This window comes from Elgaria multicarinata, chromosome 6 (genome assembly GCF_023053635.1).
Source record: "Elgaria multicarinata webbii isolate HBS135686 ecotype San Diego chromosome 6, rElgMul1.1.pri, whole genome shotgun sequence".
NCBI lineage: Eukaryota > Metazoa > Chordata > Lepidosauria > Squamata > Anguidae > Elgaria > Elgaria multicarinata.
Genome location: NC_086176.1, coordinates 46,171,492 through 46,315,670, shown reverse-complemented (window position 1 = coordinate 46,315,670; position 144,179 = coordinate 46,171,492). Strand labels below are relative to the sequence as shown.

The following is a 144,179-nucleotide window of genomic DNA, read 5'->3' as shown; positions in this document are numbered from 1 at the left end:
GCTTCCATGGTCAAGTGGGGACTAGAATCCGGATCTCCCGACTCCCAGTCCGCCACTACGCCACACTGACTTTACACAATGCCATCAGCTTCAAAGATGTCTCCCACACTTTCCCCCTTAATCCCGATTTCAAAATAATACAATATTTAAACAACATTAAATCATACCCAGCAATACATACGGATCAATATTTCATTGGCCCTTCCAATGGGAGGTGAACATACTTCATTTTCCTATAAATGATTTCCCTCTTGTCTTTCTTTCTAACTCTAACTGTATTAGTTAAATTGATCATGTGTACTATGTCGCATCCCTATTAATCCACTACTATTTTTTACTATATTTCCCTCTTCTTCTTCCTCTTCTTCCTCTTCTGTCGCTCTTCAGCTATTGAGGAACTTCAGAGCAGCAGGCTGAAGCTTGAAAAAGTGCAAAAAATTGTAGATTTCCAGATGGACTTGCCTTTTGATCAGCGAAGAGCATTAATTACCTCAGATGAGGTAAACTTTTGTGTTTCAAATGATAAAGTAGAATAATTGGTCAGTGTTTCCTTTGAGAATAAGATAGGACATTTGGAAAATATATGATCTGTTTAAAAAATAATTCAGAGGGCAATCCTATGGCTCTAGACAGCATCTGGGGACAGGGGGCCTAGGATATTTCATTTTTCTGGATCTGAGCTTGGAGGCAGCACTCTGAGCTTGGGCCCAGGAATCCGAAGTCCCTGCCCCCTCCCCCTCACAGATGCCATAGAAAGAGCCACGTTGGCTGCTTCTACAAGCTCAGAAACAGGAGCTTGGAGAGGAGGGAAAGGGGGCGTATTAGTGGGCGGGAAGGGGAAGGGACTGGGGAAGGGCAGTTTATGCCATATCCAAAGGCTCCCTAGCCTCCTTCTTGCCTCTTCCCCAATGCCTCTGCTAAACAGGCAAAAATGGCTGTCTAGCTAAATTGTAGTGTTGTGGAAGGGCAGAAGCAACCTTCCTGCTCTGCATAGGTTTCCCATCAGCCTCTGAGTTCAGAGGCAAATGGGAATTCTGATAGGATTGTGCTGTTAATTGGTAGAGATAATGGGACGGAGTTTTTCTAATACTTCCAATTCAAAATTCCATCCTGTAGTGTCGACAGTTCTAAATGCCATAACAGAAACATTTTTAGTATTTTAGTAAAAGGCGTATGATTAAACTGGAATATACCAAAAGGAAAGTTTCCCACCCACCCCAGATAACAGAAAACAGAACCACAGACAAGAATGCAGATAAAAAGAAGTCTGATATCTCCGTACAGGATTCAGGGACTACAGGAACTGGTCAGAGTTCTGCATCTTTTGTGGTAAGTGGTCCATTTACCTTTCATTAGCCCTAACACTATGGGCCTGTTCAGACAACACGCGAAACCATGGTTAGGCCACTAACCCTTTTGTAGCAAATGGTTAGTGAGTGTGTTTAAACCATGGTTTTGTAGCCACCATGGCAAGGAATGGTTCATACAACACACTAAGTCATGGATCATATGATACGCTAAGCCATAATGTTTTTCTCAAAATGCTTACCACCGTGGCTTAGTGTGCCATCTGAACAGGGTCAATATTCAATTACAAATATAGGGTTCCAGATTTAAGCTGATCAACTGTGGTGATGGAAGTAGACTTCGCTGGCCGTATATTCCCATGGTGGCCCCACCAGCTTCCTGAAAATGCTATAGTGATTGGAGTGCCTGAGGAATGGGATGAGCTGTGAGGTGGGGGATCCCAAACAATCAGGCTGAAGAACCTCCATGAGCAGAGCTTCCACAAACTGAAGGCAGATCCCGGATCCAACCCATGAATTGGAAATTGACAGTGCAGGAGGAATAACCCTGCTGTTTGTACCTTATCCCCCCACCATTTGTTTCAATGGATGGATAAAGTGCAGCACAAGACAAAACGCAGGGTGGGGTGGGGGAATAGAGCACTCTGCTTGCATAGATGGAATTTTCATGGGAGCTAAGACTGTCCCATTAAAAGGTAAAGACTGGAAAAGCTTCTTGTTAGCTCAACAGCAAGTCAAGCATCAGAGCAAAGGATTCTGGGTCAGGTGCCAATCTTTGTGGCGTGGCATGGTGTGGCGTGGATAGCCCTCCCACTACCTCAAGTAGCTTGTGATAGGAACACTCTAAGTGGATATAAAGCCACCTATTAGCACAATTCCTCCCCCTCACACACACACACTTTCAAACGAAAAAAAAACTATGTATGAATGGGGCTGCCTGAAGGCAGTGAAGGGTGAAAAAATTATTCAGTTGGTTTGTTAATGTGAACTTACTAAAATTCACATATTTCTTCAAACAGCAAGAACCTGAAGGTGTAAAAAATGTGACTGTGTCAGAAAGTGAAACTGATAGATTCATCCATCCAGGCAGACGACTTTGAGTACTTAGCTTTAAGAAATCTGATTTTGAATCCCTGTGTATTGAACCACATTTATGGTGGTGAATTAGGGTTGCCACCCATTTTTTTCCTGACAGGCTCATCATCTTTAATAGCTTCATGGCAGGCAGGCACAATGGTCATCTTCATGCTGGGAATAGCTGTACCCTTTGAATTGGGCCAGTGCAAATAGGTGAGAATTTTGTTTGATTCATCTTTTGATGAGAACATAGCAAAATTCACAAATTCTTCATGGCCGGGGCATAGTCTGAAGGTACATGAGGCAGCCACCTTGCTGAAGCTAAGCAGGTCTGGATTTGGAGGGGAGACCACCTGGGAACCTCATGTAGCCACCTTGAGTTCCACAGTGGAAGAAAGGTAGGACATAGATGTAATAAATAAACGAATGACATAGAACGAATCTGAGATTTTTTAAAAAAAATCAAATGTGAAACAATGTAAAGCAGACATACTTGTTCATCTCTACCTGAGGGGTGCCTGAAACCTGTTATTTTAGATCAGGGGTGCAGAACCTCAGGCCCAGGGGCCAAACCCAGCTCTACTCAGGTCCCAACCCAGCTCTCCAGGGTTTCCCAGATCATTATTGTTATTATTATTATTATTATTATTATTATTATTATTATTATTATTATTATTATTATTATTATTATTTTATTTATATAGCACCATCACCATGTTTGGTGGTTTCCCTGCTTTTGCACAGATCTTTTCTCCATTGTAAAAGGTTAAAATGCCTACCCTGAGGCTTAGTTACTGACAGTAGCCATGATAAACCACCATATGCTGGTATTTTTGGCTCCAGCTCTTTTGTGTTTGACTCCCACCCACCACCAGGCAGGCCCCAGAGATTCTCCAAAATGAAATTTGGTCCTCGGGTGGAAAGAGGTTCAACACCCCTGTTTTAGATCCATGGTATAGGTGAGAGGTGTCCAGTGCCCCTCCTTCATCACATGAAGCCTTTGGAGCTGGTAACCTGTGTACCAACAAGGCTCAGTGCCAAGGCTGAAACTGATGTGGGGCTTCTCCAGTCTTTACCTTGAGACCAAATAGGGTGAGGAATGAAGTGAGTCCCCTCTGCAGGTTGAGCAATAGGTGTTACGTTCACAGCATGGCATAGGCATAGCACTGGGGAGTCGGGTCACGCACTGCATAACCAGCAGTGTTGCAGCAATTCCAAAACACATGTCACATTGCCCTGAGTCATTTCAGGAGCTGGGGATCACATCTCCACCACAATAATAAATTGAGCAGATTGAGTACTGGGAAGCAGAAGTCCAGGGAGACATTCTGATTCCACACAATAAATGAGCAACAACTCTTTATTTGTTGCAGTATGCATTGAGAGAATCTGGAAACACAAGCAAACTCAGGGAATGAGCCGCTTCATACGGTATACTTTAAACCACTTGCACAGTTGCTCTTTTATAATAGTTTTGGCCTCAATACACATTTGCCCCACGTTAATTTGACACAAATAAATTATCTCATATGCTACATGTTGCAATTGTTCAAGAAGGTGATCAAGTTTTGTTGGTATCTCTCAGGTGGAGATGGAGGAGGTGTGTTTGCCGCAAAAGAAACTTCTTTTGGAAGTGAAAACCACTTTGGAGCTGGTTAAAATGTCTTTACACAAACGAGAGACAGAGATCAATGAACTTCTACAGAGTGCAGATTGGTGTAACTCTCACAGTACAGATATATTGTTAATGAGTGGACAAAGTCTGGACATACTTAACGTCCCATGAAGACATTTGCTTGATTTTCCAAGGTTCCTAAAGCTACTAAAAGAACCTAATCAAGTAATGTGAATGCAGCACAGTCCATTTTTGCTGTGCGTTCTTATATTTAACCCAATCTAATATTGTCACATTGTCATAAAACACAATGCCCAAGATCCCAGGGGCTGTGCATGGCCTTCTGCACATAACACCAGTACTTTTCAAGTGGGCTTTGCTTCCTGTGCCTCTTGAAAAGCCACCATTGAGGGTTGAAGAACTGTCCAGAGTGGTACTGGATGCAGTGCAAGCGGTTGCAGCAAGAAAGGTGACATTGGCAGAACACCTGCATTCGTTGGGAAGCAGGTATATAGATGACACGGTTTTGTTTATGCTGTCCATCTCTTATAGAGAACAACGTTAGACTCCATTAATTAGCCTGATGTCAATGGAATCATTGTATGTGTTCTGTCTTCTAAGGAACTTTTATACAACTTTGTACATTCAGAGAGTGTTGACATGGGCATGCGTATACTTTACAATCTTGATTATAAGGGCATTCTTGCTTGTTTTCTGCAATCAAGCGTGTCAACCACTATGTCGATTAATCACTGTTGGAAAAGTATGTATTTTCCATCTTCTTAGCCCGCTTTAAAATAAAAGAGATGAAGAAATGCACCAACACTGGAGTGAAGGCTCTCTTGTAAAAGTAAAGACATTGATTTGTAAGCATATGGGTGAAACCTAAGTGAAACAGATGGGGAAGTGAAAAAAGCAACTAGAAAACTCCTTGAAAATGAGCCCAGAACACCCACAAAACAGAAGACATCAACATATTCCAGGAAGAACCTTGCCATGGGATGCCCTCTCTCTGTTCACCCCAAGCCTCTTTTTGGAACACTTAAAGCAGATATTACAAGTATATGATCATGCCTATATTCTGTATTCTATTTTGTAAGCATCTTTAAAAGGAGAAACTTCATGGAGTAAAATGTTGTAGTTTTCAAATGTTCATAACTTTTGTTTCTGAATGTGTATTTGATTAGTTCTTTTTTTCTGCTGTGTTTGAAATGCATCTAAAGTTTCCTGCAAAACACACTGCCCTGATCCAATTAACAGGGGTTTATTTTAATAAGGCGTTAACATTTAATTACCCTCTGCTGAGACAACTCCATGCTTCATTCTCATGCCGAGGAGTCTACCGTTATCTAGAAATTAGTTTTTCAGTGAGGGGCTGTGGTATTATTCGGCTTTCAAAATAATTATCCCCTGGAGAAGTAGAGCTTTTCTACACAAAGCATTTATTGTGCACCCATGATTCCTTACTCACAGTTGTTTATGGATTCTTAGCTGATGTTGTGGTCCTCAAGTTTTGCTTGAGAGCATGGGAAATGCAGTATTATTTCTGAAAGCAAAAGTAAATGTAGTTTCCTACTTGTGTACATATGCTATTCTGCTGTAGTTCAGTGCCACCTAGAGGTTATGTAATGGAAAAGCAGGAGAGGAAAAACCCTTTGTGTAGAGCTCAGAATTCAATTCTGAGATGAAACAGAAAGTAGATACAGCAATTAACAGCCTTGTGTAAAAAAAAAAAGCTCCTAGAGGGTTGGGCTGTCCTGGCTATTCATTCGCTAGCTCCTTAGATACACCTTGCATGTAACATCCTGCCAGAGGACTTGCAAACAATTCATCTTGTTTTAGATACAGGGTTGACTCAACTGACTCATTTAGATAATATGTTAGCTGTAAACCCTAATACAATTTACATGTATGTAAACAGACCTAGAGTTAGATAAAATACTGTTATATTTTGTTTTGTTTTATGATATGCTTGATTTATGTTTTCTAAAAAAAAAATCTGCTTAATGGTTCTCGGTTTGGCCCCTGGGTTGTTGTAAACTAACCAGCTACCAAGCCTTACGTGATTGCTGAAACTTGCTCATGTTCATATTATAATTGTAAATCATCTAATTGTAGTACACAGGGTGTGCATAGGCTCATATCAGCTGTTTGTGAGTGTTAGGTAACAAAAACAACGAGGATAGAAAAATAGCTGTAAATGCCAAAAGTGAAGTAGTGCCAAGTTGCTATTCGTGAAACTTTGGAGACAAACAAATAGTTTCTCTTGATAAAGAGACACATCTTGAAATGCGTTGGGGGAAATATATTGGTGTAGATATCTAGATACCACAATTTACTTGGGTTTCTAGTAAATATTAGAATAGTTATAGTTAACAAATATTTTTAATATGAAATCCTAGGATCTGTGGGTTGCATCCAGCATAAACTTGCAGGAGAAAGAATCCCTTCCGTCCTCAGGGGGCCTCCAATCTAATGGGGGAATCCCACAGTCAGAAGAGGGCAGGCAATCTTCATTGATTCCCCTGTCCCCCTGCAGGCTCTTATATCATAGAATCATAGAATAGCAGAGTTGGAAGCCCCCTAAATTGCTTTAGAAGACTGAAGAACGCTTTCGAATAGCGAGGGAGTTGGCATTGAGGGCTGCATAGGAAGTGGTAATTGGCAGATATCTCCAACTCCCACTGCTTTCTGCCGACAGGAGCGTTCTGAGCAGAACTCTGCTCAGAGGCGCATCCCACGACTGAAATAACAGCTGGATCCAACCTAACAAACGTTGTTTGAACATTCACAGCCCTTCAAAAGAGTTTCACAATACCTTAAGAGTAAATTCAACAGACGGGCATACACAGTGGTCACTTGCATGCACACACATTTCCAATTCATTCAGTGAGCTGATGATCAAGCAAAAAGAACACAAATCATTGTAGAAGATCAGAGTTTAGAATACTGAAGGATCACAAGTTTAGCCAAGAAGAAGAAGAAAATGGTTGAAAGCCTTTGCTTTTCATTACCTTTAATTTTAAAAGATGTTCACCCTTCTCTGCCAATCATTTAAAATAACAGAATAACCCTTGTGTCATTAGAATTTTAACCAATGGTTACTTTTTAATGTTATTTATAGCTCTGGCCCCTTGCTATGGGATGAATTGATAATAGTTCCTTTGATGTGATTTCACACATAGAACAATGTTGAAAATGCCTCTTTGAATACCATTATCAGCTGGAAGTTAAAGTATAAGGAGTCAAGACATACAGCAGATGGCAGTGCAGTTCAAGATTGAGCACTTTTGAAGAATAATATAGTTGTCATGAGCATATAGTCTTTCTGCCAACAGGATTGTTGTTTGAATGCAAAGAAGCAGAACTGGAGTTGGCCAATTATTACATCACAAACAGTGTTGGTGAAATATTGCCTGTATAAACAATACTGCCTAAAACAGTTTAAGTACGTATTTATAAAGGGAGTGGGAAGACTAGGGCCATTTCTACACCTTTCTTTTTTCCAGGGATCATCCAGGGATCAGCCCTGTGCACACAAATTACATTCCCCCCCCTCATTTTCCTGGGATAATCCTTACGTGTAGAAAGGGCCTAAGAATTAGCACTGCTTTCATGTGAACAAAGGCTACTTGCAGTTAACTGCACTACTTGATAGCCATTTAGAACCACATGCCCATCAGCAATTTCATCTACATGTGTAGAGCCAGTCATATATGTCAACTGTCAAGTTGACCTAGCAGTGTCTTTCGTATCCTCACAATTCTGTACTGCACTGATCACTCAGGAAGGACAACTTCATCACCAGGCCAGTTTGTGCAAACAACTCATGGAGATACTGAGTGGCCATCCCATGCTGACCAGAGAATATGCAGTTCAATTCTTCTTGACATGTTTGGCACCACATGTGCACATCCACAGCTAACCCAATGATTGCATCCCCCTCTGGCCAGAAAAGCTGAATATGGGGGAACTATTCAGTTCTCCTGGTGCAGAGCCCTCTTGCCTAAGAAATAATTGTTGCCTTTGGTGTGATGGATTTAGTCCTCCCTTCCCTTTGCTGACATCTTGGCTCAGTGCACAATGGCAGAGAAGATGGGTTGCAGATCCTTCCTAGACACAAACCATTTTAGATGTAACATATTCCATTTTCATGCCCAAGAACACTCCCCTTTTGCCCTGCAACCTGATCTTCACCGGTGGTGTCAAAGATGGCTTTGCCGTTTTCAAAAATGTGCACTTGTGGAGGCTCGTACGTCTTGATTGCCATGAAATGAGAATATTATCTGCCTCAGAATTTCCTGTTCCCTTGCAGGGAGGATGACAACAATATGTAATTGTGAGCTATCCCTGTTGTAACAGAAAGTATTTTAGGATAACCTGGTTTTAAATGGACTCAACAGCTTTATAAAAGGCCTCCTCTGGGTGGAGATGAAAACTGTTAGAATTGGTTCATTGATCAACACCATAGACTTCCTTTTTAGGGGTGGGGGTTGCCTGCCCTTCAACATTTACCACTATACCACAAAAAATGTGTGCTTTTTTTGGGTGGACCACCAGCTCCAGATCTCAGATTGGAGACCTGGGAGTGGAATCTTGTTCCATGAGCCAATACTTTGCTTTTTGAAAAGCTTAAATGCAACCCAGGCAGCTTCATGAGGCTTCGTCCATCACTCCTCTACATGATTGGTGAGGGACTTTTCTTGCTACTATATGACCTTTCTCTTCCTGCTAGTAGAAGTTGTCAGTTCAATTCAGCACATCCTGCATGAAGCTTACAGACCCAGGACCTAACCTTCATCCCTGACCTGTTGGACTTTGCCCAAGTCTCCAACCCAACTATACCAGTTTTACACAGCCCTCATTTCTCTAATGTCCCCTGCCTATATGGGATCCTTCTCTGATCTTCAGCTTGGATTTCCAACAACTCTCTCATTCCTCAATTAAACAACCTGACTCGCCTCTCTCCTTTGGGAAGATGCATCCAGGCAGTAGCATTTGCCCTCTTACCTAGTCTCCAGAGACTCTGATCCTTCAAGGAAGCTCTACCCCTTTGAGGGCATAAAAAAGCAAGCCGAAGGCAGGAGTGGAACCAAGGATAATCTTGCAAAATATTATTTGTATAAAAACGGTTTAAACAATAGTATAAACAAGTTTTTTGCAGTTGTCTGCCCTATGATTTCATTGAGCAGACAACTGCAAAAAACCTTGTTGAATAAGCCCTGAAGAAGGACGTTTTTTGTCCGAAACGCATAGGCACCTTCATTAAACCTTTTTTATACAAATAATATTTTGCAAGATTATCCTTGGTTCCACGCCTGCCTCCAGCTTGTTTTTTCACTCCCTCATGGGGTTTCCCTTCTCTTCTTGCAACCTTTGGGGGCATAACAGTTAAACCTAGTTCACAATCCAACCAATAATTGGATTCGTTTTTTTCAAGTGGAGGTCAACAAAGGTCCTTGCCATCAAGATCTAAATGTCCATTGTGTACCTTCTAATGTCATCTACATCCTTTCCTGCTGACTTTTTCTTTGTCATTAACAATTCCACACTTCACCACCAGCAGCAGCATAATTCCATTGTGTGCATACTTGTACATGGAATACACTTTCTTTTACCTAATGAATGAATGAAGCTTCTTAGGAAAACAAATACTAAACCCATTTTGTTAAAAAGACAGAAATTATTCTGAACATGGAAAATGTCAAGTATGGCTCAGATGAGAGCAAAGTGGAAAAGCGAAATAAAATGGCAAGGTTTCCTGCACTCAGGTACACTGAGGTATGCCCGTTTCTAAATTAATATACAGAGAAATAGACCTTCTTTCCCATGCTTTTCAAAATAGTGCAGGCAACAGTTCCAGGGACAATTAAGCTAAGTGCAAGAAATCCGAACGATGCAGGAATTTAAGAGTTCAGCTTAAGCTATAGTATATAAAAATACATTTAAAAGCAGAGAGGTTGACATTGGGTTAAGCTGCTGAAAATGTCTGGGTCTAGGAGCTTTTCTTCATGAGGCTTTTAACCCACTACTTTACTGAGGATCTTATTTCCATATTTTTGGCAGGATTAAGATTTGCTTCTTTACATGTGATTTGTTTTGTTTTGTGACAGGTTTCTTTCTCTTCTTTTCCTTATGATCCATTTCACAAGCATTAGGTAGTGGTGCAGTATAGTAGAATTGTGCAATGACACTAGGCTTTATTCTGCCATTCACAAATAATACCAAACTTTCATCATTAGAATGCTAAAATGGTTGGAAAGCACGTGAGAGGCCCTGGAAGATGACATCATGTAAATGACCCACAAACTACTGTAACTGAGGAAGTGAGGCTTCCGGACAGATAAAAGCAAGTTCTTCAATTGGCATACATAGTTTAAATAATTAAATTTGCTAGCACAAGATGTAGTGAAGACCACCAATTAGGATGATTTTAAAAGGGTATTAGGCAAATATTTTTTTATTATTATTTAAGGATTTTTATGCCGCCATTCAGCCAAAAAAAGCTCTCACGGCGGCTTACGAAAGTATTTCTTGACAGTCCCTGCCCACAGGCTTACAATCGAAAAGACATGACACAAAAGGAAAGGGGATTGGGAGGGAGGAGGAGGAGGGGAAAAAGGAAAGCAAATTCAGGCACTACAATCTTAGTTGTAAAGTTCAGCAGTTACAGTTGACAGCAGGAGGGACGGGGCTCTCAGCTGGAGCTGGACCCAGGCACGGTGGAGAGGTGCCTGGCTGCTGCTTCCTCCCTCACTGGTGGCCTCTCCAGAGACAGTTGGTAGCAGGAGGGAGGGGGCTCTCAGCTGGAGCTGGACCCAGGCACGGTGGAGAGGTGCCTGGCTGCTGCTTCCTCCCTCACTGGTGGCCTCTCCAGAGACAGTTGGTACCCAAATACATGGGAGGGGAAGGTTACCACCTCCAGTACCACCTCTGCATACCAGTTGAACATAAGTGTGAAGGTGTCTTTGCACTCATGTCCTACTCGTGGGCTTCCCACTGGCCGTTGGTTGGCCACTGTGTGAACAGACTAGATGGACCTTTTGTCTGATTCAGCATTGCTCTTCTCATCAGAATGGAATTTGGTGCACCTGTGGAGAACATTATTCAATGTTTCAAGTTCAAGTGAGGGATGTCAGAGATATTAGCAACAGATTCAAATGATTGCGGATTTCTATGAATCCAACCCATGGATTCCAGAGCAAACCAGCTTTTGCAGAGTCACATGGATTTGCAGACCCGTTTTTTAGTTCCTGGAATTGTACACATGTAGTCATATGAAAATATGAAAGTTGCTGGAAAATACAGTAATACATATGCCATTTAACACACACACACACAGCATTTTATACAGCTGTGACCTCTCTTCAGTCTCCATCGTGTAGCAATCTTTTCTTACTGTGTGTGCTCTGCACATTGATTGTACACTGAGATTTAAAAAATAATGCACAAGATGTCATGCACCAGTTAAAATTCTGTAACTTGTGGTGGACTGTTTTGCATACTTTTCTGAAGGGGAGAAAAGAAACTGAATCCATTAATGAGTAGAGCACTGAATGAGACACCTGACAATCCATGAAACACAGAGATTTAACAGAATCCCTACATCTTCATTCAAATACAATTCAACACGTGCACCTCCTTTTCAAGGAGGACAACAAAATGCAAAATGCTGCAGATATTGCAATGAAACCTAGTATGTGTCAACAATATTCTCTACCTGAAGGTCCAGTGGGATGAGAGCTGCAAAAGCACACTGTAATAGAATATGTGGAACAATGTCTCTCATTCACTGTGGTTTATTAGTTGCTTTTTGTCTGAAACAGTTTTTCTAGAGCTTTTCTATACCAACATTTGTGTTACCACAAAAATCTATTCTGTGCCCCCATCAAAGCAGTTGGTTGGATCTGAAACAAAAACATCTGGATAGGGTATGAATATGAAAAGCTTGATTCAGCCAAAGTTTAACATGGAGATGTTCCCTTAATTTCCATAGCAGATTTGGGGCATGTCTACATCAGGGGAGGGGAGGGGGAGGATCTCTCCACGGAGCCAGGTAAGGGGGAGGGGGGCTTAGCTGCCTCTGTCACGGTCCGGCGCCATTGGAGCCGAATCGGGTAGGGGGAGCTGTGGATCGAGACAAAGTGGATCAAAGCTGAACACAGGTAAGTGGGGGAGGGGCTTACCTGGTGGCAGTGCCGTCCGTGTGGCGACGGCAGCGGAGCCAGGTAAGGGGGCAGGGGGGGCTTACCTGCCTCCATTGCGGTCCGACTTATTTACCCCCCATTTTGTCCCCACTTACCTGCCTCCGCCGTGGAGGCAAGTAAGTGGGGAAGGGGGGCAAAATGGTGGGTGAATCTCGATCCGACCCTTCGGATCTCACTCCGGGCCCAATCCGAAAGTTCCGGATCAAGCCATGAAGCGGTTTGGGGGGCTGGTGCACAGCCCTATTAGAAATGCTTTGCTTTAGCTAGATTGTAGGATTGTATCTATAGTGCGAGGTTCTGCCATGGATGTGCCTATCAGGTTTGATTGGTGTTTATTTTAATTTACAAGAAAGATACATTACCGAACACAGAGAGCATTTCTACATCAGGGAAAAAAACCAAAACTTTACTGCAGCTTTCTGGCTTCCGTTTTCATCCCACAATCATGACATGCTCCCTTTACACACATTTCCCTTCCCTCTCCCACTTTAACCAGTTCTAGGCTTCATTTATACAGCCACAAGATGGCACTGGTCTGCCTCTTCTTATATAAGATTTCCTCTTACATACTGAAATGCAAAGAGGATCATTCTGTTACTACTTTTTTGTTTTCAATTAGGGTGACCATATAAAAAGGAGCACAGGGCTCCTGTATCTTAACAATTGCATAGAAAAGGGAATTTTAGCAGGTGTCATTTGTATGCATGTAGCACCCGGTGAATGCCCTCTTCATCAAAACAGTTAAAGCTTCAGGAGCCCTGCTCTTTTTGTATCTGGTCACTTTAGTATAGCTCCTGCAGCTTTAACTGTTGTGATGAAGAGGGCATTTCACCAGGTGCTACATGCATGCTAATGATACCTGCTGAAATTCCCTTTTCTATGCAGCTGCTAAAGATACAGGAGCTTTGTCCTCCATTTCTTATGGTCACCTTAGTCATGAGGCTGCTATAAATAGCATGTTAGAGGGGCCCACAGAAAATGCCAAGCACTTTCTGTGCTTAAACCCAAGGCTTTAATCACTTCACTGAGTCAATAAGGTTGTAATCCTCTACCCACTTAACTGGGAAACAATTCCATTGAACTCAATAGGGCTTACTTCTGAGCAGAGATGTATAGGAACGCAGTGCAAATTCTTTAGTATCTATAACCGTGGATGTATGTTTTACAAACAAAAAACAAAACAAAAATACTTCACATGAGCTTTTAAAAAGCTTCCTTTTGCTACTGCTGATTTCTTGTTGGCAGTGGTGTCAACCACTCAGCCTCTCTAGGAGTTTTGCACTGTGTTTATAGGGTGCACCTTTTAGCCTGAACAGAACAACCCTATCCATGTGTGCTCAGAAATAAACAAATCAAATATAATTCTGAAAAAGTCCGTTTGAAAAGTTTTCTTTCAAAGGGAAATAGAACTGAAATGGCCTCAGCCACCATTACATTCTTGTAAAAGAACACAGGAGATATTTTTTAAAATTATGAATAGTCAGCTGGTAGCTACATTTCATTAAAACGGCTTCCCACGTTACCATTTTGGCACACAGGAATGTTGAAAATGGTTATGTGGGACTGTTTTTAAGTATATCCATTAGCTAAATAACTGTGGTGTAGGAAGAAGCATGAGAGAGCCAGGAGAATTATGAGGCCGAACTATCTTCCTGCCCTTACACAACCACATACCAGTATCTTTAGATTAACATAAGATCTTTCCATATGTCTCCCTCCTCACCTTTGCATACCACAGATCTCTCTCTCTCTCTCTCTCTCTCTCACTCACACACATACACACCCACACCCACACACCTATTTTCCTTGCCAACCTTTTCCTCTGTTCATACCCACTCTTATGCGTGGATAGACAATACTGCAATGGATCTCAGGTTCTTAGATATGTAATTAGATCCAAACAACAGGGTGAGATTAACACAAATTTATAAAATAAAAGGCAAGTACAGAATTCAGTTAATAAAGAAAGGGGAGTCAAAACATATAACACTGACGTGAGAATAAAGAAACCCTTCCAGCATTTAAACAAATACAGTTTCAACAAATGTAACATAGTGACCCTGCTCAGATGACATACTAAGCCACGGTGGTTAAGTATTTTGAGCTAAACGCTATGTGTGCGAACAATGACTTAGCATGTTGTGTGAACTGTTCCTAACCATGCTGGCTACATAACGACGCTTGAAACGTGCTCACTAACCATTTGTTGCAAAAGGGTTAATGGCCTAACCATGGTTTAGCGTGTTGTCTGAACAGGCCCAGTAAGTCTGTTGCAGTCCTGTGCCTCCTCTCCCCAACCTCGAGGTCTCTTCAGAAAACACAACCCCACAAAGTCCTGTTTTCTGCTTCAGTTAGGCCTGACACAGCACAGATCCTTCACTCTCTCAGGAACAGATGCTTCTTCTGTTCACAGCGAGTGCTCTCTTTCTCCATTAGATCTGCTACTCTGGGCCTTCTGCTGTCTCAGGTGCTTACTACTCTTGACTTCTTCATTGGTTTTCTTTGACTCTCATAAACACTTTCAGTGCCTCTCTGAGTCAGCCATGACTCCTTCTACTCTCTGCTCTTCCCTCACTCCCCCTCCCATCAAATCAACTGACTCCCCCCCCCCCGCCATTACCTGGTATCTTGTTCCCTTCCCCCACCCTTTATATATCTGATACTTTCAGCTCCTTCTACAATACTGTCATTCATGCTGTGTGCCTATCAAACCGGATGCTGGAATGTGGGGCAGAGAAGACAGAAGTGGGGTACTAAGGTAATGTGTTCATGTGTCTCTTTTTGCTTCTCTTATTTTTACCCTTCCAATTTAACATCCGGAACAGGATTAGAATAAGAAATGATCTCCAGCAAAAACATATTACCTCCTTGCCACTGAAGGCCAAATGAGATGCAACGTCAGTTGATCTCTTTCTAAATGTTAAAAGCAGTTTTCCTGTGCAGACTGGATCAGAGCCATGGTGCTGGCAGGGAAGGGCCATTGATGTGGTTCCCATTCTGAATTGGCCCTCTTCCCAAAGCTATTTGCCCTTTATGGAAAAACATACAGGTACACAGTCAGCTTGCTAATAGCATGGCAGGATTAAAGTCCAACAGTCCAGCTAATCTCCCTTTTATGAGTGCTATAGCCAGGGCAATAACATCCATTATTAAAAACAAAAATGAACAAAGAAAACAGCAGGGCTAACACTACAAATGCCCCGCAAAGATCCTGGTTTACTTTACACCAGCCTTCTCCAACCTGATGCCCTCCAGATGTTTTTGATCATAACTCCCATCATTCCTGACTGTTGGCCATGCTGAGTGGGGCTGGTGGGAACTGAAGTCCAAAACACCGCAGGGGGACCAAGCTAGGAAAGTCGCTGTAAAGGTAGGAGCAGCGTTATCTGGCCTGCTCCTACTGGATTTAGCACGGGCCAAGACAAAGACACAGAAGGCTCACCAAGTGAGGTATAAGACTTTAATCAGACTAAGGGTAGGGTTGGTACATGGGAAGAATAACTAAAAGGATTATCATATATGCATGCATAACATAGAACCCAGTAACGGATTAAAACAATAAATCTTAACGGTGCCTAAATACTCACACCAGGCTTGGCCTTCACATCAGAGTCCTTACTCTCCTCCTTGCCAGAAACAGACACCCTATCTTATACATTTTCTTCCCTCCTCGGTCCCCCTTCTCCCTCCCTTTTTGGGCTTGGTTCTGTTGCCTCCTCTTCGCACCTCTTTCTGCCCAGGTGGTCACACAAGGCTGTTTGGCAGATAAGGTCTGCCATCCTGTCACCAAGCCTGGGCTCTCTGTCTCCCTCCCTTCTCCAGGTGTCGACCAAGGCCTGTTGTCTTATAACTTTTAGTGCATCATAAAAACCAGCTAAAATCCTCCCTTCCCCACTACATCACCCATGTGTCTTCTACCCAGCACAGTCTACCCGCTTTCCCTTATAGTCCCTTTACACTGTATCATTCTGCATAACCACTGGGTTCTTAAAGCAAAGCTTTCCTCTCTGCATATGTTTCTTCAAGTCAGGTGCGCAGTGCAACTTGAACTCGGTATGGTTTGGGTGCCATAGACAGTCCGTATATTGGAGTTAAATCTAGCTGATCTTCGGGAGGTTTCTCCAGCCTCAGCTGCTGCAAGATGGTGGTAAGGATAACAAACACCTCATTGCGGGCTACTTCTTCTCCCAAACATTTCCGTATTCCCATTCCAAAGATGAAGACCTTCTCCGTCAAGCTCTTGTTGAGTTCCCCATTTTCATTCAGAAATCTCTGCGGTTTAAACCAGTAAGGGTCCTCCCACAAGGTCCTGTTGTAAAAACAAACCAAAAGCGGAGGGGGGGGGAGAGAGAGGAGGAGGAAAGGAAAAGCATGTTTTAGAGGCTTCTGTAAAATATCCTTCAAACACAAAGCAAAGAGCTGCAGTGGCGAAAAGGAACATTCATTTCATTTCAATAGCCCAATTTAGAATTGTGCTTCCCATAACTTGGCCATACCTCACCAATGAAGAAAACAACAACCCCTGCAGATTTTTATTAGAATTTGAAGAAGCCCACTTTTCACTGGAAAAAAATATATTATTATTTCCCCTCACATATGCAGAGTTGAGCTTGAAATGGGATGATAAAAGACTTGGTAGTGAACTAGAAGTAGATTTTAGAAGCTCCCATCACACCGGGGGTTAACACGCTCCCTACCTCACTTCTCCGCCTGTTTTCCTTCCTCAAGTTACTTCCTCTTTCAAGAGGAGGAAGTACACAACGAGGAAGTACACATTAGTTCGCTGTTCTAATGGCGCTGCTTCTCCTGCACACTGCAGGAGAGAGAAGCAATTCTGTGTTTAAAAAAACATCAGTCTTAACCTGGGGTTTTTTGTTCTGCAAGGAAGGCCAGAAGGGCGGGAGGCAGATGACATCATGTGAGGGACCTGGGCAAACTCTGTGAGTGCCCAGGAATGAGCATGTAATAAAACGCTCGTTGGATGGAACTTTTGGTCATCCATCTGTGACATAAATACATTAAGGCAGCCTAGTGCCTCTAGATGTGTTGAACTGCAACTCCCATTAATACCAGCCAGCATGGCCAATTAAGAGATAGTTAGGGAAATATGTCTTGGATTGCTGGGAGAGGAGAGATTGAGCCTTGTCAGTCACACTGCTGCAAGGGAGGAAGCAGGCAATACCTCTGACATTGTACAAATAATCCCTGAAAGCAAGTATCAAAGAGGAAGGGGGGGGGGGGGAGGCAGAAGTGGCATCATCTCCACTGACAGGGTTCAATATGTGTTTCTCTCTGCATTGCTCAGAGATGTATTTACCCCTTCTAGAGTCACCGCAATAGTCTACCTTTCTCCCAGTGGAGGCTGGTGGCTCAGATTTCAATAGGGCTGTGAATCCATTCTAAGTTTTAGAGAACACCAGCAGAAACTCAAAGGTGCTGAACCTATTTGCGGGGGATAGGATTCAGCATGCTGGAGAGCTCATTTAGCATTCTGGCAGATTCTGAGTGAAACCCAGGATGGATTCACAGCCCCACCAAAATCAGAGCCAACAGCCTCCACTGCTTTCTCCTGCCCTTCCTCCCCATACCCTGTCCATCATGATGATGGGAATTTAACTTTGGACAGAGAAGCATTTATGTCACCTTTGTTGGAGCATTCATCCCCTGTCAAGGTGTGGGAAGGGAGAATGTGGGTGACTTTTTGTTGTTGTTTATTCGTTCAGTCGTTTCCGACTCTTCGTGACTTCATGGACCAGCCCACGCCAGAGCTTTCTGTCAGCTGTCGCCACCCCTAGCTCCCCCAAGGTCAAGTCTGTCACCTCCAGAATATCATCCATCCATCTTGCCCTTGGTCGGCCCCTCTTCCTTTTGCCTTCCACTTTCCCTTTTGGGAGGGCAGAGAAACATCACTGCACCTTCGGGAGGGGGGATACTTACTTCTAGTGACGTGGTCCAAGGGATTGCTTGTGTTTCTTTTATTTTCCTTTAAAACAAAGCCCCATAGGGGCACACATCGTCCGCCGTCCCCCCAGAATGCCACTGGGAAGGTGATTATGTGGTGTCGTTCCCAGGAGGCATCCTGGCCAGATTGGCAAAGCCCAGTGCAGTACAACCATCTTGAGAAAACTGGTTAGCTTTGTCTCAAAGGTGGGTAGGGGAAAGAAAATGAAACAAGAAAAACCTGTGGGCCACCTAGGCCAGATCTGCACCAAGGAGGACATAACACTTTAAAAAGTTGTTTGAAAACAGTATGTGGAATGTGTCCTGGGCCCCAACAGTTGTCAATACCGTTATAAACTGTTCTAAAGCAGTACTGTAGATCCTGCCCAAGTTTAAAGTACCATTCCTCACAACTGTTTGTACCTCTGAATTTCAAGGAGGTTTTCCTCCCCTATGCCCCTGTAAGTGCCAAGCCCTTTTTAGCCCTTCAATTTCAAAATTGTGTTATTGTATTTTTACGTCTTTGCACTGTTGCTGCCTCCTCCTCCTCCTCCTCCTCCTCCTCTTCTTCTTCTGGTGTCTTCTCCTATCAGAGGTTAGCTATCTTTACAGCTATTTTTGTTTTGACACTACTGCTCTAATTAATTGTATGGAAATGCAGCTGGTTACTATTTTGCTTTTATTCTGTTTTAAACTTTACTCTGTTGTTGTATTTTATGGTTTTAAGCTTTGTCTTGTAAACAACCCAGAGAATTTCAGCTAATGGACGGCAATCGAAATGTCATGAATGAATGAATGAATGAATGAATGAATAAATAAAGTGCTTTGTCTCAGCACTGAAGTCACAACTATAATAAAATGCCTTCAGAACTATGCTGTACACCCAGGTTTGAGAGAATGCAAGGAAACCTGACTATAAAACCATTATGAATTATTATCATCATCATCGTCCAAAATATTGTCCTGATACTTACTCATCATGATTTACTTGATACATATTAACGAAGATGCAAGTGTTTTGGGGAATATAGTACCCATTCAGAATGGTATCTTTGATGGCACTGGAAAATATAATTTAAAAAAACACAACGGAACGTCATTTCAATTCAGCATGGTGCCTGTGGGTCTGCACAACAGGTTCATATCACCCCAGTCTGCCATGACTGTCTGCAAATAATATGTTCAAAATAGCCTTGATCAAAATGTGGGAAGATACCCCATTTGCTCCTACTTTCCAAGGAGAGGCCTCATAACTGCTCTCCTTTGGGCTATATTTCCTGCTAGGACTGACATGGTGCCTTCATTCTTCATTGCAAAGAACAACCATTTCCCCATCATTGCAGTGATGAAGGGATACTGAGATTTATATATTTGACTATGTACCAGAATAACTAGTTTCCCTCTGAGTCTTGCACTCGTCCTCTGACATTGCTCCCGCACTTAGGCTGCAATCCTAAAGACACTTACCTGTGAGTAAACGCCATTGAACTTAATGGCACTTACTTCTCAGTAGACATACGTAGGATGGCACTTTTAGCTTTGTTTATAAAAATAAACCAATTCGTGGATATCCCTTGCTTTCAGTCTGGTTTAAAACCTGGAGCTGTCTCACCACTGAATATGGCTGAAAGCATCCATAAGGCACAGACGGATTTCCAGCTTACAATCTACTGAGCTACGACCTCAACCCTTAAGCCTATAGCAAATTGGTTCTTCTCGAAATCAGAGGTGTGAAATCTCAGCCCCCAAAGCCAAATATGCCTCCCCTGGTGTCCCAATCTGGCCCTCTTGGATCTCCCAGATGGCCACACCCCCTTCGTGGGCCTTGCTGTTTGGTCATTTCCCAACATTTTGTGCTGATTTTTCCCCCATTCAAAAAGGTTGAAATGCCTCTCCTAGGATTTTAGACAATAACCGTCTGAAAAACGGGATAAAGTGCAGTAAAGAAAATTATTATTATTATTATTATTATTATTATTATTATTAATAATAATAATAATAATAATAATGTATTTATTCAATTTATACTCTGCCTATCTACAAAATACCCTAGGTGGCATACAACAAAACAAATTTAAAAAGATAAAACAACCAATAAAACCATACACCACCAAAAAAAACCAAAAAAACCCCAATATATAACATTTAGCCCCCTTCCCTTTTTTTCCCCCTTCAGCCCCAACCACTACTGGACTGCGCCTCCCGAGAGCTTCTCCAAAATGGAATTCAGCCCAAGAGATGAAAGAGGTTCCTCATATCTGGTGTAGCCTGTGATCCTGCATTGTCAGGGCCTTGGCTCTTCTATGTCAACACCGTATAAAACATTAAATAGTGGCACTAGCACTATCGTACTGACATTTAAACAAAACCGCTCTCCAACACTACTTCTTACCAGTGAGGAATAGTGAATGGTATAAAGGACGTGTGCCTAAAGACTTCATTGATGAAAGCTTCTGTGTAATGCAGAACTTTTCGATCTTCAAACCTTGGTGGCTTTAGTCCAATCTTTCCATCTGCAAAGAACAAAATAGAGCTTACTTAAGGCAATGGATTTCATAACTAGTGACTTTAGACTTGTTTCAGTTTTATTTTTTACTCTTTAATCAAGAACGTTACCAATTTCTTCTTGAATTTTAGTCTGAATTTCTGGGTTGCTTATCAAGTACAGGAATACCCATTCCAAGTATGATGTCATGGTACCAAAACCTACAAAATAAATGAAGCGTTAAGATATTTGATGGCTAAATTAGAAGTTAACAGCCAAATCTTGGGTATTTTCGTATGTTGAAATCAATATCAGATGTCATGTAAACCCCACAGAAGATATTCCATCCTGAAACTACTTTTCTTGGATCTGACCAACTAGACGAAGAGTCAATCCTATTTGACAACCAATTTTGCAATTCTGCTACTGGTCTTGTCAATGGTCCAACATGTCCAGGTCTACAATATTTTTCATATTGAATGATAAAGTGGATTAAGTTCAGTTGTGCTATAGGAGTTGCAGCTATCCCAATTTAAACATATTTTGTACCAGTTTATCCGTGATGACTTCAACATAATTTAATTATGTTGATTTCAACACAAAATTCACCTGCGTGCATCAGGCTGAAAGACACTAGGGCAAAGAAACTGGAATCTACTGTGCTTTTTTATTCTCACCAATTAAAAGTCATACTTGTTATACCCAGTGACAAAGATGGTGGTCCTCTTCTGGTCCCAACAAGGTCTTCACATCATCTCTGCCAGAAAGGTTTGCAATAGGGAACTGAGCTTTAAGGGACATGTTTAAAATGTCCTCTAGTGTAAAAATGTTTAATACTTACCAGCTCCAAAGATGTCACTGACAGTATTTACAATTTTATCATTAGATAGGGCTGCAATTTTCCCATCAGCTCTTTTTTCATTGCTAACACTAATCAGGGCATCAGTGATGTCTCTGAGATGGCTCTAAAGGAAACAAAACACTTGATACTATTTTCATCTAGCTACTTTTAAAGCTACAGACTTGATACCCATAAATTTATTTAATTCTACATCAATTTATATGGAATCTATCTTTGTACTTTTCCTCCCAGCCAAGCAAAGGGCTTTCGATAGGTATCCTGTCACCTGAATGGGCCTTCTCAGTTTCTCCAACATCCATTGTTGACAGCTTACCTTATCATATGCTGTATAATGTTCTTCTACTCGGCGTGCAACAAACATATTAAACCTCCCATAAAACTCACGAGCAACCTTTGCAGCAGGGAGCGGGAGGTAACGAAGGCATGGTATAAAATCAGCTGGATTGAAGACACTGCTGGCTTTTATAAGATCAGAATTTAGCTTAATCACACTCAGAAATTCTTTGTCGTTGTAGTCGAACCTCTTGCCAAAGCAAAGGGCACAGACCACGTTAGCGACGGAATAGTTTGTAATGGTAGCGGGGTCAAAGCTACCCTTCTTTGAAAGCTCCACAAAGGCTTTCACCAGTTCTGAAGCTTCCGCACAAACATGCTCTTCAAGAAGGCAAGAACAAGTCGAGGACTGGGCTTCAGATTTGGAGAGTGATCGCAAAGCTTTGCCGGCAATTTTCTTCTGAAGCTTCCAGCTCTCCCCATACTTCACAGAAAACGACATGCTCTCTCCATTAGAGATGAAAGAAAAGGTGTGCATGTCAGGTCGGCCAGCAAAACTCTCCCCGTCTCTTAAAAGCACCTGTTTCACAGCATCAAGGCCATTCACTACCACAACGGGGACCATTCCCATCTTTATCTGAAAAACATCTCCATATTTCCTCCTCATACGATCAAAGTAAATGTATGGATATTCTCCAAGCTGGAGGAGATTCCCCAAAATCGGTAGAGACCAAGGTCCTGGTGGACATGGTTGTTTGCTCTTCATTAACATTTTTATAGAAATTAAAATGGATGCCACTGTAAATAAGGCAATGGTCACCTCTAAAAAGGAAGCCTCCTCAAGAGCTGCAAAATCCATTTTGAGAAAAGGAAGGAGCTGCAAAGGAAAATACCAGAAATTGAAACTACTATTTTGAATAACTCCCTGTAGAAATGTGTGCAAATGTAGATAGGTGAAACATAGCAATATATTTGCAGATCAAGTTCCTTCCACAAAGCAGGATCCATTTGCTTCCTGCTGCCGTATCTCAGGGTTTCTTTATACAATCAAGGATTCAGAGGTTCTCTCAGATTTGCCATATTAGGATGAAAGCCCTTGTCGACCTGGACAAGGAATTCCAGAATTTTTATCCACACATCTTTATGTACTCTCTACTGGTCCCAAAATGGTAAAACTACTTTTACACACATGCACCCACCCTAGTAGGGTGACCATATGACAAGGAGGGCAGGGCTCCTGTATTTTTAACAGTTGCATAGAAAAAGGAATTTCAGCAGGTGTCATTTGTATGCATGCAGAAATGCCCTCATCATCACAACAGTTAACGCTTCAGGAGCCCTGCTCTTTTTGCACCTGGTCACTCTAGTATAGCTCCTGCAGCTTTAACTGTTGTGATGAAGAGGGCATTTCACCAGGTGCTACATGCATACAAATGATACCTACTGAAATTCCCTTTTCTATGCAGCTGTTAACGATACAGGAGCCCTGTCCTCCTTGTCATATGGTCACCCTTCACCCTAACAAGCAGAAGGCCCCAAGCACTTGGGGAAAGCATCATACAACACAGCTGCAATTTGTAAAGTTTTGTACATGGACCCCTCCCTTCTAAATCCTGGACTGGGTCCTGGGCCCAACCAGATATTTTGCATATTGTCAGAGGTACAACTTTTCACATGTTCTAAAGCAGAGGGCACTCCTGCTCTTTGTAAACTTCTAGTTCAAATTAATGCATGGCCAAGCCCTAGCCTTGAAAACTCTTCACTTAAATTCAGCCCTGATTCTGAAGATCATAGAATAGTAGGGTTGGAAAGGGCCTATAAGGCCATCGAGTCCAACAGATTTGAACATCCCTGTAGAGTCAGCTTCAGTACAGACAATTCACCATTAGGCACTTGGTGATCCTTAATATATGTAGTTGGCTACAACATTGTTAGCAAACTTAACTTCCTCGTTTCCTGGGGTGGGGGAAGTAGATCAGGAAGCAGAAACTTGTGGGCTGTATTTGGTCTTGGCTCCTAATATTGTACATTTGTCCTGTAATTGCCAACCCAGAGACAGATAGGAAGAAGAACCAGTGGTTGTGGAACAGAGCTTTCTAGGAGTCCAGTTTGGGAGATGAGGAGGGTAGGGCCAATCTCCATCCCCTCCTGAAAGTAGCCAGCTTGTAAAACTAGTTGCTGTCCAGGTTAGGGTTGAAATTAGAACAAATGGAATGGGGTGGGCTTAAAATATCAGGATGGATTCATTAGAGCAGGGTTCCCCAACCCTTTTGGGCTGGTGGGTGCATTTGGAATTTTGAGTGTTGTGGGCACTCTCACAAAATGGCTTCCATGGAGGTGCTTGCCCATCCATTGAATGGCTGTCATGGCAGGCGTGGCCAGTCACAAAACGCTCATTTCCCAGAAAGCAAACTGGTCAAACAAAAAGCCACTTGCCCAAGAGCCTGGGCAACCATTCATTTTGCAACAGGCTGGCTTCGCAGTTTTTAAAAAGAGTTTTTCATTTAAAAAATATATCTTAAGAAATAAAATAAATATCAGGAGAAGGAGGGAGCCTGGTGAGTTCCAAAAGAAATGTCTGTGGGCACTTTGGAGACCCCCAGTATTAGAGTACATGCAGACAGAAGCCTTGTTATGATAGAAACAGAACGGGATAGAACTATTTTTTAGAAAACACAGTAAATGGAAAATCCCAAGTTTTTTTTCTAACAAAAACAGAAAATGACATTATTCTATTATATGGTTGGAGGAGCCTCTATTTTGAAGACATCTTGAACTGAGCATTGAAATCATATTTATGATATTCTTGTAGTTCCCAGCACATCAGGGGTGGTGTGTACTTTGAACGGGTTTGCAACTTTCCCTGCTTGTGCCCCTGAAGTTGGAACAGTGTACTGCAAACATTCCCTTTCTCAGATGCAGAATTCCTGGACTATGTCCTGGTTTCACTCTCATGAATTGAGCAATCAAGATACATGCAATGAATTCTATGTTATTTTCAGGAACAAGAAATTCTGCATAACATTGCTTTTTTCAAGATTTTTTTAAAGCACGAGAAAGCTCTTGACTCCCTCTGTGCAGCAATACAAAAACCTTCCACTCAAAGGCAAGCAAGAACTTCCTATTTTTACATCTACAAAAATGTTTTCCCCTTAAAAATTTTTAAAGATGGAGATAGAAATATATTTAGCCATTTTCTTAAATGATGCTTAGATTTTCATTTCCTGTATCCGCTGAAAAGTATATTCTATTATGTATATTCTTAAAATGGCCTCATTTCTTCCAACATTTGCAAGATTGAACACAGGGGGGAAATCCTTGGGACACACAATCCAATGCATTTTGAGACAGAAAAAAGTCCTACAACTTCTAGCATGTCCACGCTGGGAGTTGTAGGTCTTTTTTCTGCCTAAACATGCATAGGATTGTGCCCTTATTGTTTAACGTGATTTACATTGTTTTTGTCAGACACAATAATCTATGTTCCCTGTTCTTTACTTTGCCTTGTATACCATTGGCACTATATTATCTATAGTTATGCACAGGCTGGTTGTGGTTGCTCATTAGCAAGAGAAAGGCATTTTGCGTATGTTCAGAAGAACTTTTTTTTTTTTTACATGTACCTAGTCCAAGAGTGCTTCCAGATGGAGGGCTCCTTGCACCAATAATTAAAAGACACTGTGCACCTATTCCTGCTTTTCCACATTAGTGGACTTCCTTCGGAATTAAAAAAAGGGTTTTAAGTGGGATTTACAACTGGAAGAGAAGATCATATGGACCCTTTGTAAAATCCAATGAATGAGGTAGGGTGATTCCAGGATAAAAGCCTCATCTGGTAGCACCTCAAGACTGAGTTGTTGTTTTTTTTACATATTTTCACAAACAATAACTTGCTAAGTAAGTTGCTGCTTCTAAATTATATAATTCACAGGATGAAGCCTGCCGAGACCGCCCTCTCATGAAACCCAGCTTCATCATCTCACAATTTTAGAAATTTGGAGGTCACACATTGCCAGGAATGAGCAACCGAATATATATGACTCTTGAAGATTCCCTTTGCATCTACCCTCTAGGACATGAATCAACTGTTCCTGCAACAGGAACTGAACAAATCAGTTCTGCAAAAGGGTATGTTGTAAACGTTTTCCATTTGGAGGAAGCTAGGAAAAGAATACATGTCACTGACATGCCCTTTACTCTTGGCTCAGAGGTGACATAAAGGAATTCTGCATGTACCCAAAGGCATTTTTGTTTATCACCATTTCACATATCCTTCTTGTTAAATCCTGACACTATTTTTAAGGCTTTCTTCCTCGCTTTGTTAAACCACCTTTACAAAATCAAATAAAAACTTTTGATCCCTGCTTACTCCCCGACAACTAGAATTATGTAAACAACTAGTTTTGGGTTGTTGTTGTTGTTGCTGTTTTGGAAAGAGCAATTCAATACACACAGTATTGGAGTAGCCTTTGCAGTGAAAACGTTTCTAAGCCAGACGTGGTTAAGAAGACAGATCTGGCTGTACCAGTAGATCTTAAAAGTGAATTGCAGTACATCAGCAAGCGCTTCTGACTCCCAATTAAAACGAAGAAAGCTTGAGGTAAGTAGGAGTGGATTTTTGTGTGGAAGGCCAAAACCAATTCCTGGGCTCAGTGTATACGTCTCTGGCACCAGGCTCCAGCAGGTAGATCGCAAACAAACAAACACCAAGTCGATCCTGCATATGCGAACTCTGCCTACCACCCACCCCGCGCTCGAGGCAAGCTGACCCCACTACGCACAGGCGTCGCTTTCTGAAACCACCGAGCTCTTCGATCAACAAGCACCCCTTTGCACCAGCTCACCCGTCCTTGGATGCAGCAAAACAGCGGTCTATTGCCCTTGCAAGGAAATGCCTGGGCCGCTTCCCTTGGTTGATCCCGACTGCTCTGGGCTGCTCTTGACGTTTGCCAAAGGCAAGCGCGACCACACACGTGGCCCTCCTGCCCTTACGGTGCCAGCTGCCTCCACCAGAGAGCTTCTGGGCGCCGCCTTCAGGCGCCCCCCGCCCGACCCGGCAGGAGCGCGTTTGCCTCCCCAGCGGCTGCCGAAGACCTGGGAGCAGTGAGGACAGCGCCGCCGCTGCGCGTGGCTCCTCGCCGCCGCATACTCGCGCGATCAAAGCTTCGAGGGCGAAGAGGGCAGGCTAGGGCCGTTTTCTGCCATGCCAGCCATGGTTCCGTTCTGGCGCAAGCGGGAGCATCGAAAGTGGGAGTATTTCTGAGCATGTGAAGAGTGCATCCTCCACCCCGCCGCCGTAGGGTGTCATCAACAGACACACACGCACACAGATCGGGTATGAGGGTGGGTGTAAGAGGCAGACTCCCGTGGTGGAGGAGGTCATGGCTTCCAACTAAGCTTGCTTTTGCGAGAAATAACACAGCGGGGCTGGAGCCAGCCAAGAGGACACAGGAAACTGGAAGGAGCGCTGAAGTCAAGGAAATGATGAGGAACAAGGCGGGGATGGAATGAAACAGAGGCTTAATGTCGTAGATTTTCGTTCCGAGTGATGCCCGGTTATGCCATATTCTAAAACGGCAAGATGGGTCAAATCCTTGGAATGCTGCAGACACTCGCCATCACTCAGGCGCTTCCTTTTTTTTAGGAATGTCTTCTTGTCAGTCTCTGCTCATGGTACGCTTCTGTCTGTCATCTGGTGCATCTTTCCACCTTGTTCCTGCATCTCCAATCTCTGAAAAGCTGCACCTGCTGTTATTGAGCTGGGGCCAAACTAGATATTCTTAGCAAGGGAATTATACGATTCAGCTGTCCATATAAAACAACAGCAGTTGTAGTGCTCTGTGAAGCAGATTGAGACCATGGGGTTGAGGGTAAAAAGAGAGCATGGAGAACCCTGTGGAATGTATGCTGCCTTGCACTCCTTGAAGGAGCGGTGGGATATCAATGTAATAAATAAATTCGGGTGAGGGAGTATTATATTTAAAACTCACTATGACTTAAGAGGAAAAAGACCTCTGTTGAGGGATTTCTACTTGTTTTTCCACCAAATAATCCATTGTAATCTCCACTTGACAGGTGAGGAAAGTGCATTTTGACCAATTAGAATGTAAGCCTATGCGGCAGGGTCTTGCTATTTTATTGTTTTACTCTGTATTTATTTATTTATTTATTTATTACATTTTTATACCGCCCAATAGCCGAAGCTCTCTGGGCGGTTTGCAATGTACAGCACCATGTACATTGATGGCGCTATATAAATAAATAAATAATAATAATAACTCCAACCTCTTTCTGCAGAATATGTACCAAACCTGGCTCATGCAGTGTTGGGTCAATGTGCCAGTTTCACCCATTTCTAACTTAAGGTGCAATCTTACGCATCTTTAGACAGAAAGGGGAAAACCCACTACAACTCCCAGCATTCCCCAGCCAGCATGAGTGGCATCGAAATGCTATAAATTGTAGGGGGGTGTGTGTTTCTGTCTTAACATGAATAGGATTACACCCTTAGTCACAGAATTTAGAACATACACCTCTTAGTCCATTCTAGAATTAAATAGAGCCTAGTTCCTAAGAAATTGCTTTTTCCCAACTAGTATCTAGTTATGATTTTAAAACCATGTATGGCTGGCAAGAACAGGCATCATAAATTGGAAACAGGGTTGACTGCACAAGACTGACCTTAGGAGTCCGGGTTGTGCATAGCACACAGCAGTCACTCACCCTCACATTCACAATGTCCGCCAAAGGCCGGTAAGTCTGGCCTCCTGACGGTGGCATGCTGGAAGTTCTGCCCAAGGCCTGCTGGGACTTGTAGGTGTAAGGCCATTTTTTTATTATTAAATTCTTTACAAATACTTAAAACCCAAAATTTCATGTTTTTAAATTTTTCTGATACACTGTACAGCCCGACCTATCAATGGGCCAAATTTCAAGTTTCTGACATGGGTAAACATTTCTGGATGCATATCCCACACATATACTTTCAGCTTTATAGGTAGAGAAGATACTTATCTGGAAAGAATTGATACATTTATTTATTATATTTTATTTATTTATTACATTTTTATACGGCCCAATAGCCGAAGCTCTCTGGGCGGTTCACAAAAATTAAAACCATGAAGAGCATAAAAACAACGAACAATTTAAAAACATGAATACAAAATACAATATAAAAAGCACAACCAGGATTAAAACCACACAGCAAAAAGTGATATAGGTTAAAATATGGAATTAAAACAGCAAAGTTTAAATTTAAGTTAAATTAAGTGTTAAAATACTGAGAAAATAATGTCTTCAGCTGGGGACAAAAGGAGTACACAGTAGGCACCAAGCAAACCTCTCTGGGGAGCTCATTTCACAGCTGGGGTGTTTGGGTACTAACTACAAACATGATCTCCCTTTAATTAACTTTAAAGTAGGGGTGTGCACGGACCCCCCAATCCGCTTCTCTTCCAGATCTGCAATTTGTGGATTGGGCCGCTTCGCTCCGCCTATAGTCCGCTCCGCCGCGGAGCTCCGGATCCGGATCGGAGCTCCGCTTCCCCCCCCCATAGGCTTGCATTGAAATCCAAAAAAGTCTACAACTTTTTTTCTGTTAAAGTTAGAAATCTCAAGTTTAGCACCTTGACACCTCATGGACATATACACATGCATGCCAAGCCTCAAGCCAATCCAAGCGTCCCCTGATTTTGGGGGATTTATGAAAATCGGACACCCCATTTTCAGACATGGAATGTTCCCCGACATTTTGACAGATAATTTTTTTTTGAAGTGGGCACCCTCACAGATGCCATCTAGATCCACATTCATGCCAAGTTTCAAGCAAATCCCATCATCCCCTGATTTTTGGCGGGGCTTTAACCTCTAACGCACCACCCATAACCCCAATTCACACCCCTTTCGATATCTCCATCAATTTTCACATTAGAAACCTCAAATTCGGCACCATGATAAATTCGGATCCATGGAGACACGCCAAGCCTCAAGCCAATCCCATCATCCTCTGATTTTGGGGGAATTTATGAAAATCTGACACCCCATTTTCAGACATGGACTATTCTCCGACATTTTGACAGATAAAAAACTTGGAAGCAGGCACATCCGCATTCATGGCAAGTTTCAAGCAGATTCCATCATCCCCTGATTTGGGGGGGGCTTTAACCTCCAACGCAGCACCTCTAACCGCATTTCAAACACCCCTTTTCTATATCTCCGTCAATTTTCACGTTAGAAAGTAAAAACTCAAACTCGGCACCATGATAGCTTATCCATACACGCTTGCCAAGCCTCAAGCCAATCCAAGCGTCCCCTGATTTTTGGGGATTTTATGAAAATCGGACACCCCAGTATCTCAGGGATTTAAAGCTGCAGACAGCTCAATGGGGCCATTTCAAAGGAAATCCCAACATGCCATGAATTGGGGAGTAGAGGTAAAACTATATGAATCTTCTTCCACACTTGAAAATTTGATTTGGAACTTCCAAAAGTCTAAGTGAGTACAGGAAGGATTTATCCCCTGAGTCAAAGCAAGACACACACAAACCATCCCTGCGAGGCGGGCAGGGAAGGAGGGAGGGAAGGCAGGCAGGCAGCAGACATTTCTGGGGGCATAAGGAAGTGAGCCAAGGATAGTTTCAACTTTCAAAGCCAGTAATGCAAACCATCCCTGTGAGGTGGGAGCAGCACAGAGAGATGCCTTTTCTTTTGCATCCCATAACTAGGAGGCTAGGAGGATAAGAGTAAAGCTTTGTGATCCTTGCTTCAGAGTTGATTGACTGCACTGTGATCACAGCCATTACTAAACAACAAAATAATAATGTTAATAGCAGTACTAATTAATATTAATAGCAATAATAATAACAACAACAATAAGGAGTTGAACCACAATGAAAGCCTGCCTGACTTCACTGAAGAGGAAAAGCCAGGAGAGCTTGGGCTATGGGGTGTAAATATAAAATGGAATAAATAAATAAACAAAGGAGGAGTAGCAGTGTTGCTGAATAAACAACAGGAAGAATTTTTTTAAAAAGGCTATATCTGTCTTTTTCCAGTAAGAGGGAAGTGGACGTTCCCAGGGGGAGGGGGAACTGTGCCGATTTGACTGGCCCTGTCTAGGGACCATTCTTTAAGAAGCAAACTAACACTTCAACTCATGATAGGCAGCTTGCTTCTCCACTGGTTAACCTTTGGAGGACTCTGATGACCCTCCAGGGCAGGACACAGTGTGTGTGCACTGGGCACGTCCACATGCCCTAGGGGACCTCATCCCCTTGCACCACATCTATTCAGTTGTTCACCAAGGTTAGGGTGGGTAGCAGTGCTGTGTTTCCTATCTGTTATTTATTTGCTTAGTGTATGATTTCAGGTTGTGTTTGTGCATTTGGTGGGACTACTGTTTTAAAAAAACACTTGGAAAAGACTGTTCAGACTAAGAAAGAGAAGTTTCCCAGTATCCCAAGTTACTAGTATCCCGTTTTGCCTATCCCCTCCTCCAACTTTGGGATCATGTGATCATGACTCTGCCTCTCAGCACTTCAAAAGGTACCTCTCCCGGGTTTTTTACCCGATTTTCCCAAAAATTATAGCAAGCGAACCGCACCACGCAGAGAGCTGAGAGTAGGCTCAAAATGACCCCCAGCCATGATTCTCTAAGCACAAAAAGTTTCAGAAAGATAGCTTTAAAAACAACACAGTTATCCCCTATTCTTTTTCCGCAATGCAATCCTATGGGCGAAATTTTCTAAAATGGCGATCGGAGCGCTCCGCGAAAAGAGAAGAGCTTCGCCTATGGCCGCTTCTCTTCGCCATGCTTCTAAGGGTCCGCGGTCCGCTTCTACTCTGCCTCTGGGCAAGGCGGAGCAGGCCAATTCGCTTTTGATTCTCCGATTCTAATTGGAGCGGAGCACACCTCTACTTTAAAGTATGTTTCTTTTTCAATTTCAATTTTGATGTGGAACCCAGCCTTACTATAAGGCAATGTTACTGCATACTTAGCACTTCAAATATTGTAATCACCATAAGCACTATATAAATAATAGTAAAAAAAAAAAGCTGCAAAAGGTCAGCTGGATACCTTTTTTATTTATAACGTCTTTACTATTTTTAAGGATAAAATTAATGAATATTGTAAAACAAAGAATGATTGGATTCCGCAAACTGTAGCACAGGGGCTGAGAGGTTTTGAGCAATGCCATCCTCGATGGTCATCACACCTGGATCAGGCTCCATAAATCCTCTGGTGGTCCTGCAAAATTATTCTGGGTGGGGGGAAGCACCAAAGGCACTCCTCCCCCAAGGCATTATTTCTCCTAGGCCTGGCCCTGATTCTAGAACATGACAACCGGACAGCTTGGAAGAGTTGGCTTGGCACATAGTCAACAACTTTCTCCATCAGGGTGGAGATCAATGAGGCATATTTGATCTCCTAATTATGCCTAATATATAACATTAGATTAGGAGGTGAATAATATGAATATTGTATATTTACTATTAAGTACTGAACTGCAATATCCCGGATACAATGGGTATGAAAATATGTTTCAGATTAACTGGTTATTATTCTGCGATTGTGTTATGTATCCTGCTTAATTGAAAGGAGTTGGGCATCGTGTTTTACCAGTTGCTTCTGGTGCTGAAGAACGAAAAGAAAAAGCAGGAATTGGACGGAGATTTGCGGGAATTGGGTCACTGAGGTGGGGAAAAAACATTGTCTTGATTGACAGGTTAACATAATGGGGCTATTAATGGAGAACCCCAATTTGGCCTTCTACTTTTATTTAATGATCCTAAGGAAGTATGGGGTTATTTGTATTAGGGCCCATTAAAACTTTGCTGTTCGTTTGTTTGCTTACTTCTCAAGAATACTTCTCATTTAGAATCTTTAATATATCGTACTATTCTTACAGTATAAGTGTATATATTTCAGATTTACATGTAAGCATATACATGGTATAGCAATGTAATAGATAAATGAAATTCTATAGCCATATAATGAATATTTTAAAGTTCTGAAGCTTATATTCTGCAAGTGCAAATATATAATGGGTTGGATCCAGATTAGCATTTTCCACTCTTCAACACTAGAGTTAACAGTTTCCACTTTTCAACACTAGAGTCTACCTCTCTTTCTATTGGTTCTATATAGTGTTTTTCCCTCACCATTTTGACGACAGTTTGAAGTACCACCACCGATTCCTCGCAGTGTTCCTGTTCCACCAGTGCAATTGGCTAGCGATACCACAACCACTGTACCGACAAACCCCTTGATACTGAAGGAGCCTAATGTTGCTATACAAGCCAACGTAGTTACTCAGGCTGAACCAATTTTACGGGACCTGATTCAGCCTGTAACACAAATAGAACAGCAACGCCTGGAACGCTCTTCCAGAACATTTGAGAACTACAAGTTCAATCGCAGCTTTTAAAGCTCAACTAAAAACTTTTCTTTTTCCTAAGGCTTTTAAAACTTGATGTTGTGCAGACTTTATACTGTTAGTTTTACCCTACCCTGTGCCTGCTTACCCTACCCTGTGCCTGTTTGCATTCTCTTCCCCTCCTTATTGTTTTACTATGATTTTATTAGATTGTAAGCCTATGCGGCAGGGCCTTGCTATTTACTGTTTTACTCTGTACAGCACCATGTACACTGATGGTGCTATATAAATAAAATAATAATAATAATAATAATAATAATAATAATAATAATAATAATAATAATAATAATAGCAAGAGCGGCTTGTTCAACCAGCGGAATCACCTATTTTGGAAGTCTATCTGTCTGACTCAACATCGACATCTTCATCGTGTCATCCATCTGTCCCATCACCAGATACACACATTGAAACGCAGGAGGAAATTTCTCCATCTGAAGATTTAGGTCAATTTGCAGACTAGATTCTAAGAATGGCGCAGGAGCTAGGGCTGTCCACACAGCAGTCAGCTGCTCCAGTACAGGATCCGGTGTTCAATGCTGTAACATCAGAGTCAAACAGGCCAGTAGCCATTCCAATGTTACCTGCCCTATTAACTGTAATAAAGAACTTACAGTTAATAAAGAACTTAAAGTCCATCAACAATGCCACCAACATCAAAGGCTGGAGGGGTTGTATCAGGTGCAAGAGCAAGAGGCAGAGTTCCTATTTCAGCATCCAGCACCGAACTCTATTGTAGTGGAAGCTGCAATGGAGTGGAAGCTCATAGACATTCTTTGCTGGTTGATGAGGGCAGGAGATTAGATGTGCTAGGTAGACGTTTATATTCTTCGGCATCGATGGGTCTGGAAGTGTCGAATTACCAAGCGGCCATGTCAGGTTATCAATTATTGTTGTGGGAGAAAATGGGCAACTTATTTGAACATCTAGCAGAGGAAAAGAGGAATATAGCAAGTGTTTTTCAGAAAGAAGCCTTAAAGTTGTCGCATCAACAAGTTCATATGAGTTGACCAGCCATACCCACCATGGCAGCCATTTTATTAATGGGCAAGCCCCTCCATGACAGCCGTTTTTGAAAGCAACCTGGCACTCTCAAAATTCTAAATGCATCCAACAACCCCAAAAGGTTTAGAGACCTCTTCTCTAAAGAATGTACTTTATATGAAATTGACCCCAGGGAAACACTGTTCATTTTATTATATGTGAATGTTACAGAAAAAATGGAAGGGCTACTGACTGCTTAATATTGGTAAAAATAACTATTCTTGCTGTTCCAAACCCATTATCCACTTAAACATCCTTGAACATTACACCTCTCACACTCATTGCCTCTAAACTAAACTGGCCTCAATATGGTTATAATACTTGTGGTATGGATTTTGGTTTCATTAATTTATTTGAAGATCCTCCCCTTTAACAGCAAAGTTCATATCTTTTATTATCTTCAGCCTTTTGTAGCTTCTGTAACCATCACTACTACTACTAATGGATACATTTAAAATGGATACATTTAAAGTGCTGGCTTGAAACGTGACAAGTATGATCAAAATACTTCATTCAAAATCTTTTTTGAAATGTGTGTGTTTTGTTTGTTTTTGAAGTTAGATATATGCTTCCTATATAGAAAAGTTCTTTCACACACTGAAAGTTGGTAACTTTTTTGGTTGCCACCAGGAGGTGCAATTGATACTTGGAATAATTATTTTATTTGATTTGTTCCGTTGCATTTTCTTCACTTTTTTCCCTTTTAAAATCTAGTTTCAAATCAGCCATGCTTCCCCCTTCTTCTGTCCTTACTGTCCTTTTTGAAAGATATACAGTTCTTCCTAACCCTTTCCTTTTCTTTTTTCTAAATTTCATCTTTTCATCTTCAGTTTGCCAGATTTTTTTTATTGTCCATACTCTCATAGTCCATACGATAATCATATCTGAACATTGCTTCACACATGACATTTTACCAGAATGAAAATAATCACCATGTATGGGGAAATATTTATAGCATTTATGAGATACAGAGCAAGTATTTATTTTGACATAGATTTTCAAGACATGTCCTGGCAGCAAAATATACACTTGTGCAGTACTTCTCATGACAGTGCATAAAGTATTCTGTACACTACAAAATGTCACAGCTGTTGGCTTCCTAAATCTGCACCCATACATCCTAGCTCGGTTTCCACTCTGAAGTTCTAGCTTACATATAAGAAATTCTTAAAGAATCTTAAATTTGTATCCTACCTTTCCGCCAGATGGTGTTCAAGACAGCTTATAGCAATAATGCAATGCAATAAAACACAAAATAAACAGTATTAAAACAAAGCAGGTAAAATATCAATAAAAATGACCAGTTAAAGCAGACACAAATATCTCCAATTCTGACAGATCTCAAGTCCATCTTTCTTCCCATGGCTTTTGTAGTACATGCAGAAAGGTGTATGTTGCAACTGCAATACCTTGTGAGATGAATCAGAGTAAACCTGGAAACCTTTGCCACATTTGCGCCTGGAGCAATGGAACATTTCTATGCTCATATTTCTAGTTGTTGCAAGACTGATGAGTTGTCTGTTTGGTCTATAGGCAGTGGTTAAATTGCAGGGAGGGGGCAAAGGGAGCCTGCCCACCCTTAACAACTATTTTTTACAACGCTACAAGGGGGCATTATTTAGCAAAAATTGGGAAGGGAGATGTGGGCCTAATCTACACCAAGCAGGATATTGCACTATGAAAGCAGTATATAAAAGGCAGGAGCCACACCAAGCAGGATATAGCACAGTGAAAGCGGTATGAAAGTGGTATATGGCACGTGTCAATGGGCCCCAACAGTTGTCAGTGGATTTCAATACCACTATAAAGAAGTAGTGTGGCTCCTGCCTTCTATTTACCACTTTCATACTACTTTCATAGTGCAATATCCTCCTTGTTGTAGATTAGCCCGGGGTGTATGGATTTTCATTAAGGGCCTTTCAGCTTCCCCCTCATAATTTGCTCAGTGCCTATAGGCTTTAGATTGAGGTGAAGAAGCTAACTGGGATTTTAGGCCACATATTTAAAGAATGCAAATCATCTGCTATGCTTTCCCATCTTGATTCAGAACAACCATGCGGCCGTCCTAACATGTCATCGATCCAACATATGTGGCAGCAAGACACACTCTTGAGTCTGGTTTTCTTTTTTTTGCCCAAGCAGGAGGATGGCAGGGGATGTATAATCTGACCTTGTCATGGTCAGATCACTTCTTACTAAGGTTTAGGGCTTCATCCCACATACCCATTTACCTCGAATTATCCCCATAGCGTAAAGCTGTCTTTGCTGTTCTTCTTCTTCTTGTTAGCTAAATCACACCCCGGGCGGCAGCGCTCCTAAGATCCTTTGCATACCAGGAAAGGGTTTAAGGGGGGAAAATGTAAAAAATCAACGGATGACTCAATCCGATTCAAGTTTGGTATGCTTAAAGCCCTCCTTAATATCTATTACTGTGCCAATTTGTACTTTAAACATATCAAATCATCCTCCTGCGCCTCCAGTGGCTGCTCTGAGAACAACAAAAGATTCGCTCCTAAAGGGGTAGTAAAATACGTTGGTTCTTTTTTATATGAAGCACAATTACAGCAGGATGCATGGGAGTACGTCACAGTCAAAGCAGATTATAAACTGGAAAACTTCAGAGTCCTTTGCACACAATTCGCACTGATTGCACAGTATAGCCCTGGTGTGATGAAGCTATTAGACTTCCAGTATCCTTTTCTCTCTAATCTCCTTTTTTCAAAATGGTTGCAGACTTAAGTGATGCAGTTCTCCCTTGTGTCTGCCCACATTAGAGTGTCCAATTGCACAACGCCCCCCCAAAAAAGAATAAGATTTGTGTCAAATTTGCATGTGCTGGTTCATATGTACTGCTAATTCATATGTACACATGCACATTTTGAAATGGTTACTGCAGTTTAAATAGAAATGCAATACCTGTCATCCTTTCAGGGAAGACTGTGACCAAGTGGCCTGGGTGCCTGCACTAGGGATGTCAGAGGAATCCATTTGGAGGGTGGAGCCCAATAGGTTTCTTTAGTTCAGCTCCCCGGTCTGCAGCAAGGCAGGGCAGTGCACAAGCTTTTGGTGTTTTTCAATTTTCACAAATTACATCTGAATCTTATGCAAATATGGGGCACAATTTGCACAATTGATGTAAATTCTGGGTGTAATTTGAGCAAATGTCTATTTGCCCAAATTGTGGTTGCTGCACAAAAAAGAAATACACAAAAAGTTCTTGGAGCTTCGGGGGAAAGCCGCAGCTTGCAAATGCAAATGGAGTCGAGCCGAAAAACAAGCGTATTTCCCAGTGATGGACATCTGTAGCCTGCACAGTCTTGCTGTCCAGGTTCTCACTGTTCATGGGCAAATTCAAGGACCTTGCTTTCCATTCTTATCGTTGTTCATCTTTAAACCAGACTTGTACCAGACAGCCCTTTCAATAGAGGAGGTGCCTCCAGCTCAGTACCCTATGGGCACCCCTGCACCCACAAGGCTAGCCCAAGACAACCAGCAAGTGATTGCCCCCTCTGCAAGTAAATACAGCAATTTCTCCATTCACTTGCACACAGGGACCAATGTGCCCGAGAGTCGAAAAATGTTGGACATCCCACAACAGGGGATGTCTTTCAACAGAAGACTGTCCTCTGTAAAGAAGGACGCATGGCCACCCTACCTTCCAACTGCCTTTGGCCCAATACATGCATTACTGTTGCAGTATTGGGAACTGTTTCCACATTTTCTAATCCCATACAACAGTTGTAAAAATTTGAAAAGAGGAAGTCCTTGGGCTACGGAAATGACTTTTATCCCCATTGCTAGCCCCCATAGTGAGGCATCACCAGGATGGGAAAGTACTGTGTCATTTGTTGACCGCTGTGGTTCCACTTTGCAAATGTGAAGCATGGCCATGGGCTATGTGGATGTGGCAATCATGTGACGGTGACAATGTGTTTCTGTGAAATTGAAAAGGAGGGTATTCAAGCCCAGGGGGCATGTCTACACCAGCACTTTTTTCCGGGGTCATCCCTGGATCGTCCATGTGTGTCCAAATGATGCACAGGATATCCTGGGGGCAGACAGGGACGACCCCTCCATTTTCCCAGGATAACTGGTTGCCCATTTATCCTAATTTTTGCCATATTCCTGGGATCATCCCGAGGACTGCGGCTGGTGTGGCACAGGCTCCCAGGGCCTGAAATGGACACAGAGCCATGTGGGCTCCTCCCTCTATACCAGCCTTCCTCAACCTGGGGTGCTCCAGATGTGTTGGACTGCACCTCCCAGCAGAGCTGGCTGGGGCATTCTGGGAGGTGCAGTCCAACACATTTGGAGCACCCCAGGTTGAGGAAGGCTGCTCTATACCCTTAAAGTGTGGACATGCCCAGGGCCTGTTCTACTATTATGCCATTGATAGAAAGGAAAGCACAATTTATTGAGCCTGTTACACCACAGTTACTAAACCCTGTTCATTTTTAAGCTGGGAGGAAATCAAGAAAAGGCTCCCCGCAATTCTGAAAGACAAGGCTCAATATGGCCCCTGATTTTTGAATCAGGAGGAGCAGAACTGCATCAGCTTAATTTTTTTATTACTGCATCTAAGGTTTAATTAGACCATCTCTAAATCAGCTTTTGGGAGCCAAAGAAAGAAAGAAAAATCAACAAGTTCATGGAACTGCAGGTTAAACAAAGAGTGAGTGTTTAACAGTGTCTTTTAAAAACAAATTACTTTGAACTCTACACCAATCCTTATTTAAAAGTTTGTGTTTCAGGGACCTCAGTTTCTGTTGTCTTCTAGGAGTGCTGCTATATCTTAAGTTTCTTATTTATTTTGCCCTTCTGAGAATTAGAGCTTTATTACACCAGCGTTATGCTGTGCCATCACTGTGAATTGCATGCAAAGGACTCCGAAGTTTTCCAGTATATAATCTGCTTTGACTGTGAAGTACTCCCATGCATCCTGCTTTAATTGTGCTTCAAAGGCAAAAGACCCAACCTATTTTGGTACTACTTTTGGAGCAAATCATTTGTTGTTTTCTGAGTGGCCACTGGGGCGCAGGAGCAGGATTTGATATGTTTAAAGAAAAATTAAACAAATGCTTACATCTGCATAAGTTTTAAAGATAAAGACATCAAAGTTGGCACAGTAATAGATATCAAGGAGAGCTTTAAGCATAGCAAATTTGAATCTGATTGGGTCATCTGTTGATTTTTTATGATTTTTTATATTTCCCCCTTTAAACCCATTTCCTGGTATGCAAAGTATCTTAGGAGCGCTGCCGCCCGGGGTGTGATTTAGCTAGCAGCAACAACAACAGTAGAAATGACAGCTAAATGCTATGGGGATAATTTGAAGGAAACAGGTACGTGAGATGAAGCTATAAAACTGTCAAAAGACTTGAGTAATATGCCAGTTTTCAGATACTTTTTGCTTTCTTTTTTTTTTTTTAGCAACAACCTAAAATTACAAATGCTGGTTTTAAAATTTCCACAGACAGGATTTCCCAAGCCTTCCACAGTGGCGCATGTGCCACAATGGAATAAGATAGTGCTTGTCAGGATAACAAAAAGGAGATTTAATAGAATTTTCACCATGCCTACTAAGAAAGAGTAACACATTAAGCGTACAGGAGCATATTCATGTAGCGCTGCAATCTCTCGACATTGCATAATCTTCTGTTGAAATATGAAATGTTGAGAGATTGCAGGGTTAAAACACTACGACAAATAGGACTGCAATGTTTAATCAATGATTTGTTGATCAATTGATTGGCAGACCAACCCTAGGGAAGGGGACAGATGTTATGGCTGAGAAACCACCATTTCCTGAGGTTTGTTGGCTTACACCAGCCAGGGTAGATGGTGGTGAGGGCAGATTGTCTGGTCTTTCACCCACCCTGCATCCTGTTCAGCCCTTTTTAAATGTTCCCTCACCTTGATACATGGGAGGGAAAATAAGTATGCCAGTTCCAGGGTTGGTATACTTTTTTTAGCCTTTCTGGGGCATGCCAGGAGAATGACCGTGGGACTCTGTAGTTTTGGGCACACTGCCCAATGGAGCACTGCAGGAATGGAGCTTTCTGCTATTGCACTGGGAAAGCCAATATATTTCCTTCTCTACAGCATCCAGTCCGCTCAGTTACCCGCCCTGGAAGCTTAGCAGTACTCCCTTAAAAACAAGTTGCCCTGATTAATTGAGCAGCAGGCTTTTTGAAAATGAACTATGCTTTTTCTCCCCACCCCCTTTACAGCTCTTATTTTTATTCACATTTAATTGAATTGTCTAATCAACTCAGGTTTCTTTGATTAGGTAACAGCCCTAAAACATCATCATCATCATCATCATCATCATCATCATCATCATCATCATTATTAGCTCAGTGATACAGATTGCTTGTAGATTACTCTGTTCTTTAATTGTATCTGAAGTTCTGTTCTTTAATTGGATCTGAACTTTTGTGGAAGATCTGGCTATTTTGGCAAGGTGATCTTGGTCTAGTCACTATATTTCAGCCTAACTGATCCCACAGGTTTCTTGTGAGGATAAAATGGTGATAGTGATGGTGGGAAACTATGAACACCACTTTGAACTCATTAAAGGAATAGTAAGATATCACTGTAATACTAAATAAATTAAATAATAAATACACCAGTTTTGGTCTTAAATATCTTCCACTGAATTCAGCAGTATTTTTCCAGATTCCACTCCCATGAAAAATGTTCGTATTGTGCCAAGTATTTTGCCAATAAAGCTCTGGTACCGATCCATTATTGGTTTAGTCTCCAGAAAGTTTCTACTAGTTTTTCAACAAATTCATCCTGTAAGGGAAGAGCAGTAGCAACATTCATTTCTCAAAGAAGTAAAATAAATCTTAAGGATGAACAGAATTCCTCTTCTCCTATAGCGTTATTGGTCCGACATTTCAATAAGCCTTTCTAGTAGAATTCCTATGGGAAATTTGTTTTTTGGACTCCTGGTAATAGCATAGATGTTGTTGGGTGTTTTAAAATCCTTTTAACAGTGAAAGGCAATATTTCTATATTTAGGTAGTTCCACTCCAGAAACCATATCAGGGAATAATGTACTTTAAAATCTGGGGAAGAATCTGGTAAAGCTGAATTCTCCAACTATTTCTAGGGTTTGAGAACTTTTTCACCATAGTAACGTCCCATACTATTCCAGCACTGTGATAAAAAGCAAAGAGGTATAGGAGAACATCAGTTTCTTTACTCCTAAAACCTCAACATCAGGAGACTGTCAAGATGGAAGATTAAGACTTTGAAACTGAATCAGATAAATCATCATTATACAACTCAAAGATAGGAATTGCATAAAAGACTAGCTAAACAATCTGCAGCCATTACAGAAAAACCTACTCAAATTATTTATAAAGGCTGTGTATTATGCATATTCTAATTTTGTTCACTCAAAAGTGCCATATTAAAGTGTAACAAATATTGTTAATGCTTATCTTAGCTGTGCACAGGTTATTTCCGCATTGAAATCCTACCTAAAGGTAAGAAATTGCACAATACATATGTCTGACATAGTATGTATGATTGACAAGGCTCAGTAATGATAACAAAAAATATGATTCTGTCCATGGGTGGGAAACTTTTTGTGCTGGCCAAAGATCCCTCAGGTTATCAATAAGACTTAAGAAATGTGGTGAAAAATAGTGTCAAAAATAGCTTTTTTGTAGTTCTAAAGCTAATCCTATAACAGCTCAATAAATTGTTTTTACTAGAAACTCTAAATTATGATCAGCAGTATCTTTGTGTCCTTCCACCATGGTAGCATGCCAACACCTTTTCAGACCCATCTTTGTCCTTCAAATCTTTCTTTCTTTCTTTCTTTCTTTCTTTCTTTCTTTCTTTCTTTCTTTCTTTCTTTCTTTCCAAAACACCAGGTGACCAGAAGTGATGGATCAAAGCAACAACTGAAAAGGCCCTGATCCATGTTTTTCCCTGCATAATCTCTGACATCCAAAATCCTTATTACGGCTGTATTAGATATTGCTCTAATGTGGATTTTAGAAGATATATTTCTTATTGCTCTAAGTTCTGAATACACTTAATATTATATTGTAAGTTCGGGGATAAATAAATGTCACTCAATGCTGAATTTCATGGCTAGGAAGAAGGAAAAAGAATCCTTGATTTTTAATGCAAGGAGAAAAACTTGAAGATTTATAAATTTAATTAACTTCAAAATCTATAGTGACAAGAAAAATCGTTCTTAACTGCAGGTTGTGCTTACAAACTATCAAGACTACATGTTTAGCTATTTCATTAAATGGAGAGCTGCCTGATGCCAAGAGAAGTTATGGTCAAAATTTCAAAATACACATGGAGCAATATTAAACTGAGGGAGCAAAACCACCATAGATTGAAATTAATTTGAAAAACCTAATTTTGGTTACTCAGAAGAAATGGAATAAAAATCTCAAGGGTTTAAAACACTGATGTTCATTATTTACACAAATGACCATTATGAAAAATACAGTGCAATATTATGCACATCTACTTGGAAGTAAATCCTATTCAATGGGACGTACTCTGAGGTAAGTGATTGAAGCCTTAGTTGCTGAAATAATACAATAAAAGAAAGAAAAACCTACAGAAGCAAAAAAAAATTGCAGTTATTGTGCTTGGCTGATGGTCAGAGCCAAACACGGCAAACAGAAAAATATGGGGCTTATATATTCATTTAAATATAATTAAGAGGGGGAAAACAGAAAGCAAACTGAAAATCTAAATCCTACTTATTAAGAATACAATAATTAAAATGTATACCCTATTCAGTACTTTTTATAGGTATAGGAGCTCCCCCACCAAAAGAGTTTTATCATTAATTCCAAAGTAAGAGATATATTGGATGGAATGAAATAATAATACCCTATTTCTTCGATTCTAAGACACACTTTTTCCCCCATATAAACATTTCTAAAAACGAGGTGCATCTTAGAATCGCGGGTGTGTCTTAGGGGGGTTTTTTCTGTTGGTGGTACTGAAATTAGTGTGCGTCTTACAATCGATGCCGTCTTACAATTGAAGGAATACGGTAAAAATAATAATAATAATAAAAATATTTCTTACCCGCCTCTCCATTCTGATCAAGGCGGGGAACAACAGTAAATATAAAATACATAAAACTGAATTAAAACATAATATACTTTGTTAAAACATCCTAAAAACATTTTAAAACATCCTAAAATTACACTGGCTAGGCCTTAATAGACTTCGTATGTCCAAGAGATCAGTTGTGCACCTCTGGATTGGGCCTGTGGTTTCAAACAGTTCAATCTATATTCAATAAACAAAAACCCTACGGTTTACAAAACAATGTTAAAGGCTCTACAGTTTTCAACCAAACTCCAAAAAGCAGGGAAATTGAGAGTTAAGGCTCACAGGCCTATAACACCACATCCTCCCTAAGGAGGCAGAAAGTGCCAGTGAAATTCTCATTCTCCCAAAGCAGATATAAACCATGAGGACAGGATGGAGAATAGGATATGCAGAGGTGACTGTGGGGTTGTGGAAAACTGATGACGAACAACTTAGGGCCACCTACTTCTCTTTTTTTGTTTAGAGCAGCCCTTCCCCAACCTGGTGCCCTCCAAAGGTGTTGGACTACAACTCCCATCATTGCAAGTCAGTATGTCCCATGGTCAGGAAAGCTGGGACAGCAGGATAGGGAACGCTGTTCTATATCCTTACCAAATACAGGGGCTACGCAATATTTTTTTTCTCACACGCATAGAGCAGCACGACTGATAACAGAAGGGGCACAATTTGTTGGAGATGTAGAACCAGAGCAAGGGCTGGCACTTTCAGCTTTTGGTAAATACCCTGCCCTTCAAAGAACCAATGTTTTTTCTTAAAATGTGTTCATACAAAATATACTGTTCACTCCCCACAATCCCTCCACAATACATCATCTCATCAGAGTGACAGAGGAACAGAAAAGGATTAGTTTGGGTGTCTTGAACTCCTTTCAGATGAGATTAGTTTGCAATCCTATACCACTTGGGGGGGGAGCCCTAGTAAACTCAGTGGCACTGGCTTCTGAGAAGACATGTATAGGATCCAAGTATTAACCATCCTTCTCCAGCCTAGTACTCTCCAGATGTGCTGCGCTGCAACTCCCATGTTATGGTGAGGACAAAAATCATTTTCATCAATAGTTTTTAAAATAATCCTTCCTTACACATGAATCTATTAGGTGGTAGCTCTGCCTTTGATCTCACACTGCTGAACACATAAGAACACATCTCGGTGGGGTCTGACCTCTGCGAGGCAGTTGCTACTCTGTCTTGGTGCCTGGCTGAGATCTGTAACTGGATGTCTAGGAGTAAACTAAAGCTTAACCCGGAGAAGACTGAGCTGATGGTGATTGGCCGAGGTCAGTGGCTGGCAGATTTGAGGCAGGAGCTCGTAGATCTGCCTATTTCAGGAATCCAACCAAGGATTGTGACTGAGGAGCGGGACCTGGGTGTTATTCTTGACCAGTCCCTAACTATGTCATTACAGGTGGGGACTGTGGTTCGGAGTTGCTTTTATCAACTACATGTGCTCCGCCAAGTTTGCCACTTTCTGTCAGAGGCTGATCTTACCACCGCAGTCCAGGCCCTGGTTCTTTCCAGACTGGACTATTGCAACCTGTTATATACAGGGCTTCCCTTGAAGCAAATCCAATGCCTACAGGCTGTACAAAGTGCAGCAACCAGGTTGGTCAAGGGGCTCCCGAAGTGGTCTTCTATCACTTTGGTGCTTCAAGAGCTCCATTGGCTGCCAGTGGCTGCTAGGGTGCGCTACAAGGTTTTGTTGACCATGTATAAAGCCCTGCATTGCTTGGGTCCTGGATACCTGAGCACTCGCCTTTCTCCTGTGTCTCACCATTGGCAGACTCGCTCTCAGGAGCAGGGTGCCCTGATGGTCCCCCGCTACAAATTGGAATGTGCCGGGGCCAGGGCTTTTTCAGTGGCTGGCCCCCGGTTATGGAACAATGTGCCACTGGAGATTCGACAGGCTCCCACTTTCAATTGCTTCAAACGCCTTTGTAAGGCGTTTTTATTTTCACAAGAGTCTGGGGAGGGGGTGGTTTAAATTGGGGTTGAGGGCTTTTAATGGTTTGAGGGTGAGGGTTTAAATGGAATTGTTTTAATGTGAGTTGAGGGTTTTAATGGAATTGTTTTATGTGTTATTGTAAAGCGCCTCGATGCCAGAAATGGAGAGGTGGCACTATAAAAATGCTTTAAATAAATAAATTAAATAAATAAATAAAAGAAAAATCCTCCGCGGTCACAGGATTCGCAGCATTCTTGATCACTGTCCATGCTGACAGAGACTTTTATGAGTTGAATGCCAAAACATCTAGAGAGCTACATTTTGCCTGCCCTTGCTCTAGAACAGCATTCCCCGATCAGTTTTCCAGAACCCCACAGTCACCTCTCCACATGTTTGAGAGTACAAGTCGCAGCATTCCTGTCCATGGGACATACTGACTTGCAATGATAGGAGTTGTAGTCCAACACCTTTGGAGGGCACCAGGTTGGGGAAGGGCTGCTCTAAACCACCCAGAGAGCTCCGGCTATTGGGCGGTATAGAAATGTTATAAATAAATAAATAAACAAACAAACAAAGAGAAGTAGGTGGCCCTAAGTTGTTCGTCATCAGTTTTCCACAACCCCACAGTCACCTCTGCATATCCTATTCTCCATCCTGTCCTCATGGTTTATATCTGCTTTGGGAAAATGAGAATTTCGCTGGCACTTTCTGCCTCCTTAGGGTGGATGTGGCGTTATAGGCCTGTGAGCCTTAACTCCCAATTTCCCTGCTTTTTGGAGTTTGGTTGAAAACTGTAGAGCTTTTAACGTTGTTTTGTAAACCGTAGGTTTTTTGTTTACTGAATTTCATGGCTTTGTGTAACGGATGACCACACAGGAAAGAAGCCATATAAATTATGGGATGTGGGGAAAGCTTCAGCTGTAGTGGGACCTTGGGTAGACATCAAAGAACCCACACAGGGGAGAAAAAAAATATTTTTAAAATAATTTCCCAATTTACACTATTTAATTTTTTTAAATTATGACACTATAGTGTAATTATTTAAAAAATTACATTAAAAATTATAATTTTTACTATATTGACATTAAAGAATCCACTTAAACCAAGGATCAGAGTATCTAGCATTTTTCATATAACTGCTTGATAACCCACGTATCACATAACTTCCAGCTGAAAGGCATAACCAAATGTTGCTTTCTTTCTCGTATTTTCTTGCTATGTCAATAACTGGAGATCATTGTTAACAACACATTTAGGTATTTACTGCAGAGCTTTGGCTATGGGGTGGTATATCAATGTAATAAATAAATACACCCAGACTATGGGGCGGTATATAAATGTAATTCCTTATGCCCCCTTCCCGGCTTTCCCTCAGCCTACACTACCTCACAGGGTCGTTGTGAGGATAAAATGAAGAGGAGGACTCCACATTATTTCTTCTTTATTTATTTCGTCCAGATTATATGCTTAACACAACTTTCCCCCAATCTAATGCCCCCCAGATATTTTGGATTCCAACTCTGACCAGCCCCAGCCAACATGGTCAGTAGTCAGGAATGCTGGGAGTTGCAGTCCAAAACATCTGGAGGGCATCAGGCTGGGGAAGGCTGTTTTTATGCTTTTTATGGTTTTAAATTTTGTTTATTTGTTTTTAATGTTTTCTGTTTTAATCTTTGTAAACTGCCCAGAGAGCTTCAGCTATGGGACGGTATATAAATGTAATAAATCATCATCATCATCTTCCCAATAATAGCTATTGAAATAATCGTGCTGTTTAAGTTAATAAGGTACATGTAGCCATGGGAGTGGAGGACAAGTAATGAAAATATAACCCAACAGCTGCCAGCTGGCAGACAAACCAAATTAAAATAAATTATATACTCTATAATATGATTTACACTTAAAAATTAATGTATACAGAAGTTGAAGCAAATTCCAGATTTTGGTACAGCTATTCATTAGCAACGACTTTCATCTTCCAAGCCACTTTGAATATGTTTCCTCTCAGAAAACATCAGGTTTTTTAAAAGCTATTAATCAGTTGTTTGTCAGGATCTCAAATGTCCCATGATATATTTTATTCACACATCTGTTCTACGCTAATTAGGAGGATTACAGTTCCACTTTTAAAATTAGCATGTGGAAATAAATTGATTGTAAATAGATTGACAGTAAATATTGACAGGCAGAAATAAATTAAAATGCATACTGAATCCTTTGTAAACACCTACGTGTACCCTCTATATTCAATGTGCTCACCCTATTCAATACCCAGAGATGTTGTAGAATTCAAATAATATGCCCACCTTGAAGCAGAAAAAATATTTCTGTTCACGTCTTCCATCGGCAAAGATGCTGTCTTGCTACTGTTCAATAGCATGCTCTTTTAATAACAGCAGTGGCAAATTGTCTCAAAAACAGTCCCAAATCAACCTATGACAGCAGATCAAAAAAGTGCCAATTAGTATTAACTGATGTTCAGCAAAGGGTGAGTGTGAAGCAATTCCCAGGCAAGACATCAGGCCCTCCACAGAGGCAACATCTCTGAGATAATCTTTCAGCTTCAAAAAATGAGTGTTTAATATACCGATGGCTAGCAAAAGAGACTTTAATGTGGCATGGCCACTTACAAACCAATGCTTGCTACTAATTTCCGTTTCAGCCATATTTTTTTTTATGAATATGCACCCATTCTTTATCCAATATTACCTGCTTTAAATTGCTGGAATCCCAAGCGTCATGAGACGTTAAGTATTAAATTGAACATCTCCAAGTACACGCACACAAGATTACTTGGCCTTGGATATCTTCAGCATCCATTTCTGGATCTTCCGGGAGGAAATCCGTTGGAAAGTCAACAGATTCAGTCCATTTGTCTTGGTTATTTGAAGGAGAGCAGTTTCCCATGGTTTCACTTTGGATGGTTTTAGCATGACAGGATTCATGAGTTGGTTTGTAAATCTTATGAACCCCAACATATGGAGATGCCGTGGCTGTGCCAAACATCTTAAATGGGAGTTCAGAAACGCAGAGAAGACTTTTCTGCTAGATTTCTATTTACCAGCAGCTGAAAATGACTCACCATTTCCCTTTTGTTTAGGAAAGAAAAACTTTTTTAGCATTTCCCTCCCTGGTGATTATGAGCTTTAGAACTAGGATGGTTGCTTGGCAACACATTTAGTGATAGCTGAACTAAATATTTCCTAGTGAGCCTCAGATGTATTTACTACAGAGGAAATAGCCAACAATTTAGTGTCAGAGTCTTTAATTTATTTAATCTATTAAACACTTTTCTAAAAATTAACTCAAACAGTATCTTTTTAAGACATACATTTGCTAAATAGTTTAATAGTTTGGGTTGATATGTTGTTTTTACTGTTCCCTCTCTCAATTCTTTGTTCTGACTCAATCATTTCTTTCAGACTTTATAAATTACTTTAGGTGTTGGCCAGAAAGAGAAAAATCACTGTTCTTTAATGCAGCTCATCTAAACTGGTGATAGGCCTCAATAGTTAGCCTTTTCCATCAAAGAAACTGCCTGTCAGTTAAACCGTGGAATGTACTTCAGTTCAAGAAGCTTATACAACTTTATCTTACTGTCACGTGAGGCATAGTTTAAGTTTCACATTTCCAAGTGAGAGATGTTGATTCAAAGTGATACAGGTCAGTGACCAAAATAAAATGTCTTCTTATCAAGCTGTAAACATTGTTCAGAAAACAGGAATGTCTAAAAGCTGTGTCCTTGTCAGATTCTTAAGCCTATCTATGCAACAAACGTTTGCCTGGTTTTTAATCATATGTTGACAAGCCAATTAAATATAATCTACTTCCTTATTTAAGATATAACGTGTGGTTTCAAACCATGTATAGACTGTGTTAAGTGCTCACAGGGATATAACTATGGGATTTTGTTTCATTTTGGATGAGAGAACACAGGCCCAGCATCACCACACAGCATGGTCAGGCAAATGCTAAGGCTGTGGAGGGCTCACCACAGCTGACACCAGGATCCCTTTATTTTATTTTTAATTTTTAAAAAATAGGGCTCAGCATCTTTATTATCCCACAAGCCACTGGGTCAGCTACTTTTGCACCCAGCAGCATTCTGGACAACTGAAGCTGCCTGGCCCAGCACTTTTCTTCTTAGTGCTAGGCACTGGAGGCATCTTCATAGAGCCAAGTGGAATGTGCCCTACCCCCAGAAAAAAAGAAAAAGAAAGAAAAATGCATTGTAAGATTGAATTGCATTTAATTAATCAAATAATGATTTCTGTATGATCTAAGCTAAATTAATCCTGGTTTTCTTTTTGTTGTCCTTTCCCATTGCTTCTCTCTCATGTCTAAGTCAGTAGTCCCAACCTGGCTTTTCTTTCAGGCTTCTCTGATACAGTCAGAATAATGAAGAGGGGACTGTAGACTACAGACTCCCATGCCAAGACTCCCTTGCTCCAATCACTAGTTTCAATTGGGGGGCCCTTCTCCTAAGGAACTGGTAATGCTTTCAACCAATTGGCTGAGGTACCACCCAGATACCTCTTGGATACAACTTCACACCAATTGGCTGACTTTTCTGGATTAGAGCAGGGCCATATACAAACCAATTGCCATATTAGGGGGGAAAGGCGCAATTCTAAAGATGCAAAAGCAGGAGGAGCATCCAAAACAGACCCACAAATGAAGGAGAAATGTCTCAAGATGCTGGAACAAAGACTTTGTTAGTTTTTTTTTAAAAAAAAAGTCCAATGTGTTTCAGTTAAAGTGCAGGAGCTATACCAGAGTGACCAGATACAAAAGAGGGCAGGTCACCTGCAGCTTTCACTGTTGTGATGAAGAGGAAATTTCACCAGGTTCTCCATATATACAAATGACACCTGCTGAAATTCCCTTTCAATGCAACTGTTAAAGATACAGGAGCCCTGTCATCCTTTTCATATGGTCACCCTATTCAACCTATTTTAAGGTCTTCAAAGAGTTATAAAAACATCTGCAGAAATCCCTGTAATAAGGTCTCCTACTAGAATTCACTACTGACTCTCAGAGAGCAGATTCCCTCCTACCTTTGCAAGAGGCCTGATTCCTCTAACACGGCCACTTTGTGTAAAAAGGTAGGCCTGGACTACTAAGCCTTCATTTTCAGATTTGAACCCCATTGTCTCCTCCCTTCTTCCAAGGAATTATGTTCAAATTTGTGTCCCTTCACTCCAAGGAGCTCAAAATTGCAGGCATGCCCTTCCCTCAACCCCGTTTTATTCTCAGGAAAGAAACCACGGTAGTAATGCTGTGAGATGGAAACTAATATGATATAGTAGGAATCAAGTGTTTAACATTAATTCTTTATAGACAGCTAGAAGCACGAATATTCTTCAGCTATACATTTCTGCAGTTCTGCATTTAGAATTGACATAAATCTCCAGGAATCTCCAAGAGATTAGTGAAAGTAATCCTGGCAATTATAATAGTTTGGTTTCTGTAAAATCGGTGTGTGTGTGGATGAAATCTCCAGGAATAATTTCAGCCAAGTTGACTACCTGTTGTCCATGGGGTCCTGGGAGGTTTCTGTTCTGTATAGTTGCCTCACACAGCCCCCAGTGTGGAAGTTGTTTATTGTAAAACTTAGGGTGACCAACTGTCCGGTTTTGCCCAGACTGGTCCAGAAATTCATGTCCTCAACCAGGTTCCGGAGGGAATTTTTAATGTTTATTTAAAAGTCTGGGAAAGGCGTGTAAGTGAGTGGGGGGAGCAGGGCACAGGTCTTTCAGGCCTCTGTAAAGTATGCAGATCAGCCATGCCATTAGCATGGTGGGGAGGATATCTGCAGAGGCTTGGAAGACCCGTGCCCTGTTTTCCCCACCTGTGCCAATCGGGACCTCTGAAAGTGGAGCACTTGTCTCCCAGAAGTCTCAAGTCTCGCGAGACTTTTGGAATGAGCTGTCTGAACTGAAGTCTCAGACAATTCATCCCGGAAGTCTTGCAAAGCTTGAGACTTCTGGGAAAACCTGAGCACACGTACAAGACAAAAGACACTGTCTAGATGCCTGGCTGGCTGACTAGGCAGGCAGCGGTGGCAGCAGCAGGGCGGTGGTGGCAAAGGAGCACTTAGTGAGGGAGGGAGGAGGGTGGTGGCAGCAGAAGCAGTAGCAGCAGCAGGGCAGCAAAAGGTGTGTGGGGTGGGTGAAGGAAGGAGGAGGGCAGCAGTGGTGAAAGGGTGCTTCAGGCAGGCAGCAACATGGTTCAGTTGTTCTGTGCTTTTATTTGAAACTGGCATGCATGCATGCAGTAACTTCTACTATAATTTAGACAGCTTCACAGAAGCCCCAAATTGTGACATTGCTAATTTAGGTCCCAGTGATTTGTGCCTTCTGCTCAGAAAGCTGAAAGAATTTCTCAAGGTGTATTAGGTCCTGAGGAGGTAAAGCACATGCAGCTCATTGCTATTAACACATTTCTTTTTAAGGATGCTAATCCTCTTAAATCTCCATTTTACCTGTGCTTAAAAAAAGTGGGGGAGCCATTGTCTGTGATTATACACTGGAACAAATACATGCAAGAAGTCAAAGTGCTCTTGAGATTCTATAGCTATTGCCCAACAGGAAGAGTTTACAGTTGGTGTCCATCATAATATAATGCCATAGCTGCTTGTTTGGAAGCATTCAGACAAAGAAACACCTGAGTGTAATGTAATGTTATTTACTTTTTTGTTTTACTGTCAATCAGCAAGCTAGAAATGTAATGCAGAGATTCAAAAATTAAGGATGGGGTGCTAGGCAAAAGGGAGGAAGTCCCATTGAAATCAGTGCAACTGACTTCTAGCTGTACATCCATCTCATTCATAAAGGGATCCAGGGGGATCCGGGAAATTACAGGCCAGTCAGCTTGACATCTGTTCCAGGTAAATTGGTTGAAAACATTATTAAAGATGAAATTAGTAAGCATATAGAAGGCCAGGTCCTGCTGAAGAAGAATCAACATGGCTTCTGCAAAGGCAATTCCTGGCTCACTAATCTACTAGAATTCTTTGAGAATGTCAACAAACATGTAGACAGGGGTGATCCAGTGGACATTGTTTACTTGGACTTCCAAAAGGCTTTTGATAAAGTCTACCACCAAAGACTCCTGATCAAACTTAGCAGTCATGAAATAAGAGGAGAGGTCCTCTTATGGATCTGTAACTAGTTAGAGAACAGAAAACAGAGAGTAGGAATAAATGGTCAATTCTCCCAATGGAGGGAAGTAAATAGTGGGGTCCCACAAGGATCAGTATTGGGACCACAGTGGCCAATCAGCCATCGGCCAGGGAGGCAATAAGACTGTGTGCACCAGTTGCTAGGGAACATGGTGGGAGGGTGCTGTTGCACCATGTCCTGCTTGTTGGTCCCTGGCCAATGGCTGTGTGAACAGAGTGCTGGACTAGATGGACCCTTGGTCTGATCCAGCATGGTACTTCTTATACCCCACCTTCCCTGCAAAAAAACAAAACAAAACTCAGGGTACTGTAAACAGAGAAATAAAGAAAGCACATATTTGGGATTTTGTGGACTGTTACCAAAGTTCACTCAAGATTTTGGGCTCTGTATCTTCTAAAATAAGTAGTCCTAACTTTGTTTGCTTCATTGGGGAAGATAGTTTGGTTTTGTTGCCCAAGCACTGGCTTTAGAGAATTTGTGAGTAAGGGGCACCCCTATTTTTGGGAACAGAAAGAAAGGGGGAACACTCAGAAATAGAGTTCTAGTTCCTAATTGGAAGTGTAGAGGAATTTAAAACTTTTACTTTTGATTAAATACTGCGGGCACAATACTGTTGAGATTAAGCACTTTTATGTTCTGTTGATTCAAATGTTTAATACTACCACCCTGTAAATGTTTACTCAGAAGTAAGTCCCACCTATGTTCAGTGAGGCTTACTCCCAGGAAAGTGTAATTGGATTGCAGCCCAACTGTCCTATTGAAATGTTTCCCTCTGCAAACACATCCTTTTGCACTTTTAGTCTCACATGTCAGGAAACTTCTGTCTGGAATGGGAGTCATTAATATTCTTTTGCAATGGAAACTGAGGGTGGGTGGTGATAACAATAAGTGGCAGTAAGCCTATATACACATAGTTGGAACCCTTGGAGTAAATCTCATTGAACTCTGTGGGACTTAATTCTGAGTAAATATGCATGGCCTGGGCTGCACAACATCACTCCAGGGTCTTTGAAGGGAGGGTGGAACTTTACAACTTGCCACAGTTTTACACTGGCAAGTCTCCTATTAAGATATTTCCACTGGAGTTCTGATGAAAATTCTGACCAGCAAAATATCTCAACCTATGCCAATAAGAGCGAGATTTCCTAAAACCTTTGCTGGGTCATCATACTTGGGATCAGGAATTTTGAGTCATGAACAGAAATTTTCCCCCAACGTTGATAGCTGTTTTTAGCCATCGTCTGTGGTTTGTAGTTTGGCTAGCTTGCTTGAGTTATTTGTGTCTACTTGCTGCTTAGTGCAAAGGAAGAAGTGGGTCTATAGCTAGTGCTAGAAGATAGCAATTCATTTTTTAATAATGTATTTTGACCCATAGACCTTCTTCTCCCATTTGTTTTGATATAATTGGCGTGACATATATTTTGTAACAATTGCTTATAATTGTTCATCGTTCTTAAAAAAAAATCTTTTTAAAAATTAACAGGGTTGCCATTATTACTATTATTATTATCATCATCATCATCATCATCATCATCATCATCATCATCTCTGTTTTCTTGCTCGCAGTGGTTTTTCTAGATGAACATGACAGGATTTGCCAAGTCATGCTGATTCAGAAATTTCCTGACTATTGAACATGTTTTAAGTACGACTTCTTTCTGGATGTTGGTGTAGATGTATTTTGGAAGGCCTAGTTTATGTAGGTTTTCTGGGGGGTGAATTGATGTGATGCTGGTGAGTGCTGTGACTAATGGAATAATTGTAACTTTTTCCTGTTGCCATAGTTCTTTAACTTACGTAGGCAGTGGTGTATATTTTTCTCTTCCTTTTCTGCAACATTTTTGTCATTAGGTATTGCTATGTCACTGAGGTAGGTGTGTTTTTCTTTTTTGTTTATGATTGTTATGTCTGGTCAATTGCAAAGTATTGTCTTGTCCCAGAATTGTTCTGTCCCAGCAAGATAATATATGAGTGGATAGCATGACTTGGCTTGACTTGTCCGAGTGTGTATGAATCCCCTAGGTTCTGAAAGCATCTGTCTGGAGAGCACCTGCTGATTGCATGATCCATGAGGCCTGGTTCTGTGAGTGTATAGTTGTCCTTGAGAGGAGGGGCTTGTACTTGCTAGAGTAAGGTGAACAGATGTGAACAGACTGCAATCCTCTATTCATTTATCTGGGAGAAAGCTTTATTGAAATCATCTGGAGTTATTTTTGAGGTTTCTTTGGGCAGGTTTCTTTGAGTCCCTGATTGGGATTTCTGTTCTCTGCACCCTGAGTAAGTGTAAATTCAGGAGATATTTGGATAAAAAGAGGGAAAGATCCTTGTCTAGCATTGTGATAATGGGCATCCATTCTGATCTTTCTTTGTATTGCTACTGACAATGGTCTTGTTTACATGGCTGATGAACCAAAGGTATAATGACAATTTTTAGATTAGTTTGTCATTGATAAACCAGAAATTGAAATAAGCTAGAAGGTGCTACTGAGAAGTGACTGCAACAAGCCTTTAATCCATTTTGTTCCATGGCTAATATTTGCAAGGTAATACCCTATTTCTTCAATTGTAAGACTCACTTTTTTCCCATATAAACATCTCTAAAAATGGGGTGCGTCTTAGGGTTAGGGTTTTTTTTTCTGTTGGTGGTACTGAAATTAGTGTGCGTCTTACAATCGAAGAAATATGGTAGTATTTTATACTCTTTCTGAATGCTAGGTTGCTAGTTTGTTGTACTAGATTTTTCTGCACTTGTCAACTGCTTCATTTGTTCAGCGGTAGCAGTATGCTGAATCTGTGAATATGGATATGAGAAAAGTGATGGGGGAAAGAGTGTTAAATGTTATGAAAGGTGAGACTATGGTCATCCAGTGAAGGATTTGCAGTCAGAAATGACATTTGAGAGAAGGGGAGAATGTGTCATATAGAATATAGCAAAAGCTTCAAAGTACAGCAAAAGCTATGAAAGTATGAGTGAGTGAAGTTAATTTCACATACATTGAATGTCTCACTTGTTCTTTATTTCAGTGATTTTTAACATTAAGATGTTATGTAGAACAGGTTTGTCTTAATTGTGTGCTGTAAAATCAGACATGTGACCAAGGCCATGTTCGGGTGGGCACGCCCCCTTGGTACTGGACACGCCCCCTAGAGGGCCAGACATGTTGGTGGGCACACCACCTTGCGGGGGCAGCCATGTTGTCCTCTTTTTTGGTTTCCAAAATATGATCACCCAGAGTGTACAGTAGAAATGTGCCTGTATGCTCTTACATTTATTCTGCAGGAAAGACTTCATATTTTGGAAATATAGAAATTGGTATTCCCTAGGGAGAATAATAATAGTAGTATTTATATAATGCTTGTGTGTGCTCAAAGTACTTCACTATAATCATGATAAAAGTAGCGTAACATGGATTACTTTGGGAAATGGAGTTCAGTGATATCAGGTTGCCTATGTATTAAGTTCATGCTTTGGTTTTTTAATGTAAGGTGACATTCCTTCTTCATCTTTTTGGATTGCAAAAGTGATCCTTTCACTTCAAAAGTGATTGATTCTTCATCAATCGCAAAAGTGTGTGTTAAAGCCTGGCCTCAGAATGCCTAACTTTATTTTAAAACTTTATTTTAAAAATGTAAACACCCAAGGGATAATGATAAGATCTAGTGTGATAATGAAGCAAGAAATGATTGCATCAGGTGTCATTTGCTAGAGGAGTGGCAGATTAATGCTTTTGAAAAATACATTACAGGAAGAAGTGCCAGAGAAAGGCTTTTGTTTGGCATACAGTGTTTAACCAAAATCACTGTATATGTATAACCGTTGTATATGTGGTTCTATGGGGCTTACTTAAAATAATATTTGTAAAGATATAAACTTAACAAAAATGTTTTTAGTAAGAATCACAGTTATACAAAAACATACAGCAATTGCCCCAATGCAAATAAATGCAACAAATAATCACTTGGTGTCCAAATGGACTCGGAATATTGAATTCTTGCTTGCAGCTTTCCTATTAGCCAATCCCAGTGTTTCTTTAGTCCCACAAAATTACTCTGCTGTAGATACTAGGGGTGTGTGCTCCGCACTGAAAATCCAGGGGTCCGACAGACCTCCAATGGACCTCCAAGTTCGCGGTGCAGTTAGGGGGTGGTTTTAAAACCATCGGAACCCCCGATGTGGTTAGAAGATTGTTTGGAGCCACAAATGCATCTGTAGGTATCCGAAGGTTTTTTAGGCAACGTGAGGGCACGTTTCATGTTGATGGACAACTAACTGAGCACTTCCATATTAGGAAGATGCTGTTGCTGATGGGTGAGGGAGGGGTAGTTTTGAGATTGACATCTGTGGCTAACCAATAGCCGCAGCCTTCTCCCTGTTACCTCCTCCAATCACAGTGCTTAGTGGGAGGAATTGCAAACGATATAACCGATTCCCCCCACCCCACCCGTCCTGGAACTCATTTGTTTTCTAGCTCATGGAGCAAGACAGAGTCCAAGTTCCACTCCCCATACAAACTTCATCTTGTCTCAAGAGAGCTTGCAGAACTTTCAGAAACTAACCTACAAAAACTGAAGCCTCCCATGTGTGTCGACTTGGTACCATATGTTTAAATTATGGGATCTGTGTCTGAACTTTTCTTCTTTCTTGAAAAATTAATGTTGGCTGAAAGGAATGATTTAGGAAAAATGGCTCACATTATGAGTTGTCATGATGATGACCAGCAGGCAGCGTAGATCCGTACAGTCTCACAAGCCAATATTAGGATACGGAAAAGAAACTTGTGCCAAAGGCTGACCTGTGTACTGCAAGTATGGGCGTAACTTGGCCAGGCATAGAGTCAAGAGACGAAGGGGCACTGAGAGAAAAATTTGCTAGTACTAGTATATCTCCTGTTTTGATGACAAGACTCAAGTTTATATGCTTTGAAATATATATGTTTCATATTTATGTTTGTTCTCGTTTGACATCTCATAGGGAGAGCACACACACCCATTTCACCACATTAGAACAGTCATGGAACAGATCTCTTTTTTATATAAACTGAAGCAGATCTCTATTTTTATAAACTGAAGATGCACAACTGTTCATCAGCAAAGTAAAGGATAAAATGTGTGCGTGTGTGTGTGTGTGTGTGTGTGTGTGTGTGTGTGTGTGTATGGGGGGTTGAAGGGTTTAGTATTTTTAAAAAAATACTAAAAATCAAGGGATGAAGGAATCTGCTTTAAACTTGGAATGACTAAAGCCCTACCAGGTTGCCATGTTTCATCTCTTTAGCTTTAAAAATGATGGAGATGTATGCATTTTTGTTAATTCCCATTGACAATAGCACGTTTTTCCGAAAACGGAGCGGTTTTCCAACCTCATAGGGAGTTGCTGCAGCCCCTTGATCATTTTCAGTGTCTAGTCTTCCCCATCTCCTTGCAGTTCAGCTATACACAAACATCAGTTCAGTTTATCATTTACATCAGTGCCCATCATTATTAATTGGTTCTCCAGCATTCAGCTCCCCAACACAACAAGCTCTTTTCCTACAAGTTCCACCCTGAGAGAGCAAGTTCATAGTGGTTACCTGTGCATACACACAACAAAAATGTACATGTGTGTTGTACATGTGTACTACTACAGCTGTGGTAGTGATGTGTGTTATGCATGAGCAGAGATTGGCCCCACCAACTTGAAACCTCAACAGCTGCCACTAGTGATGGGCTGAATGAGTACTGGGGTTGGAGATAGGGAGTACTGGAAATTGGAGCTGCACTACTCCATGTTTAAGCTCTAATGCCCCTTCCAACTGCCATATAATGCCCCTGGCACCTGATGAGCCTGTTGAACACCAGGAGCCCACCAGGGTGATGCAGAGTCCCTTGAGGTCACTTTGCCTGATGCTGGCCCTGAGAGAGCACCTAGGGAGATTTATGGAGTCCTTGTATCTGCTTATTTAAAAATATATTGGTAGCAAGCAGAGACAGGCAGGGTGGCTGCTAATTCTTCTTCAGTTTCCCAACTGCATCCCACAGATGCTTCAGCTTTATCCAACTCAACCTAGAATCTAACAGCCTGCTCCTTCTGCCTCAGATTAAAATGGCAAATTGCCTTCTCTTCTGCCACAGACACCCACTGATAGAACACAGATCCAAGATCCAACTCAGCAGATAAATTTCCCCTCACTGTCTGCTCTTGTCCAGGGCACAACCACCAGTCACTGACTACGAGCAAGCGGACTGCTACTAACACCTGGATGACATAACAATATTTTCCTTAGAACTGACAGGCTTGGAAACCTGATAATCTATAATAAATACAGAACCAGAAAAGTGAATATTGTTGAAACTGAAACTCACCTAGCACAGTTAAACATGCCAAAATGTGGCATTTTGCCAATGCTTTGAGCACTGGAAATGCTAAGCCCGAAAACCCAGCCCCATTACTTGGTATTATTTATTGATTTTATTATTTAATTTTATTGTATAATTTATTAGGTATGGGTTAGTAATGTTGTGCAAAGCTGTTGCACAGGACAGAATAGAGCAGGGAGGAGAAGACTGAAGATCACTAATCTCTGTTAACACTGTAAAAGCATTTCAGCCTCCATAGCGACGTCCAAGTGCAGTATTTGGTAGTAGCATTTATAATGGATTTTTCAGTGCCAGGCAGCATAGATCCTTCAGAAGATCAAAGCATAGGTTTCAGAAACTCTCTGTGCCTTCCTAGCTATGCATATCTGTAAGGTCACAATACACATGAATAAATGTAATTGGTATTGTTTTTTATAAATGTTCTAACAATTATGTATTTTAATGGCATCTTAATGTATATCATAATATATTTTAATGTATTTAATTTTCTCATAAATTACTTCGAGATATTTTTGAATATGGTCAGTGGTCTATAAATCTATAAAATAAATAAAAACATTTTGCATGTGTTTCATCTCTGTTTCTTTTGCTTCCTTCTGTCAAAACAGAGCAGGCATATGCTTAATTTCTTTTTTCTTTCTTTTTTGCAGTATACAGATTCCAGGTTTCTCAAAGTTAAGGAGGCAAAATGTCAAGTGCTTGGTTATTACCAGTTTGCAAATCCCACTACAAAATATAAAGGTTTTCTTGAAAGCCATACAAAGTAAACTAAATTCAAAAGCCACAAAAATGTAGATAAAAGAAAAAGAAGAAGAGAATGAGCTAATTAAACAGGCATTTTTTTTACAGATTTCAAAACGAATGTTTCAAAGCAATTTTGATCATCCACAATCAAGTTCATTAGTAAGATCTGATAACAAATGCATGTAACTCAGTTATTGATGGTCTGAACCTTTCGGTGAAAGGGGAGCAATCCAACAGAACCTTTTATTTATTTATTTATTTATTTAGCACCATCGGTGTAGATGGTGCTCTACATAGTAAAAGAATAAAACAGCAACACCCTGCCACATAGGCTTACATTCTAATAAAATCATAATAAAACAATAAGGAAGGGAAGAGAATGCACTAAATAGGCTCAGGGGACAATAAAACTAACAGTGGGAAAGTAAGAACAAAGTCAAGTTCTAAAAGCTGTAGAAAAGAAGAAAAGTTTTCAACTGAGCTTTGAAAACAGTAATTGAACTTGTGATCCTCAAATGCTTTGGAAGAGAATTCCAGGCATAAGGGGCAGCAAGAGAAAATGGACGAAGCTGAGCAAGAGAAGTAGAGACCCTTGGGTGGGTAAGTAACATGGCATCGATGATCGAAGAGCATGAGTGGGGCAATAATGTGAGATAAGAGAAGAAAGATAAGAAGGAGCTAGACTGTGACAAGCTTTGAAAATCAACAGGAGAAGCTTATATTGGATTCTGAGGTGAATTGGAAGCCAATGAAGAGATTTCAGAAGTGGTGTAAAAAAGAGCGAAATCCAGTGAATATTTTCTACTGATGGGGCTGCTTCTGTCAGTTGAACTGGAGGGGATGATTCCCTCTCTCCCTTGCAGACCATCGCACACCCTCAAAAACTGTTCCAAAAGGTTGTGGGATAGATTTACAAGAGGTTACAGGGGAGAGGAGTGAAGGACAACATTGCGACGTATAAGCCAACTTCCACTCACACATTAGATTCTGCCCGCAAAGTCTGCAGTAGGTTGCAGTCATAAGGATTGTATTTCTCTTCTTTGCTTTATCTCATTATATCTTGGGTTATAAAAGCAAATTGAAACACACACACACCAGTAATGTACAGATATCTTAGAAGCATAATGAGCTTTGTTAATTGTCTCTGCGATAGAGATTTGTAGTACGTGGATTGTATAAAGCTTGGTATGCAGTACCACTGCTTCTCAAGATGTATTTTCTTTGGATAGTGAGCGTGTATCTACTAGATCTACACCAAGCAGGATATAACAGTTTGAAAACTGTAAATGGAGTGTGGGCTGGGTCCCAACAGTTATCAAAAACCATTATAAACTCTTTTAAAGCAGTAGTGTAGATCCTGCCCAAGTTTCAGCCTTTAACCTCTAACTTGTTCTTCAGCAGAATAGTTAATTTTTACAGCAGTATACTTCTAATCAGTGGTCTATCCTTTGTTAGGGTGAAAATCCCTTTTGGATTAGATGAACACATAAAAGTCCCGGAAAGGACTTTGGCCCTTCCTGTTAAATTTGACCTTTCTGCGCTCAGTTGAGGAAGTGAAACTCTTTGTTCTATTGCGATCAGGATATAGAAGAGAAGTCCCATCTATTCATTTCTTTCTGCTCTTCTATTTTCCTTTGCCCAGGGCATGGCTACTTTCACTTTCTAGCAACCAGAAATATAAAACATTTCAGTATATCGAAATGAATACTTGTGTTCTATGTAGTCCCCAACTAGATATTTTGATCAGTTTTTCCCCATAATAAAATAATATTCTCAACTTTGTCCTTGAAAAAAAACCCTTCTGTCTTTTCAGTTCACCAAGAAAGATCTCAAAACACAAATCTATAAAACTATATGCAGTATTTATTGGTACAAAATTTCACATTGCTGATGTGTTCAAACTTAAGAAAAATATTTCCTCTGAATGCCTACACTAGTGCACATTACTCTGATAATAATATAAAATTAGAAAAAGAAGTAATAGTGATGTGTGAACTTGAAACATATATTTTTCTTCTCAAACAGTGGAAATATGCATGGTCGGATCCCTCTAAGAAATTATTATTTAAAAACAACAACTATTGGAGACATTACTAGATGCAAGCTTCCCTTGGATTTTTTTTAATTATTTAAATTATATTTTAAAAAATAAAAATATAGAGAATTAGTATCCATAATTAGGCTCATACCTGGAAAGTACTGCAAGCATGTAAGATGAATGGCTGATAAAAGTGAACATTAAAATGACGGCCAATTTAACAATTTTTATAATATATCAAAGACAGGATGTGAACATAAATAACTTTGAGAGAAATTGGATATCTAATGGCTCTAATACTGTACGATGTTACCTAATATACTATAACACTGCATTACATTAAATATTCAAAGCATTCAAAACAAATGCAAATAATCTTTAAATCGGTATCAGTAGATTGCCAGCAAGAGATGGGCTTATATTGAAGTCCTGCAGTTAGTAGCACGGCAGATTTTTCCAAACAAGCCTTCCTCCCAGGCCAGAAGATCTCAAATTCAGATTACGTCGAAATCCTAATCTTTTACCCATTTACTAATCTTTTAGCCATTTAAGTGGGACTAAACCCCATTCAAATCAGTGGGATTCCCTTTTGAGTAGACACATATCAGATTGCAAAATTATTTACTTGGAGGTAAATCTCATAGAGCTGAGTTGGTTTTGCTTCTGAATAAATATGCCCAAAACCGTGATGTAATAAAGGGTTTGTAAATGAGGAAAGAGCATCTCCAAAACATATGCGACATAAGAGATGCATGTTTGGATGCCTTGAGTTTTTAAAATGCATAAAATTAGGCCTCTCTGTGTGAATTGGGTAGTGATGCTAGGGGGCGGGCATTAATCCTTTCCCTTATGCCATTTCCCCAATTGAAATTGCCACTTCCCTCTTGCCTGCTAATTGCTGTGCTTGCTGGGAGTGGGGGAGATGCAGGTATCTGTCATTTTCTTCCCTAAGTAGGACTAATAGTTGTGGGGGTGGGGGAGGCTGGGATTTCCACTGAGGAAATAGCATGGAGAAAATAGTTAACCTCCACTGCCCCCATCCCATCTCCCCCTGCCTCCCATGGCCTGCTTTTAAGCTTTTAAAAAGACTTTGGGAGATCTGATTATGGAACTCCAGCATTATGTGTCATTGGGACCTTTTGCGTACAAAGTGGCCACAATCCAGTAATCCCGACCCCCCCCCCCAAAGGAATTTACATGCATACCTAAAGAACTCTCCGAACTTTGCACAACTGCATTTGTGGTCCATCCAGGCACATTTTTGACAGGCTAGGATGTAGATCCCAGCTGAAATGTAAGAAAGGTTTTCCTTAAAAATCAAAGACAAAATAAAAAACCACCCCACTACCAGTTTCTTTGTGTTTTGCAGATGTTTTTCTCTCCTTTCTGGCTCTGAATGACATATTTCTACAGTCCCACCCTTTTTCTTCCTTCCCCAGGCACCCTAATTCTGGACCCTTCCACCTTTTCCTTCCTCTCCCTGGTTCTTCTGACAACGTCTGGGGTGGTTAGGATACATCAGGTCACACCTCAGCCTGTCAGGACACGGCGCCTCCTTTGCCTTGCTTCAGCCCATCGCTTCATTTCATCTGCAAAGAGGCTGGCGACTGGCTGGCCTCGTTAGACATAAATAACGACAGCAAGCCAAAGGCGGACGGCGGTCTCCTCCTCTGTTACCTGTCACATTCCCTCGGCTTTTGCAGAAGTAGCCATTGCCTTTATTAACCCCGGTCAAGGCCATGGCTGATGAAGACGTGTATATGTGTGTGTGTGTGTGGTCAACAAAGGCTTTGCCGAAGGCTCTGCTTTCATTTTGTAACTGACCTAAAACATAGAGAAATGGCAAAGGTTTTCTGATTCCACCGTATCACACTTTGCACTGACAAGCACTTTACCCCCTCCCCCGGCCCACCATCATGTCTCAGAACTCTTCCCGCTGTATCTCCTATGTCTCTTAACCAGCTGGCTTGGTTCACTTACTCACCCAAGGGCTGTCTAAGGGCATAGCTAAACCAGCCGATATCCCAGGGATTGCCCTGGGATCATCCCTGTGTGTCTCTACATGACGCACAGGGCATCCCAGGAGCAGGGAGGGATGATCCCTCCCTTGCCCTGGGATATCAGCAGGTCCTTTTTTCCTACTTTTTCCACGGTTTTGGGATGAGTAACTGTGAGGACCGGGGCACCTGTGCCCATTGGGGGTGGGGGAGCGCAATGGGGGGCTTTTTTTTAAAAAAATACAATTTCAGTGGAGCACTCATGCGCTCCTTTCCCTTTAAGAAAAATGAATTCAAAGTGGCAGCCACGTTGTCACACGCCGCATGTAAATCATAAAATCATGAGATCATCACCCTACAACCCCCTTGTCTAGCCATGGCGTAAATGTCATCTTTGTCCCGTGGTTGCTGTGAATCGACACTGCATTGGTTATGTGACGCAGATGCCGATTTGCAGCCACTGCAGAGCAAATAGACTTAGCTGCACATTGGGAAAGTCAGGGACTTACCCTGAGTTTTTCCACTGGAGAGAGATCAGGATGACTATTCTGCCATCTGACCCTGGTCTGGCATTCCCAGGCAGAAGGCAACCTCGAATTGGTATCCGGACGCAGGGCAAGTAGTTGGGGGTGGGCTCAGCTAGCCAAATGGCTGCCGGAAAGCCTGTACTGGCTCCTTCATTTGGATTACCTTCTGCCACCCCACAGCAGCATGGGATTTAGCAGCAGTGTGGCACCAAAGTGGTTCCCAGTTTGCATGTAATGGTGGCAAATTTCCCAGGCGCATTCAGCAGATATTTTTAATATTCAACACCCAATCAGGCCAATCAAAGTTTGCTACAGTATAGTTCATGGTGTCCGAACCTGGATACAATAGGTTAATCATGGGTTAAACAATCCACAGTCACCTATAAGTAACAGTGGGTTGTTTAACCCACGAACCTATAGTCTCTGGGTTAGGTGTCATGTAGGACATCAAAGGTTGAATAATCAAAAAGGCTGTGGAACATGCCTGGCATGCACCACTGCAAACCTTGGGTTAATTCACCCATGATTTGCCACCATTACATGTGAATGGGGCCATTGTCATCCAAGAGTTGCATTTTATAAATCATTCCCCAGAAACCCTGGCCTCTTCTTCAGCATGGCTTGCCCTACCATAAAGCAAAATGAGGTGGTTGTCTCAAGCAACACATTCTGGTGAGGGAGGGGGCAGCCATGGCTGTGCTCTTGGCTTCCCCTCCTTTGGAGGACTGAGCTGTGTGTGCTCCACAGCCTGCCTTGCGCCACACTCAACTAAATTGCCCTCAGTGCACTACGGGATGCTATCCCATGGCCAGTATTGGAGAAAGATTTAACTGCAAGGCCATTTGGCTTCCGTATGTGCAATGGAGCAGGGAGAAATCTCGTCCTTTGTCTCCAGGTGGTTCCAGACAAGGCTTTTATTGTGCAATAACATGACCTCATTCTCAGAATTTTACAGGGGATTCCAGAAGTTGTTGTCTTCCATTTGTAATCATCTCATGTTTTCCACTGCTTCTTCGATCTTGTTTCTTACCCAAAAAAAATAAGGAGGGGAAAAAATGAATAATTGCATAATGGGTTTTGATGGGTAGGGTCTCTATAGCTGGAAGCGCTGCCAGCCAGCAAATGGTCTTGGCCCAGCCCTGGCCTTCTTCCTCACAGAGGCAAATACCACACTTTACTACAGCCTTTGTCAGCTTTTTCCATTGTTACCTCTCACACTCACCAATTGTCCTCCTATTTATTGATGATGAATTTGCACAATTGTATCAGTGCCATGAAAAACATCCATTATGTCTGTTGCAATGTACAGCAAAGACAGGGAACCTGAAATGGAATGGTAAAGTCACCATGTTTAGCCATTCAAAGAAATTTAACACAGAGGTGCATGTGCCCAATAGTGAAAATTCGGCATGGTGTGAAAACTTCCCATGTGATCCCATTCGGATCCCTATTTAACCATTACCAGTCTGGCAGAGGACTGTACGATGCAGGATCAGGAGCCACAATGCACAGATTATGTATAAACTGGCTAAATGATCCTCCATGAAGGGAAAATCTTTGCAGATTAAACATGATTGCGTTGCGGCCAGTGAGAAAGTCATTGCTGTTGGGAAGGTAGCCATTTACTACTCTGCCTAAATATTCACTTTCTCCATTTTATATGCTGTGTTTGAAAAGCAGACAATTGAGAGAGCCAGTGTGCTGTAGCCGCTAGAGTGTTGGACTGGGAGTCAGGAGATCTGGGTTCTAGGCCCCACTCGGACATGGAAGCTCACTGGGGCCTTAGCTGGACCTAAGGATTATCCCAGGCAAATGGAGGGGTCATCCCTGCCTGCCCCTGGTATCCCCTGTGTGTCATTTGGATGTACAGGGATGATCCCGGGATATAGGCCTGGTCTAGCCATGGCCTGAGAGACTTTGGGCCATTCACAAACTCTCAGCCCAACCTTCCTCACAGGGTTGCTGTTGTGAGGATAAAATAGAGAGGAGGATTATGTACACCGCCTTGGGTTCCTGGGAGAAAAAAGGTGGGATATAAATATAATAAATAAATAAATGGATAGGAGGATGTGGATAGGAAGACATTTTTCTCCCTCTCTCATTATATTAGAAGCCAGATGAATTCCTGGAAGAGAAATGTATCAAAGGTTACTAGTCTTGATGGCTATGTTCTACCTCCAGTATCAGAGGCACTATGCCTATGCACACCTATTGCTGGGGAACATGGGCAGGAGGGTGCTATTGCACCTGTGTCCTGCTTTTGGGTTCCTGGTTGACAGCTGGTTGGCCATTGTGTGAACAGAGCACTGGACTAGATGGACCCTTGGTCTGATCCAGCATGGCTCTTGTTATGTTCTTTTGTCCTTAATTCTTTCCCCAAGCAACATGTCCTGCCTGTTACACCTACACCAGTTGCACTAAATCAGGCCAACACAGTTTGCAATCCAGTAGGCTGAATGCAACCCTCCAAACATGTATTGGGCCTGTCCAGATAACACTTCAGGCTTTGTGGTTAGTGAAACTGTGGTTCTCTGGGGCTAGCACTAACCACAAGGTGTGCTGTCGCACACAACACTTTAAGCCACGGTTAGAGCTGCTAACCCTGCTGCAGATGGTTCGACTGTGGTTAGTGAGTGAGCAGGGTTTAGCAAAACACCTTAAACCCCACTGCATAACCAAAAGCCTTAACCAGCAGGGTTTAAAGTGTCTTCTGAACAGGCCCATTGTGGCCTGCCAGATGCATGGCAACTCCCCAGTCTGCAGTCTGAGGCTAGCAGCAATAACAATACTAAGCCCTTGCTGTGTGCCAGTTTCATACATGGTGGTGCACAAGTGGCATTAAATCAAGAGAAAGAGGGAACTACTTTGTCAGGAGTCATATTGTATCATAACATCTGGGCCCAGTGCTGTACTGAGGAGTCGGTTGCCGTCCGTTTTCAATACAAATCCTCCTTCTGCCATATCAGCTGCTGTGTGGTGGTTCTGTCCCTTGCATTAGCACATATGCACCAGCCACAGTGCTCCACTATGGCTTCTGCCAATTTCAATAGTCTTTCTGCCAGAGCATAAACACACACACACACACACACAGAGAGAGTGAGAGAGAGAGAGAGAGAGAGAGAGAGAGAGAGAGAGAGAATGAAGCAGCCCTCATACTGTGCTCCAACTCTCAAGCCAAAGAAACAAAATGCAGTGCCCAAGTTGCCAACAGTGTCAGTGCAGACTCTCTCTGTCTGACACACACACACACACACACACACACGCACGCACACACAACAGAGAAAGAAACTACACATGAAGCACTCTGAGATTCCGTCTGTCTCCCCAGCTGAAACAACAATGCACAGAGATGATGATAGCACTTGTGAGCTGTTAAATGGATAGGAGGTGGCTGGTGTTCGCTACTTGGCCGCTTATATGGGTACAGTTGCTACTTGCTTCAGACAAAATGGCATTATACCTGTTGTGTAGCGACTACACCACTGATAGAGGTTCCTAGTGAAGGCTAGGACGGAACACTCTCTGTGTAATGTAGTAAAGAAAATGTGCATAGTAGGCCTTGTTCCCTGCTATGCATCTCGTGTGAGCTTCCACAATAATGTATAGGAGTGAGGCAGAATGGCCAGGCAAGGGTGGTGAGCTTCAAGGATGTTCAGCTTCAGAATTTGTAGATTGAAATGCATCCAAACAGAAGTAAATAAGAGCTAGGATTTAATTCCAAACTGCCCTTGCTGGTTACATGTTGTAACTAAATATTTTACTTGTAGCAAAAAATAAAACTTTTCAAACCTTTCCCCAACCAAAAATTTAGGGTTACTGTATTCATTCCTCCTTCTAGTCTATTCTTAGTTGAAACTGAGCCCATTTTCTTTCTGCATCCCCTCCTCCCCATCACCCATGTCTCCTACCCGCCTGCCTGCCACCCCCACCCTCATTAGTTTAACTTGAGTTAATTACGAATAGTAGCCAGCCTTCAATCCCTTATGTGTTAAAACAGAACAATCCAAAATAGAGAGACACAGACACAACTATGTGATTTCATTGTCTCGGGGAGACAGAAAGCCAGTGGGGCTTCCTTTATCAAGTCTAACATCTTCCCAATGCTTAATCTGACTGGCTTTAATGTCCCGCAAATACAGCATCTAGGATAACAATCTTTCCATGTTTCCTCCACCCGCCCCTCCCATTTCATCATCGGTAAGAATGAGTGAATTGGATTGACATGGAGGTGATGGAAGAAGAGAAATGGTCTGAACGTCAAAATGACAATGTATATTACATGGTTAACAGAATAAATGGTACGTGCAGTAGCTGTGGGTATTTTCATCTGCTATGTCATAAATAAGATCCTTTTTCCCCCTCTTCAAATGTATCGTTTAGTTTCCTCCTGATTAAATGGAGATTTAGTGTTTGCTTGAAGGTTGTATTTCTCTGAGTAATCTCACTCGATAAACACAGGGCTGAAGTAGGACTCTCGATTGCCACTTGTTGCGGCTACTGCTGTGTGCATATATAGAGAGGTCATGCGTGGTGCTCTGACTGTAGTGTGGATTGCACACTATAGGACGGGACGTGCTGTTGAGCGAAGTGCATCACATCTAGGAAAGCAACCTACAGGTGGAAAGGTAAGGCCTTGCGTTCTTGATTATCATTGCATATCATTTCTGAATTTGGCTGAAATTTATGCTCAAATCCTCAAATCCACTTACTTTTTGACAATGATCTCAGTGGAAGCCTTTGCTGCCTATTTCAGGACTGCTCTAGAATGTGTATCTTATGCAAATAACAATGTCTAGAAATTGTGGCATATGGGTGTTCATTTCCCAATGCACTTAGGCAAAACTGAATGCAATAACTGATGTTCAGAAGATCTGTTGTAATTTGCCTTGAGAGTGAAAATCAAAAGGATCAACATACAGAGAGAAATTTACTGTACATTTGGAAAGGAAGCAGATAACAAGCCTAAGCGCACTTAACTTGAAGCACGTTCCTCTGAAAGAAAAGAGACTTACTTTCAAAACATACTTAGATTAAAAATAACATTACATTTACTAGGAAGAATATTTTGATTGTTTACACTTTCGATTCGGAATGACAATCTTAAATGGGGAAAATTGAATTTGTGATGAAACCAAGTGTATATATTTGTAATCAGAGCTGATGAAATAAGTAAAGCTGATAGTAAAAACAGACTTCTCAAAAGATGTCCCTAGTCTCTATTTTTTCTAGAGTGTTTCCAGGGTTCTTAAAAACAATCTAGGCTAGGCAGAACACACTGGAATGTAGATAGGATGTGATGCAGTTTTCTTCAGTGAATTTTAACGCAAAAATTGTTCAATTCCTAACAAAAACAATTAGTCTCCTTAATGTCCTTAGGATACTGTAGAATAACCCTTGAAGGATTCATAGCTATATTATATAATAAGATAATTAGCCTTCAAGTGGTTTATTTTTCATTTTTACTTTTTCATTGATAGGTTGATTTAAAGGAAAACTCATTACATTCTAGCATTCAACAGTGTTAGGAATTAGTGGAGGATGCTAGTAAATTTAGTATCTCAATAAGAAAAGAACGTTTAAGCTGTAGCCTATGCACTTTTACCAGGGAGTGATCTCCAATGAATACAGTGGGACTTACTTTTGAGTAAGCATGCATAAGAGTGTCATGCAAATGAAAATAAATGGCTTGCAATATTTTTGTTTTAATCAAAACAGCTTTTAAAGTGTAAATTAATTAATATTTAAGCTTTGATATATACAAAAAGTACACATGTTAATAACTCAAAGCTGTACTAATTGGGAATAAAGTTTAAACTTTAATAAAGATATTTAAGTTCACATGCTAGAAGTATCAATGATATTTGATATTAGTGATGATTAGTATAAGAACCTATAATACTTATATATACACATACTTTGAATTTTGTTTTTGAAAGCTGTTAAATTATTTGCATTGACCCTGAATCTATAGGGACAATGGCTCCTGATTAATCAAGACATAGATATGAACAATATTAATTATAAAACTGCTTTTTTGCTACTGAGTTTTCCTTATTTTTCTCTGTAACGTTTATATGCTCATCCTAACAGATTAAGTGACCTCTGCTGAATGTACATCACAAGTTAAATCAGCAAGTCAGAACTTTGGCTATATATTTTTTTAAAATAAAAATACATAATTAAAAAAAATAACAAGCCTAAATATCCTTAAAATATTGCAGGTTTAAAAGGGCAAGGAAGAAGCACTAACATTTGACAAATCTACTGTTCATGGTTTAAAAAAAGGCATCTTAGTTTACAACACTATTAGTAATAATGTATTTGCAATGATCATTTAATCTATCAACAGTAATTTAAACGTTTTCTTTTTATTTCTTATTTGACTTTTAAGGTGTGCATATTTACTAGCATTCGGATTTCATCAGAGCATAAGTTTTGCTGTTAATGATTATACAGTCTGCTCTCCTTACATAATGATGACTACACTGGACACAGTGTAGTACACATTTATGCAGGCTTAGCTTACTTTAATAGCTTATATTAATTTATTATTATTGTTTAATTTATTCGCAATATTGCCATACCATTTTCATTTCCACAAACTCTGAAGCAGTTTTTTAAAAAATAATAATACAAGAAATACACAATACTACCGCATTAGAAATTGATTCAAAGGCAGTTAATAGCAGGGGAAAAGCCAAAGTATATTCATACTGAAATGGAAGGTCTTAGAGTCTGCATATGCTCTGTCTTCAAAAGGCTACAATGAATCATGCATTTATTCTCTTTGCAAGCAGTTAATGCAATTACCTGAAATCTTATCGGTCAGCTGGTTTACCATTCAGTTATTCCAGACTACATCAATAGAATCAGCCTTGCTTACATGAAATGTAGGCCTGATCTTGTCCTAACAGCATGGCACAAGCTCCACAAACCTAGACAAGCAAACTATGCAGGATAACACTTGCTGGGCATATTCAAATATTTACTCCAACAACTATGGGTGCTTCCAGATAGATGGGTACAATCACTATCAATCCAAAGGCATTGTGCAACTATTTCATCTTTTTCTCCTTAATGGATTTTCTGTAGTGCAGGAAATAATAGAAGAAACAGTGGGAAAACACAAGTGGGTTAAAATCCAGGATGACGTCTGGACTCCCCATAAATTTTTGTGAATGAGGTAAAGCAATTGCATAATAAAAGGCCTCATCTGGAAGTGTCTTGTGTCCACAACGATGGCAGTTATAGCTTTTCTAGGCTCTAAAAAGGCAAGTTAACATATCAGTGTAAATATATTATTGGAACCAATGTATTTTTCATTTATTTATTACATTTATTTCCTGCCTCTTTTCCTCTTTAAGGAACCTTATGTGGTGAATATAAATCTCATCCTCCCCATTTTATCTTTTTATTTCATGAGAATAACTTCCTAAGCAAAGTCAGATTTGTTGAGACAAACCCATATAAAGTATAATTATTCTGGGCTAATTTCCCACATTATAGAAATATTTGATGTTGCTCCTTAATAGTTGAAGCACAGCAATGACTGTGCCTTTCAATACAAAGTGCATTATTATGGAATGTCTCATTGATCTCATAATGAAAGTATCCATCCAAACCAAACAGAAGTATTAAGATTTAATATTATTGGCAAAAGGATTCTAAATTGCTTTGCTTGGAAGTAAATCGAATCTTAACCACTTTAATGGAATGTGTTTTCATTTGGAATCAAACTCCTAGCATTATTTAGATGAGAAATAGTTGGGGTAAATCCAGATGGATGGCTCCTAGGACAATCAATCAGAAGGCCCTGTGCAGTTGCTCCATCTTTTCCTCCTTAACAATTTTGTGTGTGTGTGTGGCAAGAAAAAAAATGGAAGTAACAGTGGCACAAAAAAAGTGGAAGAAACATGGGAGGATTACAAATGGAAGATGACATCTGGACACCCCATAAAATTCTGTGAATGAGGCAGTGCAATTGCACAATAAAAGCCTCATCTGGAAGCATCCTAACTTCTAGATAAACACATTTAGGACTGAGGTGACAGTACCATTAATCTAAGCCTAAAGACTTTGACCATGATCTTTAGTATACACACCAATAGCATCCTCACACTCAGCACTTCCTTAGAGTTTTCCTTATAAGGAATCCCAGTTCTGAACTATAAGCCACTTTTTAAACTCCCCTGCACACACTATCACTGCGAACATAACAGTACTACAGGATGCCAAGTAGTATTTTCAAATGGTTGCCTGTGTAGATGCCGTTTGAATCAAGGCTTCTACTAAACCTTGCTTACAGGTAAAGCTCCAGCCGGCCAGAGGCAGCGCCTCGGTGACGCGCAGAGTGCGGCTCCGAGTTCACACTTGGCGCCGCACTTTGCATCGCACAGAGGAGCCACCCTGTTTTGGAGAACACCAGCCGACCAGTAACCAACAGCAATTTTTCAAAAAACTTTTAATTAACTTTTAAATAACTTTTAATATGTGCCTGGGGAGCTCTGGGGGATATGGGGATGCCTACATAACTATCCCCTCTTCTAGTCCTTCCCCCAACCAGATGGTTCCTGGCGGCCTTATCAGCTTGCTCTCGGGTCTGGTGGTGCTGCTGCTGAATGCCAGGTCAGTCCAAAACAAAATCTCTCTCATCCATGATCTGATTGTGGATGAGGGGGCTGACCTGGTATGCATCACTGAGACCTGGGTGGGTGAACTGGGGGGGGGGGTTGCTCTCACCCAGCTCTGCCCTCCTGGGTACTCAGTGCAGCACCAGCACAGACTCGATGGCTGGGGAGGGGGGTTGCCGTGGTCTATAGGAATACAATCTCCCTCTCTAGGCTTCCTGTTCTGTCGAGTGCTGGTCTGGAGTGTTTGTACTGTGTGTTGGGTACTCGAGACAGATTAGGGATTCTGCTGGTGTACTGTCCACCCCGCTGCCCCACAGTCTCCCTGCCTGAGCTGACGAAGGTTGTCTCGGACCTGGTGTTGAGGACCCCCAGGATGGTGGTTCTGGGGGATCTCAACTTCCATGCCAAGGCCGCTGTATCCGGAGCGGTTCAGGACTTCATGGCTGCCATGACAACCATGGGGCTGTCTCAACATGTCATCGGCCCAACACATGCAAAGGGACACACGCTTGATCTGGTTTTCTCGACTGGACAGGAGGATGGTGATCTGAAAGTGGGGGAACTAACATCTACCCCCTTGTCATGGTCGAATCACTTCCTATTGAGGTTTAGACTCTCGGCGGCCTTTCCCCTCTGCAAGGGTGGGGGGCCTATTAAAATGGTCCGCCCCCGGAGGCTAATGGACTTCGATGGATTCCAGAGGGCTCTGGGAGATTTTCCTGCTGATATGGCCGGTGATCCTGTCGAAGCCCAGGTCGCTCTGTGGAATGCAGAGATGACTCAGGCGGTTCACACAATCGTGCCCAAGCGTCCTCTCCCTCTGAGCAGAGCCCGGACAGCTCCTTGGTATACACCTGAGCTGAGGGCAATGAAGCAAGAGGGGAGACGGCTAGAACGCAGTTGGAGGAAAACTCGTGCTGGGTCTGATCGAACACGGGTTAGAGCTCACTATCGAGCCTACTCTGTGGCGGTGAGGGTGGCAAAGAGGCAGTTCTTTTCCACCAGCATTGCGTCTTCTCAGTGTCGTCCAGCGGAGCTTTTCCGGGTGGTTCGCGGCCTGTTACACTCTGGGCCAGGGCGAGAGATGGTGGAACCCTCGGTAGCACGCTGTGACGAGTTTGCACGGCACTTTGAAGATAAAGTCACTCAGATTCGTCATGAATTGGACACCACATTTAATGCAGCTCCTCTAGTAGAGGTGTTCAGAGCGCCGTCCAGCTCAGTTTTATTGAATGAGTTTCAGTTATTGAGGTCTGAGGATGTGGACAAGGTGCTTGGCCAAGTCCGGTCAACTGCCTGTGTGCTTGACCCTTGCCTTTCGTAGCTCATTACATCAAGTGAGGGGATCGCAGGCTGGGTCCAGGAGGTTGTGAATGCCTCCTTGAGAGAGGGAGTGGTGCCGACCTCTTTAAAAGAGGCGGTAATTAGACCACTCCTGAAGAAGCCTAATCTGGACCCGGAGGACGTTAACAACTACAGGCCGGTGGCTAATATCCCTTTCCTGGGCAAGGTGCTTGAGCGGGTGGTTGCAGGACAACTCCAGGCACTCTTGAATGAAACGGATTATCTAGATCCATTTCAATCGGGTTTCAGGCCTGGTTTTGGAATGGAAACTGCCTTGGTCGCCCTGTGGGATGACCTCTGTCGGGAGAGAGACAGGGGGAGTGCGACCCTGTTGGTTCTCCTAGACCTCTCAGCGGCCTTCGATACCATCGACCATGGTATCCTTCTGGATAGGTTGTCTGAGCTGGGAGTTGGAGGTACTGCGTTGCAGTGGTTCCGCTCCTACTTGGATGGCCGATTCCAGAAGGTGTTGCTGGGGGATTATTGCTCTGTGCCGTGGATTCTAAGCCATGGGGTTCCACAGGGCTTTATCTTATCCCCTATGCTGTTTAACATATACATGAAGCCGCTGGGGGAGGTTATCCGGAGATGTGGACTGAGGTGTCATCAATATGCGGATGATACCCAGCTCTACCTTTCCTTTTCATCAAACCCAGGTGAGGCAGTGACTGTTCTGAACCAGTGCCTGAGCACGGTAATGGACTGGATGAGGGCTAACAAACTGAGACTCAATCCAGACAAGACGGAGGTACTGTTAGCGGGTGGTTCATCTGTCCGGCGAGGTGATGTTTGCCCTGTCCTGGACGGGGTTGCACTCTCCCTAAAGGATCGGGTCCATAGTTTGGGGGTGCTCTTGGATCCAGAACTGTCACTTGAGGCACAGGTGAACTCAGTGGCAAAGAGCACCTTTTATCAGCTTAGGTTGATATACCAACTACGCCCTTATCTGGACAGAGATAGCCTAGCTACAGTTATCCATGCTCTGATAACCTCTCGTTTAGATTACTGCAATGCGTTATACTTGGGGCTGCCTTTGAAAACAGTCCGGAAACTTCAGCTGGTAGAAAACAGGGCAGCCCATTTACTAACAGGGACTGGCCGGCGAGATCACATTACGCCAGTCCTTTTCCAGCTTCATTGGCTGCCAGTCCAGGTCCGGGCCCAATTCAAAGTGCTGGTATTGGCATTCAAAGCCCTAAACGGTTTGGGGCCAGGTTATTTGAAGGAACGCCTCCTCCCATATGTACCTGCCCGGACCTTAAGATCATCTACAGGGGCCCTTCTCCATGAGCCCCTGCCAAAGGAAGAGAGGCAGGTGGCTACTAGGAGGAGGGCTTTCTCCGCTGTGGCACCCCGGTTGTGGAATGAGCTCCCCGGAGAGGTTCGCCTGGCGCCTATACTGTACTGCTTTTGTCGCCAGCTTTTTATTCTCTCAATATTTTAACACTTAATTTTAACTTAAATTTAAATCTTACTGTTTTAACTGTATTTTAATCTTATATAAATTTTGCTGTGCGGTTTTATCCTGGTTGTGCTTTTTATACTGTATTTTGTAATTGTGCTTTTAACCTGTTGGTTGTTTTATTGTGGTTTTAATTTTTGTGAACCGCCCAGAGAGCTTCGGCTATTGGGCGGTATAAAAATGTAATAAATAAATAAATAAATAAAATAAAATAAACCCCGTAGGATTGTCTGCTCTTGAATGTCTACTACCATTTAATAGCTTTTGAAAACCTCTCTTCAACTCATTCTAGAATTCATGTTATAGATAACTGAACAATAGCAAATGGTCCCTCTCTCCAAAATCCTTAAACGGTTATGTATAACTTTTGCACAATCCGTTTGCAATTGCACAAAATAACAGTTTCAGATGATTGTACACCCCAAATCTAAACCCATTTCCTATTGATCTGTTACAAGTATCTGAATATTATTTTTAATGGAGCTTGAAGGATGTTAAGGGTAGATACTCCCAAGTTTATACTGAAGTAATGCCGAGAGGTTTCAATAGATTTTGCTTCCTCCAAACTATGCTTACTACAGAATCCTATGCATATCTGTTCAGATGTACATCCAACTGAATTCAGTGAGACATTCTCCCAGGAAAATATGTATAGGATTGCAGCCTTAGCATTGTTACAATCCAAAACACACTCACAGTACAATCATGTGCATTTTTATTCAGAAGTAAACTCCACTGAATTCAGTGGAGTTTATTCCCCAATGCCAGTGCATAGGATCACACCTTTGAAGGCTTATATAGATTATATACTTTCAGAATATCTTTCCATCCTCTTACTGTGCATCAAGCATGTGTTTATTTGTGTTTTGTAATTGCATCTACATCACTGGCAAACTGGACTTTCAGGGATTCCTTAGCACCTCTGGAGTACCTGTTCAAATTGTAAACCACTGCCCCAGAAGTGCTAAGCCGCTGCTATATACTGGGTCAGTTCATTAGTCTAGCTCAGTATTGTCTACATCAACTGGCAGCAATTCTATACAGTCTCAGACAAGGGTCTTACCTGGAGATAACCCTGAGCATGCAAAGTACCGCTGAACTGTGGTCCTTCTCCAGACTACTGTGATGGAGGTGTGTACATCGAATAGGTGACAGCCCCATCACCTATTGGTTGGTCTTCATGACAAGCAGTTGTGTAGAGTCACAATTTGGATTTTTCTTTACAGGGTGTCACAATTTTTTTAGTTCAATAAATGGCAAGCGCTGGTATTGCTCGTTAAAATATAATATAAGGCTATCACTTCCTCCATAACAATGCAGCACTGAACCTCATTCTTGAACCTCACTTTTAAAAGTCTTTGAAGGTTGCATGAGCTCCGCTGCAGCACCACAGAGCACATCTCCCATTGGCTTTTGTTTTACAAAGCAAACCGCTTTCCCCAGAACTATAAGACTATCCTACACTGTGATGCAGCTTCCTCCTTCTTCCTATTGGCAATGGGCACTGTGACCATCATAGCACAAATGGAGAAGATGCTTCTATTCCTCTGGGGGAAAACAATGATTGCCCACACCTATTCTCTATGAATTTGTGTGATCCCCTTTTTAAAACCACCTAGGGCAGCCTTCCTCAACCTAGGGTGCTCCAGATGTGTTGGACTGCATCTCCCAGAATGCCCCAGCCAGCTGGGGCATTCTGGGAGTTGTAGTCCAACACATCTGGAGCGCCCCAGATTGAGGAAGGCTGACCTAGAGCACTTCTACACCAGCCCTATATCCCGGGATTGTCCCGGGATCGTCCCTGTGCATCCAAATGCCACATAGGGGTTCTGGGAGAAGACAGGGATGATCTCTCCATTTTCCTGGGATAACCCTTAGGTGTAGAAATGGGCTCTTGTCTCTACCATCACATTTTGTAGCAAAGAATTCCACAAACTAATGATATGTGTGAAGTTCTATTTTCTTCTGTCCTACCAACCATTTTCTTTGGATGTCTCCTGAGCTGTAGCGTTGTGGGGAAAGGGATATATATATATATCCCTATCCACCTTATCTCCAAACAGTGTATAATTTTACAAACCTCTTGCATGTACATTCTTCATCACCATTTTCCTAAACTAAAACGACCCAGTCATTGATATTTCCTGATAGGGAAGTTGCTTCAATCCCTTCATCATTTTGGTTGTCTTTACCTGAACCTTTTTTTTTTTTTTTTGAGATCTACAATATCTTGCTTGTGATGAGGTGAGCAGAATTAAACACAGTATTTCAAATGCAGATACACCGTAGATGTACATAAACGCATTATTATACTTCCTGATTTATTTCCAGACAGTGTCCTAATAATCTCTAGCATGGAATTTGCCTTTTTTCACCACCGCCACACACTGAGTTAATGGCCTTGTTCACATGTAAGGGTAGCAAATCATGGGTTAATTAAGCCACAGTTTGCCACCACATGTGCCTAGCACATGCTGCAACCATTTTGAATATGCAGCCTCTGATTAGTGAAGTCAGAGGTTGCTGCATAATGTGCAAACCTAGACAGGGGTTAAGCAACTCAAAATGAGCTTAACAATTAAATGTAAGATAACTTTGGGTTGTTTAACCTATAATTAGCCCATAGTATCGGTTTCACATGTCATGCAGCAACCTCTGCTGAGGCTGATTGTAGGTTGCATATTCAAGATGAAAGCAGCATGCAAACCTGGCAAATTGTGAATTAATTAACCAAAGTTATGCTAATGTTACTTGCAAACTGGGTCAAAAAACAGGTGGGCAGCTTGGAGGTTTTCCTAGGTACAGGTTTGTTACTAGATGTCCAGGTGGCTTCAGTAACATGGACTACCTTTTACCAACTTCAGTGATTTCTGGACAGGGATAATTATTATTATTATTATTTATTTATATAGCACCATCAATGGTGATCCTAGCTCCGGTAAGCTCCCAGTTTGATTACTGAAATTAGTTATACAAGTAGTTGCCCTTGAAGTCAATGTGTAAGCTCCAATTAGTGCAAAATTTGGCTGTCAGAATTTTAACATACTTCCAGGTTGGGGCAGATCACTCCAATTTTGAAAAAAACTGCCATTGTTGCCTATTCACTACTGGCCCAATTCAAGCTGAACGTATATTTATTTCATTTCATTTCTATACTGCCCAACAGCCGAAGCTCCCTGGGCGGTTCACTTGGTGCTAAAGCTCTAAATGGTTTGGGGCCAAATACTTCAAATACTCTTCCCATATCAGCCTGCCCATGTCTTAAGATCTTTCACTAAGATCTTACTCCAAGTGCTTTCCTTATCAGATATACATTATGTAATTACAAGGAGAGGGTTTTCTTTGTGGTGCCGCATGGCTTTGGAATGCCCTTCCTAAAGAGGTACACCCAGTGTCTAATTTACAAACTTTCTGGTCTCAGGTCAAGATGTATCTTTTTAACCAAGCATTTTAATTTGTAATATCTCTCTGCCTTTGTAATCAACATTTTAATTTGGCCTTTTAATGGCTATATTTTATTATGGCTGACTGCTGTGGTCAGGTTGTGGCCCTGCACTGAATTGCAGCCCAAATGTGAAAGAGTAATGATGAGCACAAGAGTGTGGTATCAGGACAACTCAGAGATGAGACTGATGCCTGAGAAGATGCCAGCAAGACAATTAATTGCTTACACATTCCAGGAACTGTGGGTGTGTAGATGGCAGAGGGCAAAATAAACTAAAGCAAAATTAAAAAAAATGAATTCGCTTCAAGGAGAAGCAGGTTTATGAAGACAAGTCCACAGCTCTGTCACCAGAGATTCAAATGTTGTTCATAGTCACAGTTACATGGCAGAGTGGGGAGAACTGCAAAGGTTATTATTTTTGGCCATGCAAAATAGGAGATCTGTCAGTTTGCGTTCACTTTGTCAGATAAGGTTTCCTCTAAAGTGTTCCATAGTTCAGTCCAAAACACATTTATTTGAAAGTGAAAACTGGTTCATCATGATCATATCCTCTTCCTGCTGCAGTTTAGCCCTTCTCCAAAATATATGTGCGCTGACAAGTGTTACAGGTAAATCAACTTCTAATGGAGATGGCCATCAGCAATTTCCTCAATTTCAGCGTGTGGTTAAGGTTCTGCCGGAAACATGGGAATTGATGCCATTTCCATTACTGTTCGATTAATTTGTCCACACATGCAGGCGCCCAAAGGCAATTCAGATTGCTCCTATGCATTAAGTAGGATCATGTGAACCCACGCTAAGTTCCACTGATTTCAGTAGGGTGCATTTTGAAATTATTTATTTATTAAATTTATATACTGCCCCATAGCCAAAGCTCTCTGGGCGGTTTACAAAAGTTAAAACAGTGAACATTAAAAAGTATACAAACTTAAAACCATCAAAAATATAAAAACAATAGCGTAAAACAGTATCCATTTTAAACAACAACAGTTCTAGGGTCCATTAAAAAACAAACAAACTTAGCATATGTTGTTAACTGCTGTAAAGTGCCTGGGAGAAGAGAAAGGTTCCTGGTGCCGAAAAGATAACAACGTTGGTGCCAGGCGAGCCTCATCAGGGAGATCATTCCATAATTGGGGGGGGGGGGGGCGGGGGCGGCACCACTGAAAACACAATCCTAAACACAGCATTTGAAGGAAATTCTGATGAAATCAGTGTGGCCCATTCCCATATAGGGTGCTTCTCCTAGGGGATGCATCCAACAGTGTCCTTCCATTCATGGAAGGTTCTTTGATCCAGCACAGCTGTGAATGAAAGGAGAAGGGAAGCAGTTTTCACCAATTTCCCCTTTCTTATAGAATCCCCTGCTCACCCCACTTCCCACACTGTTCTAGAGCAGGGGTGGGCAACTGATGGCCCTCCAGATGTTTGGGCATATAATTCCCATCTGTCCTAGGTAGCATAGCCAATGGTAATGGTTCATGGGAGTTGTACTCCAAAACCAAACCAAAACACCTTGCTGCTAAAATGGTACACTCAACTGAATTGCCGCTCCCCTGCCCACATGCCCATGTCATGCCCACTGGTGTGAACAGAACATAGCAGGTTGTGTACACACACACACACACACACACACACACACACACACACACAAAGCACGATGCCCTCCATAGTGTGGGAAATCAGTTGCAATTATGCATGTAAAGAGCAGTGACTGGATAGACAAGGATTCGCCAGTCTGGAAGCACCCATAAGAACGATGATCTGATTGTTTTAATGCACTTGCGCAGGTCTGCTTTTACAGAGGCTGCCCTGTTCTCCTTGGCAAGTAAAATGTTCTCTGCACACACAATAGGAAATGTAAATGCAACTCTTCATAGAGCCTTTCCCATGACAGAAGTTAACCGAAAGCTCCGTCGTGCGTGCTTTGGATTGCATCCAGCGGGCACAATTCAAAGAAAGGAGTGCCTAAGTGGCATTGAAATCAATAGGAAACTGAGCACACAATAAAGTGTCCACATGCCATTGATTTCAATGACACTTAGGCATACCTTTCTATTAATTGTCTTCAGTCTGTTTGGGAAATGGCAGAGTACATCTCTTGTTATTGCTGGCACAATGACAATAAGTCGCTCTGTTCATGTTATAGTCAATGGAAAAATGAACAGCAGCACTGAATGTTTTTTTGTATTACAAAAAATAATTAAATATTACCATTGATGCAAACATCCATGGGGGAATGTCGGATATTCTTTAGCAACAATTGTTACTAACCAAGCCAGTAATAACTAACAACCTTTGGACAGATACTGATTCCATATAAACGTACTATTGGATGGTTTTACTAGCAGGAGGATACCACCAGCAGAACAAGACTTCCACATCCTTTCCTCCACCCACTCCAGTCTCCATTAATTCTCCAGTGCTGCTCTGGAGGATTGGGAGACCCTCCAGAGGAAATTTGGAGGGTGCATGGGGGGGGAGTCTGTTGGGTGGAGGGGATGATGCAGAAGTTCCATCCTTCTGCTGGAGCCAACCCTTTACATTTCAATTAGTTTAATTCCATTGCCGTAATGTATTTTACTTGCTGTTTATGCCTTTTTGAGATGAAATTAAGAGCTCTTAGTCACAGCATAGGGCTGATCTCAACTCATGCCATCCAGTCATCAAGAATGATGGGAGTTGTAGTCTGGAGGGCACCAGGTTGGGGAAGGCTGGCATAGGGAGAACCCTATGGATGACATCCTAAGATAAAATTACTGAAAGATGTTCATGGAAGGAAAGTTTCACATCCTCTCCTGCCCTCCTCAACAATGTGGACAGGACAGAGAGGAGTGATGGGAAAGGGGGAATTTGCCCAAAATCGGGCAGAGGCTCACTTGATTTGGGGCAATTCCACCTGCCCCTAGGTACCCCAAGACACCTTCATCCCACATTGTTCAGGGGGCCACCATGATCCTCCTGAGAGGCCTTAGGGGGAGCACAGGTGACTGCAAGCTGTGAATGGATGGGAAATTTTCCTTCCTTCCATTCACTCATCTCAAGATCCACTAAGAGTCAAATTATACATTATGCTAATCATGTCTGGGTTTTTATTATTATTATTATTATTATTATTTTTATTTATTTATTTATTTATTTATTTATTTATTTATTTTATTCCTGTTCAAATCAGGACCATAGTGGTCCAGGAGGGGATGGTTAAACCTAACCACCACCATAATTTCGCTGCCCAAATCAGTGAGGGGAGCAAAAAAAGGGGGAGCCTCCATTGACTCCCTGAATCCCACCACCACGCGTAAAAACAATAATTGACAATCAAAGCAATATTAGGTTCATCTCTATGCAGGATCTCCTTTAATCTGCTCCCAAACTGAAGCTCAATGGGAGACTTTGGGCCAGACACGTACTTTCTGTCTAACCTACCTCACCAGGTGTTTATGAGGATGAAATGGAGAGGAGGCGAATCACGTATGCCTCTTTGGAGGAAAGGTGGGCTGCGAAGGTCACAGACAAATCAACGGTGCCCACATAGTGGGTACTTCGGTGGGTGCATTTCTTTTAATGCAACATGATATCTTAGAGAACAAATGTTGAAGAAGCATTGAGGCTATAAGCCAGATATGTTGCAAGGTAAACAGCTCATGTGCCAAGGCTCCGGTGGTGCAATCTGTAGGACTAAAGGACAAGGCTAAGTGCTTAAAGCCTTGCTGATATTTCAGAGTGTTACCACACCCTGTTTGTACTTTGTCTGTCATGGAAGGAGAACATAACTTTTTGGCGTGTGTGAAGATAGAAAAGCAGCTCCGCTGACATGGTTTTTCCTGATAGAAGAAGTGTCCTTTTAACAGCTGTCCAACAGATGCAGCTCCTTACCCCCACCCCTGAAGAGCTGCATCTTTGTGGCAGGGAAAGGTTGCATTGGTTGAGATTCATTGTCTGGGCTGCGTTCTCCTTACCTGGCACATCCTCCTCACAACACCATATCTCCCCCTACCCATCACTACACTAATTGGGGGCCCCTCAGATCCCCCCTCCCGGCTTTGTATCCTCCCTCCCAGGCACATATTTTCAGAAACCCCAGAAAAGATAAATGTTCTTCGCCCTAGGGACGAGATCCAATCAGCCCCTAAGCATGACTCCACACTTCAGCGACAGAGGGTTCAAAAGCGCTTTATTGATTATAATCGAGATCTGAGTCTCTTCAAAGCGAGCAGTCAGACAAAGAAACAAGGAATTTAGTACAGCATTTGAAGCCTGCAAAGGGTTCAACATGCTCACCTTAGGGATAGACCAATTGGTCAGTTTCACTTTTGCCTCCATTCTAATCTTTTAAATCTCAAGTTCTTTCCTTTCCCAATAGTGTTACCACACCCTGTTTGTACTTTGTCTGTCATGGAAGGAGAACATAACTTTTTGGCGTGTGTGAAGAAAGAAAAGCAGCTCCGCTGACATGGTTTTTCCTGATAGAAGAAGTGTCCTTTTAACAGATGCAGCTCCTCACCCCCACCCCTGAAGAGCTGCATCTTTGTGGCAGGGAAAGGCTGAATCGGTTGAGATTCATGGTGATGTGATGTCAACTCCTATCAGGAAAAAAAGGGGCTGGTGTGTCATTTTGCCAGAATCTTCTGCCTGCTCTTCTGCATCTTTATTCAGAAGCAAGACTCTGCATTCAATGGAGTGAACACCCATGCAAGAATTCATCCGATTGCAGCCTTAGCATCCATGCAGGATTCCTCGTGTGTGTGTGTGTGTGTGTGTGTGTGTGTGTGTGTGTGTGTATGTGTGTCTCCACTAGGATAGTGCTGCACATGCCTGAAAGAGTGAGCTCTAGCCCACAAATGTTTGTGCCGTGAGAGACCACAAGACTGTTGATAAATAACAAGACTGTTGTTAGATTTATTTATTTATTTATTTTATTACATTTATATACCGCCCCACAGCCGAAGCTCTCTGGGTGGTTTACAACAATTAAAAATAGTAAACATTAAAAGTATACAAAAATTTAAAAAAACATAAAAACAATATAAAAACAACCGTATCCATTTAAAAACAACAATTCTGGGGTCCATTAAAAACAAACTTAACGTTGTTAAATGCTGTTAAAATGCCTGGGAGAAGAGAAAAGTCTTGACCTGGCGCCGAAAAGATAACAACGTTGGCGCCAGGCGAGCCTCATTGGGAAGATCATTCCACAGTCGGGGTGCAACCACTGAGAAGGCCCTCTCCCTTGTTGCCATCCTCCGAGCTTCCCTCAGAGTAGGCACTCGGAGGAGGACCTTAGATGTTGAGCGCAGTGTACGGGTAGGTTCATGTCGGGAGAGGCGTTCCATCAGGTATTGTGGTCCCAAGCCATGTAGGGCTTTATAGGTTAAGACCAGCACCTTGAATTGGGCTCGGAAACATATAGGCAGCCAATGCAAGCGGGCCAGAATCGGTGTTATATGCTCAAATCTCCCTGTTCCAGCTATCAATCTGGCCACCGCATTTTGCACAAGCTGCAGCTTCCGGACCGTCTTCAAAGGCTGCCCCATGTAGAGGGCATTGCAGTAATCTAATTTCGAAGTTACCAAAGTATGGACAACTGAAGCTAGGTTATCCCTGTCCAGATAGGGGCGTACAGCACCATGTACATTGATGGTGCTATATAAATAAATAAATAAATAAATAATAATAATAATAGTAGCTGGGCCACCAACCGAAGTTGGTAGAAAGCACTCCGTGCCACAGAGGCCACCTGAGCCTCAAGTGACAAAGATGGTTCTAGGAGAACCCCCAAGCTACGAACCTCCTCCTTCAGGGGGAGTGCAACCCCATCCAGAACCAGTTGAACACCCCCATCTGATCAGAGGAACCACCCACCAGCAGCATCTCAGTCTTGTCTGGATTGAGCTTCAGTTTATTAGCCCTCATCCAGTCCATTGTCGCAGCCAAGCACAGGTTTAGCACATCCACAGCCACACCTGATGAGGATGAAAAAGAGCAGTAGAGCTGCATGTCGTCAGTGTACTGATGACAGCGCACTCCAAAACTCCGGATGACCGCACCAAACGGTTTCATGTACATGTTAAACAGCATGGGGGACAAGACTGATCCCTGCGGAACTCCATACTGAAGAGTCCACGGGGCCGAGCAATGTCCCCCAAGCACCACCTTCTGGAGCCGTCCTGCTAAGTAGGAGCGGAACCACTGCAATGCAGTGCCCCCCACTCCCAGCTCAGCCAGACGTTCCAGAAGGATACCATGGTCGATGGTATCGAAAGCCGCTGAGAGATCAAGGAGAATCAACAGAGTTACACTCCCCCTGTCTTTCTCCCGACATAGGTCATCATACAGGGTGACCAAGGCTGTTTCCGTGCCAAAGCCAGGACTGAAACCTGACTGAAATGGATCCAGATAATCAGTCTCATCTAAGAGTGTCTGGAGCTGGCCCGCCACCACCCACTCCAGGACCTTGCCCAGGAATGGAACATTTGCTACTGGCCTGTAGTTACTAAGATTTTCCGGGTCCAAGGAAGTTTTCTTCATGAGTGGTCTCACTACCGCCTCTTTCAGACAGTCTGGGACCACTCCCTCTCATAGAGAGGCATTAATCACCTCCTTGGCCCAGCTGGCTGTTCCATCCCTACTAGCTTTTATTAGCCAAGAGGGGCAAGGATCCAGTACAGAGGTGGTTGCGCGGACCTGTCCAAGCACCTTGTCCACATCCTCGAGCTGTACCAACTGAAACTCATCCAAGAAAACGGGACAAGGCTGTACTCTGGACACCTCACTAGATTCACCTGCTATAACACTGTAGTCTAAGTCCTGGCGGATGCAAAAGATTTTATTCTGGAAGTGCCTGGCAAATTCATTACAGCGGGCCTCAGGTGATTCTACCATGTCCTTGGGGCCAGCATGTAATAGCCCCCGGACAACTCTAAAAAGCTCCGCTGGGCGGCAAATTGAAGATTTAATAGTGGCAGCAAAGTATTGTTTTTTTGCTGCCCTCAGTGCCCCTGAATATGCCTTACTATAGGCACTTACCAATATTTGATTGCATCACTAGGAGTTCGTCTCCACCTGTCCTCAAGCCGTCTCCTATTTTGTTTCATTGCTCTCAGCTCTGGGGTATACCATGGAGCCATACAAGCTCTACTCAGGAGAGGGCGCTCGGGAGCAATCCTGTCAACCACCTGGGTCATTTCTGCATTCCACAGATCAACCAGGGTTTCGACAGGAGAGCCAGCCCTATCAGCCGGAAAATTCCCCAGAGCCCTTTGGAAACCATCCGGATCCATTAGTCTCCAGGGGCGGACCATCTTAATAGGTCCCCCACCCTTGCAGAGGGGAAAAAACTGCTGTAAGTCTAAACCTCAGCAAGCAGTGATCCGACCATGACAAAGGGAGTGATGTAAGGTCCCCCACTTCCAGATCACCATCTCCATGTCCAGTTGTGAAAACCAGGTCAAGAGTGTGCCCTGCTACATGCGTTGGGCCGATGACATGTTGGGACAGTCCCATGGTTGTCATGGAGACCATGAAAACCTGAGCTGCCCCGATAAGGCACCCTCGGCATGAATGCTGACATCCCCCAGAACCAACAGTCTGGGGGATCTCAGCATTGCAGCCGAGACCACCTCCATCAGCTCACCTAAGGAGTCTGTTGAGCAGCAGGGTGGGCGGTACACCAACAGAATCCCTAATCTGTCCCGCTGACCCAACACAAGGTGCAAACACTCCAGACCAGTAGTCACATGGACAGGGAGCCTGCAGAGGGAGATAGAATTCCTATAGACCACAGCAACCCCCCCCCTCCCCGGCTCTCAGGTCTACCCTGATGCTGAACCAGGTACCCTGGTGGGCATAGCTGGGAGAGACTGACTCCTCCCTGCTCACCCACCCAGGTCTCGGTTATACATGCCAGATCGGCTGCCTCATCCACAATTAAGTCGTGGATGAGGGAGGTCTTATTATGCACCGATCTGGCATTTAAAAGCAGCATCTGGAGGCCCGAGGGCTGGCTGATAGAGCAACCAACAGACCTGCGGGTGCAAGGAGGACCGGAACGTGGCACAGCCATTAATTGTCTGGGCCGCGTTCCCCTTACCTGGCACATCCTCCTCACAACACCATATCTCCCCCTACCCATCACTACAATAATTGGGGGCCCTTCAGATCCCCCCTCCCGGCTCTGTATCCTCCCTCCCAGGCACATATTTTCAGAAACCTCAGAAAAGATAAATGTTCTTCGCCCTAGGGACGAGATCCAATCAGCCCCTAAGCACGACTCCACACTTCAGTGACAGAGGGTTCAAAAGCGCTTTATTGATTATAATTGAGATCTGAGTCTCTTCAAAGCGAGCAGTCAGACAAAGAAACAAGGAATTTAGTACAGCATTTGAAGCCTGCAAAGGGTTCAACATGCTCACCTTAGGGATAGACCAATTGGTCAGTTTCACTTTTGCCTCCATTCTAATCTTTTAAATCTCAAGTTCTTTTCTTTCCCAATAGTGTTAGCACACCCTGTTGTCTGTCATGGAAGGCGAACATAACTTTTTTGTGTGTGTGAAGAAAGAAAAGCAGCTCCGCTGACATGGTTTTTCCTGATAGAAGAAGTGTCCTTTTAACAGCTGTCCAACAGATGCAGCTCCTCACCCCCACCCCTGAAGAGCTGCATCTTTGTGGCAGGGAAAGGCTGCATCAGTTGAGATTCATGGTGATGTGATGTCAACTCCTATCAGGAAAAAAAGGGGCTGGTGTGTCATTTTGCCAGAACCTACTGCCTGCTCTTCTGCATCTTTATTTGGAAACAAGACTCTCTGCATTCAATGGAGTGAACACCCGTGCAAGAATTCATCCGATTGCAGCCTTAGCATCCATGCAGGATTCCTCGTGTGTGTGTGTGTGTGTGTGTGTGTGTGTGTGTGTGTGTCTCCACTAGGATACTGCTGCACATGCCTGAAAGTGTGAGCTCTAGCCCACAAAAGTTTGTGCCGTGAGCAGGGCCGGTGCTACCATAGAGGCCACTCAGGCGGCCGCCTAGAGCGCCAAGCTAAGAGGGGCGCCGGGCACAGCGCAGCACTCATGCGCGTTGGCTGTGTGCTGGGCCGGCCTGAAGATTCAGCTGGGCCTGGGCGGGCAAGATGGCGGCCCGCGCCCGCCCAGCTGAAGTGAAGCCAGGGACGCTGGGGTGGGGGTGGGGTGGCTCCACGTTCGGACTTCCGGAACGCGTCCAGAAGAGAGAGAGAGAGAGAGAATGTATGGGTGAATGGGGTGCATGGGGTCTTTGAGTGTTCATGTGTGTGTCTGTTTGGAGTGAGTGATGCTGAGTGCGTGTGTGCGCATGCGCGTGAGTTGGGGGGATGATTTGGAGGTGATATTCCTATTAAATAATGCATTTTAGACCCATAGACATTCCTTTCCAATTTGTTTGCTATAATTGGCATGACATATTTCTTGCACTTTAAAATAAATTTAGCAGTTTCAAGTTTTGTGCTCCTTATTTTTTCCAGGAAACATATGTTCTTAAAAATCAAAGTTGGCATTTTTTTGGGGGGTGAAAGTAGCTCACCTTGCCTAGGGCGCAAAATAGTCTGGCACCGGCCCTGGCTGTGAGAGACCACAAGACTGTTGATAAATAACAAGACTGTTGTTATACAAATGTTCTTCGCCCTAGGGACGAGATCCAATCAGCCCCTAAGCACGACTCCACACTTCAGCGACAGAGGGTTCAAAAGCGCTTTATTGATTATAATCGAGATCTGAGTCTCTTCAAAGCGAGCAGTCAGACAAAGAAACAAGGAATTTAGTACAGCATTTTAAGCCTGCAAAGGGTTCAACATACTCACCTTAGGGATAGACCAATTGGTCAGTTTCACTTTTGCCTCCATTCTAATCTTTTAAATCTCAAGTTCTTTCCTTTCCCAATAGGAAGAACTTTATGAATTTTGCTGAGTTCTGAAATGAAATTCTGCATTGGCTAAATCCAATAGATATAGCTGCTTCCAGCATTTATTTATTTATTTATTTATTTATTTATTTATTTAATTACATTTATATACCGCCCCACAGCCGAAGCTCCATGTTTGATCTTAAAGATGAGGAGCCCATCAGCAAAAAGAGGTGGCAATCCTAATTTAGCACTAACATGGTTGAACATGCAGGGATTCAAGCACAGAATTTTTAAAAACTAAAATCTCAAAGCCTTGGGGCCTGAATGGACAAATCTGTCAGTTTCAGTTTCTCCCGCATTCACATTTTTTTTTAAAAAAACCTCAAATTCTTTCTGTTCTAAAAATGTAGAAGCTTGTGAATTTTGGTAAATTCTTACCAAAACTGAAATGAAATAGAATTCTCACCCCTCCCTAGCTTACCCTCCCTGGAATTTCTCCATGGGAAGTTCCTAGTTATTAAAGATGTAATGATTTGGCATCTTTTAACTGTGCTCTATTCTCATCACTACAGCTCTCTGCCAAAAAAAGTTGAACCTGCTGAACTATGCTGTTGTTTCAAGAACAAGAACATTCAAACACACACACACACACACACACACACACACACACACACACACACACACACACAGGGATAGAGAAAGAGAGAGATGTGTTAATCTCCAAAGCACAGGAATAACTTCAGGACTACTGTTAGGTTACCAATGCTGATGTTTCAGAGTGAAAGCTATTACAGGTACAAAGAAGCAGGCTGTTATTTGCAACCTTTGAAATGCTGTAACCTCAAACAGACTTTTGCCCCTGAGCACATAGCCTGCTTTTCTAGGTGTTACACATCAATTGTGTGGGGTTTGGTCTTTTTTCTTTGCTGAGCAGTTTTCGTCCAATCATACTCTTGCATGCAAATATACCATAGCCTGTTCAGATAAAAAGGCACAATTAAATCTAAGTGCTCAGTCAGGGCAAATATCACTGAACTTTTCTAAAACCTCCCTGCACCTGTGTTTCAGGAACTAATCAAAACATGTCAACTGAAAAAAAGAAATCGGATTCCAGTTCCGCTCCAACTCCCCCGGCTTTGCCTGCGCCCCTCAGTGATTTGAAGATTAAATATACTAAGGTTAGTTATATTTATGTTGGTTAACCTCCCTAGAGCAGTGCCACGGAAGTATGTGATGTTTTTAATGCTGTCATTCTATACAGAGTTCACTTTCGCTCCAGATCTAAGTTCAGCTCAGTTGTGGGCTTATTCGCAAACGTCCTCTTCGACTTCAGTTTGCACACTGTGGCTGCTGACGGAGTAGTCTAATAATTTCTTCTGGCTGAAGGAACGTTGCAGAGGGGTTGCGTGTGGCTTGCTGTCTGGAACAAGTGTGTCTAAGGCTATAATTCTATGAGCCAAAAGCATCTTAGCATTTTGATCCTAGGCATGCTCCAACTGCAAACCTATGCAGATGTATTTCGAAGTAAACCCCACTGAACTAATAGTTCCATCCTGTGCTTGCTAACACATATTAAATCCCACGGAATATTCTGATACTTATTCTGAAAGAAGAATGTGTAGGGTTGTGCTTGTAAATGGGACTTACCCTTTTTATGGGATCTATTCATGGGATCTGGCTGCTGGTTAGAAATGGCTTCTGTAGAAACTGTACCCTTGATCACACAGTAGTGTCTTTAGGACTGGGTTATAATAAGTGAGTACTAACGTTTTACAGAGAGAATGATTAACTTCTAAGACCAGCAAAGGGCGGCGGGGTGGGGGTGGGGGAATGGAAGAAGCTAAGAGTGAATGTAACTTCGTTGTGTTGTGTCATTATAGCTTATTCCAAAAACACTAACTTGGAAAGAAATAACCTCCTTCAGAATCAACAGAACTTGATTTATGTATATATACTTACCTGGAAGATAAGTGCATAAGAGCAACAAGCTACTTAGAGCAATAAGAAATGGCCAATCCCTGCCCACAGACTTACAATTGAAACAAGACATGACATTTAAGACAAGGAGCTGGGAAAATAAGGCATCAGTGGTTAGAGGTCTTATCTTCCACCCAGTTAAGCTGAAGGACTTGAATGTAGGTTGATTTATACTCCAGTGCTATGTTGAATGAAAATAATTTAATTCCAACTGAATATGCTCAGGATGTTACTTCAGTGGAGCTAATCAGCCTTGAAACCATGCCATTTGGCTTAACTCTATTGCAATCACGTTGGACGGCCTTAACTATGCCAGTTTGCAAGCCCAGTCCACAAACTCCTTAAAATGGGTTCCATTTAATGCACTAAAACTAAACTGGCTTAAATTTAGATTTCCAGGTCAACTGATTGGTATATCAGGTTCTTCATAATTCTTTGAGTACCCACAAACCCACACCAGAACACATTTCACAGTTGTTCCACTCCAGCGAAGATGTTTCAATCCTCAGAAGCAAGCTTCCACACACAGCTTCCTGCTAGATCAGGTGTGGGTGGGCATCTGGACAAGGGACAGCTGATGTAATCTCTGTTTGTAGGTGTGGGATGGAGATCTACATTCCTATCTGTCTTGAGTCAAGGTGGGTGGGAATGTGCAGCCTGACCGGCTGTTTGGGGCCATTAATTGCATAGAGTACAGACTGAAGCCAATGAATTTAGGATTGATGCATTACAGTCAAATCCGATGCATGTCTCCTTTGAAGAAAGACCTATTGAAATCAACCAGAAAAGTGTATATAGGATTGCAGTCTCAATGCTCTAGAAAGAGGAAGGAGTTCTAAAAGTAAGGCAAGCATCATTTTCATATCCTTCATTTAGCTTTGAAGTCATAATAAACCTGTATATCCTGCTGAGCACCGTGGCTTAAACAGAGCAAGGAAAATTCTTGTTGCAAATGAGTCTGTTTTATAAGCAAAGCTATTCTAGCAAATTCTTTCCATGCTGGTGCAGGAGCAAACAAGATAAGGGGAAGTATGACATACAGTATCTCATCTAACTCTTAAACTAGTTTCATTCTTCCTTTTTTCCCCTCCTGTTTTTCTTTGGATCCAAGAACTAGCAAAGTCATTTGAGCTTTCAGAAGCTTCCAGGAAGCCTGGAGGTGGGAGGGAAACAAAATCAGGAGAGGTCTCCATAGAGACCAAGGAGTCCAAGGATCTGGGGGCGGGGGGGGGGGAGAGAGGGTACCATCATTCCCAACATTTTAGTTGCTAGCTCGTGCCTTTTACAGAAACTTGAATGCAGATATGGGAAGATGACAATGTTTATCTCCATGCTATGAAAAGGTTCTGCACGTTAAACAGCTGTTAAAGACAAAGGGTGAAGCTGGCCAGCCAGGTGTTTAGGCCAGGCATTATCTTGGACAGTTGGCAGCCCTAAGCAAAAGGTACACTTTTAAGTCCAGCTGATGTCCATAGAGGAGAATGGAATTCAGTGGTCTGTAAAGCTGAACACCTTTCCCTCAAATGTGCCCCAAATACATAATCATTCTCGAGCCAAAGGAGCCCAAATGTGGAACGTTAAAGCAATAGGAGGAATGCATTTATTCATTAGCATGAAACCACCATTTTATCTTTATTCCCAAATCAAAGATTTCCTCCTTGGTGATACTGCTTGGAAGAATCACCTAACTCTGCAACTATTTGAGTGTTTGTATTTCCTCAATAAGAGCTGTAGAGCTGTGACATCCATTTGGTAATGTTTAACAAGTTTCAGAAAACACAGCAGACTACTGCCTGAGCTGTCTTCATTAGAAAATATATTCAGCACTCCAGGAATATATACACACTAGGATTGCAGGGATACACTTTTTACAAATATGTTAGTTTGCGAAATTATGTAAACTTTCATTAAAGAGTAAAAGGTTGTCGTCGGTGGGGGTGGTCATTTAAAAAAAGAAGACTATTTCAAAGCTTTTCCTGCTAACCTCTGTCCAGAAAACATAGATAGCCTAGGAATTCCTAGAATGTGCTATTGCAACTACACAATAACCAGCACATCTAATATTTCTGTTTTGTCAACTAACCTCCCAGCATTTTATTTTCTGCAATATAAGGAACTCTAAAACCATTACTCAGCAGGGGCATTGCTAGGTTTGGGTCTGATAAGCCCCAGATTTAGTTCTCTGGACCTGAGTGTCCATTGGAGACAATGGAAAAGTTTTTTTCCCCCTAAGCTGAATAGCTATGTGTAAATTCTCTCCCCTTCTATGCTGTAACCCTCCCCCCTTCATGGCAGTTATTCTTAGGAAAAAGCTTTGGGGATGATCTGGGGCAGGCGGCAAATTAATTGACACTATTTGAAATTTTTTGGAGAAGAAATTAATTCGCCTCTTGTGAAATTTAAAGAAAACCTCGTAATGTTTTTGAAAATTGCACATATAGATATAAATTAGCACATGCAGATTGTATGCAGATTTGTGTCCTACAGGCCTAGGCCCTGAATTTTTTAAATGCCTAGCAATGCCCCCTGCTTCTCGGACATAAGTGCCTGGGCACGGTAATGGACTGGATGAGGGCTAATAAACTGAGACTCAATCCAGACAAGATGGAGGTACTGTTATCGGTGGTTCATCTGTTCGGCGAGGTGATGTTTGCCCTGTCCTGGACGGGGTTGCACTCCCCCTAAAGGATCGGGTCCGTAGTTTGGGGGTGCTCTTGGATCCAGAACTGTCACTTGAGGCACAGGTGAACTCAGTGGCAAAGAGCACCTTTTATCAGCTTAGGCTGATATACCAACTGCACCCTTATCTGGACAGAGATAGCCTAGCTACAGTTATCCATGCTCTGATAACCTCTCGTTTGGATTACTGCAATGCGTTATACGTGGGGCTGCCTTTGAAAACGGTCCGGAAACTTCAACTGGTACAAAACAGGGCAGCATGTTTACTAACAGGGACTGGCTGACGAGACCACATTACGCCAGTCCTTTTCCAGCTTCATTGGCTGCCAGTCCAGGTCCGGGCCCGATTCAAAGTGCTGGTATTGACATTTAAAGCCCTAAACGGCTTGGGGCCAGGTTATTTGAAGGAACGTCTCCTCCCATATGTACCTGCCCGGACCCTAAGGTCATCCTCAGGGGTCCTTCTCCATGAGCCCCTGCCAAAGGAAGTGAGGCAGGTGGCTACCAGGAGGAGGGCCTTCTCTGCTGTGGCACCCCGGCTGTGGAATGAGCTCCCTAAGGAGGTTCACTTGGCACCTACATTATATGCTTTTAGACGCCAGGTGAAGACCTTTTTATTCTCCCAGCATTTTAACAGTCTATAAATACATTTTAACTTGGTGTTTTAAATTCGTAATTTTGCATTGCTGCTGTTTTTATCTGGTTGAGCTTTTATATTGTATTTTAAATTATGGTTTTATACTTTGAATGTTTTTAATTTTTGTGAACCGCCCAGAGAGCTCCAGCTATTGGGCGGTATAGAAATGTAATAAATAAATAAATAAATAAATAAATAAATAAGTAGACCAACAGCAAGTGCTTTCATGATGAGCTCTAGGTGTCCTAACTCCAACCATTTCTTTCCACTGATTCAGACAAATGGATGGAAAGTACAATTGCATGCCCCAAAGAGGGAATTTGTGTACCTCTAAAAGGAAATGGGACCTGACCAGGGAAGAGCTGTAGCCATTGACTTGAATGGATTCTCGTTCAAAAGCATTAACAATATAATGCTATATTGTAGTAAGTCCCATTGAGTTTAATAAGGCTTGCTCACAGGAAATAGGAGTATAGCCTAATTGAGCAGTATCAGGGTATGGAAATTAGATAAAGTATACATTTTTCCCCAATGAGAGGCTGGACAGGCACGTCATCATCATCGTCATCATCATCATCATCATCATCATCATCATCATCATCTTCTTCAAATATCAGCCCCACAGTGGCTGATAGCATGGAATGACAACAATACAATGGTATTGTAAAATACAAAACTAAAGTACAAAACAGCCCCCTCCCCATCATTTTCAGCTTTATTTCTTCACTTCCTTTTTGTCCCATCTTTACCCACAAAAAATCATGCTGGCATCAGTGATTCTCTCCCCCAGCCCTATTTTATATACAATGGTGGCCAAACCAATCTGTTTGGGCAAGGGTGTCTCAACTCAAGTCCAATGTGTGGGGAAAGTCCACCTAAGCATGCACACAGGACGTATGTAGGCTGCAGCCTGCCCATCCCCATTCCTTAGGGTGGTTTTCTTTGCATTTATTTTATTTATATGCTGCCCTTGCTTGCAAAGAGCCAAGGGTATCTAACAATCTATATCAAACCAGTACATCACATAAACAACATTAAATAAATCCTAGCTTAAAATCACTTCCCTTCTAGTGAATTAGGGAAGCTACAGACAGGTGTGCAGAATATGCCATAGCCAGTACTATGGTCCCGTTTACTCCTCTCCCAGAGTGCCATAAATTGCTGTTGCCTGCACTGTGTGTGACAGCTGTACTGCAGCTTGACTACTCGTGTCCTAGATCAGGCCTGAGAACTTGTGATCTGCTGATCCAAATGCAGCCCACCCCATGCATATTAGTGGCATGCCAGGCAGAAAGGAAAACTAAAACTACGGTGGTGCACCAGAGATTATTTTGGATTTGGAGAATGGCAAGTACAGTGGAACAATTACATGGCCACTTCACCACAAAGTCAGAATGGATAGATCCATCGTTCATCATGGATAGATCCATCAGATAGGTCCATGGATAGATCCATCAGCATAGATAGATGCACCGAGTAGGTTGCGAGTAGGTTGCAAGAACCTAAATCAGTTATCGCCATTGGTGGCTTGTAGGCTAGACAAACATGGGTTCACACAGGCTACATTAGTTGCACTTTGTTCCAAATGAACTCAATGGCATTTAAGTTAAGTTATGAATAACTTGTCTCACTGATTTCAGTGGGAACTAAATTCAACAAATCTGATTACAACCTAATATCCTAAATTGCAGTTAAATCCTGCATTCCTTCCATGCCCCAAACTCACACTAAGAGTCAATCAAAAGCTCCAAACAGAACTGTATACATTGTGGGTGGGTAAGGAATTCAGGAATGGGCCTTTGATATACATGCCCTAGTAAATGTTTTACTTGGTTATGGTCTGAAGTTAAATAATGATTATTGAAGTAATGTTATCTATGAATTTTTCTCTCTCTGTTAAACCTTCAACCTAGCAGAAATCCTATATGTACGTACTTGGAAGTAAGTTCCATTGGATTAAATGAATCTGAGTAGACATGCATAGGATTGCACTGCATATTGTATAATCTGGAGTGGGGAAATCTTACTCTTGATCTCTTTGTTGCCTTTGGGAAGATAAGCTGAAATACAATGGAAATGTATTATTTACAGTGGTATTATTTGCTGAAGAGAAAGAAAAGTATAACACAAATATGAGTGTCGCATACTATAAGCAGCAAGAGTAGTCAGTGTGCCTTCCACAAGATTCCATTTAAATTTTCCAGTTCACAGTAGAAGGGTGTCCTTCTATTGCAAATAACCATAGTGCTAAGTAAACATAATTTTAAGGTTGGGATTGGCCAACTTCTTTATTCTTTTGGTGGCACTCTGTTCTCCAGTCATAGTCACAGACAGTGTCTCAAGATGGCCAAGGGTACATTTTGCTGTGTACAATGTGATGCCTTTCTGGGTAGTCAAGCTGTATGATAAAAGTCTGAGCCGCCGGTTGGTACTTAGAGATGGATCAATCTGTATTTTTCAGTTTCTACAACATTCCAGCTTTTTGAAGCACAATTTAATTCTGTCCCATTTCTGCATGTGTTTATGAATTTTTTAGTAAATGCCCACATGAAAATTCTTATGCATTTTTGTACGCATTTTCCAGATCTATGCATTTTTTAAATTCATTTCACCCATTTTCTAAATTAGGGAAAATGCGTACAAATTATACAACGTGCCCTAATGTGCACATTTTTGTATACTTTTTTTTTAGATCGGGCAACTGTACCATAGAATTGGAGAACTGTGAAAACTGAAGGATCATTGCAAATTAGTTTGGGAAGTGTGAATTAGATTAATTTCTTTAAAGTGCAAATGACAGCAATTTCTCCACCGCACCTAACAGTAACAGCTTCAGGGTTATGGCTCTCATGCATTTGGAATGACCAAGGCATTTGTTAGTCAAAGATGAAAACATTATAACATTCCATTTTTATTTTTCTTATGAATGAAATTATTGGCAAACTTTTTTCCCTACACAATTCAAATTTGGTAGGAACCACTGAGGGCCAAATACACTTATTTTGTTTCTGCAGTCAGCATCCAGATCACAGGGCATCAACTGGCTATTATTGGTCTAGGAAAGGCGTGGGCAATTTTAGGAGGTCCAGGAGCCACTTTCACACCACAGGTGCCATAATAATAATAATAATAATAATAATAATAATAATAATAATAATAGTCTGTAGTGGCTTTGGAGTGACCAAAGGGTCAAGATTAACTTATTTTTGGTGTTCTGTAGCCACTACAGATGCATGCTGGCAGTAGGTTGTGCATTCCTAGATCCCTAGGATAGGAAATACCTATTTGGCTTCATTTAACAGAAGCTGCTCATCATGGACCTTGAGCTTTGAATTCAGATATCTCCCAAGTCCCTCTTTGTAGTACACTGCCTCGCCAAGGCTTCCTTCTAAACCAATTGGCAGCCAAAGGAGTTGTGACACGTTTGCCCATGTAGCATCAGTGCCATCTGGAAAGGCAGAAAGAACGGACTGAAGAGAAGGAAAATCATTCACCTAAGCCCTGCTGCTACTTCCTCTTTTAAAAATCTAGCTGTGATCAAATATCTTATATATTTATTTATTTATTTATTTATTACATTTCTATACCGCCCAATAGCCGGAGCTCTCAATATACTCAAATATTTTCAGGCTCAGATATTTTCCTTTTCCCAAAATCCAAATTCAAATGAGTCACAGACTGTACAAGAGAGCATCCATGTTGTATTATGTTTCAGAGAAAAACCAAAGCCACAATTAGCAAAATAAACACCATAAAGGACACCTCATCATGTTGTACTTTTTTCAGTGCTTGTTCTTGCTCATCAGAAGCAAAGGGGACCAGTTCAAACAGGCCCAGGGCAGCTGTTGATGTCCTTGTGAGCGTATTTATTCACTTCTTCTGGTTCTCAATACATTCCATTTCTTCCATAATGGCAAGCGTGCCACTTGCCAAAAGTGAGCCCAACTTCTTGAGAAGAATAGTTTGAACTAAGGATGATGAATGCACCAAGGGCCTTGCTAGACGAGGCCTTAGCACGCTTTGAGACCCGGTTTCCCTGCTGTGCGTCCAGATGACGCACAGGGGAATCTGGGATCAAGGCGCACTGAAGCCTCCCTTAGCGCGCCATAAGCGAAGTCGCCTGAGGCCGGGGCTGCGGAACGTCTAGGAAGGTCCGTGGCTTTTTGCGGCTACTCACTTACTTGCGAGTAGCCAGGAAAAGCCACGGACTGGGCACAGTGCTACGAGCGCTGTGCCCATCGGGCCGGGGGGATCCCAGGGGAGGGGAGATAGGGGGCGGAGGGCGACACACGAGAGGGCGACACACACAACGGCAAGGCGAGGGGGGCAGAGGGCGACACACGCAACGGCGACACACGCAACGGCGAGGCGAGGCGGGCGGAGGGCGACACACGGGAGGGCAAGGCGAGGGGGGTGGAAGGCGACACACACGACGGCGAGGGGGGGCGGAGGGTGACACACGGGAGGGTGAGGGGGCGGAGGGCGACACACGGGAGGGCGAGGGGGCGGAGGGCGACACAGGGGATGGCGGAGGGAGACGACGGGGACGGGGAGGGGGGCGGATGGGGGGGCTTAAGGAAAAAAACCCTTACCTTCTCGGGAGTCTTCGGGCCACACGTGGCCCCTTTAAAAAAATGGCCGACGCTGCAGGGCTTCCGTAGTCCCTGCGTGTCGGCCATCTAGGAGGCTGGGCGGCGTGCGCTAAAGTTAGCGCGCCGTCGCCCCGCCTCCCTGCCGGCTTATCCGGCCGGGTCTAGCAAGGCCCTAAGTCAACTGAAAGCTTTCCTGCAGTCTAGGCATTCCCTACTGCTGCAGGATTTTCCCGGCAAACTCACAAGGTATACTGTTTTTCCATCTAACCTCGTATTGTCTACTTTGATTGACAGTGGCTCTCCAGGTTCTCAGCTAGAGATCTTTCCCATCACCTGATACTCCTTGCTGTCTTTCTTTTTACTAGAATGGAAAGGACCTTCTCCATGCAAAGCTTTGTTTCCCCCATCCCAATTTCAGATCCCCCTGGTCCCTGTAACTCCTGTGGTCCTACAATCTTAAGCAAGCATGAAGTGCCAGGCTTCAGATCCATTGCCTTAGTCCATGTTCATTCCTACTATTTCCAGAAGACCTGAGTGATGAAGTACGTGAACATGGAGGGGGCAGAGCCCATGACTGAGCAGAAGCCTCTCTACATATAAAGAAGAGCTGAGGGGTGAACACTGAGGTTAAAAGAGTGTAGGAGGGAGGAATAGAAATTGTCTGGCATACTGAGGATAGAGTAAGGAAGCCCCATAGTCACCCCCTTGTCAACTGATATATTTATATACTTTCATAATTCACCCTTCTTCAAAGAAGCTCAGGACAGCAAACATGGGGTCATCTTGTTTATACTCAAGCCAATCAAGTCAGATTGGCTTGGGGACTATAGCTCAGTGGTAAAGCACACGCTTTGCACATAGAAATTCTCAGGTTCAGTTCCCCAACATCTTCAGGTAGGGCTGGGAAGACTTCTGTCTGTCCCTCTAGAGAGGGGCTGCCAGTCAGTGCAGATAATATTGAGCTGGAGGGACCAATGGTGTGACTTGGTGTAAGGCAGTTTCCTATATTCCTGTTTTTAATTGAGTTTATTTCAACTTGGTATTTTATTTTGCTCTTTGCTAATGTTCTGTGATCATATTATTTGGGATTGCCCTGGGCCCTCCAGATGTTTTGGCATACAATCCCCAGAGAGTTGATGTCCAAAATATCTGGGGGCCCACAAGTTGTCCACCCCTCTTTTAGAGGAAGGGCAGGTAGGGTATAAAACCTCAGTAATAAATATATTATGTTTCTACATTTCCCACCATGCTCAGCCCCTCAAACTCGAAAGAGAAGTTTGACTGTTGCAATTCATATTGAATCTGTTGTGGCCAACTTATGATTTGGAGGTAATGACATGAGGACACTGATATAAAGCCTATTGAGTTAGTGCCATAAATGTAGCGATAAGTAAATGCTCAGAGGACTTCCAAAAAAGGTATGTTTCACAATTTTCTCGCTTACAAACAGATACGAATTTGACATGCTGTCCCATCACACAGCACCATTATATTAATATTTACCTTTTTGCACTCACTCGCCCTGTAGGAACCAACCTTGCTGCCAAGCAGAGGTTTCCTCCATTTGACACTCTCGTTTGCAATGTGCTCGTGCCTAATTTGGTTTTCAGAGTAACAGATCGTTGTTCTGCCCTTATGTTTTTTAATCTACATCTGGATCTGGCTATCTGGTTCCCTATAAAGTTGTTCTATCACTATAGGAGCCATTTATTCTTCTTATCAAAAGGGATTTGGGGCACCTTCTGCTTCCTGCTTGTGCAAAGGTCAAAATTCCATATGTAAAATGCTGCCTAGAAATGTTAAAATGCATGATTTCAGCTGTCTTAAATCTGTTGCTGAATAAATCAATGTGATCTCTGGATTGTTCAAACCGTGATCTGTTCAAGATTACACAATTACTAGGGTTGTTTTTAAATACTGATGCTCCTGCAGGATGGGAACATAAGACCTGACTTTGTTCTCATGGTGCATTTACAATCTAAAAGGCAAAGACAATGATTGAAAATCATTGGGGGAAAATCAGGACTGAGTTGGGTATCTTACCACCACCACCACCATAATCCAGCCCATACACATGGTAGGGAGCATGGATGGACCCCTGCAGTGTGCCTGTACTGCCTCTGATATCTCTGATTCTCCGTGTGGAAACATACATTTTAATATGGCTTAAAAACATTGGATTTCACACACAGAGACTATATACAAAATTATACCCTTACATGGACATATGGGGACACTGGGGATGGAACAGATGTACTGGGTGGATGTAGAGGGAACCTGTGTGTCTGGCCTGGAGTAAATCGAGAGGCACCATCCAATTCTGCCCTTTGCTCTTTGGGGGCACCAGCGCCACTGCCCATGGAAATGAATGGAAGGATGCAGTAAAACTATGCACACCACTTGTTGGGGAACAATGGCAGGAGGGTGTTGTTGCACTCATGTCCTGCTTGTGGGTTTCCTACCGGCAGCTGATCAGGCACTCTGTGAACAGAATGTTGGACAAGATGGACCCTTGGTCTGATACAGCTTGGTCTTCTAATGTTCTTATTGTGAAAGTATGAATAATTGGAGGCACAATCCACCATTTACTTCTCCTTTATAAATCCTGCTACAACAAACAGGAATTGAGCCCCTGCTGTGGTGGGTTTTCAAACCTTTTCTCCACACAAACACAAAAAATCACTTATGGCAAAGGTAGTTATTAGGAAGTGCTTGTAGGACACTGGAAAGGAACTTTCATGGATGGTAGCAGTGGGACATTCAAAGGCTTTAAAAGAAGTAGTTTAAGTAAAGCCGGTAGAATGTCCATTCCGGTCTGTATTCCAGCCAACTCATATTGGGGCTTGGCAGGTGCTTGACCACCTTTCACAGTTTGCTGTCCCTAGTAGGAGCCACAAACAGATTTATTGAGCCCCTTCTGGGCTGCCGTACATGGCAGGTTGCTCACGTCTGTCTGGCAGGTCAGGAAGTTTGAAAGCCTGGTTTAAGGGGTACTATGTTGGAGTAAGAAAGTATAGAAGATAATTTCAGTGAGTACAAATAGTGGAAGAGGGATGCCAGCCACCAAAGGAATCTTCAGTAGACTGAGAGCTCAGCAGGTGAAAATGAGGAATAAGAAAAGTAAATATTTTAAAATACCACCTCTGGGTTGAAATCAAAGAACAAATGCATTCTGATAGGTTTCACCTCCACCAGACGTTGTTAGGTGAATTTTCCCAAACATTGTATTTTGACTCAAGGAGTCTCTCCCCTCCCTCCCTCACACACACACACACACACACACACACACACACACACACAGAGTTGTGTTTTTGAGTCAGCCTTTAATAACATCATTTTCAGTGAAATACTGCAGGAAGGTCTGAAGAAGATCCTCTTTTCCCCTTATATCATGGGGACACATGATTGTTGAGACCATATCTTTGAATTCTCTGCCTACATAGTTCCCTGTAAGGACATTTAATTAAACAAGAACATAATTGTTGAGCTTCTCTGTGGCAGAAGACTGGTGGTGGTGGGATACGAGAAATGGGATATGGAGTTAAATAACATCAATTTCTCCTTCTCTGTTCCCTTGCAGATATTTATAAACAATGAATGGCATGATTCAGCTAGTGGCAAAAAATTCTCAGTCCTTAACCCTGCAACTGGAGAGAAAATTTGTGATGTGGAAGAAGGAGATAAGGTATGATTTGATGTCTTTGACGTGTTATGAATGTCCCCTTTGGTTCTCAACCTCTCCTCCATCCATTGAGGGCATCATCTAGGGGAGACGTAATCTAAGTGAGGAAATCCTGGCTTGATTGCAAGAAGGCATAAGAATGAGGCTGAGCTGAACCCAGGATGGGCTCTCAACTAACTGGAAAGACTGGTTTGTATATCAACCCTTGAAACAACAGAGAAATGGGGGAAAGTTCCAAGCGTGAAGGAGAGCAATGCAACATGTTTTGAGCAAATGGAGACCATTTTGGAAGCATACTGTTTGTGCTCAATCCAAATGTGACTTTTAAAACGCTGATTTTTAACCTGATTTTAACAATTTACAAAAGAAGCTAACAATGCACAATGCTGATTAGCTAGTGCCTGTGGTGTGATATTGCAAAAATGACCACAACCTCCAGCCCCCAAATCAAGCAGTGCTTCCTTTTACCACCTCCACGTCTCCTTAAAAAAAAAAAAATAACATTACAAATCAGGTGGGCCTGGTATTTGATCGGTCTTGAATGAAATTGTGCAACTGATTACTAAACATTAAGGATGCTCAGAGGTGTTTCTACTTTAAGCAGTCTTAACAGTTTCTTCGTGTAAAAGCGATAATGACATCCAGTATTCAGAGTTGTATTCTGTTAAGGATTGACAATACAGATTGACAATTGCTGTTAACTAAACAGTCCACTGAAGTGCATAAATCCAGCAATTGATACAAGAAATTGTAAACTTCAGCACCTCATATATGTATACAGTAGTGCTAAAAAAGAATTAGCTTGCCTTTCAAAAAACTTTCTTTTGCTCAGAAAATCAAGAGGCGATTGCAAAGACCTACATGGGTAGGGGAAATAATATCCTTTCCGTTAGATCATTCAGGTTACTAAGCCCAGAGACCCTAAAACATGATTACAGTGTCATCACGGACAACAGAATGAAAAGTAAAGTACATTTATAGTGCAATCCTATCCATGTCTATCCTATATTCACTTACCTGGGGGTAAGGCCTACTGAACTCAGTTGGACTTAGAAATAGATTTGCATTGAGTTACACTATTGTTGTAATCATCTTTAAAACTCCAATAAGGGTGTAATCCTATGCATGTTTAAGCCAGGGAAAAAAGTCCTACAACTCCCAGCATAGCTAGCTGGGGCATGCTGGGAGTTGTAGGACTTTTTTTCCTGTTTAAGCCTGCATAGGATTGCACCCCAAATCTGACTTGGGGAATAATCTGCTTCTTTGTCATAGTATACTCTTTTATATTTCATTTACCATTGTGGAGCTTAAGGAGCATTCTTTTCTAGATTTCATTTTATTAGACTAGATTTAATTTTATTATTATTATTATTATTTATTACATTTCTATTCTGCCCAAGAGCCAAAGCTCTCTGGGCCGTTCATGATTTTAGCTTTCTGGTACTGCTGCAGCTTTTAACTATGGGGCAGCTACATTTGTTGCATGCTGTGGAATTGTTATTTCAATTTCCACTTGAAGGGTTTTTCCATCGTTCTTCAACGAGAACATGATTTTCCAGTACACGGAAATAAGATTTGCATGTGAGCGTTGGGTCACAATTCATAGCAGGGATGTGACCCTCACACGTGTTGGAGGAAGAAGAAGTGAGAGTACATTGACAGACATTAGTAGCCAGAAAGTGGTACACCTGGGTTTGTGTTGGTATTGGCATGTGTGGAGCTAGGGAGATACGTCTCACATTTCACTAGAGCAGGGTTACCCATCCTGGCACCTTCCAGGTGTGTTGGAGTACAACTTCTGTAACTCCAAGCCAGCGTGACCATTGACACCAGGGGACCGGGGGGTGGGGAGGGCAGGCTGCGCTAAAATGCACAACCTGAAGATGTGTGGTTCAACTGATATGTGTGGTTTAACTGATATGGTTCAATCAAAATAAACTCGTCATTTTTGAGAGCCAGTGTAGTGTAGTGGGTAGAGTGCTGGACTGGGAGTTGGGAGATCTGGGTTCTAGCCCCCACTCGGCCATGGAAGCTGACTGTGACTTTGGGCTAGTCACAGACTCTCAGCCTAACCTACCTCCCAGGGTGGTGGTTGTCAGGAGAGGAGAAGGATTATGCATGCTGCCTTGGGTTCCATAAGGAGGAAAAAAAGTGAGATATATATGTAATAAATAAATAAATAAATATACTTACTGTATTTAAATGGTTTTTTTCTGTACAGGAAGATGTTGACAAAGCTGTTAAAGCAGCAAGGAAGGCTTTTGAGCTTGGGTCCTGCTGGCGAACAATGGATGCTTCAGAAAGGGGAAGGCTCTTGAACAAACTAGCTGATTTGATTGAAAGGGATCGCCTCCTCTTAGCTGTAAGTCTACATCTTACATTGGCTTCTTTTAAGCAGTTGACATCGTTAGAGACTAGCTTACTGGAACACGTTTGAGGATTTGCTTGCTTGCAACCTTGAAATCTTAAGAGGGATCAAGACAAACAAATACTCATTTTAAGAGACCTCATAGTTGTATTCAACCCCACTTGTTGTCCCATTCTCAGAAAGAGTAGCCCATTGTGTTCAGTTTGACATTGGGTTTAGATGAATGTCTCCTTCTCCGTGCTTAGAGGACTAATAAGTCAGCTGGTGCCATATTAAGGTCATGTCTGTTTCCCCACTGCTGCTGTAGAAGAAAAGTAATGAAGAGAAGAGGCTGCCAATTAGAGCTCCCAGAATCACATTGAGAGTAAAGTTGTGCTAAGCAGATGTGCCTGACTTCTCTTCCCAAATCAATCAGTGTGCTGCCAACTGCCTCGCCATTGACTTCCATTCCCAAATTCGCATTTCTCTGACATCTTTCATTTTTTGCATCTTCTAGACCAGGGTAGGCAACCTGGCCTGTTCAGACGACACGCTAAGCTATGATTAGGCTGCTAACCTTTTAACCTTTTGCAGCAAATGGTTAGTGAGCATGTTTAAACCGTACCATAATTATGTAGCCACTGTGATTAGGAATGGTTCACAAGACACACTAAGCCATAATGTTTAGTTCAAATGCTTAACCACTGTGGCTTAGTGTGTCATCTGAACAGGGTCTACAACTCCAAAAATCCCTTACCATTAGCCATACTGGTTCAGGCTGATGGGTGTTGTAGTTCAAAACAGCTGGAGAGTACCAGATTGCCTAACTACGTTCTGACCAACCACATTAAAAAAGCCAGTATAAGAAAATGCAAAATGTTTTAGTTTGATACCAGCTTTAAGAACATAAGAATAATTGGGCTGCATCCTTCCAGTGGTCCACTTAGCCTGATGCTCCATCAACAGGAGCCATCCGGATGGGAAGTTCAAAAGCTGGGCTTTCCCTCATTTTGGGTCCCTAGCATTTGTTTAATCAATGGTGTTCAATTCCATTGTTGAATCTTTAACCTATTTTCTCTTTTCTAACACCAGCAATAGCTGTTAGCAATTTTATTGCCTAAATATTAACCAAAAAGCATTTGGCCCTGCAATCTGGCAGTGAGGATCATCTCCCAAACAAGGGGGAAATTGCAGAAATGGAATGACCTCATTGTCTTATCTCAGATAATGTGGATGTATTTTCCTGAGATGGAAGACTGGAAATAAATATTTGAAATTAACCTTATCTAGCTTTATAATTTCTTTCCTGGTCTTTGCTTAGCCAACTTAAACAAACCTACTGTTAGGCTAGAATATATGTTTTTTTCCATCAAGACATACCTTACTAAGCAAGATACCTTCAGGCAGGCCTCTCTTCATGTTTTGGTGGCACTTCACCAAATGTGAGAAAAGTGTGTGTTCTCTAAGGTAGTACCTTGGAGGGGAAAAGGAGGCTAAGGGGAGACCTGAGACGTACAAAATTATGCATGGTGTGGAGAATGTGGATAGGGAGACATTTTTCTCCCTCTCCCATAATACTAGAACCCGGGGTCATCCCATGAAGCTGATTGGTGGGAGATCCAGGACAGATAAAAGGAAGTACTTCTTCACACAGCGCATAGATAAACTATGGAATTTACTACCATAAGATGTATAGTGATGGGGCTTTGAAAGATTAGACAAATTCATGGAGGAGAAGATTATCAATGGCTACTAGTCCCGATGGGTTATGTGCCACCTCGTTTCAGAGGTAGTAAGCCTATATACAACAGTTGCTGGGGACCATGGGTGGGAGGATGCTGTTGCATCCACGTCCTGCTTTGTTTGTCCCTGGCCGATAGTTGGTTGACCACTATGTGAACAGAGTGCTGGACTAGATAGACCCTTGGTCTGATCCAGCATGACTCTTCTTATGTTCTTAAAGATGCTGATTAAAAAATATGTAGTAATGAACTCTGTGCATTTTGGAACAAACAACTCCTTTATCAGGGGCAATCTTACAAACACAATTTCTAGGAACAAGTCAAGCCAGATTCCAAAGCTAGTGCCTATCTCTCTTACACCACCAGGCACTTCTGCATTTCAAACATCTCACATTAAAAAAAACCAAAACACACACACAAAACGTGGAAGCTGGGGTAAAGACAGGTTGTCACGAAATAGGGAAAGTATGGTGTTTCAACCTTTTAGAATGGAGGCAAACTGCACAAAGCCATGGAACCACCAAATGATTGGTGGGGCCAGGGAAAGGAAGTGGCCATCTGGAAGCCTCAGGTCGGTTGGATTTGGCCACCGGGCTTGAGGTTCCCCACTCTTGTCACTGAGAACTGCTTCCATCAGTGTTACTGGAGGAGAGGGAAGCCCCTGCTCACCGTGCACCCTTGAAATCTGGTCTGGAGGGCTAGGGGGCAAACACAGAGCAGATTTTTGGGCATTGCAGAAGGGTGCAGTGAGGGAGGAAAGTCAGGAAGTCCCATCCTGCTAACACATCTAACCAATACTGTTCTAGACCCTGTATTGAGGACAATCCTACCTTCCTAATCCAATTTGCTTCCAGTTTACAGCCATGATGGCAACCCGATAACATGAGAGCCTGCTTGGCTTAATGCACTTATAATTGCAGACAACTGCATTATGCTCTTTCTGTATAATGACTAGTTTCTTAATGCCTGTTTTTCTAGACAATCGAGAGCATTAATGGGGGAAAGCTTTTTGCCAACTCTTACCTACTTGACCTCGGGGGCTGCGTCAACACTTTACGCTACTGTGCAGGCTGGGCTGATAAAAACCATGGACGTACCATCCCAATGGGTGAGTCATTCTGACAAAACATTTTTGTTTGATTTTGTTTCAGTAGGGAGCTGATTTGGACATGAGTTTAAGTAACATTTTACTTGTCTGGGAAAACTGTAACCTTGAGAAATCCATTACATAAATGTAGATATGGGATGGGTTACAGCTCATCAGCTGGAAGTTGTTATTTTTTAATTCAGTTGACACATTTTGTATCTCTCACTTGTTTAAGTCTTATCTTAGGCGAAGTTGTACAGACTGGCAGAGTCTCTAGATAAATACTTCTTTTAAAAAAGAGAGAGAGAATGAGAGAGAGAGAGAGAGAGAGAGAGAGATCATTTTAGCTCAGCTTCAGCAGGCCTTAAACCTCACCTTTCTTCCCCATTCTTTGTGGGGATTACTAGAAGTTGGATTACACAAGAACTGGATTACTAGAACTAAACAATTCTTATGTTACATTTGCCACTTCCATGTGGCTGGGTCCCACTAGCAGGAAAAGTAGCCGTCTAATCCACCCATTCTGCATAGTCTCATCGTTTCAGATATTATCATGGGATCCATGGAGTTAAACTATGGGATCCAGCAAAACACAAGCAACAAATATATCACCCATGTAGTGTAAAAGGATCAGGACTGCATAGCCATAACCAGATCTGGATGGAATAAAGGGCAAATAAAGAGGATATAATTTCCAAGAAGCTTTGAATCCTGGCATACCCATTTGTGTGTTTTTGGCAGTTCTTGATTCTATTCATGTTTTTATTCATTCATAACCTACATTTTTTACATTTCTAATGTATTAAACAATATAAAGATGTTAGCAGGTATTGTATCACAAAACTGGAATTAAATGATCACAAACTCCTTTGTTTCAACTTGGCTGACATTATCAATAGCTATTTTGGCTGCTACTTGAAAATTTGTAATGAATTGTCTACCATTTGGATCTACAGTTATCCTGCATAAGGCTTAGCAAAACATGTTGCCTATATCCTCTTATATGCTATTTATTTATTTTATTATTTTTATTTATTTCATTTCATTTATATACTGCCCAATAGCTGAAGCTCTCTGGGCAGGTCACAAAAATTAAAACCACAGAATACAACTTGAAGTATAAAATATGGAAACTTAAATCACAATAGAAAGCACAATAGAAAAGTAAAATGAGAATGAAATGGAGTAGCAATGCAGAGATTTTCAAGATTTAAAATATAGATTTTAAACAACAGAGGTAAAGGCTAGGATGATAAAATATTAAATACTGGGGGAATTAAAAGGACTTCACCTGGTGCCAGAAAGTACAATGTACTTAGGTCCCAGCTGAACCTCTCTATGGAGCTCGTTCCACAGCGAGGGTGCCAGAGCAGAAAAGGCCCTCCTCTTGGTAGCCACCCACCTCACTTCCTTTGGCAGGGGCTCACGTACAAGGACCTCTGAGGATGATCTTATGGCCCAGGCAGAAATAACTGTTTTCCAGAATCTTCTCAAATCCTTGGACCCAACCACTGTAGGCAGGAAAATCTGTACCATCCTATGCATTTATAGAGCAATCTAACCCCCTTCCCCCCTAAAATAATACATAAGTAAATGAAAAAATAAATAAAAAAGGCAGAGGTTTACAGTTTGAAGGTTAAAGGACAGAATCAAGGAAAGGGAGATGATTTCAGCAGGTTCAAATTCTTAGACCCCTGCAGCTTTCAAATGAATATCATCCACACCTTGCAGACATTGATTTGGACATGAGGACTGCACCCCTCCCCACCTGCCATTGGTTATTCTCCTTCTCTTCCCATCAGTTGCTTTTCTCTTGTGAGCTGTAGCCTGCTCCCCTTGTGCCCTAATTCCATTCCCCAACTCCCTTTAAAACAAAGCAAAACAAAAACTCTATAGCAGTTTAAAATCAAGACAAACAATCCTGGCAGCCTTGTACTAGGGTGAAATTCCACCTTTCTGTGTAATGTTAAAAGTACAGGAGTCCTAATGTTGAAAAGTTGGCCATCCCCGGCTTCCAAGTTTTGTGCTTGGTCAATATTGAATCTAGGTATATTTACCTTTTCTTTCCATTGTATCATACTACAATCGCATGTGAGCATATTTTATTTCACCCTCGCTGCACCTTGCCAATGTATTCTTCTTCTCTTGCGTAGATGGAAACTATTTCACCTTTACAAGACATGAGCCTGTTGGAGTCTGTGGCCAAATCATTCCTGTAAGTTAGATCTATTTATATAATGAGTGAAATGAATGGTATCCAACCATTGCCCTTCTGCAACTTGGGACAGGTCCTTCTGTTTGCAGATGATCTTTTGACCTAGTGGAGGTTTTTGCTAACAGAAAGGGTGAAGTGATTTGCAAGCATTCCCTCTCTGCTTGCAGCCCCCAGCCCCCGTGGTGTTCTGGAGGTTTTCAGGGACCACCGATGACTCCAAAGAGAAGGGTGGATCAGCCAAAAAACAAAAGCCTGCCTCTACTACTGGAGGCCTCCACTAGATCAAAAGCATGTCTGCAATCAGAAGGACTCCTTCTGTTCACAGAAGGGCAAGGTTGGATGCAGTCCTATGCCTTTTATTTAACTAATATTAAATTCAAAATTACTTGTGAGTGTTTTGGTGTTGGGAATGGATGGCTCAATCCTTTTCTGGTCTGTGTCCATTTCTCATGTATTTGTTCCTACGTCTGGGAGGTGCACATCATGTCAATTCCTACTGAAACTCCCTAGAATAATAAATTCCTTGAGCATCCAGGACAGTTCACTGTACATGGCTATGAGCAGAAGTGTAACTTTAAAATCAGTATTATGAGGGAAACATGCAGAATAGTGAGGATCAAGTGTTCTTACTCGAGACTATGAGGACCAAATTACACATTATGCAGGAGATCTGGGATTAGATCTTGTTTTTTCAACTGAATGACCTCTGAGTTAGACATTCCTCATGTCTGTTGCTGCTGCTACAGCAAGCAAATTAATATGCCTCCTCTTCCGCCGGTATTTGCATTTCAGTTCCTTTAAAGAGATCCTAATCACGGACTTGCCATGTGACAGGTAGCTTGGATTTAAGCCTATACTGATGAGTTCTGAATTCAAGTCCTGGCAGTCCCATGCACTTTTACATTAACTGTTACATAGTTAGTCTACTTGTTACGAAATTGTGGCTGTTAAGCAGAACACTGGATTGGGAACAGCATATTACAGCCATGACAGATAAAAATTGGACAGTGAGGACCATTGTTTTCTGAAAGATTGAAGGAAGATAGTCTTCTTTCTGGTTTCCTCTCTTTTTTCCAAGTCTTAGAGTTGTTTTGTCCCATGCTCAAATCTGAACCCAACACAAGTTGTAGGTAACACCTACCCAACCATCCTTTTGTGTTTGCAGCCTGCTCCTACACATGTTTACTCAGGAGTAAGTTCAATTTCTGTGTGACTGATTTGCTGGTAAATATGCATGTGTAGATGGATAGACGGATATATTAAATACATTTGTTGGGATGCAATCCTATGTGTATTTAAACCGTGATGCCAGGGGGATGCTGGGAGTTGTAGGACTTCTTTTCAGTCTAAACATGTATAGGATTGCATCCTTAATCACTTTATAAAGTACAATTTTGTAAGCTATAGACATAATATAAAACAATTAAAGAAACACAACAATTGACAATCAAATCCAAACCCAACATAAAAATATAAAACCAGATGGTCTTGCAAACTCAAGCGTAATCCATTTTCTGCAAGGCTGTACGGAAGAAACAGATAGAGGCAGTAGGGGAAAATAGCAGCCTGCATTTAAGCTCCAATCTTAGCTCTTACATGGGTTTGGAAGAAAGCCAGTGTGAAAGACTGCACTTTTTAAAAAAATATTCATCAGTAAAGCATACAGTGGAGGCTGGTGGCTTTGCTTTCGGTGGAGCTCTGAATACATTCTGGGTTTCAGTCAGAACTCTAAAGGAGCTAATCAGGGTGCTCAGCCAGGTTTGGGGATAGAGTTCAGCACCTTGTACATCTCCTTTTGGGCTCTGGGTGGTTGTGACGGAAGCCTGGAATGGATTCACAACCCCACCGAAAGCAGAGCCATCAGCCTTCACTGAAAGCATATAAGCCAGGTGCATCCTACATCTAGAAAACAGTTAAAAGGAACACCTGTCCCGCCCACCTTGTCCTATCTGATATCCCTCCCCAGCATACCTAAGGATTGATTTACATGACCCCATTTATTGGGAAATGCCTGCAGCTGCCTGATGCCAGCCGGGCTGGAAGAAACAGCTGTCAAGGAAAGCTCCTTCCCGTCACCTCAGCCCCATATGCATCAATGGAGATGAGATTATAACATGAGGAAGCTGATCACGTGATCCCTTCAAGGGCTATGCAAAGGGGCAGGGACTTTAATGAGGATGTTTGGGTAAGTAAAGCCCCAGATCTGGTCTCAGTCAGATGTTCGTGCTGCTGCTTCTTGGAGCTTGCTACGCTGCCCTCTTTTGAGCAGATTCAGAGGCGAAGATGCAAAGCAGACTTTCCCATGGATGGATGTCTGCACATGCAGCCTTAATGCCCAACACTCCCGTTGGTACTCTCAATTTATCCTCAGAGATGTTCCTTCGATATAGTTACACTGAAAGCCAAATAGCCAACATGTGTACAATTCTCTCTAAATACAGACAGAACTTAGAAAAGGTCAAGCCTTTCATGCATTCGTGAACAGAACACATGTTTCCACGTAATTGTTGCTGCCCACTGTGGGCAGAAGGACAGGCTGCTCACAGTCTGGCAGGCCTTTTCACACTGACTGCAGCTCAGCAGAGCACGTCCCTCCAAGGCCTATCAGAAGGAGACGGAGCCAGCCGCTTTGTAGTCTCTGAAGTCACAGAAGATCCAAAAAGGAACTTCTTGTGTTGCAGCCAACAGAGTAATATAAAAAAGAGCTGTGTGCAAAGTATTCCTTTGGTTCCTGCAGGAGAAGGTCTGCTTAGAAAAAGGAGTGGGGGAGAGAAATATTTATTAGTCCAATTAACATACTTCTAGTTCAGGTTAGAATTTGCTTCAGGGTTTGGAGAGAATGGGTTTATCTTCATGTGAACTTGACGGGTGGGTCTGCTTAACAGATGTCCACGTCTTGGGGGGGTGAGCCGTGGTTTACCCAGGAGCTGTTGCTGGAAAACAGGCACCATCTTCCTGGGTCATTGCCACACAGAGAGCAGGAAGACTTTTGTTCAGATTTCTCAGGCCACAGTGGCCTTTTCATCTGTCAGTTCCCAAAATAAGTTCCCAAGCTGCTATTCTGGAAAGACAAATTGACTGGCATCATGTTAACCAAACCTTCAATCCAATATCAGTGTTATTATAGGGCCATGCATGCAAAGGAATTTATTTCTGAATTGCCCGTCCACTCGATGAGTGTTTGAGGCAATTTACAATAAAACCATTAACACAATAAAATACAACAGTTCCAAACAAAACCAAAAATGTAATAATAAAACAGGGGAACCAGTGGAACAATATAGCGTTTTACCAGCCGCCTAATGGCAAATAATGAAGGAGCCAACCCAACATCCCTGGGAAGGGAGTTCTACTACAAGGGTGCTGTAACACAGAAGGCTCTGTCTGGGCTCCCCCCAATCCAGGAGGCGGGAGATGTGACAGGGACTCAGACGAAGAGCATCAGGCGCCTGGCAGGTTCATATAGGAAGAGGGAGCCTTTCAGATGCCCTAGCCCCAAGCCATTTCAGGCTTTATAGGTAAGAAGCAGTGCCATAGATTGGGCTTAGGGGAGAAATAAAAGCTGCTAAAAGTGTTTCAAGATTTGTGTTCAATAGTCTATAAAACATATGCCAGACAAAGCCTGCTTACCCTACCCTGTGCCTGTTTGCATTCTCTTCCCCTCCTTATTGTTTTACTATGATTTTATTAGATTGTAAGCCTATGCGGCAGAGTCTTGCTATTTACTGTTTTACTCTGTACAGCACCATGTACATTGATGGTGCTATATAAATAAATAAATAAATAAATAAATAAATAATAATAATCTGTCTCACAATACAAAAGTACAACCAGAATATAATCGAACAACAATGCAGAGATTTAAAATGCAGATTTAAAATGCAGATTTAAAACAGCAGAGTTAAAAGTTTAGGATAGCAAATTGCTAACATACTGGGAAAATGGACGGGGGGGAGGTATTCACTTGGCACTGGGAAGAGTACCACATAGTTGACCTCTCTAGGGAGCTCCTGCCACAGCTGGGGAGCCACAGCAAAAAAGGCTCTCCCCCTGGAAGCCACCCACTTCACTTTCTTTGGCAAGGGCTCACAGAGAAGGATCCCTGAGGATGATCTTAGGGTCCAGGCAGGGATACCTCCCCGGATCTTAGGGTCCAGGGAGGAATCGATCCTTCAGTTAACATGCCCCCAAGCCGTTTAGTGCTTTGAATGTTAATACCAGTCCTTTGAATCAGGCCTGGAGAAAATCATGTTTTAAGGAACTTGAAGATGTGTTATTGATCCCCTGCTCATCACTTTTTGCATTGCCTTTTTAGTGGAACTTCCCGCTGGTTATGTTCATTTGGAAGATCGCCCCTGCTCTCTGTTGCGGAAACACAGTGGTCGTCAAACCAGCCGAGCAAACTCCGTTGACTGCTCTTCATATGGGCTCGTTAATTAAAGAGGTGAGTTGCCATAGCAAAGCTACCATACCCGTGTTGCTGAAGAAGGGGAGCTCAGGTCGGTGAATGCTTACCTTTACGTTGCTGTGCTTATGAACAGTCAGGGCTGGCCGGCTTTGGGTCGGTACAGTTCCCAGCATGTCTAGCCTTGTCTTAGGGAACTTTAATGTGCTGCAAACCACTGAAGCAAATCAAGGGCAACAACCTCACATAGCTTTCCAGCCTAAATTGCTCAGAAAACAAATCATTAGCAGCTTAGTAAACCCAGCGTCTTGGCAAGCGCCGTGCCTTCTGGAGGCAAAAGCAAACAAGAGCTTAGAAAAGCAAAAGTGTTTGGTAAGGGGGGTAGTGGAGGGGAGAGGCTGGTTGGGTTTTCCCGAGAGCATCTCAGTAATGAAATTCTGTAAGGCGGGTTGATGTTTTCATGTCACTTTCAGACTGAAATATTTGCCCTTACCATGGATTTGAAGAGAAGCAGCGTGAAACTGCCCAGGTTTCAGGTTGGGTTCACCCAGGCTAAAACATACCTATTATAATACTGTCATTTATAACATCTTTCCTTCGAACTGCATCCCATTAAAAACCAATGGGAACTGGGATAGATATACAAATGCAGCAAACTGAGATGTTACAGAGAGCTCAGTGGGGCTCTGCATGCAAGAATTCCCAGATGAAATCCCCCACATCACCAGATAGAGCTGTGTGAAAAGAAAAGAAATCGGTGCTGCTGGACAGCCTCTGTCAGTGAGTATAGGACAAGGGACGGCAGAAGGTAGATCTCCAGATGTTTTGGATTCCATTTCCCAGAAGCACCTGGCTACATGGCCAATGGACAGATGTTTGAAGTCCAAAACATCTGGAGTTCTAGTTTCTTCACACCCGTGGTGTAGAAGGCCTTATTGAGCAAGATGGAACAATGCCGTGATTAGTATATGGCAGCTTCCTGTATTGAATCCTGAAGTAGATAGACTGTCCTATTTCAGAAATTGCAAGTGGGGTATCACATATTTGAACTTGCCTTCAAGTAGATGTGCTAGTTTTCTTCTTGTAGGAAGGCTTTGGGGTGGGGTTTTTTAAGTGGTGCATCATTAAAAAATGTGATATTACACCTGCAATCCAAAGCGGTAAATCCAATCTATCATCTTAGTGCTCTGCGGCAGGGTTGGGGAGCATGTAGGCTGCCAGTGGTGAAGGATGATGGGAGTTGCAACCCAACAACATCTGGAAGATCACACATTCCCCATCCTTGCTCCAACCATTCTGCTGCATTTGTAAATTAGGCCTTACTTCTAGGTATACCTGGTTAGGATTGGTGTAGAAACATAAGATGTACCATCATTTGTAGCATTTTCTAAAACAATGGCATTTGCTGTGCAAGCTAAAGAATTATTATATGTGAAGAAGAATAAACTAAGAGTTCCATCAGCATAACATGGACACTGGAAGAGGACACTGGAAGTCTCAGCCATGTTTCTTTGTATCCAAACGGAAGGGAAAGGGGAAATAATGGTGGCTCTGGCAAATGTTGTCCATTCTTAACAGTACATTAGCCAAGCAAAGTACAAACAAAAGTGACTCAGCATTTCTTGCCCAACCACGGTGACTCATCAAAAGCAAGCAAACCGTGAACTGCCATTTACAGTGAAATGGTTAAAGATTTTTTAAAAAAAGGCAGCACTGCTCCAAGTGATTCACATGCCTGAGAAATTCACATTCATGTTTTGAAAAGAAAAATGTTTTTTGCTGTTGGCTAGCATATTTCTTCTCCTTTTCTGGTAAAGCAGTGGCAGCCTGTTGAGAAGTCAGATTGTAAACAAATCTTTCTGTCCAGCATTGTCATACGGGGTGGGTTGACAGTTTTATGGATTTTTAATTAGTTTTACGAATTGGAGCCCTTCAGATGAACAAATATACATAAATGATGCAGCAACCCAATGTTTCTCAAGTTGTGGAGCAGGAAAGATATAATGAAAGGGGAAAAGGAGAGGTTCCTTCAGCAGATGGATTAAATTCTCTTCAAAGAGCAGAGCTTTAGCTTTTACAGGACTACTGTGCTATAACCAAAATACTACCTGTCTGTTTTAAGAGGGAGTCTTTGATGCGTTGTTCTAGTTTTGCTCTCTAATGCCAGTTCTGGATTAGTAATCTAATGTGCAGATCCTTAAACACAGCCCCATGAGATTAAACATGGGGTTCAGAACCTTACGCCCAGGGGACAAAGCCAGCCCTCCAGAGTTCCCCAGAGGGCCGCGTCGCCTTTCCCCTGACTCCCCCACTGTTACGTGGTTTTCCAGCTTTTGGTCAGGTTCCCCCCCCCTGCCCATTTTAAAAGGTGGAAGTGCCCCCTCCTAAAGCAAAAAGCTTCTCCGCATTAGCAATTTATTGCATGCTCATGCTTAGGCACTCACGAAAATCTTTTCATGATGTCATCAACGCCGGGTGCCTCTTGTGCTGTTTTCAAGATGGAATCCGTCATTTTATAAATTCTGAAAATGCAGCAATAAGTGAAAAAAAACCCTGCACTATAAAACAGCGCCATCTGCTTGTGGTAGAGTTGAAACATATGGGAAGGAACTGGCAAAAACAAAGGGGGGAACGTGTGTATTTTGTTGATCATTAAACCCGCTACGGGCTTTGCTTGACCTACCTGTTAATTCGGTCGAGAATAGGGGTGAGCCCACGCTGCAGCTAGCGTGGGCCGTTGCCCCAGTCTACACGTACAAATGATGGAGAAAGCCCCGTTGCGTCAGCCCTTTTTTTAATCTTAAAGGGGCCATGTGCGTAGGAGCGCACCAACGACAAGGTAGGTCTTTAAAAAAAAAAAAGGGTTCCCCACTCCCCCTGTCCCTGATTTCACACACCCCCGCCCACTCACCATGTCTGATGCCCCCTCCATTGCCCCTGGGCCGAGATTCTCTCCCCCCCACCCCCGATGTCCTGTGGCTCCGCTCTTCCTCCCCATCTCTACTGCCGGGTCGACTCTTCCCCTCCTGGCCCCCATCTCTCTCCCCCCCCGCGATCCCCCCCCGCGCAGCCCGATGGGCACAGTGCTCCGATGGAGCGCTGTGCCCAGTGTGTGGCTTCTCTCGGCTACTTGCGAGTAAGCCACGGAACCAGCTACATCTTCCGCCCGGGACTGCGGAAATACCAGGCCACAAAGCGAGGCCAACGGAGGGTTTAGCCCGGGCTGTCCCCGGGATCCCCTGTGCATCATCTGGACACACAGGGGTGAACCTGGGTATCAGCCCAGGCTAAACCCTCATCTAGCAACGGCCTACGACTCCAGAAGAAGAAGCCCCCATAAGGTTGTGGGATTTTTGCTGAATGTGGAGAAACTCTTTGTTACTAGAAGGAAGAGCTTTATGTGAAAATGTGCTGGGATTTGGAGCCCTGCCTCTCTTGCCTTCAGCCGCATCCACCGCCAGAATACAGACCCTCCCCTACCCGTGAGAGCTTCTCCGAAATGGAATTCAACACCCCTCGTTTAAACTAATCCCAAGTGCTCCAGTTGAGCTGGTTTGTGAATTGGTCTGATCATAGTCCAATCTGTTCCAGTCTGATCTAGAATGTTCCAGCTCTCAATGCTATCAAAGTGTTTCTCAAACACCGGTGAACCTTCAACACCTTTGTTACTTTCTCAGCCTCCCAGCCACAACCCACTCCCAGCCATCTCTTCAGCAAACAAATGAGCAGAATCCTCACAGTGCAGCTAAAGAGCCCACTTCTCTCTCCCTCTCTCTCTCTCTCTCTCTCTCTCTCTCTCTCTCTGATAGAGATGGACAGAGAGTGCAACGATCCATGGGAGACTTTGATAGCAGCCAGCATCAGGGCATTTGAGCTCATCATTGTCAAACAGATCCACAAACAAGTTAAACAACTTGGTTTTCTTCACCAAATTTAGCTTACACCCATGGACTTAGTCAGCTTCAAGGCATAACTGATGTGTCGACAGGGCTGCATTAGATTACATCATACCTAAGAACATTGCATGCCAGGGTGTTAAATCCTATCCCAATAAAACAGCCTGAAATTGTAAACAGATAAGAGATTTTGTGACAGACAACATGCGGAGAAGGAGGCAGGTAGCTCGGGTCCAGGTTATCTGAAAGACCATATTCTCCCATATGATATTGCCCGTGCTCTGAGATCTTCTGGGGAGGCCTTTCCCTCAGTCCCACCAACATCCCAGACATGCCTGATGGGTATGTGGGAGAGGGCCTTCTCGGTGGCTGCTCCAAGGCTCTGGAACTCCCTTCCCAGGGAGGCTAGGCTGGGTCCCTCTGTGTTACACTTTTGGAGGCAAGCAAAAACCGTTTTGTTTCGTCAGGCTTTCGGAGCTACTCTGGATCTGTGTTAATGTATTGGATCCCTCCCCCCCACACACTTTTAATCTGTTACTGTTTTTTTTAAAAAAAATAAACAAACATTTTTTTAATTTTTAGTGCAGGTTTAATTCTATTTTAACTTCTGTAAATTTATATTTATATGTTTCAATTGTACATGTTTTATTCTTGTAAACCGCCTTGAGTCCAAGTACTTGGGAAAAAGCAGGAAATAATAATAATAATCATAGAATCATAGAATAGCAGAGTTGGAAGGGGCCTACAAGGCCATCGAGTCCAACCCCCTGCTCAATGCAGGAATCCACCCTAAAGCATCCCTGACAGATGCTTGTCCAGCTGCCTCTTGAAGGCCTCTAGTGTGGGAGAGCCCACAACCTCCCTAGGTAACTGATCCCATTGTCGTACTGCTCTAACAGTCAGGAAGTTTTTCCTGATGTCCAGCTGGAATCTGGCTTCCTTTAAATTGAGCCCGTTATTCCGTGTCCTGCACTCTGGGAGGATCGAGAAGAGATCCTGGCCCTCCTCTGTGTGACAACCTTTTAAGTATTTGAAGGGTGCTATCATATCTCCCCTCCATCTTCTCTTCTCCAGGCTAAACATGCCCAGTTCTTTCAGTCTCTCTTCATAGGGCTTTGTTTCCAGACCCCTGATCATCCTGGTTGCCCTCCTCTGAACACGTGATGATGATGATGCAATCTGCTAGCAATCCCTGTTCTTTTAATGGAGTTCACAACAGAACCACTCTCAAGCCTGATACATGTGTGACTGTTGGAGCAGTGTAGGAGTTCCTTGTCCCAGGCTTTGCCAAGAAGTTATAACTTCTGTGAACAGGAAGTCCAGAACTGAACAGCTAAATGACATGGTAACTTCCAGGTGTTGGGTCACCTTGCTGCTGCTGCTGCAAGTGTGGGATGTGACCTGCTCCTCATGCATCCTGTTTACAGAAGTTACTGGTGCAGGAAGGGATCAGACCAGTTGTTACTGGCACATGTGCCTGAAATGGTGATGTATGAATCAGAGCTTTGGGTGTTAAGTAATAGCATGGTGCTCCTCCCATTAAAAAAAGTAAAAAACCAGTTCGTCACCTGATGGGACACAACTCTGTGAGAACATTTCATGTGTGTTTTAGAGCCTTCAAGAATTTTATAGCAGGCTGTGAAACCGGAACACGCTCACACCAGTGGAGGCTGGAGGTCCCGATATCGGTGGGGTGGAGAATCCACACTGGGTTTTCAGTCAGAAATCTAAAAGAGCTATCCAAGGTGTGAAGTGTAGGATTAGTTGAAACCAGGGCCGTTGAACCTCTTTCCACCCAAAGGCTGAATTCCATTTATTTTATTTTATTATTATTTACCAAATTTATATACTGCTACATATCTGAAAGGTTCCAGAGCAGCGAACATACAAATTAAAACAGCAAAAGATACAAAAATTAAAAACCTTTAAAATTATACTTTAAAAAAAAAGAAGGAGGAGAATGCCAATAAAAACCATGGCTATCATTCAAGGAATGTTTCCTGGAATAGAGCTGTTTTCAGGAGGCTCCAGAAGCACAGTGTTATTGCGTGCCTGACCTCCAGGGGAAGGGAGTCCCACGGAAAGGTGGCAACCACATTGAAGACTCTTCTCCTGGGGGCTGCTTTCTAGAGCTGGGTGGGGTGGAATGCAAAGGAGGCGGGGTCCAAAATACGAGTACGTTCGTTTTCACTGCTCCACTGACATTGGAGTCACCAGCTTCCACTGATTCGCACTGGTTAGTCAGCATGGTGCTGTGGCTGGAATGCTGAACACAGACTGGTTAGACCTAGGTTCGAATCCCTGCTCATCCTCAAAGCTTGCTGTGTGACCTTGGAGTGGTCACGATCTCTTAACCTAACCTAACCCATCATTTATTGTATGGTTTAAAGAAAGGAACCATACACTATCTTGAGCTGCTTTTAAAAATGGTGGGAAGAAAATACAAAGAACAAAAATGAGAGAAACTGTATGACTGAAAAATAAAATGGTGTTCTTTTCCCTCTTGTGTTCAGGCAGGATTTCCACCTGGAGTAGTGAATATTGTGCCAGGGTATGGACCCACTGCTGGAGCGGCCATTTCCCATCACATGGACGTAGATAAAGTGGCGTTCACAGGCTCTACTGAGGTATTTCCCTAACACTGAGAATAGTTGTAAACAGAACATCCCTGAATCCCGCAATTCTGACAAATGATTTAGCCTCTAACTTTGCTTTGTATAACGATGTTAACTTTTTCTGGCCAGGAACTCGTTAAACAATGTCACTTTAATGATTTGCTGTGAATAGCCACCTCAAATACATCCATACCTTGCTTGAATTGAAGGAATATCCCTTCAAACAGGGGAATTTCAGGAGATAAAATTGATATAAAATGGGAACGACGCTATTGCCAAAGCTACGGGGAGGGCAGAAGATTGCGTTTCAAGTTAGTGTGACACTTCTCCCTGCATAATATATCAAATATAAGTCCCCATTTTTATTCCTTTTAAAAAAAATCACACTTTATTGCATCTAGTATTACATATGTACGATATTCCATACTGTATAGCATTTCATATAATATTATGCTATACAGATTTTGGCAGTTTTATTCTTATTTTTCATTTCAACTGTATTTTTAGACAAGAAGTTAGAAATCTTGCATCCTACAAAGAGAGGTGGCACATCATTCTGTCCCCATGTTTTACAGCTTTTGAAAAAGAACATTGTTCCTCATTGTGAGGGGTACTTGACAGAAATGTTTATATGGACTTTGTCCACATTTTAGCCTCGGAAGCTACTGTTAGGCTCCAGCCAGCTGTTGCACTCCCACCACCTTCCCTGGAGTAATAATTAGATTCCTAGCATTGAATCGCAGCTGAAGAAGATGGGTGGTGGGCCCTCCACTTTCACATACATACCTACCTACCTACATACACACACACACACACTGGTGTGGGCCTTGTTATCCTGTGCTGCTGTGACATGGGTGGGATGAGAGGTACGTCATGGGGTGTTGGTTTCTGCTTCAGACGTGGTGTGGGATCCCATCATGGGGAAGCAGCTCCTATATTGCTGCATGAATGAAAGGGGCCTAAGACAACAGAGACAACTCGTCCACTGTCAGGAGATGAGTGTTGTGAGCAATTTCAAGGGCAGGGCTCCTGTTGGTTTCTCTGGAGCCACCATTTTATGATGAGGATTCTTGACATATTCTGCAAGGAATTTCTGGAAGCTTGCAGAGTGACTTCTACCTCCAGAAGACATGTGTTTTGAAATATATCCCTCTCCTCCATTAAGCAATTGCTAGTCATAGGAGGTTGTCTTATCAGGGAAGACTATTTATCCATCTAGCTTGGTACTGTCTATCATGAACAGCAATGGCCCTCAAGGTTCTACATAGTCCATTATGAGATGCCTTTGTTGTTTGGAAATGCAGAGGACTCAATTGAAGATCTTCTGCATGCAAAGCAGGTGTTCTACCACTGAACTTACAGTTAGTCCTCTATACCATAGGACAACCTTTTTGGTCCCAAGGGCCACATGCACACACATCTATGATTGACCTGCAATCCTGATACAGGTTGCTTTTTCCTCACTGCTAATGGATGGCGGAGGGGAAAGAGTGATCTGTGCGAAGCTCTCTGGGGACAGTGAGTGAAGAGTATTTCACTCACAGAGGGAGATTTGGCAGCGGGTACAGGTGAAGATGGAGGATGGTGAAGATCAGGCATGGAAGCGGTTTTCCCCTGAAGCCAGCTTTCCCTTGAGGGTATGGTGTCAGGGGCTGTATGTCAGCAGTGCTTGGGGCTGGGGGCCAAAGTGGGCGTGGCCACTTCACACTCACACACACATGCACACATTGCCCCCATTCACATATCCATTCACATATCCATTATCTCTCTCTCTCTCTCTCTCTCTCTCTCTCTCTCTCTCTCTCTCTCTCTCACACACACACACACACACACACACACACACACACACACACACACACCAGTGCAGTGAAAACTGTCAAAGGTCAGCTGGATCCTCTTTGGGATGAGAATACTTCCCCACAATTTCTGTTTGTTTCCTCTGCAAATGTTTCATTTGTGCTCTCTTTCAGGTTGGCAAGATGATCAAAGAGGCTGCTGGAAAGAGCAATCTGAAGAGGGTCACCTTGGAACTTGGAGGGAAAAGCCCCAATATCATATTTGCGGATGCTGATTGTGAGTGGCATCTCCATCTCTCTCTCTCTCTCTCTCTCTCTCTCTCTCTCTCTCTCTCTCTCTCTCTCTGATTTCTTTTTCTTAAAAGCAGTCACATGAGTCCTGTTTTGCAAAGCTAAACTTCAGGGAGCTCTGAGCCAGTGGAAGATCAGAGAGATGCTCCTGCATTAAAACCACCGCTATTCTTTCTTTACAGCTATGTAAAAATTAACCTGGACCAAGACACATCATGTAGACCTTACTGTGGATGTGCTTCTTTTGCAGTGGACAGTGCAGTGGAGTTTGCCCACATTGGCCTGTTTCACCATCAGGGGCAGTGCTGCATCGCTGGATCGAGGATTTTTGTAGAGGAGAAGATCTACGATGAATTTGTGCGCAGGAGTGTGGAGAGAGCTAAGAAAAATGTGCTTGGCAATCCTCTGACACCTGGAGTACACCAAGGCCCGCAGGTAAGTTCCAGTAATAATTTGTTGTTGTTGTTGTTGTTAGGAGTGGGGTATCACAGCCACAGTTGGACTCAAAGAACAGGCCTCCTAGGAGCTGGGTTGGAGCTTTGCTCCTTGAGCCACTGCAGGAGCTCTGTCTATACAGTTTAAAAGCCCCACGGGGGGTGCACAGTGGTGCTGCAGTGGTTATACAATGCAGCACTGACCTTGCAGCCCCACAGGGCTTTCCTGCAAAGCTGCATGCTGAAAACATTGGGGACTTATTTATTTATTTCAAACATTTATATCCCGCCCTATATCATTAAGATCTCAGAGCGGCGTACAGATAAAAACATACAGTATAAAACAATAAATATGCACAGTTAAAAACAAATTAAACCATGATCCAAGTTAAAACAATATATAATTTAAAAGCAGTAAAAACAGTTAAAATAGTTACCCCGACTTTTCCTGCCAGCACGAGGACACTATGGCTCTTCCGCAGTCTGTCCTCTCTCCAGCGTCGCGCCGGAGGCGTTCCCGGGTGGAAGGCGACCTGGTCGTCAGAAGCCAGGCAGGGCGCTGGCCCAGAAAGCCAAATGGCTGCCTGAAAGCCACACTGCTGCCTCCAGTGGGGATCACTCTCTGCCACTCCACAGCAGCAATACTGAGGAGTTTGGTGGCAGAGCGGTGCCAATGCGGAGCCATGAAGGCAGAGTCCACATGGAAAACCACATGGCTTCCAGAACAAAGTAGCTGTCTTTGCAACCCCTTCCCAATGTGATTGATTCCTGCCCTTTCCTGTCCTGTCCTACAGTAGGGATGCTGAATCTCTTTCAGCCCAAGGGTAGAATTCAATTTCAGAGAAGCTCCCAGGGGGCTGGGAGCTGCATTCCATTGATGGATTTGTCCAAAGGCAAAATAGGGCAGAGCCAAAGGCATAATACTGCAGGCCCCAAATTATCAAAAATGATGCTCTTGCCGCCCATAACTGTATTTTATACTTACTGTTGTTCCCCATCTTGATCAGACTGGAGAAGCGGGTAAGAAATTATTATTATTATTATTATTATTATTATTATTATTATTATTATTATTATTATGCCTTTGGAGAGGCATTTCAATGCTGGGGAACTACCCAATGATGGGTGGTTGGAAGAAAGGAGGTGGTACCAGGGGCCGTCTGTATGGGAACCCCAGAGGGCAGATTGGGATCTCAGGCAGGCTGAGATAGGCCCGCAGGCCTCAGTCAACACCCCTGCTGTAGAAGTTGTCCTTTCTGGCAATCGCCTTTTGCATCAAAATTTTGTCACATGCAACTCACGTCCCTGTTCTGCTCCCTCTTAACACTTCCCTTATTTCCTGGTCCTGCTAAGCTCCCCTTCTTGGTTTTCCTCCCCACACCTACTACACCTGCCTTGGCTGCCTTCAGGGAACTGGCTTCAGCCAGCCTTTCTAAGCGATGATTCTGCCACACCCTTCAGTCTGACTCCTCAGCCCAACCCTGCAGGGAGGGTACAGAGTCCCAACCCAAGGCGTGATCCTTTGGCAAAGTGTCCCACATGCTCCAGCCTCAATTTGAAATGCCAAACTGACCCCAGTTCTCCTCACACTGAACCAGCTCCTCAGCCTACAAAATAGAAATAGAAGCTATTCTCCTACAACTCTGTTTATTTATTTATTATTTATTTATTTATTACATTTCTATACCGCCCAATAGCCGGAGCTCTCTGGGCGGTTCACAAAACCGCCCAGAGAGCTGTTTGTGGCAGTATCAGGAGGGTCAGCTACTCCTGTGGTTTAACCAGGAACCATTAATGAAGTAACATTCCCAACTCTTTGAAAAAATTGGGCCTATGTTTCCTAGGCTTCAACTACCGAAGCTGGAGAGCCAGTTATGAAGCAAGACATCTTTTAGGGTTTGGGGAACAGGAAATGCCCATGTCCAGGTGTGGAAGTAGCGGGCTTGGGCCTGTTCTATCTGAAAGTCACCGGTGGAGTGCACCACCCTTCCCCAACCTGTCACTCCAGATCTGTTGGACTACAACTACCATCCCCCAGCCAACCATTCTTCCTGGGGGTGATAGGTGTTGTAGTTGAACACGTTTGGAAGGCCCCAGGTTAGGGAAGGCTCGTGCATAGGATCCTACAAAATGGCAGTAAGCATGGGGCTATATGCAGGCGGCTCCATGGAGTGCCATTCTGAAGTAGTCATACAGAGAGACATCACACTTTTATTTATTTATTTATTTATTTATTGCATTTCTATACCGCCCAATAGCCGAAGCTCTCTGGGCGGTTTACAAATTTAAGACAATTCAAAACAAAACAATAGCATAAAATCATAATATAAAATACAATATAAAAGCACAACCAAGATAAAAACAGCAGCAGTGCAAAAATACAAATTTAAAATACAAATTTAAAACAGCAAAGTTAAAATTAATTTATAGACTATTAAAATATTGGGAGAATAAAAAGGTCTTCACCTGGCATCTAAAATAATATAATGTAGGTGCCAAGCGAACCGTCTTAGGGAGCTCATTCCACAGCCGGGGTGCCACAGCAGAAAAGGCCCTCCTCTTGGTAGCCTGGTAGCCACCTGCCTTACTTCCTTTGTGTTTCACGGACTGTGTAGGCCCTCCCTGTAATCTGGGCCGTTTGTGTGGAAAGTGGAACCATTGCCACAGTCAGCTCCACCTGGTAGCCATGACATTTTAAGCTACTCCTGGTAGAGTTGGAAATCAGGCCTCCTGTCCTAAATCGGTGCTGCCGAATAACAGCCTTCAGTAACGTCTTCAGTAATCCCATGCAAGGGCGGAAACCGTTATGCTTTCTGACAGACTAAATGTAAAAGATCTGGATCTCCACACCAAAAAAACCCAAAGCCTACTACCAAACCAGGCCGAGAATTCTGCAATTGGAATCCCCAGATTCTGCAACTCAATTGCTGAGCCCCCTTGGATAATGAGCCTGCCAGTTCCTTTGGTGCAGGAAATGCCCCAAGTGGTGATCCTGTGCAAATTAAACTTCAGCTTTCTCTCTCTAATCAGCTTATTAAACTGTTTTACTGGCTGGCTCTTGTTAACTGCTGCCTATAACTGCAGGATGGAAATCAGTTTCCTAAGTTCTGAAGTCAGTGTGACTTCTCCAGAGTAATTGGTCTGAGAGTGGCATCCATGCAAATGGAGAAGTTGTACTTCAAAAGGTAACCCACCGAGTTAAAGCACTTGATGAGCGAAGGGAATTTAAGGAAGCCCTTGGCCCATGAGAACACTGAGACTTTATAAGGCAGCACTGTGGTTTTTTTGGGTGGTAGTGGGGGGGAGTAAACTTCTTTGGCGCTTAAAATCCTAATTACTGAACTTCAGGGGGGAAATTGGCAATGATCCAACATCTCAAAGGCAAGTTGTTGCTCCATCTCTCGCTGGTAAAGAGTTTGTTTCTGCTTTGTTAATCTTAAGGCCAAACGAGCGGCTGGGGAGTGACTTATCGGTGCAATGTTTTCTGTTTAGATTGATAAGGAGCAGTATGATAGAATCCTCACGCTAATTGAGAGTGGGAAAAAAGAGGGAGCCAAGCTGGAATGCGGAGGAGGCCCGTGGGGAGACAAAGGCTTCTTCATCCAGCCTACGGTTTTCTCCAACGTTACAGACGACATGCGCATTGCCAAAGAGGAGGTAAGCGAAGGCAGGACCCTCTGTGTTTTCACGCGATGCTGTGTTTCAATAGCTGCACAAGATGTGCATTTTTAAAAATTGAATATGCAGATGATGATGATGAAGATGATGATGATGATTATCTAATCTAGGCCTCTTTAACTAAAAGCGTTTTTAAAATATACATGTTAGTTTGCCTCAACTAAATAGGATACGTCAGCACTAATGCATAATCTCAGGTCTTTTCTGCAATCATAAACTATGTTGTTTATCATTTTTGAAAAAGATCATTACCCTGCTTTCCCCCCTAAAAACAAATGAAAAACAAAAAGGAGTCTCTCAAAGGGCCTACGAGAACTCATCATTAAACTACATCTCGTAATAATAGTTCAAACAAACATTTGTTCTGTACAGCACCATGAAAACTTGATGGTGCTGTATAAATATTAATAATATTAATAATAATAAAAAGAATGTGGGTTTTTTCTTTACTTCCTCGCTTATGCAGCGACTCATGGTGATTAAAAAAACAAGTCATAAACATTTATGAGAAGAAAACATGAATGTCCTTTTAATTTTTAAACGGCTTATGAAAATGAATAGTCTGCACAAATGTTCTACTTTTATTCCATTGTCATATGGATTCAGAAAGACTTTTTACAGTGTCTGCTAGCGATGCTTGCAGCAGCCCCACGAGGAGATACTCATGAACCTTGGCCTTCTTGGTCCAGCATTCAGTCAGCTTCCAGGCAACGTGTGCATGCAGAGTCATTAGAGAAAACAGAATTCCTGCTTGCTGCTCAAGCAGTTACTGGAATAATTCACCATCACGGCCTTGCTTGCCTAAAAAAACCCAACCTCTGCCATTGTTGTTACACTTAGGCCTTAGCTAGACTGGGCTTTATCACGGGGCGAACCCCAAGATCGTCCCTGTGCGTTCACATGACACACAGGGGATCCCAGGATCAGGAAGGAATGATCCCTCCCTTGCCCCAGGATAAAGCCCTCCCCTTTGGGCCCGCTTTTTCCGCAGCCCCAGGCTGAGCCCAAGACCGCGGAATGTGTGGCCCCCTGCCACGGTTTGACCCGGCTCCGAGCGATTCCTCACATGGAGCTGGGAGCTGCGTCCATCGGGGTAGGGTGGGGGGAGCGGGGAAATTAAGTTTTTTTTTAAAAAAAAAAAACCCACTACCTTTAGCGCACCATCTTCTTTAAAAATAAAAATGGCGGACGCAATGCCTCTCTTCCTGAGGTCGTTGCACCGCACGTGTAAACGGAGGAGGGATCACATGTTAATCACAACACAAGATCTTCCCTCCTCCGTCGCGGACTATCAGGTAGGTCTAGCTAAGGCCTAAGTCAGTCAGCACATGTTTTACACCAGCCTTCCTGGCTCCTAAAGAAGGGGTAGAGACCGTGTAGCCTTCTAGATGTTTATGAACTCCAGGTCCCCCTGGCCTTAGCCAACATAGACAATGGTGAGGGTCTATTGTTCAACAAATTCCTGGAGGGCCAGATGTTTTGCACCTCTGTCCTAAAGGCCAAAGGTGCTAGGAGGATCTCTGCCTCAGTGAAGGAGCTTTGCATGGGCAACTTTCTCCTAGCCCTGAAACACCAGTTGCTGCTGAAGCACTAATGGCTGTTCCCATGCCTACAGTGGGGCAGAGTTGAATCCCATCACCAATGGAAAGAGACTTCTTGTGCCCCTTTGGGCTATAGCTTGATCTGATGAATTGTTCTTTCAGTGCGACAGCTCATATGATCATCAGGCTACATGTTGCTCGGTACATCACGTAGGCATACCTACAACACAGAAAGCTGCCTTATACAGAGTCAGACCCATTGGTCTTTCTTGTTTAATATTGTCTACACTAGGAGTAGGCAGCCTACTGGTGCCCTGCAGATGTTTTGGACTACAGCTCCCATTGTCCATGTTAGCTAGGGCTTATGGGAGTTGTAGCCCAAAACATCTGCAGGATACCAGTAAACACTGACTGGGGTGGTTCTGCAGGGCTTTAGATAGGGGACTTTCCCAGTTCTACCTGGAGAGACCTTTGGTACTCCTAGTGCTCTATCGCTAGGGATGTCAGGAAAACCTGCAATGGATTCAAATAAGTTTGGATTTCTATGAATCTAATCTGTAGATTCTGCAGCCGGCTGTCTTTTTCCAAGTTGCACGGATTATGCAGACTTGCGAACCATTTTTTTTTAACTTGGGGGGAGATTTGCACAAATTTGCACTTGCACTAATGCAGGCTTGCTAAGTGGAATAAAATTCTCCTACATGCTTGAAAAAGAAAATTCCCATTCCATCAGTCTGACAATCCATCAAACACAGACGGAAGGGATTTAACAAAATCCGTGCGGACCTATCTACCGCTGCCTTCCCCCACATTTCTCCCCTTTGCATTTTGTAAGCCTTCCATGGATTGGCTGTGCCTGGTGTTCTGCTCTGCCTATCTTCTGGCTGCTCATAGTAGAATTTCTATAATTAATTTCAGAGCTGGCACATGCACAGCTTGCTCTTGCTGCAGCTTTTCACTTATTCAATTTGTCAGTGCTTCCCCCCCCCCCACTTCGCCCTTCAGCTAAGCTGTGTGTAAGAGCAGTCATGTGTACTGAAGTAGCACACTTCTCCCCCCCCCCCCCAGTTTTGAGCATAGGGTTGTGTGCATGAACCCATCAGCACTCTTTGGCAGCTTCCATTTTTCGAATCTTACCACTGACAGGGCTTGCCAGAGCCCACCTAGTTCCCCCTTGCTTCAGCTCCCACGTGCTCTTCATTCTCTGGATCACCATTACCAACATGACAACATGCTCAGCATTTAAAACATATGTTTTCATGCAAACAGTCACTCATGTGCAGGGCTTAATTGAAGAAAGGGAAGGGGGGAAATGTGATCAATGGGGGAAAAACAGAAAGCAAATGGCGCATGAAAAGTGGTCTTTACAAGTTCCAGAAAGCCAAACCAAAGGTTAAATGGTCAGAAAGCAAATGAATTACCTGGGCAAGCTAAATCGTCAATTTTATTACGGTCACTGATCCGACTTTACACATACAAAAAGGTAGGGAGAAATTACATACAGATTTGAGAAATATGCAACAAAATCAATTCTGGAGAGTCCTTATACTCATAGTGTTCAGAAAGAGTTTAGCAAAAGCCTCAATTGTGTCTCCGTCCTCTGTTGCCCTGAAGCAATGAAGGAGTGCATTAATTTGTAATCTGGTTTTGAGCAATAATTTCTCTCTAACCTCTTTATAAAAAGAGCAACAAAGTAGAACGTGGATTACCAATTCAGTCTTCTCTTCTCCAGGCTAAACATTCCCAGTCCCTTCAACCTTTCCTCCTAGGACTTGTTTTCCATACTACTGGCCGGTTTTGTTGACCTCCACTGAACCCTCTGAAAGCAAAGACTATGACACAAAACTCAACATTTATTTTAATCTGGAATCTCTTTAAAACATGCTATGTAGAGTCCCATTCAATGGGGCTAGGGAGATCCAATCCCCTTTAAATAAATGTGATTGGGAGGGAACAGGCAAGTCTGAAATGGGTGCCTGTTTTTACCACCTGTACAACAGACAAGGAAGAATTTGTGCCCAAACAGGCCCCGTGTCAACCACAGAAACCACAGAGAAGTGTCTTGGCCAAAGGCCACTGAGTTTGTCACATGTGAGAATAATACCTGAGGACTTACGTTACAGGAAAAGTATACTTTAGGAGGGGTGGGGGAGATGACCAGCATTCTGCCGGGCCTCCCGTGGTGCTGATGTTTCCCACTGATTTCTTCCTCACGGTGATTAATAGTTTCTTTTGCTCTGCAACAGATATTTGGGCCAGTCCAACAGATCATGAAGTTCAAAACTATAGATGAAGTGATCAAGAGAGCAAACAATACTCACTATGGTCTAGCAGCTGCAGTGTTTACCAAAGACATTGATAAAGCTCTGACATTTGCAGCTGCCCTTCAGGCTGGAACTGTCTGGTATGTATCCTTGATGCTGCTCTTCAGTCCTAACTAACTGCAGAGGGAGGTCTTGCTGGGCCTGGGCCCCAGATCTATTTCTCAGGGGGCCAAATCTAATACCCAGGACCCCAGATCTATTTCCCAGGCACCTGAGAGGTCAGTGATGACAATGCAGGATTTATTTTAGTTGACTTGTCTGGCACAGGGTGATTGCAACTGGTGGGGAAGGGTTAACATGCTGGAACGCCTTGCCTTCCCCACCCACTTTGAAGGGCAATTCATTTTATTTTAAAAATCTTCCCTGGGTGCCAAATAGGTTTTTTTCTTCAGTGTAATTGGCATGCATAGAGGGAATTCCCTGGAGATCCAGCTGTGAAGGGTTAATTCTCCCCTCCCAGCAATGGAGGCTGGTGGCTCTGATTTTGGTGGGGCTGTGAATGCATTCTGGGTTTCAGTCAGAATAGAACAGTGCTAATCAGCACACAACTGTTAAATATTAAATGATATCAAAGCAACTGGGGTGGTAAACAAGCATTTTATATAAATTTATCATAAGTGAACAAACATTTTATATAATTTATTGTATAAGCCACAAATTATTTTGCAATAATCAAATATAAGTACTTAACGAAACTGAACAACTTGTTAACAATAACCAAACTCAAACGGTTTACAATAACAGAGTGATAACTGAATGATTAAGCTACAGGCCTCCAGTTTTTTCTACCTGTTTCACAACTGTTTCGTCAGAGTCAGAATATCGCAACAGCTTAATGTTGCTTATGGTTGGAGAAAGAGGAAGATTTGTTGAGTTTATTCCTCATATTTCAAAAAGACTTTTAAGTCCTCCAAAAAAGGATTGACTTGGATCCCCAGCCAAAAACGTGAATCTCCAGGAGCGGTGACTCCTTGACCAGCTGGTCATGGGGGACAATTTTCCTCTAGAAGGGAAAGAAAGAGAAGTTCCAGGGAGGGGAGAGTGAGAGATTGCGAATTAATTGTAAATGAAAAGGAAGTATTAATTTGGCGTGATCTGGGGCAGGGTGAAAATGAATTGAAGAATTTTATTTTGATAGTGGTTTGGATAAGAAATAAATCCAAGACATTAATAGGTAATACAAAATGTATGCAGAGTTGTGTCCTGTGGGCCTGGGCCCTGAATCTTTTAACTGCCCAGCAACACCTCTGCTTGCTTGGAAGAATTACTGCAGGATTTCTTCTTGTTTTTGACCTTTGTGATCCGTAGGCACACAGAGCACTTTTTGCACAGTATTATGCACCTGTATGAAGGGTAAACTGTGTACCTACATACCGTATTTCTTCGATTGTAAGACGCCATCGATTGTAAGACGCACACTACCAGTACCACCAACAGGAAAAAAAAAACTGAGACACACCCGCGATTCTAAGACGCACCCCATTTTTAGAGACGTTTATATGGGGGGAAAAGTGCATCTTAGAATTGAAGAAATAGGGTAGCACAAAAGATCAAAGGCAAATATCCTGCAGCCTGCAAGCCACAAAACAGGGCTGAAGCCGGAGTTTGTTTTCACCAGCTGTGAGTTCGGCTCAGAAAGCTCCTGCTAGTGGAGAGGGGTGTGTAACTTTTGCCAATTTCCCCCTCCCACTCATTCCTGTTTCCACGCTGCTCCAGAGGGTCCTCCCACCTCCTGGGGCAGATTTGCAGAGGACAATGGGAACTGCAACCACCCAGCAGCACACACACATCCCCCAACTTCACAAGGGAGCATTTTCCGGGTGCTCTGTAGGCTCGCAGGGAAAGGTGGAAAGTCAATTTCCACATGGCCCCTTCTGGATCCAACCCATCGGCATAATTACAAATATGCTATAACACCATCCTAACAGTCACATGAACCATAGCACAAAATCCCAGAAAGAAACCCCAGCTGGCTGCTATTACCTAGAGATTCTGTCCATGAATAAGCTGCCATTACTTCCCTCTCTTTTCTTTTCAGGGTTAACTGCTATAGTATAATGTCTGCTCAATGTCCTTTTGGAGGATTCAAAATGTCAGGAAACGGGAGAGAGCTGTAAGTAAAGAAAATGGGGATTTGTTGGCATTTTTCTGTATGAAACCCACAGGAATTCTAAGGGAGAGTTCATAAGGTCCACTGTAACAACAAGATGCCACCTCAGCCTTCTTATTTCTGCGACGTTTCTCTTCACACTGTCTGGATTTAGCAGTGTCATTTGGCTTGAGAGTAACCACACAAGGAAGAAATGCAAGGAGATGTCACTTCATGTACAAATTGATCATATGAACGCATTCTTCGGTGTGGTGTCCTTTGACCGTTTTTACCAGATCTGAATACCAGATCTGAGTACAATTCTCTGTCCAGATCTTGGCACTGTTGGAAATGTTCCAGTGGTGTTTTTTTCTTCCTGCTATGGAGTCAAACAGCTGGCATTTAAAATGCAGGGGGGAAAACATGGTATGTACTGGCTTCTCATAGGAAACAGCTGGTGAAAGTTAATATAATTGTATGCCATCATAGTCACATTCCAAGAAATGAAGCGACTAGTTCCACATGCCCATACAACAGGCCCAACTTCCTCTCACCCAATACCGCATGGTAACCCCCCTTTTAAAACTGAGGGGACTTTTTGAAGTAGTTTGTGATGTGAGATTCTGCCATACTAGTCAAAAGAAAAAGCAAACAATCTCAGTTGGATCCCAGTCAGGGACCTTGTTCACACATAATGTTAACCCATAGTTTATTTAACCCATAGTTTATTTAACCCTCAGCTAACTCAAGGTTTGTTGCCCAACCCAGGGCTTGTCTGGCAGATGACTGAACAAACTGTGGGTTGTTTTCTTAATCCCTGGGTTGTTTCCCTCCTCCTTTGTCCGTTCCCTCCATGTATCCAAATGCCTTTACGGTTTTATAGTACTGGCATGTAGAGTGGCTGAGTTTGTTTCGTGTGTTTTTTAACGACTCTTGCCAGCCACCTCTCAAGCCTGATGAAGCAACCCACGAACAACCCAAGCTTCTGCGTTCACATGAAATGCTGGCACTCTAATTTATATACACAGGGAATGCTATTTATCTATGCTTTTTAAAACACCACAACTTCGCACAACTAGTTTAATACTAGCAACTTCCCATTTGAAAGCCCATTGCATGAAAGCAACAGTTATGTGGTTTAATGTTTGAAGGGAAGGTTCCAACAGTGTCTGACTGCTAGTGCTATGTATGTTGCACTAGTGGAAACCAATACTTGTGCAACATCTCTAGTGCTTGCTAGCGCGATGGGCTTCCCCAGGAAACCCATCGCATTCGCAAGTATTATGGACGTTGCACCAATGTTGATTTCCACTAATGCCTTGTAATTAGCACTAGTAGATAGATACTGTTAGATACATCCCAAAAGTTGCTTATGGATCATAGAATTCAAGTTCTATTTTTTTACACCCATTTGCGAACTGCCCAGCCTCTCTGTGTCATCATAACAACCAACCCACAGAGCAGCTGTGACATCTCTGGCTCTTCAGGCTCACTATGACATCTGAACAAGTTGAAACATACTGTCAGATGACATCTGCAGCCCAAGAGCATTAATGTGCTAAATCACAGATAAGATGTAAAAGCTATTCTTATGGCTCTCTCTCTCTCTCTCTCTCTCTCTCTCTCTCTCTCTCTCTAGGGGAGAGTATGGCCTTCACGAGTATACAGAAGTCAAGACGGTCACAATCAAAATTCCGCAGAAAAATTCATAATGTCACTGCAGGGCACGGGGATGCGACAAAGTCAAATACTAAGCAAAATGGCAAAGACCAGCTATATTGCAAAAAGTTTTCTAGCAGAAGTTTTCATTTAAATTTGGATTGTTGTTTTCTTTCTATCTGTCAAAACAAATGCTTTTAACAAATATTAACTGTCATTTAGAAAATCTTGAATCTGTTTAACTGAGAAAGGGAAACCTTAATGCCAGAACCTAATTAACATGGTTTGAATCTTATTGGGGAAAAAATGTAATTTCCCCCTATTTCAATTAATCTGTAGTGCTGTGGAAAATACATTGTTAACACATAATATTGACACAATTCGGTTTAGTATGCTGTTGCACAGTTTTTAGCTGTCTTTCTTTCCTTTGTTGTGAGCTTGGCAAAATATGGCTATCAAATATATACTTTGTTATCAGGGAAAATTATTAGCAATCTGTTACATGTTGTAGCTTTGAATCTGTTCATGTTAACTTCTGTACAGATGTAAACTTTATTAAAATCTATGCTTTAAACTGTTGCTCATTCAGCTATTTGTAGACTAGAGTTACTACAATTTAGGGTGCAATCCTATGCATGTTTAGACAGAAAAAGTCCTACTTTATGCTGGGGATTGTAGGGGTTTTCCTGTCTAAACTTGCATAGGGTTGTGCACTTAAGGTCTTAAAAACAAGATTAGGGCCTTATTGTTTGCTTTGTGAGACTGTCAGAGCAGCAGACATGCAACCCAATCTTATGCATACATACTCAGAAGCAATTCCTGCTGAGTTCTATTGGACTTTGCTCCCCACAGTAAGTGTCGATAGGATTGCAGCATGCTCTAGTCCTATTTAGGAGTTGCTCTGTATTGCTACATTTCCTCATTCACATGGACATATCACTGGGTCTATGCATGTGTAACAACCAATGTTGGTTTTAGGAGGCCTTTAACCAGAGATGTGGCATGCCAACAGTGGGCTTGTGCACAATACTCTTGTTAAATGGGGAATATCTACTGTTCAAATGGAGAAATTAGCTCAAAGGTCATGAATGCAAAGGGTTTTTTTGAGGGGGGGGAGGTTTAACAGATTTTTATTCTCAGAAACGCATGCATGTACATTCATTACAGAGGAGAACTACCCATGGGGTTCTCAGCTGAGGCAGTAGCCTCATGCGACATCATCCTTCTTGACAATGGGCTGCATTGTTCAAAACAAAGGTGTCTGGACCGAATGGGAAGACCAGGTGTAGGACCACAATTTTGTTTAAAAATGGAGATGGAGAGCCTCGCCAGTGGCACTTTTCCTTAGAGCTATCAATCAAATTCAGAAATTCTGTATTCAGCTGAGACTTTTTGGTAGCTCTTTCCCAATTCTCTGTGCATCTTGCAGGACCAATTCCACCCTTTGGACTCAGAACCAACAACTCATGCAGTCCACTACCAGGCCCTGCCATTGCTATGCAGGCCTGACAGGTTGTGCTGCTCTGTGCATGGGATGCTTTAACATGGAGGGATGGTTTCCATCTGCAGCAAATGAGGCTGGACAGAAGAGGGCTTTGCCCCTGCAACTGGGGCACAGGCACCAGGGTAGACTGGAGAATTGTGCTAGGAAAGACGCATGCAGAACAATATGAGAACTGGCTCCTGGATTTTTCTCAGAGCTGAGACATGCCAAAGTGGGGGGTGTCCAAGCAGGAAGAATAAAAGTTGACTGGACTGGTAGATGATTCTGGTTTAACACTGTTGATAAGACAGATCTTCCACTGTACCTGAATGCAGCAGGCTAACTGGAAGTGCAGGGTAGATCATATGGCACACAGGTCTCTCCTCCAACACCTTGCTGCCATCTCCCAGCAACTGTTGCCTGAGGCAACTGCTTCACTCTGCCAAATAATAGGGCCAGTCCTGGTGGGGGATGATGAGATCAGTGGGCATGGCCACCACTCTTGTGATGTCATCTCGCCCTCAGAGGGCCTGATTGTGTTGGGATGGGGCAGGCAATCCAGCCACTGAATAGTAAGCTCAGACAGGTTTGCTTATTTATTAGATTTCTTTACCACCCAATATCTGAAGTTCTTTGAGAGGTTCACGGCAGTTGAAACCATAAAATACAACATAATAAAACATAACATAAAACCTTAAAAATCTTAAAACTACAGTATAAAACCAACACAAAAAACCGCAGGTTCCTTGCTTCTTGATAAATTTCTCATCCCCCTTGCTATACGGAGCATACGTTTTCCAGATTTTGCTGGATACAGGGAACAAGCTCCTTCAATTAAACCAATGAGGAAGAAAGCACAGTTTGTGGGTCATTTACCTCTGCGGCAGTTCCAGAGCCCTAATGCCATTCCAGGCCATTCCCACGTTCAGGGGAGGCTGCTGGCTCTGATATCAGTGGGGCATTGAATTTTCTCCGGGTTTCAGTCAGAACCAGCCAGAACTTTAAAAGAGCTCCTTTACTGTTCTGATTGTAGTTCTGACAGAAATCTGAAATGGATTCAACAGTCCATTTACATAGGAGCCACAAGCCTCCACTGCCCAAGTTTCCTAAACAAAATGGCTTCTTGAGCCAAGGTGTCAGTCAGGGTAATGCTGATTTAAGTCCATAGTTCACACTACACGTGACAGAGAGCTGGCACATCTCAAGCTCATCTGTAATAAGTGCGTAGCATTCATTTCCCCACCATCACCACCAATATATGCTAGCTGTAACATCATTCTGTTGGAGGGAATGCTCTGACTCACCCCATGTCTCCGCTAACAAGCTCTTGAGAAACCCGAACCATCATGATTGCCCCGGAAAGTGCAGTCCCATCTGCAAGCCCTGAAGGAGTGGGCAAAGGGGTGAATGGCACGTTTTCTGGAATATTCTACAGTCGCAACATGTATGCCTGCCCATTTTTGTGGGAGCTGGTCAAGCAAATGTATACATAAAATGAAGTGTGGCTCTGGTTCTAATCCAGGAAAGAAAACAAACGGAACTGCAGCCCTATTATTGAACATTTGGGAAACACTGGTCTAAAACAAAATATACAGAGGCCTGCCCTACGGATGGCACCATTAGAAAACAAAACACTGGGCTGCGCCTATGCCTTTAACAGTTGCCTGGCACACAGAAATCTAGCAATAAAGCTTTTTCTCATCCCTTATTTTCCATCCAGGAATTCCTATGTGGCAAGCTACTGTTTAAAAGCAGGCATCATATCATCATCATCATCATCATCTGATTATGATATTCATTCCCTCAAGAATTTTCATCCATTCCCATTTGAAAAGCAGAATTGTGAAGAAATGATAAAAAAATGTTTGAAGAGACAAAACGAAGGCTAGATTTACACCTTGTGTCAAATCTTTACAATCCCATCATGGTAATACTATATATACCTTTTGTGCTTTTATACCTCATTTGTTGTGGTATTTTGGACAATATGGAATAAAAAGCAGGAAATAACACTATGAAAGTGGAATGAGTAATGTGCCCCAACAGTTAGCAATGCACTTCAATAACGCTATAAAGTAGTAGCATAGGAGTGTCATCAGACGGGAGGATTTTCACGTTTTCCTGCTTCTCTCCCACTATAGCAACAATCTCTTTACGTGGTGAAAGAAAAAGAAGCAGCAATGACCACGAGGGCCGTTCAGTGGGCGTTTTTATTGCGCTGCTTTTCCTGCACACAACAGGAAATGGCGGCAAGTTTTGTTTTTAAAAAATAAGTCTGGTTTTCCGGGTCTCTTTTTCAACGGTAAAACAAGTGGGAAGAGCAGAAAGTGGATGGTGGCTTCTAAAGGATGTGCAAAAAACCATGAGTGGGCAGAAGAGAGTATGTGATAAAGTGCTCATCTGATGAACCCCTAGATCTAGCCCAAGAGAGGAGGCAAAGTAGTTCCAACTTATGTAGAAGTTGTCTTGGGCCTATATATTTTTGGCTTTAACAGCACTGACATTACCAAAAAAAATCAACCAATGTGGCAATGCCAGCGTGAAAGTGGGATGGGGGAAGAGCACTTGTTGAGTTTCTGCTTGGGGAAGAGTGACACAGGAGCCCTGTCTGGAATGTGGGGCTAGCGTGGCATCAACAAAAAAGAGGACAAAAAGGGAGACAGATTTGCATAACATTTTCATATGCTAATTTATGTTAATAGATACAAATTTAGAAAAAAATAATATTACTTAAATAGAAATACAGTACATTTGGCCATGGTGGGGGAGACTGTAACCAGGCGCCCTGTGTAGGGTGACCATATGGAAAGGAGGACAGGGCTCCTGTATACATCTTTAACAGTTGTATAGAAAAAGGAATTTCAGCAGGTGTCCTTTCTATGCATACAGCACCTGGTGAAATTCCCTCTTCATCACAACAGTTAAAGCTGCAGGAGCTATACTAGAGTGACGATACAAAAGAGGGCAGGGCTCCTGCAGCTTTAACTGTTGTGATGAAAAGAGGTTTTCACCAAAAGCTGCATGCATATGAACAACACCTGCTGAAATTGTTAAAGATATAGGAACCCTGACCTCCTTTTCATATGGTCACCCTAGTACTCACTCAGTGAGCTGATGTTCAGGTGCTAATTGCTGCTCGGCTGGATGAGGGGATGGGAAAGCGCACTTTCCAGGGCCTCCAGAAAGCATGTCCTCCCCAACCCTGCCCCGCTGCTCCAATCAGGGCCTTTAAGGAAATGATAGAAAATTACAGAACCCCCTGCCCCCGACACCCAGGATAGAACAAAAAAAACAGATAAATCTGGGGAAATCCTGACTGTTGGTCACCCTAGACATGTGGTCACCTTATGTGGGAGTGGGATGGATGGACAGTGGCAACCCTAACTAAGCAAATACAGTAAGGTTCAAAATGGGAAATATAGAGTAAACCTAAACGTATGAAAAGATGTTGAACGTATAGGGGTTAAATCCTGCTAGGAGGTAGGCATTGTCTTTGGCTGCATTGTGCAATCTTGTAGATTAGCAGGTCTGAGCTCAAGAAAGAAAGAATCAGGAAATACTTCCAGTGTTGAAAGAGCCAATTTAACATTGGAGATGAATACCTACAAACAAATACATACTCCTAGTTTCCACCCAAACAGCAACTCGGCACACATTCTTCTCCTTTGGAGCTAAGCCCAACCCTGTATTAATCTGATGTGCAGAATTTGTCCATGGGTCCTGCCAAAGCAAAGAGATACACCTTTTGTCAATTTAGAATTCAGGCCAGTTTAAGACTGAATATGTTTATGTTTGCTCAAAGCCATCTGAGATACGCTTGAAGGCAAAACCCCAGCAACTCAACAGGTAGTGCAAGATCAGCTGGAAGATGTTGTCAGATGCAAACAAGCAATTTTGCCAAAGACCATAGTTAGATCCAGCTTCTTTTGCACTGATGGGAACATGCCCTGAGCTAATGCTCCCACCAGTAGTAAAGGGGGAAGTGGATCGTGGCTGATTCCCCCCTTCCTCTGCAGCCCCCAGCATTACCTCACCCACTGTTCCAGATGCTCCTCAAAACCTCCAGAGCAGATTTTAGGGGTAATAGCAGACTGTAGAAGGAGGGGAAATAAACTTCCTCCCCCATTTTGTCAGCAAAAATGCCTCTGCTGGATCAGAAGCTTTCGGTGCATGGAAGGAGCCAGTGTGGTGTAGTGGTTAGAGTGTTTGACTGAGAGTCAGGAGATCTGGGTTCTAGTTCCCACTTAGCCATGGAAGCTCACTGGGTGACTTTGGGCCAGGCACAGACTCTCAAACCATCCTACCTCACAGGGTTGTTGTTGTGAGGAGAAAATGGAGGGGAGAAAGAGGATTATGTATGCCCCCATGGGTTCCTTGGAGGAAAAAAAGGTAGACTATGAACATAATAAATAAATAAATAAATAAATAAATAAATAAATAAAGCAGCCCTTCTGTCCACGGAAGGAAGATGCTGAAGCCAAAACATAGGCACAACATTGCCCATGACTGCACCCAAACTATGGCTTGATAAAAGGCTAAACAAAATCTTTTTTAAAAAAAACCAAAAAAACAATGCAACTTACCACTCACTGGTGGTTCCAAAATCCTGGCCATCTGAGGGGGAATAATGTTAAGTTGCATCAAAGGAGTCGGAATGCTTGGTGGCCATGTGATGTGCTATCTGTGGCTACTTTTTGGCTTGTGCAAGACCTACAAAGTGCACTTTTGCCCCTTGCCCATCCTGACTGATCAGGACTTCTAGAAAGAAGCTAGTGGACTGGGCAGCAGACATGATCAATGCCTCCTCAAGGGAAGGTGCGGGTCTGGCACTCCTCAAAGATGGCATTGTGAAATCCTTCCTAAGGCTGAGAAGGGTCTTGGAAGCACCACTTTGTAATGGCTTCAGTCCTGCTGAGGGCAAGGTCTTAGAAAGTGGGGCTAGGAGATGACTGCTTTACCCCATGTCTTAAAGGATGCCACATGGATACACCCTACCTTCTATACTATTTAATATCTACACAAAATCACTGGGCAAAGTGATTTGCTAGGCTGGGATGCATCAATATCCAGATAAGGCCTACTTCTCAGACATTCATACCAAACGTCTGATTTTAGGGAGTCTGAGGAAGTCTTGAATCAGGGTCTAGTATTGAGGGTGAATATGCAATTTGGAGGTACTGCTGCTTGCAGGTTCTGGTAACCTTGGCGTAAGTGGACAACCTCTTATGAATGTGGTTGAAATATCCCCTTAAAAAAAATGGGAACAGTAGTCCTGGATCTGGCCCTGAATCCAGGGTGTTGCTGGATCTGTCCCAGTTCCTAAATGGCCAGGTAACCGAGTGACCAGGAGTATCTTTAAAAGCTTTGATTTATCTTCAAGGTGAAGAAAATTGACCTGGCATCAGTTATTCATCCTCCAGGCACTTCCTGGTTAGATTATTGTAATGCATTCTTTATGGTGCTGCTCTTGAAGATTTTTCAGGAAGTTCAACTGGTCAAAAAATTGGATGTCCAGGTTTTAATTTCAAGCTGCTATTTCTGACCCATAAAACCTATAATGGCATTGGACCAGGGTGTGCCCATAAGAAGTTGCTTGAGCACCAAGATGTACTTCTGAGGCCCTGCTAAGTGCCATAGCTGTTGAAGGTACAGCAGGTGGGCATGAAGGAGAAGGCTATAGCTTGTACGTTTCGGTTCCCTAGCATGCTGTCCTTGTTGACGTCACTCAGGGATGGATGCCCTTGGAGAGTCTTCCCTCCCTCTAAGGGGGGGAAGAGTCTGGTACCTCTCCTTCCAATGTGAAGGAATTAGCCTCAGTACTGTAGCATGTTCCAGAGGCTGTACCAACGTCAACACTGAAGCCTCGGTATAGACCAGTATTGGTGAGTCCAGGAATGGTGGCAGAGGAGGTAACACTGAACGTTGCCCTGATGGTGACTCTCGTTTACTTGAGTTTTTCTTTTTCTTTTCCTTCTGAGGAGGATCACCCTTTGGGATACGTGCCTTTTTGGAAATTCTCTTGGCAGCCGCCAAAGACGAAGAATGGCCCAGCATGGGCAATTTGGTAGAGATCACAGTTAGAGCCACAATAGAGTGCATGGGAGATGCTCTCTAGTTTCCTCCCTGATCGCCTCTGCCCTCCATTCTGTTCAGGGCTTTTGGTGTCTCCGCTGCCCTTAAAGCCTTGTCCCACAAAACTGCATGGAGATTTGCCCGATGTTTTCTGGTCTGTTTTGTGAAGGACATGCAGTGGTGGCAGGTCTCCACTATATGTCCTTCACCTAAGCACACCACGCAGAGCGAATGCCCATCAGTTGGGGGGTAACTTTGCCCAACAGCAAACGCATTTTCTGAATGGGGCCTTAATGGCCAACACCTTCAGGCGAAAATGCTATCAATGATCGCACTAAAGGAATAGTCTAAATATATATAACTCATATATATACTAGATTAAGAAACGAAGAAAACCAGTAAAAAACGAAGATGGAAAAGCTCATCTAGTTGGTTTGTTTAACAAGGAGAAGACCTAAATTAGTCCAGCCACAACGGCGGTTGAGAAAAAGCAGAGGGAATGGGCGGGGACCTGTTGGAGCATGCCCAGTGGGATGATAGGGGAGGGTTCCCGCCAAAACAAGCTTAGCCATAAAAGTTTCCCGATCGAGGCTCCGCGCAGGCACAGAGCCCATATGTGTATGCACAGAGACCACGAAGAAGAAATAAAATAAGCAGGACAAGATTTAGATCTGAGATCTGGTTTTAATGTTAGTGGTTAAAAGCACAGGAGTCCTGCCAAGGAGCAGGGGGAATGTGGAAATGCCCAGCCAGAAGGAAAAGTGCATACTAACATCTCATATAGTCAAGAAAGAATGAATAGCCTTAGAGATAGGATACTCAGGCATGACCAGAAAAACACAGCTTGCTACGCCCTGATCAAAACAATCACTCAGCCATGAAATAAGAGTCCCCCTGGTGAATGTCAAGCAGGCCTTGAGCAATTGTAAAGCGAGCCGCCACAACTGGGCATTATCAGAAGGAATGCAGGTAATTCGCAGGTGTACCTTGCGGCATCTATGCCTCTTGCCACATCACCTCTCTCAAACTGAGTGGACAGCACCCAACGGAAATGCAGCCAAGGCATGTAAGCTCATTCACTCAGCTCATCCTTCCACAGAAGCCCTTAATGTTCAGTGACAGGTTGTTTGCTCAAGCCATGGCAATGAATCTCACAAAGGAAACGGGCATTTTCAGCAAATGTTCACACCTGGGCACCACCAGCAGACACCTGCTGGCAACTGGATGGGTCTTGTTTGTCTCCACCCAGGAAAAGTTTGAGAGTCTTGCCTTGGGCAGACCAGGGGCCTTGCTAGACGACGGAGTAGCCCGGTGTGAGCCCCAGGCTGGCCCCTGTGCATCCAGATGACACACAGGGGATCCCAGGCTCAGGCAGGGGTAACCATCCCTTGGCCCAGGATAACCAGCACTGTTTGTGGCCTGGTATTTCCCGCAGTCTCGGGCTGAGCCCGAGACCGCGGGCGTGTAGCCCATTCCACTGCTTTTCCCAGCTACTGCATTTACTCGCAAGTAGCAGGGAAAAGCGGCGGGTAGTGCGCAGTGCTCTGCACGAGCGCTGCGGCCATCAGGGCAGGGTGGGGAGATGGGGGGGGAAACTGGAGCCGGGAGGGGATGGGGGGAACTGGAGCCAGGGGGATAGGGGGGATGGGAGATCGTGGGGGATGGGGGGATGGGAGATCGTGGGCAGGTGGAGGGGATCACAGCCGGGGGGGGAAATCGGGGGCAGGGGGAGCTGGGAACCCTTTATTTTTTAAAAAAAACACCTACCTTTATCGTTGGTGCACTCCTGCGCACATGGCCCCTTTAAGAAAGAAACAAAATGGCCACCGCGATGGGGCTTTCCTTTACCCCATCGCGTTGACGTGTGGATAGGAGTGACAGCCCGAGCTACTTCTAGCATGGGCTGGCTTCTTCACATGCCCAGATTTTAAGGTAGGTCTAGCAAGGCCCCAGGTGGCATCAGGAGCGGCACATCTTACTGGGATGCCCAGAGAGGGGCTGTAGTTCAATGGCGGAGCACATGCTTTGCAAGCAGAAGGCCCCATGTT

The 144,179-nt window shown here is 42.7% G+C and overlaps 2 protein-coding genes across 3 annotated transcripts; one reads left to right on the top strand and one right to left on the bottom strand.

Annotated features, from left to right (window-relative positions):
• Window positions 1–15,652: 15,652 nt before the first annotated feature.
• Window positions 15,653–26,793, bottom strand: LOC134400782 (cytochrome P450 1A4-like). Of its 2 annotated transcripts, none has more exons than XM_063129347.1 (7): window positions 26,611–26,793; window positions 21,807–22,643; window positions 21,473–21,596; window positions 20,763–20,852; window positions 20,539–20,659; window positions 19,121–19,207; window positions 15,653–16,515 (listed from the first exon to the last, which is right to left on the bottom strand). In XM_063129347.1, exons 2-7 carry the CDS (start codon window positions 22,623–22,625, stop codon window positions 16,233–16,235), a joined length of 1,524 nt encoding a protein of 507 aa, XP_062985417.1. In that variant the 5' UTR covers window positions 22,626–22,643; window positions 26,611–26,793; the 3' UTR covers window positions 15,653–16,232. The 2 variants fall into 2 exon arrangements, with proteins under 2 accessions (XP_062985417.1, XP_062985418.1); XM_063129348.1 differs by lacking the exon at window positions 26,611–26,793 and adding an exon at window positions 26,548–26,607.
• A 62,976-nt stretch (window positions 26,794–89,769) lies between these two features.
• ALDH1A1 (aldehyde dehydrogenase 1 family member A1) lies at window positions 89,770–135,155 on the top strand. The gene is made up of 13 exons (XM_063129342.1): window positions 89,770–90,068; window positions 102,356–102,460; window positions 104,679–104,819; window positions 107,525–107,654; window positions 109,787–109,848; window positions 114,164–114,292; window positions 120,663–120,776; window positions 122,735–122,837; window positions 123,102–123,286; window positions 126,778–126,942; window positions 130,751–130,908; window positions 132,867–132,941; window positions 134,557–135,155. The coding sequence occupies exons 1-13, from the start codon at window positions 89,973–89,975 to the stop codon at window positions 134,627–134,629; spliced, it is 1,536 nt and encodes a 511-aa protein (XP_062985412.1). The 5' UTR covers window positions 89,770–89,972; the 3' UTR covers window positions 134,630–135,155.
• The last annotated feature ends 9,024 nt before the right edge of the window (window positions 135,156–144,179 follow it).

Excerpts from the sequence above, each read along its gene's own strand:
- LOC134400782 (XM_063129347.1), bottom strand. The coding sequence starts at position 22,625 with ATGGATTTTGCAGCTCTTGAGGAGGCTTCCTTTTTAGAGGTGACCATT. Across the intron at positions 21,597-21,806 it reads ATTATACAGCATATGATAAG|AGCCATCTCAGAGACATCAC; the intron begins GTAAGCTGTCAA and ends TGTTTCCTTTAG. Across the intron at positions 20,853-21,472 it reads CAGTGACATCTTTGGAGCTG|GTTTTGGTACCATGACATCA; the intron begins GTAAGTATTAAA and ends TTTATTTTGTAG.
- ALDH1A1 (XM_063129342.1), top strand. The coding sequence starts at position 89,973 with ATGTCAACTGAAAAAAAGAAATCGGATTCCAGTTCCGCTCCAACTCCC. Across the intron at positions 120,777-122,734 it reads CGTTCACAGGCTCTACTGAG|GTTGGCAAGATGATCAAAGA; the intron begins GTATTTCCCTAA and ends GCTCTCTTTCAG. Across the intron at positions 122,838-123,101 it reads CATATTTGCGGATGCTGATT|TGGACAGTGCAGTGGAGTTT; the intron begins GTGAGTGGCATC and ends CTTCTTTTGCAG.